Source organism: Thalassophryne amazonica, chromosome 10, assembly GCF_902500255.1.
Source record: "Thalassophryne amazonica chromosome 10, fThaAma1.1, whole genome shotgun sequence".
Classification (NCBI taxonomy): Eukaryota; Metazoa; Chordata; class Actinopteri; order Batrachoidiformes; family Batrachoididae; genus Thalassophryne; species Thalassophryne amazonica.
Window position 1 is genome coordinate 94614740 of NC_047112.1, and position 141420 is coordinate 94756159.

The 141420-nt window shown below is 41.9% G+C and overlaps 2 protein-coding genes and 1 long non-coding RNA gene across 3 annotated transcripts in view; 1 reads left to right on the top strand and 2 right to left on the bottom strand.

Annotated features, from left to right (window-relative positions):
• Positions 1–2854, bottom strand: part of LOC117519582 — an 18608-nt gene extending 15754 nt beyond the window's left edge. The window contains exon 1 of the long non-coding RNA XR_004563356.1: positions 2843–2854. This is a non-coding gene — a long non-coding RNA (uncharacterized LOC117519582). The remainder of the gene's footprint in view (positions 1–2842) is intronic.
• A 26245-nt stretch (positions 2855–29099) lies between these two features.
• On the bottom strand, positions 29100–115948 carry nek1 (NIMA-related kinase 1). Its single transcript, XM_034180546.1, is given in 36 exon segments — positions 29100–29728; positions 31106–31238; positions 31338–31471; positions 40923–41248; positions 41534–41676; positions 43059–43276; positions 43357–43430; positions 43668–43776; positions 43865–44041; positions 50451–50612; positions 50706–50834; positions 52246–52492; positions 57236–57289; positions 57383–57583; positions 57674–57769; positions 67725–67811; positions 67900–67983; positions 68510–68596; positions 70658–70754; positions 70880–71002; positions 72671–72858; positions 73036–73116; positions 74671–74712; positions 74715–74810; positions 78877–78942; positions 79098–79249; positions 101836–101908; positions 101996–102196; positions 105606–105660; positions 106320–106406; positions 106504–106571; positions 106662–106745; positions 108669–108766; positions 114961–115057; positions 115427–115572; positions 115815–115948. Coding segments are annotated over 35 exon segments (4200 nt in total). The 5' UTR covers positions 115544–115572; positions 115815–115948; the 3' UTR covers positions 29100–29714.
• An 11759-nt stretch (positions 115949–127707) lies between these two features.
• Positions 127708–141420, top strand: part of fbxl5 (F-box and leucine-rich repeat protein 5) — a 101384-nt gene continuing 87671 nt past the window's right edge. The window contains exon 1 of the mRNA XM_034180549.1: positions 127708–127841. Coding sequence (XP_034036440.1) covers positions 127758–127841 — 84 coding nt within the window. The 5' untranslated portion in view covers positions 127708–127757. The remainder of the gene's footprint in view (positions 127842–141420) is intronic.

The window sequence follows — 141420 nt, forward strand, 5'->3', positions numbered from 1 at the left end:
AGTTTTATCGCGTTTGCACGCTTTAAAACATTGTTATTAAGTACAGAAAGAAGTGTTAATCTTTGATCCTAAATTTTTTTTATGTTTTTTTTCGCCTGAAAACGGGGTGGATGTGTGAGAGCGGCCTTCCGATCATACCTTTAAAGTTTTATCGCGTTTGCATGATGTAAACCCCCGCGTTTTTAAACGTAGAAAGAAGCTTTGACCTTTGACCTTTGATTTTTTTTATGTGTTTTTTTGTGAAAAATGTTCCGAATGTGTAGAAAATGCACCCCCGATCATACCTTTAATGTTTTTGCATCGTTGTTATTAAGTAGAGAAGTGTTGAAAGTTGTTTTTTAAACCGTTATACCGAATAAAAGTGATGAAGGCCGGAGATGAGTTTCAGTCTGTGTTTTATTAGTAACAATATACAAAAACGTGACTGACTGCGATGTATTTTAAAGAATCTTGATCATAATATCCAGTCAGTTTTTAATTCGATACCCTCCTTTTATGGTGAGAAACCTTCCCAGCGTTGGAAGTCTTTTTTTTTCTTAAGTTTCTTCCTGGCCGGCGAATCGGTTAAAAGAAGGGATTCATCCGGCGAGCTGCTCCGGCCTTTTTTAAGCTTCTGAAGCTGCTCGCGGGCTTGCGGGTTTGATACGCACGCCCCCGGGATGTTCCGCTCCTGTAAAATATTGAGGAACTTCACCCAGCCTGTAGGAGGGCTCGATTCTTGAACGAGGATCCGAGATGTTTCATAAGATCTATGGCGTGAGACCCCCTCACGACTTTCCCCTTGTAAATAAATTCCCCCGACGGACTCCAGCGCGTATCACCCTTCGATAATTTCCTCATAATATATTCAGCGTTTCTACGCTCTCTGGAGGGGATATTCTTCAGGACCTCTGTGACAGTCTCATCCTCCTCCTCCTCCTCCTCCACCCCCTCCTCCTCAGGTTGCTTAGCGACGCGAGTCTCTTGCGGGGGTGAAACGCGTGATTCGAGTTCCCCCTGCTTGATCAGGGTTAAATAGCGCTGCAGCAGAGCCTCATACTTTTTAATTTTTTCATAAGGAGAGTGAGTACGTTCTTCCAGTATACCTCGCATTCGCGAGTCCGCCGTTTGTCTGATGTTATTTCCGCTCGGCGGAACGGAATGACCGAGTTGAAGCATCTGCTGTGGAGTGAGTAAAAACATCTTTTGCGCCGCTTTGAACGCCATTATCCTCTGGGTACTATTAGACTCGTTATAACGGGCAGGGCCGCGGCGAGCAGAGGCAGGAGAAAGCCGCCCGTCTGAATCAGCGCTCCCTGCTTCTTTTTATAACTGGTTTTTCTGTCGGCCAGAAGACGTAAACTCTTTTTCGTTTTTTTCAAGGCCCAGAATTGAGAGTCGCTCAAGGCGATATTCCCCTTTAATATATTCAAAGCGATCTCGGATAAAGTTTTCAGAAGCTCCGGCCTGCAGGTCTTCAGGCTGTGGTGACGCTCCCTCGCCCCGGCTCTGATTAGCGCTTTAAGAGCGGGGGCGTTCCTTTTTAAAAGAGAGCTCATATCCGTTTATCTTTCTGTAAATAAACTGTGGGCCACTCGTGCTGGGAGTAATCCCGATCTCAGTCTGAACTGATCTGGACACTCCTGCGTGCAATCCAGTAATAAATACCCGTAAGGTACGCTCGTAGCATCATCACGTGCCTCCAAAAAAATTGTTTTCTGCTGGGAAACATTTGCTGAGCCAGAATGTTTCATCTGTAACTTGTCTCTGGGATTTTTAAACAGCACCATATAATTACAATCAAACTGATGGTTCGACTGTATTTTCCCTTATGAAACACGTTCTGTGTGATCATGATGACGCTCATATTCCGGTGATGTCTGTACTGGTGTGAAAATTCTTACAACTTCAGGATGATCCGTTGCTTGAAAGATGAGATCGTCCAAAATAACCAGATGGCTCTGACCTTCAGGGAAAAGGCTGTCGTCCAGAAATGAGTCAGGGAGTCCTCTTACAAATTTAATATTTTTATTCTTCAGTTCAGAATACAGAGGTTGTTCAGACGTATACAGCCATACAATGTGTCAGGCACATGTCTCATAGCGTGGCTACAATTTTCCAGCAATGTTTTCACAAACACAGTCTTTCCCGAACCACTCGGTCCAACGATGAGACAGGAGAATGGGAGCTGAAGTCTGGGGTCAATCTCCACCGTATTTCCAGAGTGAGACATGTTTCAAAATCCGAACGGTTCGGTTTCCCCGTCCTTTAAAAGACGCCGCTTGTCATACACCACCCTGAAGGATTTTTTGAAATGACACGTTTGTCAAACTGAAACTGCTTTTATGACGTTAATTCCCTGCTGCGGCGTTATGATAGATGCAGCGAGGGCGGGATCTTTTATATAACCCTCGACCAGATCTTTGACGCTGTCAAAGTTTATTTTCTGACAGCTTTCGTGGGTTTGAGTGATCCCCTTCACACGCATGACTGTTTTACCTCGTGCGGTTTTATATGCGTAACTTTTAGGTCCCGCCGCTGCAAACTCTGTGATGACGTCGCCGTTCAACTCGTCGGTGAGCTGCCCCAGATAATTACCGGTAGGCAGCGGGGTTTCACCCCGCCTACAAACGTAAATCAGGCTATCGGTATCATAATACAGAATCCTGTCAGGATTTGCCACAGCCTCCATAAAACCGTACAAGGTCAAACGCGCGTACGCCGTTGTAACGCCGCGATGAAAATATTGACGGTTTTACCCGGTCGGCTGACGTGCCGCGGGCCGTACCTCCATTGAACCATAGCCGCCTGACTGCTGAGGAATGTTAGATATGTGACCTCGTACTCTTCAGAAAACAGATACCTGAACAGATCGTCAGCATTTTTAACGAGCGCGGTCTGCGTCAGATTTGCCCTCTGGGCGAATTTCCCCCAGAAGGAGTTGAGGCAGATCTTAGCCATCTGACGTTTTGCCGGATTGTGACTGATTTTTTCTGGGTCTAAACGAATCTTCTGATTCAGCCAGTAGTCCGTGATGTATTTTTCTCTGCTCTCGGAGTCTTTATCAAATTCGGGAGGGAAACCAGAGGCTTCCTGCTTGTGTTTTAAGAAGGTGTTTATGTACCCCTCAAAGATTTTATCACTTTTTTCCTCAAAATGCCAGACTTCAAAAATCTTAGCTACAGCATAGCCTGTATCCAGAGCTTTGTGGAATTCCGGGGTCGTCCAAGTCCCAGACAGAGCTCTCTGCTGCTGACTGTGTGTGCACGCTGCAGCTTGATTATTTCATCAGCGCAGGTGCGACACAGAGTAAACACCAGTTTACCGTGAGGAGTTCTGTGTGGGAGGACGGGGAATTTTAGCCCCTGGGGCGGGTACACGATGGCTTTGATGAGCCCGAAATAAGTCCTGGGGTCTCTGAAATTTCTCTCTATAATTTCCGGATGCCCCGTGGGATATGTGAAATTTACGTTAACGTAAGGATACAGCGAGGTCACGTCGACGTAATAGACCGTCTCATCTTGCTCAGCCGTGTACCTCAGACGGGCCGCGCAAGTCCGACCGCCGTATAAAGCGTCGCGAGGTTCGAGGGGCGGCGGTAACCCCCTGCGGGCGAGGGAAACACCGAACGCTCTCATCCCTCAGCCTCATTTCAAGCCATTGATGCTCCCAAATTACGTTGAGGGTGACGCCCGGCATAGCCCGCAGAAAGGCTATTTTTTTCTGACACGCTGCGTGGAGCTCTCCAAATGAGGTGTTTGTGAGAGGGTTTATTTCATGCTGTGTAAAACACCTTGCACACCCGTGGTAAAACATCCGAGAAACTCCCACACTTTTATCCGGCCGTCAATCTGAGCATACCCATCAACATAATAACCTCCTATTTTTTTCTCGCCCCTGTTTAGAGCATGATCGATGATAATGTTTTGCGTCTCAGCAACCCATTCTAACCATTGCACGGCCACGTCCGAATATTTTTTATGCCTCGTTCTATAATTGTCGGCGGAGGGGATCGCCAGCGTTTTTGGAGCAAGAAAGTTAGTTTGGAAGACTTTCATACACGCCGAGGCGATTGTAACGCAGGTAAAAGGATCCACGAGTGTTTCAGCGATGAATTCAGACATAAATTTGGAGCAGGCTGCAGCCAAGATTTTTGTGTCGTTATCACAATACATAACGGCCTCGGCTTTAAAATCGAAAATTGCGTTTTTTTTCCGCACGTACCACGCGTTAAATTCCTCTCTTTCTCCCTCTGACATATTTGCGACCCCGTAAGCCGCTGAGTCCGGGTACGGACCGACATAGTTCAGATTTTTTTCTGAACTGAACAGGTGCGGAAAGTAACCTTTGCGGATGATTTCGTCTTTCAGCCGGATCCCCAGGGCTTTAGGCATCTGAGATAAGCGCATTGTAAGGAAAGATAACGAATCTATATATTTCTGTTTAAAGGCGGCGTCTGTCATGAGTAATAGTTTACTCCCGGTCATAATCACAGCGGGGGTTACGCCCTGCTGGACTAAATACTTTAGAAGCAAATAGCCGTCAAAACCTTTTGAGTTGTGAGCGATGAACACGTATTCTTTGAATTTTCTCGTTCTAAAATGTTTAAAGAAGCGGGCTACGCAGTCTGTCCCCCATGCGCTCCAAAAATCACCCGTCTTTGTTACAGCGCTGACGTAAAACGGTACGTGTTCCCCGTTATTATCGACATACGTTTCAAAATCATAAAAAACATATTTCTCTGAATGCGTCTCTTCAGCTTTGAGCGGGGTCATATAGCAGAGGTGACCCTCGCTCGGCTCCTGGAGAGCCTCGCCGCATATATGACACCTCTTCTGCTTACACACGTGCCGAGCGCTGTTTTTAGAAAACGCTATGTAATACTCGCGTTTACATCGAGAGCATTTTTTTCTGTTATCACACACATTAACGAACTTACCGGCGGAAGGACGATACTTCGGCTGTTTATGCAGGCTGTAACAGGTGGGAGAGCGACACTCCTTGTTACATTTGCTGCAGAATACAGGGTTATTTTTCTCATAACACTGCGTGGATTCACAAATTTTACAATATGACGGACAATTATGGGAGGCGTGGTTATTGTACCCCTCAAAGCAAAACTTACATACATATTTCACTCCCAAAAATCTCTTTAAATCGATGATTCCGTAAAAATGATTATTAAACAGAAAAACGAAAAGAGTTTTCTGCTGCGCCGGTATTCCTGTCTGGAATTTTGTCAGCTTTCTCTCCCCTTCGGCTCTGAAAAACACCACAATTTTACAACCCAGAGCGTTTTCAAATTTTCCCACCTGCTCTAAAGATACCGGCGTAGCTTCCGTTAATCCGACGCTATTTTGTAACGCCAGTCCGCGCTGCTCCGCCTCGTGCGTACTCAGATGAGGATTCAATAACTGAACGAGGTTTATCGCGAAACATAAACTGTTGTCAGGATTATACACGATATTAAGGCATTTGGATTTTTTCCTCAGAACCTCGTGATGGAGGAGGTCATCTATTCTGCGCTTCCCCGCGCCGTTCTGGTTGCGGATGACTTGAACCACTAATTCCAGAGACTCGTCGGCTAAAACGTTGGAATTTGATTGTATCAATCGTTCTAACAAATTTTGGAAGCCCGTCACATCGCCAGCGTCGTTATATGAGCTGATCAAAGCGGCCTCGTTGTAGACTGAGTCCCCACGAATCTCCATTTGGATAAAGTCCCCGGCCCTGGCGTGTGTTAAAGCCTTTTCGACCGAGTTATGAAGAGCCCCAACGACGTTACGGTAAAATTCCGCGTAGTCGGGAATTTCGTCGGCGCGCTGGAAATTGAGAGGCAGCCTGATTTCGATATTGTTAAAAGCAGGTCTCCTGATGACGTTAGCAGCCCCACCACCCGTCATGGGAGAGTGTCGGCTGGGTCCCGGTCGTGCATCATCCCCGTCTTCCATCAAAACAGAGATCGCCGCGTTTATCGGGGTTAAACGAGCTCTGTTTAAAATCTCTTCTCCGCGCGCATTGCGCGGGGAGGGACTTCTTAAAGGTGAAAAAGCGCGAGCGTCGTTAGGCGTTTGATTTAATTCATCCACCGCGGATTGGACGTGAGGATTAACTTCACACGCGAGGAGGTTTACGGCGTTATTTAACGGAGTCAGACGTACCTGGTTCAACGCCGCGGGACCGGACTCGTCTGGAGGTGAGGTGTGCGGGGGGTCAGGGGGCTCTTCAGTATCAGACTGGACCGTCGAATTTATAGCGTTAATCGCAGAAATGATGTAGGGGTTAATTTCTTCCGATTCTCGTTCAGCCGCTAAATTGTTAAGAGCCTCATTTAACGGTGTTAAACGAACACGGCTTAAAAGTCTCTCTCCGGACTCGATGTTATTTTGAGGCGGCGAATTTAACGCCTCGGGTAATGGACCATCTGCTCCAGGAGCGCTCCCCGCTGAGTCGATTATTGAAGCGTTTAAATCCAATACACGTCCGAAGTTATTTTCCCGATGTGAATTCTCTCCTTCCATCTTTTAAAATCTGTAGCAGGAAGAATCTACCTCAAGAAATTCAGTTAATATACCTCTTCAAAATGAATTCTCCCGTTCCATCGGAATAAGAGAAAAAATAAAAAAAATAAAAACAGACTACACATTTCAAGAAAGTTGCGTGATGAGGTTAATCCCAGCTCAGAATATCTTCGAGCCTTGCGTCTCTGTGGAAAATAGACGGTCTCCCTCCACCGCGTGCTGAAAAAAGAGAAAATCGTTAGTTATTAAATATTTAAAATAAATAAATACATAAACTCCGACTCCTTACCGTGTACATCCGCGGATCGTTTTACGGGTCTCTCCCACTGACCCGCTTCTCCATGGGCTGTGACAGAAAAAATCGGGTTATTCCAGAGTTTTAATCGTGATTTAATCTCGATCGCTGTACTTACATCTGCGTGGTGAAGTCGGGGCTTCCAGCCTTCGAACTTCTTCAGGGGGCTCTGACTTGATTTCTAGAATTAACATAAATAAATGAATACAAAGCATCACCCTCGCAAGCGGATATTCTGTACTATTTCAAATATATTACCGAGGACGGGTCCGAACGCGCTCTGGACCGTCTGCGTGGTTTTGTCTAAAAAAAAAAAAAAAACAGTTTCAGACGGCGTGCATCATTTAAAAACACTCATTTCTATCAAAACAGATTACTTAAATCACTTACCCTGAAAGCTGATGCGGTTTTCGCACTCTGCTCGAAGACAAGAAAACTTAATTAAACAACATGGTTTTCCAGGATTTTTTCCGCAAATTTATTCTATTTTATACCCATAGCTGGGGGTCCAGGCATCTTCACTCTTCACCGGTCGTAGTGGAAATGCTCGCTGACTCGTTCCCAGGGACGTAAGTGATAAGGAGCATTGTTTATTGTTCGGGCTCGGGGCAGCATCTCCGCTCAGCGGGTGTCCCGCGCCCCATGATCGATCGGCTAATATCTTAAAAGAAAACATCATCTGGCGTGAGTGATAAGGAGCATTGTTTATTGTTCTTCGGGTTCATCACCTCGGGGCAGCATCTCCGCTCAGCGGGTGTCCCGCCACACACACACACACACACACACACACACACACACACACACACACACACACACACACACACACACACACACACACACACACACACACGCACACACGCACACACACACGCACTCACACAGACACAGCGTCTGCAACAGGCTTTACAGCCGTGGGGTCATGTTTCCGCGAGCGGCTCTATGCGTGGGTATTTGACCGTCTTGCTGCAAAGACTTACAGCCGAGAGAGACGGGTATTTGTTCCCCTTCTTTAATTTACGAATTAAAAAACAGAAAAGGAAACGTAATAATTTAAGAATTAAAGATATTAAAGGGTCATTAAATAATAGACAGTGATTTATGTTTAATTATTTCAGAATTAGTTAATTCTTTAATACATTAAAAAGATCTAGGTATTTTTAATCGTTCTTTAATTCATGAAATAAAATGACATTAAAATATTAGACCCTGGGTGGGAGGGGAGGTATGGCTTGGAGGCGGTGCTTGGCCGGGGTTAGGGGAGGAGCTTGGGGGTGGGGCTAGGGGAGGAGCCAGGGGCGGAACTAGGGGAGGAGCTGGGGGCGGGGCTTAGGGGCGGGACATACTGACGTCATCGACTCTGATTGGATGTGACGTCATAAGGGGCGGGGGCTCGGAGGCGGGATCAGGGGCGGGGCTTAGGGGCGGGGCATAATGACGTCATCGATTATGATTGGCTGTGACGTCATAAGGGGCGGGGCTTGGAGGCGGGACTAGGGGAGGGGCTTAGGGGCGGGACATAGTGACGTCATCGATTCTGATTGACTATGACGTCATAGAGGGGGCGGGGCTTAGTGACGTGGCCGATTTTGATTGGCAGCTGTCACTTTTTTGACGAAAGGTGGGTCAGTTTTCTCTCTCTCCCGAACTCCTAATCTGACCGTTTACTCTCCGACTGTGAAACAAGTCCTCCTCAGGGGTAGACATTAAAGATTTGGTCCATTACTTTAAAAATTTCCTGGCCTCTCTTGGAAGTGTGTGTGGAAAATCTTCCCATTCTTCCCTCATGTAACCAAAGAGAACAGAGCCACAAAATAAGCACAATTTGACTTTTCAAATGAGCGTTTGTGTAACTTATGTTACCTGTTCATAGTTCAGATCACAGTAAACTTGCTCTTGTGATTTTTCAGAGATTTTGTTAAAAGTACCAAATTCACAAATGCTCAGTTTTAGATGTGCACTGACACAAGCACGATGCACGCGTGTAACAAATTCTAAAGCTCTAGCATCTCCAGTCACAAAAACACCCAAAGCCTTCGCCTGATGATGACAGACTCACAAAGGACCCTTTATTTATTTATTTATTTATTTATTTATTTATTTTATTTTATTTTTTGCCGGGGAGTGGGAGGGATCACGATTAGTAAATGTAGCTGAAGATTCTAACAGCCATCTGGTTTACAAACCTTTAGAATTGATTACCATGAATATGCCAGGAAGCACTGAACTACACTGACTGAAGCACCTGTTTGAATTATGGGGTGCAGTAAAAAAAAAAAAAAAAAAATGGATTCATCAGTCCAGCAACATCTTTGCTGCTCTTCATATTCCTGAAGTTTAGTCAAGGCAGTTGGACGTCTTGTTTACCTCGGAAACATTTTGGCGCTTGAAACAAGAAGCTAAACGAGAAGTCCACTTGTCTTGACTGAACTTCAGGAAGCTTCTGATCTTCACCTGGATGACTGAGAACCTGCACAGTGCTCATACACATATCCTATCCCAGCAATCACAGGATGTAAGGTGGGGTTCACCCTGGACAGGATGCCAGTCTGCCGCAGGGCCACATATAGACAAACACATTCACATCCACACTTATGGACACTTCAATGTTTTCAGATCACCTAACCTGCATGTCTTTGGATGTGGGAGGAAGCCGGAGCACCTGGGGGAAACCCACTCAAACATGAGGAGAACATGCAAATTCCATACAGAAAGGCCACAGATGGGAATCAAAATCTTCACGTTATAGTTTTATAGGTCAATGTATCCATAGAGAGAACTAGCCAAGTGTTTTGGGTCCTGTGCTGTCTGTCTGACTGTACGGGTGCGTGACTGTGATCCTAAACGGTGACGTAAGGTGACAACTGGATGTCTTTGTATGAAGTGCTTTTTTATTTTTGTAAGATCCTTGGTCCATCCAGTACCCAAGACAGTTCCATGGCGTGGTGGATGCAGTGATGCACAGTGTCAGTGCATGCTCACAAACCTGTAAGATAAGTGCTGACCAGCCACATTTGTACTGACATTCCAATATCTATCTCGTTATCCTTGTTAACAAAGTGATTTTCTGAGGAAGTGCCCTTTGTGAGTCTCCTCCTGATGACCACGATGTATTAAACCGGTGCACACTCAAAGATTGACAACATGGCACCCATTCTGTCAAAGAGCATTCAAGACATGTAGACTAGGGCTGCATTTTTAAACTTATGTAAGGAAAATTTGAAGTTTAGTGACCTGATCTGGATAAGACCTAAACAAGGACAAAGTAAAGAGAAATAAGTCCTATATCGGCTCTTATTTCATTGTCTGAAGTGGATGAGAGACTACAACTCCGCCTAGATGAGACACCAGTCCATTGAAGCTTACTTCCTCAGCCAAGGCCAGTACCCATTTACAGTTGGGCAGACTGGGACAATGCAGATGAATTGTCTTGTCCAAGGTCACATGTAGCTAACTCCTTTATTAAAAAAAAAAAAAGACTGTTGGACCAGGGGACCAGCGTTAATGTCTACCCCTACCTCAATGACCTTCTAAGGTGAAAGTAGCTGGTAATATATTAAATTACACTTCATATTCAAGTATTCAAATACGATCGCACAATTAAGCAGTTATTGAAAGCATGCAGATTACTGGGTACAAAAGTAAAAAAAAAAATGTTTAAGTCTGAAGACGACACAAATGTCATGCATACGTTTGCTGTCAACCTTGAACACATCACAGTCAGAGTCTTCAGCAGCCAATCACAACCACGGCTGGCCATCGCATTAGCCAAACGCTTTTTGTTTTTGTAGCCAACTACGGCTACATGGTTGTTAATAATTATCCGTTCAACAAAACTGAAAGGTGAAATACTTGTATATTAGAGGTACAACTCTATGACGGTGTTCAATCAAAGGAAGGAAAGTGTCTGAATCATGTTTTAAGGGCTAACAGTGGAAAAGACGAACTCCATGACCCTGTTGATTCTTACGGACATGTTACATGCATTCCCTCGTTGGTACTATTTATGTAAAGCAGTGGATTTATTTACATGTTGGAATACTGTATCTTCTCTGAGCCTTGTTGTGTACAAAAGTGTTGTATGGCTGGGGGGCCTGGCTGCCTTTTTGTTTCTGTCTTTTGTTTTTCCTTCCAGGTGGCTTGCATTTGGGACTGAGTGGCTGTGTAGCTGAGTTTATCAGGACCTCACCCTGATCACCTGAGGCTGACCACCTGTGGCTCATCAGGACTCACAGCTGTGGTGCATCTACATGGATTGGAACATGGTGGCATTTAAGACTGGAGTACACAGTGTGTATTTGCCAGAGACTCGACCTTGTGACCAGACGGGTGAGATCGTCGTCTCGGGAGCCATCTCATCATCAGTGGATGCAGAGAACGTCCAGGTTTGATGCATGGTCTGTGAAAGAGAAGAGGGTGAGGTCTCACGCTCGTCAGCACACTTCCTGAGGTACGTTAGATTTTGTGACTAACATTTATACAGTCAGTAAATGTGGTGTCCCTCACACCTTATTATATTGAGCTGTATGTTGGTCGTTTAAATCAGCTTCCGCTGCAGTGAGTTTGTGAACTGGATGTTCCATGCCTGCAGGGTGGGAAGCTGATTAGCAATTAAGCCAGGAAGTGTTTGCTGTTTGTGCACCTTTGAGCGTTCTCTCTGTGTGTTGAGTGTGGACTCGCATAATGATTCCTTCTTTCACAGACTCGGTTTGTCGCGGCTACCTGGGGGGTGTCGGCGGGGTCCTTGGGTCCGAACCAGTTCTGGCTCCGGACCGTTAGCGCTGCTGGGTGTGCACCGCAATCCACCACGTCAGACCGCGCACTTTTATATTTTTCACAGCACTGTTATGTTCATTAAACTCTGTTATCCTTTGTACCGTGCTCTGCTTATTTTATACTGGGTCCTTCAAACGCTGGTCGGTTCTCCGGGCTGCGTCCGACACATAACACAAAAGCCTTCGGTTTGTAACTGTACCGAGCATAACAATTCTCACTGTGCCCGTGACGACTGTGAGAGAAACTGTGGGACATTTTGCCATGCAAATGTTTCTGCAATCTGTCATGATCACACGGTGGGTGCACCTAAACACAGCACTGACCACCACAAGTGGTATTGGGCATTGACACTGAACCGCACATTTGTTTGTTTTGGTTTTTCTTTGCTACGGTGACAGAAACGACCCTCCTGCTGTAACATAAAATATAATTCTTGTACATGTTGTCCCGTAACATGATTGTGTTTGTCCCTAACATTTCTGTACGTATGTAAGTATGTACTGTATGTACGGCGAAGGCTTTCACTGAGCTTTGGTCAGACACAGGCCATTGAGACGTTTTGTCACTTTGATTCTTACTTTAGTCGTGCACAACAGTGTAGTGTACGCAGTCTTGTAAAACAAACAAAGAAAAAAAACATTTTGGTATTATTTGCACTTTTTTGTTCCATATTCATGAGTTTAAACCATCTGAACTTCTTCCATTTGCAGATGATGGAGGCCACTATGCTCATTGAGACCTTCAAATGTTTCTGTAACCTTCCCCAGAGGTATGCCTCAAGACTGCTGGGAAAGTGTAGTGACACGGACCCACAACAGGGGGCGTAAATGAACAGACAATGGATGAGCCAAAAAGATAACAATTTAATGTTGTGAATGTGCACAACGAAATACCCACAATCACAGGTTTTGACTTCAGTCAATATACAATGGTGTAGTGTGGGCAGGCTCGAGGATAGAAGACGTCTGTCCAGAGAAGAGCCGGGCCCCACACGATTTCCACTGCCAACGGATCTGAAGCACACCGGAGCCGCCAGGTCCTGAGTCCCCAGGTGGCCACCGTCTCCAGCTGTCAGATCTGGTACTGCTGGCAGGAGGCAGAAACAGTTAATGGTGGGTGTGTGTGCACACACCCAATAAAACAATCAGCAGCAGTCTCTCTGTTAATGGGTGGGAAAAAGACCTCCACCGCCGAAATAGGAACAATATACGTGCAGAGCCTGAATGAACTACTTATCAGGTTTGGTGTGAGGAGTGAAGAGCGTCGACTCCTCCACAATCCACAAACCCAGCTCCCAGCTGCGAGTAGTCAAACAGGTACGCCTGCAGAAATATTCAGGAGACCAAAACGTGCGTTCAGCACCAAAAACGGCTGAGAGTTTTACCTGAGGTAAGACAATATCTCGGCAGCGAGGTGGAGTTGCTGCTCGGCTTTTATGGAGATGGTGGTGATGAGTGACAGCTGGTGTAGATGGTGAGTAACAGCTGTCACTCCCGGTTGCTCCTACGAGGTGGTTGCGCCCCCTCGTGCCTGAAGCCTGATCTTCAGGCAGGGCGCCCTCTGGTGGTGGGCCAGCAGTACCTCCTCTTCAGTGGCCCACACAACAGGACCCCCCCTCAACCCAGCTCGTCAGGGTGCCGGTTGTAGAAGTCGGCCAGGAGGGCCGGATCCAGAATGAAGCTCCTCTTCACCCAGGAGTCTTCTTCGGGTCCATACCCCTCCCAGTCCACCAAATACTGGAACCCCCGGCCCTTACGACGGATGGCCAGGAGCCTGCGAATAGTCCAGGCAGGCTCCCCGTCGATGATCCGGGCAAGAGGCGGCGCCGGTCCGGGGGTGCAGAGGGATGAGGTGTGGTGAGGCTTGATACGTGAGACGTGGAAGACAGGATGGATCCGCAGTGAAGCCGGCAGCTTCAGCTTCACTGCGGCAGGACTGAGGACATTGAGGATTGGAAACGGTCCGATGAAGCAGTCCTTTAGTTTCTGTGACTCGACCTGGAGTGGTATGTCCTTGGTGGAAAGCCACACCTCCTGCCCGGGCTGGTATGCAGGGGCCGGGGAACGCCGGCGGTCTGCATGGGCCTTGGCCCTCGTCCGGGCCTTCACCAGGGCAGAACGGGCGGTGCGCCACACCCGACGGCATCTGCGAAGGTGGGCCTGGGCTGAGGGGGCACCGACCTCTCCTTCCACCACTGGGAACAATGGGGGCTGGTACCCCAAACACACCTCAAATGGGGAGAGACCGGTGGCAGAGGACACTTGGCTGTTATGAGTGTACTTGATCCATGCCAGATGGTCACTCCAGGCCACCAGGTGCGTGGAGGTCACGCAGCAGAGGGCCTGTTCAAGTTCCTGGTTCACCTGCTCTGCCTGTCTATTCGTCTGTGAATGATACCCGGACGAGAGGCTCACAGTGGCCCCCAGTTCCCTGCAGAAACTCCTCCAGACTTGAGAGGAGAACTGAGGACCATGATCCGAGACAATGTCAGTTGGTATCCCATGCAGACGTACAATGTGGTGGACCAGGAGGTCTGCTGTCTCCTGGGCCGTTGGGAGCTTCGGGAGGGCCACGAAGTGGGCCGCCTTGGAGCATCGGTCCACTACCGTGAGGATGGTCATCATGCCCTGGGATGGCGGGAGGCCTGTGACGAAGTCCAGGCCGATGTGTGACCAGGGGCGATGAGGCACCGGAAGCGGCTGGAGGAGTCCTTGGGTGTTCTGGTGGTCAGCCTTGCCCCTGGCACAGGTGGCACAGGCTTGGACGTACTCCAGGACGTCGGCCTCCACAGATGCCCACCAGAAGCGCTGCCGGACCACTGCCATGGTTCTTCACACCCCTGGGTGACAGGAGAGCTTGGAACTGTGACAGAAGTCCAGGACTGCAGCTCTGGTTTCTGGTGGGACGTAGAGTCTGTTCTTAGGGCGGGTCCCTGGATCTGGGTTCCGTGCCAGGGCCTCCCGGACGGTCTTCTCCACGTCCCAGGTGAGGGTGGCCAAGATAGTGGACTTGGGGATGATAGGTTCCGGTGGAACTGACAGCTCGGTCTTGACTTCCTCTTCGTGTACCCGGGACAAGGCGTCGGATCTTTGGTTCTTGGTCCCGGGGCGGTATGTGATCCGGAAGTCAAAACGTCCGAAGAACAGTGACCAGCAGGCTTGCCTGGGGTTCAGACGCTTGGCGGTCCGGATGTACTCCAGGTTTGGATGGTCCGTGAAAACCGTGAAAGGTACTGCAGCTCCCTCCAACAGGTGTCTCCACTCCTCAAGAGCCTCTTTCACCGCTAGGAGTTCCCGATTGCCGACATCATAGTTCCGTTCTGCCGGGGTCAACCTGCGGGAAAAATAGGCACAAGGGTGGAGGACCTTATCGGACTCCCTGCTCTGGGACAGCACGGCTCCTATCCCTGAGTCAGAGGCATCCACTTCAACGATGAACTGGCAGCTAGGATCGGGCTGCACCAGAACTGGCGCAGTCGAGAACCGGCCAGGTGAAGGCCTTTTGGGGAGGTCAGGGCTGTCAGGGGACCAACAACCTGACTGCAGCCCTTAATGAACCTCCTGTAGAAATTTGCAAAGCCGAGGAACTGTTGTCGGTTGGGGCCAATCGCTCACCGCCGCAACCTTGGCCGGATCAGAGGCGACGGAGTTGGAGGAGATTATAAACCCCAGGAAGGACAAAGAAGTGCGGTGGAACTCACACTTCTCACCCTTCACAAACAGCCGGTTCTCCAATAACCGCTGCAGGACCTGACGTACATGCCTGACATGAGTCTCAGGATCCGGGGAGAAGATGAGAATATCGTCCAGGTATACAAAGATGAACCGATGCAGGAAGTCCCGCAAGACGTCATTAACCAAAGCTTGGAACGTCGCGGGGGTGTTAGTGAGGCCGAACGGCATGACCAGGTACTCAAAGTGACCTAACGGGGTGTTAAATGCCGTCTTCCATTCGTCTCCCTTCCGGATCCGAACCAGGTGGTACGCATTTCTGAAATCAAGTTTGGTAAAGATTTTGGCTCCATGCAGGAGCGTGAACACTGAATCCAACAGGGGCAACGGGTATCGGTTGCGAACCGTAATCTTGTTCAGCCCTCTGTAATCAATGCATGGACGGAGTCCGCTGTCTTTCTTGCCCACAAAAAAGAAACCAGCACCCATCGGGGAGGTGGAGTTCCAGATCAGCCCGGCAGCTAACGAGTCCCAGATGTAGGTCTCCATTGATTCACGCTCAGGACGTGAGAGGTTGTACAACCCGCTGGACGGGTATTCAACGCCCGGGATCAAATCAATGGCACAATCGTACGGACGTGTGGGGGAAGAGTGAGTGCCAGATCTTTGCTGAAGACGTCAGCAAGATCGTGGTACTCCTCAGGCACCGCCGTCAGATTGGGGGGGACTTTAACCTCCTCGTTAGCAGTCAAACCGGGGGGAACCGAGGATCCTAAACACTCCCGGTGGCAGGTTTCACTCCACTGAGCCACAACCCCAGACGACCAATCAATCCGGGGATTGTGTTTTTCCATCCATGGGAAGCACACAATAACGCGGGAGGTAGAAGGAGTTACATAGAACTCAATCTCCTCCCGATGATTCCCAGACACAACCAGAGTTACTGGCTGTGTCTTGTGTGTGATTAAAGGGAGAAGGGTGCCATCCAGCGCCCGTAACTTCAATGATGAAGGAAGGGCCACTAGAGGGAGCCCTACTTCCTTTGTCCATCTGCTATCCAACAGATTCCCTTCCGACCCCGTGTCCACAAGTACTGGGGCGTGAAGGGTTAAATCCTCACACAGGATCGTGACTGGGATTCGTGCTGATTTACTTGCACTCCCTTCGTGCGTGTTGTGACCCACCCTGAGCCCAGTCTCTAAGGGCGAGTGTTGTTTTGACCGTTTGGGGCAGTTTTTCTGTGTGTGCTCCTTTGAGCTGCAGAGAAAACACTCCCCACGAGCCAGCTTCCTCAATCTGTCATCTGATCTTATTTTGGCCCTGCTCGTTTCCCTAACAACGTCAGCAGGGGGAGCTGTTGCCACACAGAGCCCTCTGGCTGTGGAGCGTGGGGAAGACGGCTCCCTTTCGGACCCGGAAGAGGGACGGCTCATGCCTGAACACGCCCTTCGTCTCGCTCCCGTCGACGTTCCACTAATCGGTTGTCTAACCGTACTACTAGGTCGATAAGCCCGTCTAAATCCAGCGCTCGTCCTTAGCCACCAGGTGCACCTTAGGGACCAGAGAAAGTCCATTTACAAAGGCGGCACGGAGTGCAACAGTATTCTATCCGGCCCTCACTGCCGCGATGCGAAAGGCGACTGCATACTCGGCCGCACTCCGACGCTCCTGTCTCATAGACAGCAGCACACTCGAAGCGGTTTCGCCTCTATTTGGGTGATCGAACAATAGTCTGAACTCCCTCACAAACTCAGTATATGCTGATAGAAGCCGTGAGTTCTGCTCCCAGAGCGCCGTAGCCCAGGATTGTGCCTCTCCTCGAAGCAAATTAATAACATAAGCCACCCGGCTGGAGTCCGACGCGTACATGACAGGCAGGGTGCCCTCTGGTGGTGGGCCAGCAGTACCTCCTCTTCAGCGGCCCACACAACAAAGACAATCCTGTCTGAGGTCAGACAATTCCTTTGACTTCATGCTTGGTTTGTGCTCTGACATACACTGTCAACTGTGGGACCGTATATGTAGACAGGTGTGTGTCTTTCCAAATCATGTCCAATCAGCTGAATTTACCTCAGGTGGACTCCAGTTAACCTGTAGAAACATCTCAAGGATGATCAATGGAAACAGGATGCACCTGAGCTTAATTTTGAACTTCATGGCAAAGGCTGTGAATACGTACGTACATGTGATCTCTTAGTTTTATTTTTAATACATTTGCAAACATCTAAAAAAAAAATTCACTTTTTTCACATCACAACATGGTTGGAGCATTTTTAAATTTTGACACCTGTGTAATTCTTTATTGACCCCTGTGGCTCCTTAGAGGTCAGCTCCAGGATGGCTCCATATCTGAAAATAAACATTAGTTAATTTAGAATATGTGTGCCAAATTGCATGTTTTTATCACAAAATGAACAATTAGCTATGCTGCACCACTACTGACAGAGGTGTTGTCTATGCCAATACCTTATCAGGATTGACAATGGATGCCTGCTCTCGAGAAGTGGAGCTGGATATCTGCCTGGGTGGTTGCCATCCAGGACCTAATACAGGTTTGTAGTGTGGTGGATGCTCTATTCTGGTGCACATGTTCCTGAATGTGACCTGACAAACTCTGGACATGCATAACCTGGCACAGGAAAAACACATTTTAAGTGGATCTTTCCTGGATTACTTTGAGAAGAGAATGGAAGACATTAGGTTAAACATATTCCAGCGTGCCTTAATCCAGCCACTACACCCTGCTATTGAGGTGGGCTCCATTACTGAGGTATTACTTAGATTTACAGAATTTGATAGTATGTATGGCTGTCCATGCTCTGAAACCAACAAACCTGAGATGTTTTGTAAAGAAGAACGGTCCAAAATACTGTCAACCAGAATCCAGACTCTCACTGGAAGCTATAGGAAGCGTTTAGAGCAGGGGTAGGCAACCTGTTCCAGAAAGAGCCATGAGGGTGCAGGTTTTCTTTGCAGCCACTGACTCCACCAGGTGATTTCACTGATTAACTGATTCCATCTGCTCAAAGTGATATTAATCAGTAAAATCACCTGGTGGAGTCAGTGGCTGCAAAGAAAACCTGCACCCTCATGGCTCTTTCTGGAACAGGTTGCCTACCCCTGGTTTAGAGGCTGTTATTTCTGCAAAAGGAGGACCTACTAAATATTGATGTATTTTTTCTATTGGAGTGCCCAAATTTATGCACCTGCCTAATTTTTTTTTAAAGAATTATTGCACGTTTTCTGTAATCCTATAAACTTCATATAACTGTTTGTCTGCTACATGATATACACTCAACAACTTGTACCCACCACCGATGCTCTTGCTCTTACTTCCCTTCCACTTGGTCTCTTGCACACACAATGTCTACCTTTCTCCACTCCATCATATCAGCCAGCTCTCTCCCTTTACCAGTCATACTACCAACATTCAAAGTCCCCACTTTCATTTCCATCCTTCTAGTTTTCTTCTTCTCCCACTGTTTGTGGAAACGTTCTCCTCCTATTCTTCGCCCAGCAGTAGCCCAATTTCCACCGGCACCCTGTTAGGCGCAACCCTCCTCATATATCCGGGCTTGGGACCGACACTCAGAATGTACTGGCTGCACACCTCATGTGGCTCCATCTGTGTGGAGTAGACAGTTCTCAAAAACTGAGTGATGTGCAAGAAGGAGAAGAGTGAGGAAAGCCACCAAGACAACCCAGACGTTACAGGCTTCTGTGGCTGTGATTGGAGAAATTGTGCATAGTGCATGTTTTGAATTTTGTATCCCCAGTTATACAGCTTCATGATGAAGTGGTACAGAGGAGGGTTTTCTTTCACCAAAACATCAAATCTAGGCTTGCATCTCAGATGTACCATCAGGAAAATTGTAGCTGAACTTTCAGTTCTTCTTGTAAAGAAAATTCACAGCAATATAAACGACAGTAATTAAATACCTCCTATAATGTGGTAATGAAAAAAAAAAAATCTGTAAATTTTGAAATAAAATTCTTGTTATATTTTGCTGGGCAATAAATCAATGCACACAGCAGTTTAAAAGGACGACTTAACTCAAAAAAGCCGTGTACAAAGGCAGAGGGCCGAGATAAATGATAATCTAATTTGTTGGAACATCATGTATATTAATACGCATTTCACACTTAAACTGTACCATGGCACAGTTTGCTCTGGACTGTAACTCCGTGTCATGCAATGACATGCGTGACAGTTTAAAGTTCTTTGTCTCTGGATTATGTTTTATTCTGGACTAATGTGACCCTCAACAAGCTTTTCTTTCTACAATCATCACTTCCAAATCAAAGGTAAGCTGTATATTTTCCTCTTTTATCGACAGTCTGCTGTAAAGTTGCAGACTTTTTTGAACTGTTTATCAGTGTGTGCACTGTAAAAACTGTTATAATATGATGGCAGACGAAGGATTGAAAGCAGAAAAGTGTCAAATCACCGTTTTTTGTGTCTGATTTAACAGTTGCGCATCAGGCTTCAAGTCCAAGTCTGAACACAGTTTGAAAAAATAAATGATTGGACTTTTAATCACAGAAATGACTCTGGTCCCACTTTCCTCAAATCGACGAGTGTCTGAGTGCTGAACTTTAATTTGTACCTCTGTTACTCTGCATGTCCAGACTGCTCAGGGTTGCAAATGGAAATACATTGTGATCGGATGGGACATTTTATCCAGTGTGTGCTAAAATCTGTACAAAATCCATTATATACGGTGTTTATTACATGGAAATCATTACAAAAACTTTGGGACTTTTTTTGTCCAGTGACTGCGAATATCTGTTTTATATGATGACGGTTTAGGTGAGTTTTATTGTACATGGCACTGAACAATAAATTTACCTCTCAAAGCTTTGACAATGATGTCGGCTTCCATCCCACATGGCTGACTTTATTTTCCCAACTTTATCTTCTGTTTGGATCTGAAGGAAATCTGTATATTTTGAAGCCCTTGCTTTGTCTATTTGTGCGTCCAAATGCACAACAACCTGTTGGGAAAGTGAAGTACACGGACCCACGACAGGGGGCGTAAATGAACGGCCAATAGGAAGTCTGAATAAATAACAATTTATTCTGCAAATGTGCACAACCACCAAATATGCTTTTAGTCTGTCAATCAATCGACACAAAAGGTGACGCGTGGGCAGGCCCGAGGGTAGGAGACGCCTATCCAGAGAAGAGCCGGGACCCACGAGGTTCCACCACCAACAGAGACCTGCAATACTTCGGAGCCGCCAAGTCCGGAGTCCCCAGGTGGCCACTGCTTCCAGCTGTCAGATCCGGTACTGCTGGCAGGAACAGACACAGGTTAAAGATGGGTGTGTGTACACCCAGCAAACAGTCAGCAAAAATACAGTTCCTTCCTGAGGGAAAAACTTCCACCTCCAAACACAGGAACTCAGAATACGTGCAGTGCCTTATGTAACACTTAATCAAGTCTGAGGTGAGGAGTGGAGACGCCAACTCCTACAACTTCCACAAACTCGGCTACAAGCTGCAAGTGTACAAAAAGGTTAATGACTGCAAAAAGCTCTGCTGCAAAAACCGTGTGCGTACTGCACAAAACGGCTGAGTTGGTTTACCTGACAGGTAAACTGATAACTCGGCAGAGTAGTGGTGTCTCTTCCAGGCTTTTATGGAGAATGATGATGATGGCTGATTTCTGACAGCTGTCAGCTCCGGGCTCCTGTGAGGCGACTACGCCCTCTGGTGCCTGAAACCCGACGACAGGCAGGGCGCCCTCTGGTGGTGAGCCAGCAGTACCTCCTCTTCGGGCGGCCCACACAACACAACCCATCATTTTCAGCAAATAAATCAAAAATTAGCTGGACTTACATGCAGACAGATTAACAGCAAATGCTATTTTGAACCCAAAATGGCACCACGAGTCACGTGACCACCCCCCCAGCCCGACAACTGGCCCTGAATTGGGCCAGATACTGGCCTCCATTTTGGAGTACGAATTCCCACTCCTAAATGACCAACAGGAGCCACATCAGTGAGGCTGGATGGAGGGCAGGCTGGCTCCAATTATTTATTTATTTATTTATTCTGCAAACCTGACAGTTTGTTGAAGTCTGTGCCTGTCATGTTTGGAGGCAGAGGGAAACCAAATGGAGATGGAGATGCACAGGACAGACTGGATGATGGACATGTAGAAGATGATGAGCAGTTTCTGTGGCAGGTTGAACTTCCTGAGCTCTGCTGTGCCTTTTCCTGATGGAGTCTATGTGGGAGGTCAGATCTTGGGAGATGATGGATCTCAGGAACTAGGAAGTGTCCACAGTAGGCACAGTGTTGTTGAGGATGGGGGGATGATGGTGGGTTTCTCCTGAAGTGAGGTGAATAGGGACAGTTTTCAGATTGTTTTGGTGATAACTTCCTACTGTGACCATTTGCATGATCTCCCCATAAACGATATAAGACTTCTGAGGAGAAGGCTTTCAATATAATATATATATATATTTTTTTTTTTTCAAAATGTGACTGTCCCCATTCACCCCAGAGATGGGGTGAATGGGGACAGTCATGGTTTGATATTATGTACCTTCTCTACCTTTAAATGGGGTGGATGGGGACATGTGTAGTCTTTTTTTTTTTAAAAAGCAAAGCAACATAAAGTCATGACAATTATAGGAAATTACATCTTGGGCCACCTTAGTTTTATTATAAAAATTGCCACATCTTTGATAATGTATAAAGTTTATGGCTTAACACAACTTTTCACAAAATATATGTCATAACTCAAACATCATTACATGCACATAAAAGCATGAACTTTAGACAATTAAAGCATATGTCAGCTTAGATAAGTTTAAAAAAAACTTGCAAATCTCCCGTACTGTATAAAACTACATGTACAAGTTAACAACACAACTTTTAACAAATATGAGCAGTCATTACTCAGAACATGTTCTAGTAAACACAGTCAGTAGCATTCAAAAGGTTACATTCCACTTATTTATGTCCAACATGATTCCAGAGGTAATGCTGATAAGCAAATAGCCTTGTCCTCAGTAGTTTCCTCTGCAATGAGAAAGTTTTGAAGATATATCAGTTTTAGCTTGACGACATGGTATGGAACTTTGTACCACTCTTCCTGCAGAACTACTTTTGGAATCTAATTCTGCAAAAGAAAGTAAAAAGGACTCAGTGACCATTCATTTTGGAAAATATCAAAATCAGCTCCAGGTTGTTCTGACCACACCAGAGGATCAACTGTCCCACCTGCTGTTTGTATGCAGCCTCATCACCATCCTGGACGAGTCCAATGATGGTGTCATCTGCAAACTTCAGGAGTTTAACAGAGGAATTCCCTGAGGTGCAGTAGAGGGAGAAGTGCAGTGGGGAGAGCATACACCCTTGAGGGGCTCCAGTGCTGATTGTTCTTGTGCTGGATGTGATGCTCCCAAAGCTCACCTGTTGTGTCCTGTCCGCCAGGAAGTTGGAGATCCACTGAGAAGTGGGAGCTCAGCCGGCACAGAGAGGTTGGACAGTTTTTTTGTGGAGAATGTCAGGAATGAACGCCAAGCTGAAGTCCATGAACAGGATCACCACGTACGTCCTTGCAGAGTCCAGGATGTAATGCAGTCCCATGTTGACTGCATTCTCAACTGACCTGTTTGCCCAGTAGGCAAACTGCAGGGGGTCCAACAGATGTCCTGTGATGTCTATCAGGTGGCTCAAACACCAGCCATTCAAAAGACTTCATGACTACAGATATCAGGGTGATGGACCTGTAGTCATTTAGTCCTGTTATGGAGGGTTTATTTGGGACTGGGATAATAATGGAGCGTTTGAAGCAGGGATGAACCACGCACAACTCCAGAGAGCTGTTGAAAATCCAGGTGAAGATAGGAGCCAGCTGATGAGCACATGCTGTCAGACATGAGAGACACCATCAGGTCCTGGAGCCTTCTTGATCTTTTTTTCTGCGAAACTGCTGGCAACCATCCTCTTTACACATAAACTTTAAACATAAACCGTGCTGTTTGCAATTCAATAATGTCATAGAGTTTTAGTATTTTAGATATTAAAAATAATGCACTAGTATGATCACAAACCCAACATTGTGAATTCAAATGGCTCACTTTTTTTTTAACAGTATAAAGAGTGAATGTAGAGAAGTCTTATAAGTGTTACCCAACACATCTGAACAGTAGGTTAGATCAGCTAAAATCAGTGAACAATACAAAATATGAAGTGATTTGTTATCCAAGAAATGCTTTGCTTTTGCCATAACTGCAATACTTCTAGATAATTTAGCGTGCATGTATGTAATGTGCGGTTTCCAGCCAATTTTGTCATCTACCATTACTCCAAGGATTTTTGTAATATATACTCATTCTATGTTTACATCCTGTAACTTTGTCTGCACCTGATTATTCAGTCTACTGCTGCCAAACACCATAAATTTAGTTTTGTTCAAGTTTAGTGATAACTTATTGATGTCAAACCATAATTTAATTTTGCCAAATTCTGAAGTGACTGTGTCTGTAAGTTCACAAGTGAAGTTTAAGCAAGAGGACATACACACATGAAATAACTCAGAAGTAAAACAACAACAAAAAATGCATAAAAATAACAAACCCATGACCTGGAGAGGAGGGGAAACATGAAATGGCTGGATGACAAGACCCCAACCCGATGATGAACATCCAGCAGGTCCTAGACTGTAAAGGTGGGATGGCCACCAAAAGTGGGAGATTAGAGGGTAAATGGCAGGAGGGCACAGAAAGCCTGTAGATCTGGGCTTCAGCTAGGAGACGTGAAATGTAATGTGATTCCACAATGTCTGCAGAAATCAGGGCAGGACCACTGTGAGGTAGTGATAAATGATTTTGTGAAATAGTCAAAGGCCAAATCTGTGTCCTGGATTTCTGAGGGATGATATCTATTGTACTCTATAAGGTGACTGATGAAACCCTGTTCACTGAATGTTTTCATTTCTTTTGATAATGATTCTAGATGTTGATCTTTTCTGTTTAGAACCCCCAACACAGGCTAGAGAGGACCACAGTCAAAATCAGTACTGATTTCAATCACTCAGTACTGATTTTGAAGGATCCCTCAGATTGGAGCAAGACAGTGTGACGGCCAAGTGGTTTGTGTGCTTGTTTCCAGAGCAGAAGGCTCCTGGTTCAAGACCACCTCTGCCCATTCTCCATGTAATGTGGAGTTGCTTCAGGAAGGGGAACCAGCATAAAGCTTGTGTCAAATCGACATGCAGATCCATCGACATTGACATGCAGATCCGTTGAAGTGGCCACAGCAGATGTGGCCACTTCAACGAAAAAGGGAGAAGCTGACAGAATTTACCTTGGATTGGGTCTGGTTGGTTTCTCAAGATTGTCACAAATTTCCTTGAAAGAATTTTTAGTCATTAATAAGCCAAATTTGATTGAAATCACCTCAGACTAACATCTGTGATTGGCTCTTGTGAGTGAGGAAATCTGCTAATTTATTAACAGCACCAGAAACAGCTGAGGGTGGTCTACAAACACCTACCACCTTAAGTGCATTGTTGCATGATAAGTTTCTGCAAGGTGAGTCCTGGGGATCTGACATGGTTTAGTGGCTGTGTGAGAAGTTGGTTGAGTGTAAGTGGTGAGAATAAAACGAGCTCAGAGATCCAAGCAGGTTGAGTCAGGTCAACTGGACTTTTGTTCCTTGGTAGGGAAATTTTGGCTGAAATCACCTAAAACTAACATGTCTGGCTGGAGTGAGCAGGGAGATCTGCTAATTTATCTGTGGAATTGCAGGAGGTTGCGACAATCCCCCTTGTCACATGTGTAGGCAACCGGTCATGCTCTTTGGACAAGACGCTTCATCTGCATTGTTTCAGTCCACCCAGCTGTAAATGGGTTCCAGCCTTGACATGGGTTGTAAGCTGCTTCAGATTGTCAGCATATAAGTCATAGACTCTCATTCACCTCACCCTACAGATTTCAAGTATTAGCATGGGCATCAGGACCTACACAGGACTTAGTCCTACTACTTGGGGTAGTATCTCACTGGGCTCGGACAGCTTGTGAACAGGATCCGCAAGGGAATCTGTGCAATGTACGCAGCCGTTCGTCACCCCTTTACCTGAGTCGCAGGGGGGGTGCCCGTGTATCGCTTGATTTTTCAACAGACCAAAAAAATTGTGCAACACACTTCCTTGCCAGATAGTCGGACGTGCGTCTCGTACCGCTCTCCATGTAGTCTCCTCAACTCAGAACATGCGCAACATGAGACAACCTGTGAGAGGTTGACACACACTTTTCCTTTTAAATGACTGGAGAGGAGCAGAACAGTGCTTCTAGAAGTGGCTGAGCAAGTCTAGCAGCCTTCAGCCACCTGGCTGGCAACCACCCACCATACACGCACGTCAACAGGGGGGCCACGGATGAGCCGCACAAACCAGATTTATTGTGTTTTTCTCTTTAATTAATTACCTCCGCCAAGGAAGTTATGTTTTTGGTCACATTTGTTTGTTTGTCTGTCTGTCAGCAGGATAACTCAAAAGGTTTTGAATGGATTTTGATGAAATTTTGTGGAGTGGTTGGAAATAACAAGAGGAACAAGTGATTAAATTTTAGTGGTGATCTGGATCACGATCCGGATCCAGGAATTTTTTAACGGATTCTTCACCAGTGCGGGATAGGGGGAATTTTGACATTCTAGTTTCTAACTCCACAAAAACAAGGCAGAAAGGCTTGAAAAAAAATTGAGGTGTAACATAGTCAAATGTTCTATCAAACAACAAAGTTTGGTGATGATCGGATCCGGATTTCGGATCTGGTGATCCAGAATATGCAAAAATATAGGGAAAATAGAAAATGTGTCAGTGTGAGGTGACAAATGAAGCTACAGATGCACAACTAACACCAGACTGTAGCTCAATCTGTACTGATTCAGTAAGGTGTCATCAGATTTGATGTAGCTTCAAATGTTATGGAGCTAGATCCAGAAGCAAACCGCCATTACCGAAAAATCGTTTTTATACAATAACTTTTCAACTAATAAAGACATAAAAGTGATTCCAAGTTCTAGTGTTATGTTTTCATGGTCAAGGATGTCAAATATACAGGAAAGAAAAGTGTATGTATCATAGTTTTGGTTGTAACACTGAACTGTTGAATAGATCACTGTGCCAGGAGGGTATCTCTTTAGGGTCAGTGACCCTATGGCCTTGGTGGAGGTTTGCACTCTCTGAGTGCTTCTAGTTTGTTTTATATTTTCTTTTTTTTGAGGACTGGAGCAGAAATGTGTTTAATGCTGCCGGTCCACGAACAGTCCCCATGCACGCATGTACAGCGTGCTGGATGTCACCTGTGTGGGGTTTGAGGACTATGCCAGCACTATGGATTCATTCTTTTATTTTTATTGGAGCACTTCCAAAGGATCATGGAGCCTGCATGTGCATTTAAGAGGCTTCCAAAGGATCACGGAGCCCCAGCAATCTGAGAATTGTAGTTTGATTCCCAGGAGGACAATGGGACCACTGGGACAATAACATTCATAAGACGCAGGTCAGGGACATCGTTCTGCAAGTCCACGAGTGGCTGTCCTCCGGTCCTCAGAAAAAAGAAAATATAAAACACCGTTGCCTCACAGCAAGAAGGTCATTGGATCGATTCCCACCTGTGGCCTTTCTGTGTGTAGTTTGTGTGTTCCCCCATTGTTTGCTTGAGTTCCCTCTGGGTGCTCCGGCTTCCTCCCACATTCACAGACATGCGGGTTAGGTGGACTGAAAACTTTGTCTGTAGGTGTGCGTGCTGGTGTGAATGCATTTGTCTGTCTGTATGTGGCCCTGCGACAGACTGGCGTCCTATCCAGGATGTACCCCGCCTCACGCCCTATGACTGCTGGAATAGGCTACACTCTTTCTGCCTAAAGTTGGGGGAATTTTCACAGGGTGGCTGTAGACAACCATCCACATCCATCCTGAACACCGTGTGTGCAAATGTGCCAGTCATGCCAGTGGTGTTTAACATCCATGAGAATGCTGTGCAACATTCGTGCGCAAATCCTTGCACCTGCAAAGGGCACACCAGTGCTGCTCGACTTTTGCGTGTGATGTACGTGTGGACTACTAAAGATTTGTGGCTTTATTTTCTACACCTCTCCAGGCAGCACTCAGCTGACAGTTGGCAACCAGGCATGAACGTGTTAGAAGCAAGATTCGTTCCACATGAAAAAGTTCTCGGCTGTTCACCTGTTTTGGCGTGACTGCGTCTCCACCTACTCTCCACCAGTCTCAGCCCAGTGAGATGCTACCTTTTGCATATATGAGACAAGTTCTAGCATCTGTTCCCTGAACAGGATAGTGGGGGTTTTTTCACTTTGGCCAAGAAATTGATGTAGGATGAACTAAAAGATGTTTCATGTTGACACACTGTGGTGGCCCACTCCAGTCTGTCGTCACATTAACAGCCTCATGATGTAGATTATCTTAGCAGTCTGAGGAAAACATAAAGGGTTGCTGCTGAAATAGCAGTGAATATTGGATAAGAAATGTTCTGTATTTACACAGGTCTCCTGCATAGGGTTTGGGCTGTGGGAGGTAAGGGTTAGCACCTGTGTCCCAAAGTTAGACGTGTTTGATAGCATACCTAGATCAACAGGTTGACTGCTCATACTGTCCAACCAATACCACCTGGTTGGTGACAGCTTGATGCAACACATTTGTTGGATCCATGACTGGTTCATATTGTTGTGGGAAACTGAAGATGAACCCAGTAGCAGAGCAGAAAAGCAGAGTTGGTATGAGGGGAATCTGGTTTATTATATCTTTTGATGTTTTGTGGGGTCTCGGGGAAGCACACTGCATGGAAGTGAGGCACAGACAAGTGGCAGATGGAACAACTGACAGGGCTGCAAGACAACTTCCCAAGACCCGACACGGTTTGGTGGCTGTGTGAGACGTCAGTTGCATGTCAGTGGTGCAGATGAAACAAGCCCAGAGATCTAAGCAGGATGAGTTGACAACTGGACTCGTTTAATTCCTTGAAGATGTTCTGCTCTTCATCCAGAAAGGCTTCATCAGTTCTACTTGGAGTAGTGAGACTCAAATATTTATCTTTTGTGGGGTCACAGTGATATCATGAAATTGGCTGTGTGACTGGTGATGGGAGGTCACTTGAGTTCGGGTGTAACTTAACTTGCTATTGTTCTTAATTTCACCTCAAATGTGAGGACAATCTTTGAGTCTCTGTGGTATCTATGAAGAGAAATAATTGGGCCTCCTTGTCAAGCCATTTGTTTTTCTGAGTGTCTATTTGGTTTGTCTGATGTGGAGCTTCATGATACTCTTCATGGTAAAAAAAACAACAAAAAAACAGCAAAATAGCAATCAATGAGACGGCTGTGATTAATGACCCAAGCTGGCAAAAACATGCCATCTGGTGAGGTGTGGTTGAAGAGCCGGGTTAGAAGTACAGCAGCAGATAAATAGATGGGAAGCAGGTGTTGAGATTAATCACAGCACAGCTGGAATGAATGACTAGACTCCACACACACACACACACACACACACACACACACACACACACACACACACACACACACACACACACACACACACACACACACACACACACACACACACACACACACACACACACACACACACACACACACACACACACACACACACACAATGGAGGGAACAGAGTACATAACAGATGAGGAAGAAAGAAAAAAAAAAAAGACAAGGAGTCAGGGCTGAGGTGGTGGCTGTGATGGAGCAAAACATTTTATAGCACTGTAATACCCAAACAAACGTGAGGCAGAAAACAATAAAAAATGTGACTCGTTTCTTTTTTTTTTTTTTTAAAAGCTTTTATTAGTGCAAAGACCACATTTGTTTTATTGACATAAACTAACTTAGCTGGTGAATGACCTCACCATCAACACTCTGAATACATCTCAAAACAGAATGACATGACAATAGTGCATCTTAATGTGAACTGGAATTCAATAAATTGTCAGGAAATATGTCAAAATTGTGTGAAAATGTTCTGTGAAAAAGGTTGTGAGAAAATGAGGTTCAGTAGTTTCAGAGAAAGCACTGCACATATGGTTTCTGTTTTGGAGTTTGTAGTGATTTCCTGAGAGGACCAGAGCTGAAATATTGTAAAAAATGAAATGTAGTACCAAAATGAATTTGAACCAAACCTCAAACAAACTGAATTTGTGTTTATGCTACTATTCAACAATATAAGCATTAATTTATCACAACAAATATTTGACATAAATGTTAACTGGTGAATAAAATGTGTATTTGACAGTGCACTTTTGAATGAACAGTAGTGTCAGCTGCTGATGGAGCACAAATGATGGCCTCAGTGGTACTCATCATGCAGATTGAAGCATGTTCCAACACTTCATGCATAGATCCTTCTGTCCATGATGTGCATCATAGGAAGACATCAAATAGCTTCGATTGTCTCAGGTTCCAGCAGCTCCACTAAACAAAACCACTATTCATCATTATCTACAAGAGGAAAGAAGGGAGAGGAAGGCCATCTTATTTACTGATATCATTCAGTCACATTGAGGAGACTAAACCCACAACCCCAGAAACTCAAACACACACACTACTTTTACCATATTTTCCAGAGTATAAGTCGCAGGGTTTGTTTTTTACTACTTTAGGAGGTACCATGACTTACTGTATACTCTGGTATGACTTACGGGGCGATTGATAAGCTTTAAGCCGGGCACAGAAAAAGTAGTGTGTGGTTCTCCATCTTTTGCATTCTGAGAAATCAACATTTCTCAACAATGCACCCAGTAAGTCAAAATTTCACATTTTCTCGAGAAATGTTGGTTCATGCATTTGTTAATAATAATAAAAACAACAATAATTCATACAGTTTACCCTGCAATCTACTTACTAAACAAAATAATATAAAATCATAATAAAATACCATGCCCATCTGACAATTCCCTTTGTCCAGACTGCATCAAATAACATCCAATATTTTGTCCAATACATGTTTATTTGTCCATCGTGCATATTTTTGGAATCTAAAGGTTAATTAACAGTACACACTGTAGTGTGCACATGTGCTACTGAGTCCCTAAATACAAGCTATTTATTTATTTATTTTGCGTTACTTCATGTGCAACTGGAGGACTGCAGCACACAGACTTTAGGTGGGTCAGCAGAGGTAAATTTCCGGAACGGTTTTCTAAATTGCTGCCTGAAATTAAAGGATTTCTGAAATGTTCAAACCATGTTAAATATGCACAGCTTTTGGATTTAGCCTTTCTTACTTCTTGCCTCCTCTCAGTGCCAGAAGTCCAGCTAAGGTAGGGAACAACTTGTCCAACTTTAATTAAGTGTTGTGGAATTTTGAGTTGTTTGTTGTTGTGTTGTTACAGGCTAGTCCTAGGCTTATTTGTGCTTTTGAACTGTTTATGTACTGTTTGTGTGCACAGTGCAACTTATTTTGGCTCTTTAAACTGTTATGTTGCTTCAAAAACATTTTTTTTTCTTGTTTTCATTTTTTTCTCCTCTGCATCCTGCACTGAAGAAGAAGAAGAAGAAGAATTATTATTATTATTATTGGTGCAGTGCTGCCACCTTCTGCATCAATCCATTATAGCAGCACTGTCCGTTACAGAAGCACGGTCATGCAATCAACAGGAACTTAGCCGACGATCGACTGGTTGAGCACGCCATGCTCATCAATACAATGATGCGTATTACAGCCATTTTTTCTTGTGTTCTTCTTTTGCACAGTGTTATTTAAAATTGTTACAATTTTTGTTTAAATTTACTAGAAATAAAACACTCTGGAGAAAATATTTTAGTACAGACGCAGCTAAATACAACAAAATTACAAAACTTAACTCCAAAACTGACCTTCTTGGTATGCACCGTCTCCCATCACCAGATGAAGGATGTTGGGATACAGATGCTGGTGCTCAGTTCCCAAAATGCTTAAGACCATACTGGAACCCAGGTCGATATTTTCATCTTCATCTTCATGTATTGCCTTAGAAGTCCCACAGGAAAAAAAAAAAAAGAAAGAAAAGAAAGACAATATGAGCAATGTATTTTATCCTGTAGCTTTTGACTGTTTTGTGCACAATACCTTAATTTTATTGTAGGCTTCAACTAACTTCTCAAAGCCCATTTGTTGCTCCAGGTTGAAGCGGAGCTCTTCCAGACGACTAAAGATGCTGTCATGATGTTCAGACTCTGCACCTTGATCCTCTTCAGTGCCATCTATTGTGCAGCAGAGCAGTTTTTTTTCAAACCAAGAACCACTTAAACAACAACAACAAAAAACAAACACCCTCTCAGACGACCTAACCCACCAAATATCCAAATGCAATGGATCTACTTTCCACGACACAACAACAGTATAGCAGAACAGTATACTAGTATGAGGCTTTGGAGTCATTTCAATTAGAATGCTTAAATTAGAATATTATAGTAATTTAAAAAGTGATATTTCATCAATATAGTCATGGGCCACTAGGTGTCACTCACAGACCACCAGTGGCCCACGGACCACTCTTCGAAAAAGAATGCAGTTGAGGTATAAAAGCAATCATATGAAGTGATAGTATGGTGAAACTTTTACCAAAGACAAGCGACGTGCTAACAACAAACAGTCTGCATGATATTTATTGGCACCTCATGCTGGGACAGGAGTTCGAGTTGAAGGGAGCTCTGATCCGTCTAGGGGGGGGGGGTAACAAGCATGTCTTCAGACCCACAAGCGTGCCCTAAATTCTCAGAGGTAAGGAGACCTTTTTTATCTGCTGATTCATTAGTGGTATCTGAATGACTGGCTGAGAATCTGCCCAGGTCATTATGGAGAAATCGCTTGATTTATGTCTGAATCCAACACAATCTAAAATTTATACAGTTGTATGCGAAAGTTTGGGCACCACTGATAATTTTCATGATTTTCCTTTATAAATCATTGGATGTCTGGATCAGAAATTTCAGTTAAATAAATCATATAGCAGACAAACACACTGATATTTGAGAAGTGAAATGAAGTTTATAGTATTTACAGAAAGTGTGCAATAATTATTTAAACAAAATTGGGCAGGTGCATAAATTTTGAGCACCCTTGTCATTTTATTGATTTGAATACATTTAGCACCAATTATCGAAACACAAAATTGGTTTGGTAAGCTCAATGACCCTTGACCTCCTTACACAGGTGAATCCAATCATGAGAAAGGGTATTTAAGGTGGCCATTTGCAAATGTTTCCCCTCTTTGCATCTCTTCTAATGAGTGGCAACATGGGAGCCTCCAAACAACTCTCAAATGATCTGAAAACAAATATTGTTCATCATCATGGTTTAGGGGAAGGATACAAAAAGCAACCTCAGAGATTTCAGCTGTCAGTTTCCACTGTGAGGAACATAGTGAGGAAATGGAAGACCGCAGGCACAGTACTAATTAAGGCCTGAAGTGGTAGGCCAAGAAAAATCTCAGATAAGCTGAAGCGAAGGATGGTGAGAACAGTCATAGTCAACCCACAGACCTGCTCCAAAGACCTACAACATGATCTTGCTGCAGATAGTGTCTCTGTGCACTGTTCCACTATACAGCGCACTTTGCACAAAGAAATGCTGTATGATGCTGTAATGCAGAGGAAGCCTTTTCTGCGTACATGCCACAAACAAAGTCACTTGAGGTATGCTAAAGCACATTTGGACAAGCCAGCTTTATTTTGGAATGAGGTGCTGTGGACTGATGAAACGAAAATTGTGTTATTTGGACATAACAAGGGGCGGTATGCATGACTGAAAAAGCATTCCAAGAAGAACACTTGCTACCTACAGTAAAATTTGGAGGTGGTTCCATCATGCTGTGTGACTGTGTGGCCAGTGCAGGTACTGGGAATCTTATTAAAGTTGAGGGTCACATGGATTCCAGTCAATATAAGCAGATTCTTGAGAACAATGTTCATGAATCAGTGACAAAGTTGAAGTTGCACCAGGGCTGGATCTTTGAACAAGACAACAGCCCTAAACACTGCTCAAAATCTACTAAGGCATTCATGCAGGGGAACAAGTACAACATTCTGGAATGGCCATCTCAGTCCCCAAACCTGAATATTATTGAAAATCTGTGGTGTAATTTTAAGCGGGCTGTCCATGCTCTGAAACCAACAAACCTGAGATGTTTTGTAAAGAAGAACGGTCCAAAATACTGTCAACCAGAATCCAGACTCTCACTGGAAGCTATAGGAAGCGTTTAGAGGCTGTTGTTTCTGCAAAAGGAGGACCTACTAAATATTGCTGTATTTTTTTCTATTGGAGTGCCCAAATTTATGCACCTGCCTAATTTTTTTTTTAAAGAATTATTGCACGTTTTCTGTAATCCTATAAACTTCATTTAACTGTTTGTCTGCTACATGATATACACTAAACAAAAATATAAACGCAACACTTTTGGTTTTGCTCCCATTTTGTATGAGATGAACTCAAAGATCTAAAACTTTTTCCACATACACAATATCACCATTTCCCTCAATATTGTTCACAAACCAGTCTAAATCTGTGATAGTGAGCACTTCTCCTTTGCTGAGATAATCCATCCCACCTCACAGGTGTGCCATACCAAGATGCTGATTAGACACCATGATTAGTGCACAGGTGTGCCTTAGACTGCCCACAATAAAAGGCCACTCTGAAAGGTGCAGTTTTGTCACACAGCACAATGCCACAGATGTCGCAAGATTTGAGGGAGCGTGCAATTGGCATGCTGACAGCAGGAATGTCAACCAGAGCTGTTGCTCGTGTATTGAATGTTCATTTCTCTACCATAAGCCGTCTCCAAAGGCGTTTCAGAGAATTTGGTAGTACATCCAACCAGCCTCACATCCGCAGACCACGTGTAACCACACCAGCCCAGGACCTCCACATCCAGCATGTTCACCTCCAAGATTGTCTGAGACCAGCCACTCGGACAGCTGCTGAAACAATCGGTTTGCATAACCAAAGAATTTCTGCACAAACTGTCAGAAACCGTCTCAGGGAAGCTCATCTGCATGCTCGTCGTCCTCATCGGGGTCTTGACCTGACTCCAGTTTGTCGTCGCAACTTCGCACAGCCATTGAAGAGGAGTGGACCAACATTCCACAGGCCACAATTGACAACCTGATCAACTCTATGCGAAGGAGATGTGCTGCACTGCATGAGGCAAATGGTGGTCACACCAGATACTGACTGGTATCCCCCCCCCCCAATAAAACAAAACTGCACCTTTCAGAGTGGCCTTTTATTGTTGGCAGTCTAAGGCACACCTGTGCACTAATCATGGTGTCTAATCAGCATCTTGATATGGCACTCCTGTGAGGTGGGATGGATTATCTCAGCAAAGGAGAAGTGCTCACTATCACAGATTTAGACTGGTTTGTGAACAATATTTGAGGAAAATGGTGATATTGTGTATGTGGAAAAAGTTTTAGATCTTTGAGTTCATCTCATACAAAATGGGAGCAAAACCAAAAGTGTTGCGTTTATATTTTTGTTGAGTATACAACCCCAATTCCAATGAAGTTGGGACATTGTGTCAAATGCAAATAAAAACAGAATACAATGATTTGCAAATCCTCTTCAACTTATATTCAATTGAATACACCACAAAGACAAGATATGTTCAAACTGATAAACTTTATTGTTTTTGTAGAAGTATTTGCTCACTTTTTAAATGGATGCCTGCAACACGTTTCAAAAAAGCTGGGACAGCTGTGTTTACCACTGTGTTACATCACCTTTCCTTCTAACAACACTCAATAAGCGTTTGGGAACTGAGGACATTAATTGTTGAAGCTTTGTAGGTAGAATTCTTTCCCATTCTTGCTTGATGTACGACTTCAGTTGTTCAACAGTCCAGGGTCTCCGTTGTCGTATTTTGTGCTCCATAATGCGCCACACATTTTCAATGGGCGACAGGCCTGGACTCCAGGCAGGCCAGTCTAGTACCCCGACTCTTTTACTACGAAGCCACGCTGTTGTAACACGTCCAGAATGTGGCTTGGCATTGTCTTGCTGAAATAAGCAGGGACGTCCCTGAAAAAGACATTGCTTGGATGGCAGCATGTGTTGCTCCAAAACCTGGATGTACCTTTCAGCACTGATGGTGCCATCATAAATGTGTAAGTTGCCCATGCCATGGGCATTAACACACCCCATACCATCACAGATGCTGGCTTTTGAACATTGCGCTGGTAACAATCTGGATGGTCTTTCTCGTCTTTTGTCCGGAGGACATGATATCCATGTTTTCCAACAACAATTTGAAATGTGGACTCATCAGACCACAGCACACTTTTCCACTTTGCGCCTGTCCATTTCAAATGAGCTCGGGCCCAGAGAAGGCGGCGGTGTTTCTGGATGCTGTTGATGTATGGCTTTTCCTTTGCATGGTAGAGTTTTAACTTGCACTTGTAGATGTAGTGACGAACTGTGTTAACTGACAATGATTTTCTGAAGTGTTCCTGAGCCCATGCAGTAAGATCCTTTACACAATTTCAGTTTTTAATGCAGTGCCACCTGAGGGATCAAATGTCACAGGCATTCAATGTTGGTTTTTCGGCCTTGCCGCTTACGTGTAAAACGTTCTCCAGATTCTCTGAATCTTCTGATTATATTATGGACTGTAGATGATGGAATCCCTAAATTCTTTGCAACTGAATGTTGAGAAACATTGTTCTTAAACTGCTGGACAATTTTTTCACACAGTTGTTCACAAAGTGGTGATCCTCACCCCATCTTTGCTTGTGAATGGCTGAGCCTTTTCGGGATGTTCCTTTTATACCTAATCATAACACTCACAATTAGTGTCCTCAGTTCCCAAATGCTTATTGAGTGTTGTTAGAAGGAAAGGTGATGTAACACAGTGGTAAACATACCACTGTCCCAGCTTTTTTGAAACGTGTTGTAGGCATCTATTTCAAAATGAGCAAAATATTTGCACAAAAACAAAGTTTATCAGTTTGAACATTAAATATCTTGTCTTTGTGGTGTATTCAATTGAATATAGGTTGAAGATGATTTGCAAATCAATGTATTCTGTTTTTATTTACATTTCACACATCGTCCCACTGGAATTGGGGTTGTATTTTTGAAATTGCTGATCCAAACAACCAATGATTTATAAAGGAAGATTATGGAAATGATGTTATACCAAATTTTTCAGATTGAGCTGCATGTTGCATTAGTTTTGTGCAACCAAGCCAGGACATATCGCAATGACTTGGCCGCTCCATTCTGTGTTTTTCCGACTTCCTGCTCCACGACCATTTTGGTGGCTTGGCTCGTTGCCGTTAAGGTCTGTGTTAGTCCACGGACCTCTGGTGTGTTTTAAAGATTGAGTTGCGTGTTGCGAGTGTTTCCCGCAATGTAGCCGGGACATACCGCGCTGACTTTGGCCGCTGTTTTTGGGTTGCCAGACACTATCAGTTCCAATAATGGATCTTCATTTGTAGCTGATACAATAAAAATTGCTCTAAAAATGTTATGAATCAAACAAAAGTTTGGATGTGTGTACCACCTACAGTCACAGGGCACCGTAGAGAGAGCAAATGGTACATGGAAGGCCAACCTGGCAAAAATTGTAGCAGATAGTCGATACAAATTAAGTGGGTGGATGCTTTGCCATGAGCTTTGATGTTGTATACGCAAGCTAACTAACACATCTAACACCTCACAAGGCACTAAAGGGGAGACCAATGCCAGTCCCTTATCTCATATGAAGGGCCACCACTTGAACAATGTGAAAGAGAACTAACCTGCTATCTATGACATTTAGTACAAATACATAAGGCTGTGTTTCAACAGGTGAAAGCAGTGCAGGAGGACAAGGACGATGACATCCCAGAGGAACTGAAGACAGTTGAACCTGGAGACTGGGTCTACATTAAGGTGTTCAAATGAAAGCGAGACAAATGAAGAGGACAGGGACCCTTTAAGGTGATATTAGCTACCCCAAATGCGCTGAAAGTAGAGGGTAAGAGACTTTGGTTCCATCTAAACCATTGCTGCAGAGCAAGTGATCCAGGGAAGACTGCAAGCGCACCTGAAAGGGATGGCAACACCTCCCTACCACTGGAAGCTAGACAGCTGCATGCATCGAAAAGGTACAGTGACACCTCTATACCACTGGAAGCTAAACAGCCTTGAGAGCACCAAGGACAGAGAAGATCACAAAGACTGGCTGAAAGACAATGAAGTGAAAGTATAATTCCAATGAGTAGTGGTTCGTTGGCACCTAGAGCAGGTCTAGAATGTAGCACAGATAGTGAGAGAAGGTCGGATACAAGAGAAGGTGAAAGTACATCCGATACAAGAGATCAGGAGAGTGTATCAGATACAGGAGAAGGAGAAAATATGTCAGAGTCAGGGGAAGGTGCAGCAGCTGAAACAGTCCCCACAGAATGTAACCTGTATGACTTGTTTGATTTGGCATTTTCTTATCGTGCACCTGTTTTGTGGAATGATCTCCCTGCGGAGATAAAGCAGTCAGATTCTGTATAGACATTCGAGTCCAGCCTTAAGACGCATTTATTCTCCCTCTTGTATGGCTAGCATACTGGCATAGTATGGAAATATGCTTCCTATTCTTTTAAATTAATTTTATTAGTCATGGTACAGTTCTTGGCCTCAACTTTTTCTAAATTCTGGGTCTGTTAGTGAAGCTTAGGGCTAGCGGCCAACAATCACCTTAGTATTTTCTCTGCTTTCCTGTCAATTTACTGCCGGTGAATTATACCTTAGGTGTAGTTTTCCGGCCAACTGATTCTACTCTTTTTCTCTCTGTCTGAGATATCAAAGGCATTGCACGGGATTGGCAGCTGTGGACCACAGGATACTGGACTGACTGCGTCAGGCCCATTGACAGCATGATGACTAAACACTGGCCCTGCACCCTAGGGCGCTGGATGACACCCCACTCCTGTCTGTGACATAAATGCTTGCGTGGTCATCTCAACAACTGCACCTCATTTTTCATGTTGTTTTGATTTCCTGTTTCGTCAGCTTTGCAAAACTTTGTAAAAACCTTATAACTGTTAGAATGGACTAAGCAGTGGGTCATCTCTGAGTCTAGTCTGCATGAGGTTTCTTCCGCAGTATCATCAGTCACCTGTGTGCTTGCTCTAGGGGTTGGTAAGGTTAGACCTTACTCGTGTGAAGCACTCTGAGGCAGCTTTATTGTGATGTGGTGCTATGTAAAATGAAATAAATTGAAAACTAAACTGAAATTGAGTCACTGACCACAGATACATTTTTTTGTTTTGTGTGTTTTTTGTTACCAAGATATATCCTTTTGCATCCATTTTATGTGCGTTATCATCAAGAATAATCAAAGTATTATGCCCCAAGGGATATTATTTTGTGTCCACTTTGCATGTCTTGTTATGAAGCATAAACTGAAGTAGAATTAAGACCTAATCACAAGGCTAAACATTGCTATCTTTGGAATATTATAACACAATGTACTCTGATAAATCCTCATGGGGTCGCAGTAAGCTCATTGTTGTGTATGGATCCCTGTCAGTGCTGATATAGATCAATTACTCCTCACTCCTTTACCCTTAGGATCATATGGTGCTGATATGATTATGGGCCTCTCGTTATTGATGGAGTACTGCAAAACTGATAGATAACGAGTGTAACCTTTCGTCACAAATGGGGGAATGTGGTGTCATTTTTTTTTTTACAAAGACAAGTAATGTGGTAATAACAAACATATTGTGATGATGTGCAAATGCCATAAGATGATTATGTTTTGTATTGCTGACATTTAATATGCTTAAAAGGATAAGTATATACTCACTGCACAGACTAGTTAACAGCATTTAGAAAAACACACCTAATACATTCAAATATTGTATGCAAAAACATATGTTGTGTGAAAAATGTATGCTGTTTTTAAAATGCCATCAGACAAGAAATTGAAATTAATGGTAAAAATTTAGTAAAGAACTTAATTTTTAAATACGGAAAATTGAATTAAACATGCCAGTGGAAAATTATGGTGGTTTTAGGTTTTAAAAAAGACTGGATCAATGAAAGCTCTAACAGAGGGCCAAAGCAGGAAGGAAAAAAAAAAAAAAAGAAGTCCTGCACCTGCAAAGCCCTGAATGGTGAATTTCCATGACCCAGAGTTGAACTCACAAGACCTGGGAACTTTCCTGAAAAGTGATCTCACCAAACCTGGATACTTCCCAAAAATGGTATCATCCACAGATGTTTCTACTGGTGTAAGACTTGCTACATTTAGAAAAGACCAGCCTTTTGGGGTGGAGAAATTACCCTCCTCACAGTATATAAGATGAATGCAAACCAGTGTTCTGAAGCTGTTCTGGTGTCACAGACCGAACGGTCACCACTAAAAATCAGTCCACCGTGCCTTCACTGCGCATGCATCATTTCGGAGAATCAGCATCATAATTTCTAAGCGTCAGCTGCGATCCACCGATTATCACCTCGTTTCTGCTTCAAACTGCACTCCAGTCATCATCTATCTCAGCGACAGATATCTGAAGCTTTTGTACAACAATCATTTCCACATAAATCCAGCATTATTTCATCATAAAAGACGGCAGACCGATCAGATCACAGCAACACCACGGCAGACGCCTGATGTCATTTCGATGCGTCAGTAGTGAAATGAGGCGATTATCGTCTCGTTTCTGCTTAAAATGGCCTCATTTCTGCTTAAAACTGACTTTAGAATGATTACCTTGTCATCTGATGGGTAATAATCACATTATTCCCTTTGATTGCTTTGGGTGAAGAGAGTCAGTCTCAGATGTGCTGCTGTGGTCCCAAATGACGCATGCACAGTGAAGGCAGGGTGGACCGTTCAGTCTACGATAGCGGTGTTCTTGATGACTGAATTTTGCTTCCTTTTCTGGCAAAATAAAACTGCTGCGTTGGGACTTATCTTTTTCTGACTTTTCTGGAGACCTTTAAGGAGATCTTTTTGAACAATTGAGCACAGCTAAAACACATAGACTCTCACCTGGTGATCAAGGACTCTGAAGTTTCCACAACAACAGAATTATTTAATAAATAGCAAACTAGTCAACAACAGATGCGGACCAGGAGTAAGAACTCCAGACACAGAGGAGTATATGTATGTGTGTCTCTGAACTTTTCTTTATCTCACAAAAAAACACTGACGTGCTGCATCACATCACCTTGCATAGTTTCAGCATTCTTTTATCTATGCTCCTATCCTTTAATAATGTTTGATGTAACAAACGTCTTTTGGACATTTACTGTTTTGGAAAACTGTCAAAACAAAATATGTTAAGGTTTGCTGTCCGAAAAATTCAATCAAGTCATTGCTACATAGTTATCTAATGTTTAACGGCTCTGTCAACAACTACAGTTTCAGAGAACAGATTATTCAGAACTGTCACCAACTGTTTGTATTGTGAATCACACTGACAAAGAGGTGAGTTAGCATGAGCAGCAAAATTAGGTACACTGACAATTCAAAAATAAGAAAAATACAAGGTTTCCACATCCGCACCCATCCATCTGCACATGAACTACATAATTTACAGTCACGGCCTGGTCCAATGATTTCACCTTTTGTAAACATTACCTCATCAGTTCCTGTAACTGCCCAACCAAATAATAAAGACATTGACACCGCTAACTACATGCAACCAATTACGTCACTTTTCTTACCTGAATGCCATTCTTCATTGAGCTGACTGTTATTACTGTGGGTCTCATCACCATTCGAAAGCAGCTCTCCTGCTTCCTCATCACCAGGACTCCCATTAGAACATTCCTCCTCCACGTCATCATTGTCATCATCTACACCCAAGTGATGGTTGTCTCCAATTTCAGCTGCTATCCTATTGAAAAGGACTTGATCATCACCCTCTGGGCGGTTTCCACTGAAGTCTCGTCCTCCAACTTCTGCAGGACGTCTCATTAAGACTTCCTCTTCTTGCAGCAGTCTCTCCATGGAGGCCCGGACATCCTGAAGGTCGTCATCTTCAAACACACTAGGAACAGAACACATTGTCATTTTTATTAGATGACAACTTCTGGTTCCATTTATGCATTTTTTTTTTTTTTACCCAAAATCTACAATATTACCTAAATTTAACATTTAATCTTCAAGCTGCTGCTTTTATTTGTGGTATTTTACAAAGAAACTCTACAGCTTTACAATTAGAGTCAATGAAACATGCAACATAGACTGTAGTCTCCAGCAAACATATTTAAACACAAAGTGAGGGCACAATAAGCATGTCTTTGTTTTTTCCTTTGTGTTGACTTGGTCTTACTCTTCCGTCTCTGACTGGTCATCATCTTCTTTATCAGCTTCATCCAGGTCTTCACTTTCCAGGTTGTTGTCTGGAGCAACAGCAGCCTCACTGGACACTTTAGGGAGACGTCTGAGGTCTGGTAGAGAGCACGTCCGCAGCATCTGTTAAGATCACAAACAATAAGCTTTGATGTGTAAGCCACCGATGACATGAACAGAAAATTAAATTGGCACTCAAAGAGCACAGCTGTAGCCACCGCTAAGACCAAGCAATCCTAGAAATGCTTTTTTAAATGGATCAAAATGTTGAAAAATGCTTTGTCATACATTGTGAATGAAAGTAAAGAAAGTTTCCAACACCCAAATCTGAAATGTGATCAACAAAAATTTAATGGATTCCTTCCCAATGATCTTTTTTTTTTACCATTTCCCCAGGTTTCATGGAGACTGACTGTAAATGTTTTCAGTCGTGCAAACAAATCGAGCACAGCTGGCAATTATATAACATCCTTGGCAGAGGTAGCGACAGGTCGCACTAGCTGACTAATTCATAAAAGCAGAGCAACAAATTCAATATCAAGCTGAGCTGAGTAAAGGAGAGTTCTGTGAAATTATCAGCGTGGCAAAGGTGAATGAGTGAGGTGTATATGTGGAGCACTTGACTGATGTGGGTACAGACGTGATGCAGGAATCAATGTCAAAGTCACATAGAGGAAAAATGAATGAAACTTTTATCAAGTGTAATATTCAAACAGTAATGTATTGAAGAGCTTTGTTAACATTATCATGCCAAAGCATTTACCTCTGAATAGCAAGTGGGTAATCACCCATGCAACATACATCTCATATTTATGAAATCATCTCCATTTTAGCACACAGGAGGCTTTTAATCACCCTAAACACTCCACTAGTGGCAGCCACTGTTACAGACTTCTCGCTCCTTTCTGAAACAAGATTTGTCAGAACAGGATGGCTGTCAACTTCTGATTGTTCAATGTTCCGCTCGTCAAAAGCCATGAATGCCAAGCATGCACAAATTGTGTGTGTTGCCAGATTGTGTATGTTTGAATTGAATTAGCTTTGGCTGCACTGTTTTCTACGATACACTCATCAAAGCTACTAGGACAGTTAAAGGTGTCGTCACACTGTGACAGACTGAGTAAACTGATTAGTAACAGATTGAAATAATTTGTCACCTACTTTCTCAGTACAGCTCTTCCAGATGCAAACAGATAACACACGGATAAAACTAATGTCTACCAGACGTCCACTGGCAAGCTAACGAACAAGTACATGACAAAATGGTAAACAAAGGGAAGCACCAGGGAAGTTGTCCATCTGATATCTTCATAATAGATGCTTACGAACTACCACAGAGTGGTGAACTTCCAGCAAATATGCAAGGGGTGATCATAGTCTTACTATATAAATACCATGAAGTAAACATAAAATAATAATTTTCTTATGTTGTTGTGCTTTTACTAAAAGAAAAAAAAAAAAAGAAAAACAAAAACAAATCTAGTGTGTGTGTATCAAGTCATTACCTTGGGGTTATTTGCATCAAACATGCCAGTGGACAGACCAATCAGGAAGGCATCACGATTTTTTGAGCGCAGCGGGGAGACAGAGCGTGAACGGGAAGCCAGAGAGGAGGATGATTCATCCATGGAGGACTGGGCTGACAGGACTGCAAGGGCAGCAGTACGTCTGTGTGCCGGGGAACACAACTTCATGAAAAGTTGCTCCTCACACAGTCTTACACCTACAGAAGACAAGCGATGGTTCAAGAACATAATATTCAGACTGAAAAATCTGTTGGTTTTTTTTTGTCTCAAATCTCACCAGGTGGTTCTGTTGCTTTCTCCACATGCTTCTCCTCCTCAATGCATGCTGGTCTTGTGTTGCCCTCTAGCGGCCTAAAGATGAAATATACTATATGACATACTACTGCAAAATGTGCACATTTTCAAAGTGCAAAAAAGGGGAGAAAAAAACCCTCCAACAGTTTCATGCCTCTACTTCAGCTGTAAAACATTTGTCTTATTGACTTAGAAACACTGTAAGAGAACTGAGATTGTAACTCTTTGCCTGTTGTTCATTTTTAAGTTTGAATTTTCAGAAATGTGTTTCTGAAGTTGAAAAGGAATGGGTACTTTGGCTGCTGGGCTTCCTGTTCCCACGCCTGCTGCAAACCAGCTGGGAGATGGTGTGAGACCTGCTGTGGACACTCTTCCAAAACCACTGATTCTATGTCTGAAGCATCTGAAAGCATTCAGGATGGCATTGTATGAAAGATCTACTAAAATAAGAAACAGATTTATATGACTATGAAGTTGCCTGCAGTCCAAACCTTGAGTGCCAGTGAGGTGTGGTGGCAGTGTCTGCTTGGCCAGAACTGTTTCCTTATTGGAGACTTCTGCTGCAGCTGCATCCTTGATCTGAACCTTGACAGGTGGTACTAGCGTGGAGATCAACACTTCTTCAGTTGTCCTCATAATCTCAGCTGCTGCTGCCTGGTCAGGCTTGGCTGGCAGGAAATGGGATGACAAGTAAGGGCATATATTGTTAAACACACACACACACACACACACACACACACACACACACACACACACACGAAAAGTATGTGAACCTTTGAGATATTACACATCTTAATTTAGAAATGACAGCAAATTAAAAAAATAAATAAATTTTAGCATCCATATATAAAAAATTCCAAAATGATGCCCTTTACCCTCACAGTGCAAACTGATCACTACTACATCATGACATGAATTAAATAAAAATATAAAAGCCAAGATAATGGGCCTCTTTGGTATAATACCTGTAAATAACCAGTTTTATTGCCAGTTTTCTTCAAATGAGTTGGGGGATGGATACATGTACATTTCCAAGTCTGAATATGTCTTTGACTTTATTTACATCAATTATGAAGAAATACAAACAGTATGGCACTCTATGGTAAATCTGTGTGGAGTAGACTTCTTGTCTTTCGGCTGTTCCCGTTAGGGGTCGCCACAGCAGATCAATCATTTCCATCTCACGATGTCCTCTGTAGCTTCTTCTGTCACACCAACCACCTGCATGTCCTCCCTCAGCACATCCATAAACCTCCTCTTTGGCCTCCTTCTTCTCCTCCTGCCTGGTGGCTCCATCCTCAGCATCCTTTTCCCTATATACCCTGGGTCCGTCCTCTGCACATGTCCAAACCATCTCAATCTTGCCTCTCTGACTTTGTCTCCAAACCATCCCACCTGAGCTGTCCCTCTGATATGTTCATTCCTAATCTGGTCCATTCTTGTCACTCCCAAAGAGAATCTCAACAGCTTCAGCTCTGCCACCTCCAGCTCTGCCTCCTGTCTTTTTGTTAGTGCCACAGTCTCTAAACCATACAACACAGCTGGTCTCAATATTGTCTTGTAAACGTTCCCCTTCACTCTTGCTGATATTCTTCGGTCAGAAATCACTCCTGCCACCTTTCTCCACCCTGCATGCACTCTCTTCTTCACCTCTCTACCACACTCTCCATGACTTTGAACAGTTGACCCCAAATATTTAAACTCATCTATTTTCACCACCTCTATTCCTTGTAACTGCACTATTCCACTGGGCTCCCTCGCATTCACACAGATGTACTCAGTCTTGCTTCTACTGACTTTCATTCCCCTTCTCTCCAAAGCATATCTCCACCTCTCCAGACTAGACTCAACTTGCTCTCTACTCTCACTACAGATCACAATGTCATCTGCAAACATCATACTCCATGGGGACTCCTGTCTGATCTCATCCATCATCCTGTCCATCACCACTGCAAACAAGAAAGGACTCAGAGCTTATCCTTGGTGTAATCCCACCTCCACCTTGAATGAGTCTGTCATTCTGACTGTGCATCTCACCATTGTCACACTATTCTTGTGCATGTCCTGCACTACCCTAACATACTTCTCTGCCACTCCAGACTTCCTCATACAATACCACAGCTCTTCTCTTGGCACCCTATCATAAGCTTTTCCTAAGTCCACAAACACACAATGTAACTCTTTCTGACCTTCTCTGTACTTCAACAGTATTCTCACAGCAAACATTGCATCTGTAGTGCTCTTTCTCGGCATGAAACCATATTGCTGCTCACAGATCTTCATCTGTTTTCTAAGCCTAGCTTCTACTACTCTTTCCCATAGCTTCATGCTGTGGCTGATCAGCTTTATGCCTCTGTAGTTACTGCAGCTCTGCATCTCACTTTCCAAGATTTTATTAAACAATCTGGTTAGAAACTCTACTGCCATCTCTCCTAGACATTTCCATGCCTCCACTGGAATGTCATCTGGACCAAGTGCCTTTCCACTCTTCATCCTCTTCATAGCAGCCCTCACTTCTTCCTTATTAATCTCTTGTACTTCCTGATTTACTCTCACCACATCATCCAGCCTTTTCTCTCGCTCATTTTCTTTATCAGCTCTTCAAAATATTCCCTCCACCTTCTCAGCACACACTCCTCACTTGTCAGCACATTACCATGTGCATCTTTTACCACCCTAACCTGCTGCACATCCTTTCCAGCTCTGTCCCTTTGTCTGGCCAATTGGTACAAGTCCTTTTCTCCTTCCTTACTATTCAACTTTTTGTACAGCTCGCAATATGCCTTTTCCTTCGCTTTTGCCACTTCTCTTTTCACCTTACACCGCATCTCCTTGTACTCCTGTGTACTTTCTTCATCTCTCAGACTATCCCAAAACTTTTTCGCCAACCTCTTTCTCCTTATGCTTTCCTGGACCTCTTCATTCCACCACCAAGTCTCCTTGTCTTCCTTCCACTGTCCAGATGTCATACCCAGTACTGTCCTAGCTGTCTCCCTCACCACATCTGCAGTACTTTTCCAGTTGTCCAAAATTGCTTCCCTTCCAACCAGTGCTTCTCTCACCTGCACGCTAAATTTCACACAACAGTCTTCCTCCTTCAGCTTCCACCATCTGATCCTTTGTTGAGCTCTCACTCTCTTCTTCTTTACCTCTAAAGTCATCCTACAAACAACCATCCAATGCTGTCTAACAACACTCTCTTCTGCCACTACCTTACAGTCTCTGATTTCTTTTAGCTTGCATCTCCTATAAAGAATGTAGTCCACCTGTGTGCACCTTCCTCCACTCTTATGTTACCCTGTGCTCCTCCCTTTTCTTAAAGTAGGTATTCACCACAGCCATTTTCATCCTTTTCGCAAAATCAACTACCATCTGTCCTTCCCCATTCCTATCCTTGATACCATATCTACCCATTAGTTCCTCATCACCTCTGTTCCCTTCACCAACATGCCCATTGAAGTCATGCTTGGGCACACTCTCCACCACCTCATCTAACACACTCCAGAAATCTTCTTTCTCCTTCATCTCACAACCTACCTGTGGGGCATATGCACTGATGATATTCATCATCACCCCTTCAATTTCCAAGTTCACACTCATCACCCTGTCAGACACTTGCTTGACCTCCAACACACTTTTAACATACTCTTCCTTTAAAATGACTCCAACACCATTTCTCTTCCTGTCCTCACCATGGTACAACAACTTGTACCCACCGCCGATGCTCTTGCTCTTACTTCCCTTCCACTTGGTCTCTTGCACACACAATGTCTACCTTTCTCCACTCCATCATATCAGCCAGCTCTCTCCCTTTACCAGTCATACTACCAACATTCAAAGTCCCCACTTTCATTTCCATCCTTCTAGTTTTCTTCTTCTCCCACTGTTTGTGGAAACGTTCTCCTCCTATTCTTCGCCCAGCAGTAGCCCAATTTCCACCGGCACCCTGTTAGGCGCAACCCTCCTCATATATCCGGGCATGGGACCGACACTCAGAATGTACTGGCTGCACACCCCATGTGGCTCCATCTGTGTGGAGTAGACAGTTCTCAAAAACTGAGTGATGTGCAAGAAGGAGAAGAGTGAGGAAAGCCACCAAGACAACCCAGACGTTACAGGCTTCTGTGGCTGTGATTGGAGAAATTGTGCATAGTGCATGTTTTGCATTTTGTATCCCCAGTTATACAGCTTCATGATGAAGTGGTACAGAGGAGGGTTTTCTTTCACCAAAACATCAAATCTAGGCTTGCATCTCAGATGTACCATCAGGAAAATTGTAGCTGAACTTTCAGTTCTTCTTGTAAAGAAAATTCACAGCAATATAAACGACAGTAATTAAATACCTTCTATAATGTGGTAATGAAAAAAAAAAATCTGTAAATTTTGAAATAAAATTCTTGTTATATTTTGCTGGGCGATAAATCAATGCACACAGCTGTTTAAAAGGATGACTTAACTCAAAAAAGCCGTGTACAAAGGCAGAGGGCCGAGATAAATGATAATCTAATTTGTTGGAACATCATGTAATTAATACGCATTTCACACTTAAACTGTACCATGGCACAGTTTGCTCTGGACTGGAACAAAATGGTTGAATGCTTTTGGTAGGACCAAAAATCGACCATCTGGTCTGGATGATGGTCCAGAGCAGCTCTGATGTGTCTCCAAAAAGTTCAATAATTTGCACCAAATAATGAATAATTAAAAACAATAAATGCTATCATCTTGGAACTCATAATGATGGTTAAGAGATTAGACTATTTTGAAATCTGATACACCAGATTAATCTAACAAGCAACTTCATTTACCTTATGTAATATCCACAGACACAGACATTTCTGTCATCTGCTGGTTATAGCATTCACCTTCAAGTGAGGGCCAGATAATACATTAAGCTAGCAACTGTGGGGAGAAACATAATGCCCACTACATGGAAAAATATTGAATGAAATATACCAGTGGTTTTCAGGGTTGGGTATCATGATACCTCACAGAGTTGGGTATCATGAACTGGTTCTTTTCAAGAATTGTTAAGAAATGTTCGATCCACCAACATCAATAGCTTTTTTGCTTAACAAGTCCCTTATCGGCCTTCAAAGCGCCTGTTGTTTTTGAGAGTGTTTTATTGGGAAAATGATCATTTCTTTACATTGATTACAGACCCTGCAGCTCGTCTGTAATCAATCACTTCTGTAACAGCTCCACTTTGAATCTTGAAACAATGAAGCACTGATCTGATCCGCTGCTTCATTGGTTCACTGCTTCGTTGCTTTCCGGAAGTGACAAAGCCATTTAAAGAAGTCAATCCTGAGTCACTTTTGTGCGGATTCAAGTCATGAACTGGGACTCTTGTCTTGTTGCGAGAAAGAAACAAGAATCGTCCTCCGTTCCGTTTGTCCCGCTCCAAACACTGCACCGCCCTCTGCCAAGACAGAGTCTGGTCGGAATTAATAACTTCAAAGCGAATCTGTGTTTAAATCTAATGACACCTCTTTCCAAACATTTTAACACAGACAACAGAGTAAAACTTTTTTTCCTCCCAAAATGAGACATCCTGATGTGCAGCACAGCCATTTGCAAGAGCTCAGCTCAGAGGTATGAAGTTAAATTTGTGCCACTAATGTCTGAAAGGAAATGCTTTTGAGAAAAACTACAGATTTTGTCTATTTCTATTTATGTCCAGAGTTTAAGGATCCAGTGACCAATTTCATATTTATTTACTTTAAGACTCAATAAAATGTTGTTGACATAGAAAACCTGTAACCTGTTTTTAGCACACAGAAAATTCACAGGAGATACTGATAAGGGAATCGATAAGGAATTGGATAGATAAGTGGAATGGATAATGGCATCAATAGATAAAATCTTATCAATACCTATCCCCTATTATTTATGTTAAAATGTGTTAGTTATGTCAAAGACGTTTAAAAACACACCGATATTTAAACATTAAAAACAAAAACAATGTTTAAAATATGACAAAAGATAAAAATAGAAGAATAAAAGTTCTTTAAAAACACTTTTAAATGTTTGAAAAGGGTGTAAAATGTGTGAAAGAATAGAAAGTTCTTTAAAAACATGTTCAAAATGTTTACAAGGGCTGTAAAATGTGTAAAAGCACAGTTTTAAAATGTCTTTTAAGATGTGTAAAAGAATAAAAAGAAACACAAAGATGTTGAAATTGTGTGTATGTGTGGCGGCGGCGGGGGGAAGCAGCAGCTATTCATTAGTTCTCTGGGGGCTCACTCTTCCACACTTTGAAAACCCCTGAAAAATACAACAGAAAGGTAAAGTAAAACTGGTGTCAGCGACCGAACGGCTCCCCCTAAAAATTGGTCCCCCTGCCTTTACAGCGCATGTGTCATTTTAGAGCATCAGCAACAATTCACCGATTATCGCCTCATTTCTGCTTAAAACTGCCTAATTTCTGCTTAAAACTGACTTTAGAATGATTGAAGAGGTTTTACTTTGTCATCTGATGGTTAATAATTACATTATTCTGTTTGATCGCTTTGGGTGTAGAGAGTCAGACTCAGAGTGTCAGCCTCAGATGTGCTGCTGGGGCGCTCTGATCGCTTCCTCCTTCTTTCCTGAATTTATGTGGAAATGATTGTTGTACAAAAGCTTTGGATATCTGTCGCTGAGATAGATGATGACTGGAGTGCAGTTTTACGCAGAAACAAGGTGATAATCAGTGAACCGCGTTGATGACGCATGCGCAGTGAAGGCAGGGTGGACCGATTTTTAGGGGGGACCGTTCGGTCGGCGACACCGGAATTAAAGAATGGATAGGATGTGTGGCTTTTTGTCAATACTGTAAATAAGTGATGGCAAATTTGAAAACAACGCTGCAATGTTTTGAAACATTTGCAACGCAGGTGTTTTAGAACACTGTTGCAGAATCTGTATCAAAAGGAGGACATCACACACTGTGCTGTGACTGACACACTGGCATGTACACTGGCATCTGCTGGATGGCTTACGTATATTGAGCCGTATCAAATTTAAAGACTACGGTCAGCGCAGCTTGCACGTTGCTCATTTGTACAATAATATAAAATCTTAATGATAACTAACCAGTACTAGAAATCTCTTCCTCACAAATGCTGACATTCTCAGGCTGCTCAGTAACAGGCTGGAGCTCCGTCTCCTGTAGACCTGAAGGACTCATTCCCCACAACTTCTTAGGAGCTTCTGCAGACAGGATGCCCATCTGAATAACTTCACCTGTTGTTTCTTCTGAGACATTGGACATATACACATACAGAGAGAACTCACATTATTACGGGCTCATTTTCAGGGACATTTTCACTCTGGGAGAAGTTAACTCACCAATGGTCCAGATACAAGTCTCCTCTAGAGTTTTCTGGTGTACAGGGAGGACAAATGGGACTCCAGCCTCCCACTTCTTCCTGTCCCCAGCAGATGATGGTCTATCCTCCGGAGGCACCAATGTAGCTGCTGAGTGAATGTTGGGGAAAACATTTAAAAGCAATAATTTTGTGGTAATCACTTACATAAAGACAAGTGAAAACATTTAATTAAATATATATGATCAAACTCTATAAAAACTGTGCTGTGAAGTCTGAGATAAGGAATCGTCACATCGAGTTATGAACCAGGATCTCCAACCATCCCTTGGACGAACTGTGCTAAACAATGTTAACCTACTCAGACCTGAACTTAAACAAGAATCAGGTAATGGGGAAAAATGGTTACTTTCTCTGTGGATGTAGGATTTCAGGAGGTTAATTCATCACACCCCACTTGTATTGTTCCTGCTTAGTCTTAAGACTGAGGGTTAAAATTTAGCTTTAAAAAATAACAAAAACAACAACAACCCTGTCTTGACCCCGGTTCCATTAGTAATTGATAAACTTGTGTTTCTTTCAAAATTACGGAAATGTATTGCATTCCCTGGATCTGAATTTTCAGCATTTAAAGGGTGGGGTACCCCAGGGTTCAGTGCTGGCATCCATGCCATTATTACTTTATATGGAGCCTCTGGTTCAGATTACAAGTGGTTGGTAGATTAATCACTTTATCCTGGTGACACAGATCTTTGTCCATAAACAGATAATGTTGCACGACTTTGATCTGCGCACTTCGTGACAGCCCCACCCACCCACTGTGTTTGCAGCTGGATGCTGTGCTTTGTTCCACTGGCTGCCACGTGTTGTGTGCTGGGCGCTGCGTATATAAAATACTCATTTTGCAGCAGATTAATCATTTTCTGTCTGAGTTAGCTGTTGAAAATGCCTCTAATAGCTTCCGGAATCACATAAGATCATGCGTGCGCTGAACAAGGTGGAGAAAGCGTTTGGAGCTGTCTAAAAAGGTAATTATTTGTCATGTTTACATTGTAATGGCTTGCATGTTCTTTCCTTCTTGTGTGCAGCTGTAAAAGTATGTTTGTGATCGATTTCTATCTCGTTACAATCATTCAGACAAGCTGCGCTCTGATGCGGTGTGCTGACACTGTTCAGTTCTTCTTTACTCAACTTGATGAGCTGCGCATAGTATTGTGAGTAGATCGTGCAACATTCACTACCACTTCACATTTGTTGCACAACATTTATGCATGAAAGATTTTTTTAACATTTCAAAATTCTCTTTGCGCAATTTCGAGTGCCGGCGCCCCTCTCATGTTCAGTCTACACCCATTAACGACGAGTTTACTGCACGACAGTGTGTGCATCAGTTATGCAAGTGTCAGGGGGGCCTTTACTCATGTTGTCAGGTTGCAGGTTTGTTTGAGTGCGGTACAAAACTGGATGTCATTCAACTTTTTACAGCTGAGTTCTCAAATAGACTAAATGGCTACTTCATAAAACCTTGAACAGGAGACCTCTGCCAGTGAGACTATACTCACCAATGGTAGTGGAACAAGTATCCTCTAAAGTTTGTTGAGCCACTGCAAGTACAGGAAGTTGTGAACGATCCCACTTCTTCCGGTCTCCGTTTGAAGGAGGACGTTCTTCAGTAACCGGGTGGATATGTTGAGGAGCAGAACTTGGTTCTGTAGGTGGTGGAAGAACATCTTCCTCCAGTGTCTCCTCCAGTGAGCTCTGGGCTTTTAGGTTCTGGTTAACTCTGTACAAAATCTGTTTCTTCTCACTCTGACATAAGAAAAATGTTAAGAATTTATTTTTATTGGTTATGGTTCAAAAATAAGTCTAATAGTCATCTGTTATGAAATAATACCATGAAGTTTCAGAATTGCTGCAATATTAGTTCAGCATAACAAAGGGATTAAAGCAAAACAACAACAACAATCTTCTGAATGAATTTTTTTTTTTTTTTACAGCCAAATCATAAGCTGTTCACCATCTACCTTTTTGTAGAAACCCTTTGGTGATCACATCCTAGGATTTAAGGTAAAACAAGGTGGAGACAGCTAAGAAATCAGAATCAACAGACCCTTTTAAAATGCAAAAGAGTAAATATGAGCCAGGTTTCTTTTCCTGTTCAAAAGGGATGAGCAAAAATAAATAAATAAAATCAAATAAAATTAGATTTTCTCGTCATACTTAGAATGGGCTAATAAAAAGTGAAATCACTGGCAAACAGAAAAAAAAATGAAAATGATCCATTTTCTCTTATTCCAAACATGTAAGTAGGTTGAGGTAAAAAAAAAAAAAAAAATATCTGAAACTGTCTGATTGTGAGCGATAACATTGGGGAAGGTGCAGGAGAGGGAAATTTTTTGGAAAATGATGTACCAAATGGTGCATTTTGAGCACAATTTTAAGGAAGAATGAACAAAAAGTCCACATATGCTATATACTGTATTTTGCACAGAGTGAGAGTTTCCATTTCAACAACCTTCCATTCATGACACAGAGGTCAAGCCACAGCAAGGACACAATAATGCAAAATTTGAAACTACACAGCAATGCATCTGAACTGACTGAACAATACTGAATTAAACTTATTTGAACTGATATTCAGTAGTAGAATAATTTGTCATTCATAGCTGTGTAGATTCAAAACAATGAGGTTCTAGATGATTTGAGGTTAAATAATATTAAAACTGCATGTCAGCGCTGCTTTAAGATGTATCAGTGAGAATAAAACAGTTCAGTTTGAACTAAGCCATTATTGAGCCAATACGACACCTGCAACACTGGAGTCGGAATTTAACCGTTTCATTGTCAATTTAAGTTGTTCAGCCATTTCCAGGTTACTCAAAGTAAAGAGGTCACATTAAGTGAGTGGGAGACCAGCTTTTTAAGCACAGGTCAAAACATGGAAAACAAATGATCCGTCTTTCAGCAAAACGTCAGTATCAAAGGGAAAACCATCACTTCATAAACAAGAAATTCAGGAAATAATACTTTTTTCAAGAATCAATTTTTACAAAGAACTGACTGCTGATAGCCTTCTTTGTGGCAAGAAACATCGTTGAAAGTTGTTGCGTTGATTGCACAGACTTTTAGGAAACTGTTTTACTGTTTTGTTGTGATGGAGGAACGGTTTTCCATGTGAAGTGCACTTCAAGTGGCTCTGAAACCAAAGGCATTCAGCTTCTTCATGTAGTCCGAGAAATGATCTCCAAGCTCATCTTTTTTCTACGACTATGAACTTTTAAACTTGGTTTTGATTACATCATCAGTCAAAGAGAGGTATTGCTGTCTCTAACCAAAGAAGGGCTACAACAACAACTTGACCTCCTATGCAATTTCTCCCAAACCTGGGCCATGACAGTGAATCTAACCAAGAGAAAAATTATGATACTCCAAAAGGACCCTGCCTCCAGTTACACAAATATAATCTATTCCTGGATAAGATGGTCCTAGAACACACACACACACACACACACACACACACACACACACACACACACACACACACACACACACACACACACACACACACACACACACACACACACACACACACACACACACACACACACACACACACAGTAGTGTTCAGAATAATACGTAGTAGTGCTATGTGACTAAAAAGATTAATCCAGGTTTTGGGTATATTTCTTATTGTTACATGGGAAATAAGGTACCAGTAGATTCAGTAGAGTCTCACAAATCCAACAAGACCAAGCGTTCATGATATGCACACTCTTAAGGCTATACAATTGGTCTATTAGTAAAAAAAGTAGAAAGGGGGTGTTCACAATAATAGTAGTGTGGCATTCAGCCAGTGAGTTCGTCAATTTTGTGGAACAAACAGGTGTGAATCAGGTGTCCCCTATGTAAGGATGAAGCCAGCACCTGTTGAACATGCTTTTCTCTTTGAAAGCCTGAGGAAAATGGGATGTTCAAGACACTGTTCAGAAGAACAGCGTAGTTTGATAAAAAAGTTGACTGGAGAGGGGAAAACCTATACGCAGGTGCAAAAAACAGTTAGAAGATGCCTGTGTGAAGCTAATTTATTTGCAAGAATCCCCCGCAAAGTCCCTCTGTTAAATAAAAGACATGTGCAGAAGAGGTTACAATTTGCCAAAGAACACATCAACTGGCCTAAAGAGAAATGGAGGAATATTTTGTGGACTGATGAGAGTAAAATTGTTCTTTTTGGGTCCAAGGACTGCAGACAGTTTGTGAGACGACCCCCAAACTCTGAATTCAAGCCACAGTTCACAGTGAAGACAGTGAAGCATAGTGGTGCAAGCATCATGATATGGGCATGTTTCTCCTACTATGGTGTTGGGCCTATATATTGCATACCAGGTATCATGGATCAGTTTGGATATGTCAAAATACTTGAAGAGGTCATGTTGCCTTATGCTGAAGAGGACATGCCCTTGAAATGGGTGTTTCAACAAGACAATGACCCCAAGCACACTAGTAAAGGACCAAAATCTTGGTTCCAAACCAACAAAATGAATGCCTCGCAGATCTGAAGAAATCATGAAAAACTGTGGTTATACAACTAAATACTAGTTTAGTGATTCGCAGGATTGCTAAAAAAGCAGTTTGAACATAATAGTTTTGAGTTTGCAGCGTCAACAGCAGATGCTACGATTATTGTGAACACCCCCTTTTCTACTTTTTTTTTTAACTAATAGCCCAATTTCATAGCCTTAAGAGTGTGCATATCATGAATGCTTGGTCTTGTTGGATTTGTGAGAATCTACTGAATCTACCTGTACCTTGTTTCCCATGTAACAATAAGAAATATACTCAAAACCTGGATTAATCTTTTTAGTCACATAGCACTACTATTATTCTGAACACTACTGTATGTCAGAATAAACATCAGCACCACAGGCTATTTCAATAAAGCTGTAAATGACCTGAGAGACAAGGTAAAAAGGGCTTTTTGTGCCATCAAAAAGAACATCAAAGTAGACATCCGAATTCAAATTTGGCTCAAAATATTGGACTCTGTCAACCTATTTCTTTTTATGGTTGCGAGGTCTGGGGCCCGCTTGCCAACCAAGATTTTGCAAAATGGGATAAACAGCAAACTGAGACTCTGCATGCAGAATTCTGCAAATTCATTCTCTGTGTACAACAGAAAACATCAAACAATGGATGAAGAGCAAAATTAGGAGGATACCTGCTAACTGTTGAAGTTCAAAAGACAGCAATAAAATTTTATGACTACCATAAAAATAGTGACCCCAATTCGCTCCATAAGAAAGCCTTGATCCACAAAGAGACTGTAGAGAGATACCCCTAGCTGGTTCTGGGACTCTACACAAACACAAGCAGAGCCACCAAACACAAGCCATATTAGACAAAACCAAATTATAAGAAAGCAAAGAGAAAACTATGTGACACATTGGGGAATTAAACAAATAAAAATAAATAAATTAACCAATAACCAGAGTAAATGGGAATGCTATTTGGCCCTAAACAGACAGTACTCTGTGGGAGAATACCTGAGCACTGTGACCAACCCAAAGCTCAGGAAATCCTTGACCATGTACAGTACTCAGTCAGCAAAGCCTCACGGTGGGGAAAAGCCGCCACTGTCAGACCTGGCTCTCCAGAGAAAGACAGACTGTGCACCCACTGCTCATGACACGACGTGGAGACCGAGATGCACTTCCTAACCACCTACCTGTTGTACCAAGTCATCAGAGACATGTACTTCCCACTGATCACAACCACTCAAAAAGACTTTAAGAGCATGACCAACATTGACAACCTTCGTATCTGTTGGGTGAAGCACAAAAATGTGCAAACACAGCAGCAAGGTTTGTGAGCTGTTGCGACACGAAAAGAAGGAGCAACGGACATATACCACCATGAACCCAAAACAGGAGATTAAACTGCCATGTCACTTTATCTATGTATAATATAGCATAGTAGATTTTTACACCGAAACCACACTTTTTACTATTATTTCAACACCATATCTCTTGTTTACACATTGATTTACTGTAGAATATTGTTAGCTGTATGTACATTTTCTTAATTTTATTTTTTCGCTCTATGTAACACTTGCTTTGACAATGTAAATGTATTTTCCCATGTCAATAAAGCTCCACTGAATTGAAAATTGAGAGTGAGAAGAGTGAGAAGAGAGACAGCTGTGTGTGCTACTCCGACACCACACAGAGATGAGTGAGAAACAACATGCACAATTAGAGAATCGGGCTGATTTATCCTAAAACAGTTGATCAGAGAAACACTTTTGTTGCAGCAGGAACATCACTGAAATTAATACTTTGATTTTTCACCAGATTTTGTTTGTTGGGCAAGTGATGGCCGTGAAGCATGAGGCCGACAGCACTGTTCACTCACCAGTGTTGAGTGGGCAAGCGTTACTGTCAAACCCTGTCATTTATGGCCTTTTGGCAGCCCAACTGACGGAAATCCGTCGTAGCGACGGAGAACTTTAATACCTGATGACATTATGAAATGATTACAGACAACAAATAAACTCACCTGGATGACTGCTGAAACCTCTGACTCGGGCTGAGGTTCTTTTAATGGAGTAACCTATAAACACAATACAAAGAAAAATTAATACAGTAAAGAAATACGAAAAAAAATATGATGTTTCAGGATGTGGAACACACTAAGTGTACTGACTGCGCCAACATTCTTCAGTGCAACGGTCATGGATATAGCAGGGATAGAGGGTTTGGATGCAGGCACGGCTGAAGGTTTAGCAGCTGACTCTGGAGGAAAGGAACCAGACTGTGGGGCACTACAATCAGATGTAGACGACACCGCTATTGCTGCCGCTGAATTTCCTGCAGGCACGGCAACCTTCAGCCCTCGTGCTACAAGCTTTAACAACACACAAGCTGTAAGATTAGATCATACTGTAATATTAACCAAGAATTGTTATTACAACAATACAAATGAAAAAGACCTTACATGGTCCTCCCAGGCTCTCTTTTCTCGCTCATATGCTTCTCTCCTCTTCTTCTCAAGTTGCTCTTTCAGTACAGCAGCACGGGCATTTGCTTGGGCCTATTGAGTACATATACAGCCAGGGCCATAAACATAATTTAAAGTTCATAATTTATTCTCCCATAGCATAATTAATTTGAACCAAATAGCAATTATGAGCTCTCATAAAAATTTTGTAAAATTACATGAACACCTTCTCCATTTTGAAAGACCCAAGGTTCATTGGGTACAAATTTAAAGGCCCCTTCACACATAACATGAATGAGGCCGAATGGCACGCGAAGGAGGATTCGAATGGCACTTGTGAAAAATCCGAGCTGCACCTGAAAACTTCATACAGCAGTGGGCACAACCGTTCAGCCACAGTACGTGCACTCCACAATCGCATCATGCTCATGGTGGAAACCCAATCGAACGGTGGTAGAGATGAGGTCATAGTGCTATCTCACTGTGGTCACAACATTCATACGGTATGTCAAACACAAGTTGGACCATTCGGGCCGCAGTTGAGGGGCTGCATGAAATGATCGGCCACGTCGAACCCTGGCCAAATGTTGTGAAGGAGCTAGCCTTCAAACCAGTGGCCAAATGAAGGTGAATGGTGCCTGAATGGCCATTTGGCCCACACTCAGCCAAAATCGAAGTGCCACCTACGAACTTCCAACAGCAGTCATGGGGCGGGCTCTTAGAAAATGCAGGCGCAGAACACCACTGTCGTGCCATTAATGGAGCGAATGCTCAAAGGGAGGTCAATGTGTCGTGTCTGCCCCCGAGCAACATGAATGACATGCGAGTGTGTCCTGCCCCCCTCCCCCCAAGAGCAACACGAATGGTGTGAGTGTGTCATGTCCCCCCTCTCCCGAGCAACACGAATGGTGCGCGAGTGTGTCGTGTCCCCCCTGACCTGAGCAACATGAATGCCGTGAGAGTGTGTCGTGTCACCGTTACCCCCCCCCCCCCACCCCGAGCAACACTACTGGCGTGCAAGTGTGTCGTGTCTCCCCCCTTGACCCAACACTGTGGAGGTGCGGCCAAGGTGGAAAAAGCTCGAACGGCAACCGGAGTGCAGTGCGATCGCTGTCCAGCACAGCGCGCACAGCAGAACTGGCTATCATGTCCATGATGGACATCATTTAACACATACATTGTCATTCCCTCCAATGGGTTACACAATGTATATGATACATGAGACATTATGATCATCACAGCTGTAATATGAGACATGCAGGTGCGGGCAGCGTGCCCACGGCAAGTCGATGCATGCGACAGGATCGGCACGCTGCCACCAAACACAGCTGACCAGGATGTCAGAGCTGTGGAACACCCATTATGACATATTCAGCATGACCCTCTGGAGGTGGAATTACGAGGCAGCAGTGTGCCCACGACGCCACAAAAGAGGTAAAAATAAAAACTCAGCTGTAGAATGGTTCCTGCATACGTGTCACAGCAGTAGGCGGACACCAACCACACAGCAGCCTGTGCTGTACAACCCATCCTGCTGACAGCTCCCACCATCAGCTCACAAAAGTGTTGTCCCATATGAATAGCATATAAACTGACAGCTACAGGACAGTAGCTGGACAGCTCATGGGCACTACATCCTGGAGAGGGGACAGCCATGAGCCCATTCATATGAGTGCTTTGATGCTCTGGACAGGGGGCGTGTCACCGGCTGTGGACCCTCTGTGTGGCCGGCCGCTTCACCTCCGTGTGGCTGGCTGATGTGTTCATGATGTGAGCGCATGGACGCCTCATGTCTATGCGTGTCACAGCTGCTCCAGCCAGGTGGCCGGTAGCAGCCATGAACTTTGCTGGCTTGACCTCTGGTCACTGCGTGCGAGAGGGAGTTTGGGATGTTTTATTACATCTCATTCATGTCAATTCATTAATTCTTCATTTACTTCCATGGACATGGTTCATGAACAAAAAGGAACAGAAGAATGACAATTCTTGTATTCTCTGCTCCTTATAACAGGAATTATATATTTTAACAGTCAATAACAAATCCATTTGTTTAACTCAATTCCAACACAGACACCTTTTCAGCATCAAGTTATCATGCATCAATTCAACATAGTTACCAGTAACATGATCATCTTACATTTCAACGGTACGTTCATTGTTCTTATAATGTTCTGTAGTCTCATTATTTTCTCCTTATACATTTTCTTTGATTTATACACATTTGTAGGACATTTAATTGCTTCTGCTGCTGTGAGACCATGATGTGGTATCACACTTCTCCCTGTGGTCGCACTGAGTTTGTGCGTGTGCATCATGCACAAAACCGTTGCCGTGGAATTGGCCCACATTCTCGGTGGTCATATGCCATCTGTACATGGCTGTCCGATCGTCTGTCCCTCCTGACTGCGACTGGAATTTTCCAGGATTTGCCCATTCGGCCTGTTTCATATCATACTGTGTGGATGTTTTTCAGCAGCAGGAACTGGGCGACTAGTCAAGATTAAGAGAAAGATGAATGCAGCAATGGACAGATTCATCCTGGATGAAAACCTGCTCCAGAGTGCTCTTGACCTCAGGCTGGGGCGACAGTTCATCTTTCAGCAGGACAATGACCCTAAGTACACACCCAAGATATCAAAAGAGTGGTTTCAGGACAACTCTGTGAATATTCTTGAGTGGCCCAGGCAGAGCCCAGACCTGAATCTGATTTAACATCTCTGGAGAGATCTGAAAATGGCTATGCGACGCTCCCCATCCAACCTGATGAAGCTTGAGAGGTGCTGCAAAGAGGAATGAGCAAAACTGCTCAAAGATAGGTGCACCAAGCTTGTTGCATCATATTCAAGAAGACTTCAGGCTGTAATTGCTGCCAAAGGTGCATCAACAAAGTATTGAGCAAAGGGTGTGAATACCTTTGTACATGTGATTTCTTAGTTTATTTTTTGATAAATTTGCAAAAACAAACAAAAAACAACCTTTTTTCATGCTTTCCTGTTTCACTGTGGAAAGAATTTTGAAGAATAAAATTAATTTACCCCATTTTGGAATAAGGCTGTAACACAACAAAATGTAGAAAAAGTGAAGCGTTACTACTTTTGTAATCCAAAGAAGAGGAACGTGGATTGAACATGTCATCAGTTATTGAACTGTGCGGAAAACACGAGACAAAGTGGGAAACTTTTGGTATCAAATGTTAATTTGATGCTTCTGTTACAAGTCTGTAAACATTTTTTTTTTCAAATAAGTTCTCATTTAAAAAAAAAAAGTAAAATTTTATTGGCCAACCCTGTATATCCTTATGAATTTGGTCAACTGGTTCTTGAGATATCGGGCTCAGAAGGGTGGCAATGACAATATCTTGAATATCTCGCTGTAACCCTGAAATTGACCCAAAGGTCACCGAAATCAACCAGTGTTGGGAGGCCACCCAAGTACACCCTTATGCAAAATATGACTGAAATTGGTCGACTGGTTCTTGAGATATCACGCTAACAAATGAAAACAGACAGACGGACGGACGGACATACTGATTGCTATACCCCCCCATTAGGCATTAGTCATTTAGTGTCAAGTAATTCAATCAATTTCATCTGTCATGCTGTTCAAGTAGCATTCATCTTGATGAATATAAACTGCTGACCACAAAACTATAAAGTTATTTTTAAATGACTTCATCTGGAAATCAATAGACATTCTAATACACTCACATATCTTTAACTGCTTATCCGGGACGGGTCACAGGGGACATTCTAAGTGACTTAACACAAATTGATTTTAGCTAAGGTATAGTTAAACGTATATCAAAACTGTATGTTATTCTGTAAAATACATTTATAACCTGCTATGAAAGTGCTATATAAATTTTATTAAGTCAATCAATCAATCAACTTTTTTCTTGTATAGCGCCAAATCACAACAAACAGTTGCCCCAAGGCGCTCCACATTGCAAGGCAAGGCCATACAATAATTATGAAACACAGTCTACGTCTAAAGCAACATAACCAAGGGATGGTCCAGGGTCACCCGATCCAGCCCTAACTATAAGCCTTAGCGAAAAGGAAAGTTTTAAGCCTAATCTTAAAAGTAGAGAGGGTATCTGTCTCCCTGATCTGAATTGGGAGCTGGTTCCACAGGAGAGGAGCCTGAAAGCTGAAGGCTCTGCCTCCCATTCTACTCTTACAAACCCTAGGAACTACAAGTAAGCCCGCAGTCTGAGAGCGAAGCGCTCTAATGGGGTAATATGGTACTATGAGGTCCCTAAGATAAGATGGGACCTGATTATTCAAAACCTTATAAATAAGAAGAAGAATTTTAAATTCTATTCTAGCATTAACAGGAAGCCAATGAAGGGAGGCCAACACGGGTGAGATATGCTCTCTCCTGCTAGTCCCCGTCAGTACTCTAGCTGCAGCATTCTGAACCAACTGAAGGCTTTTTAGGGAACTTTTAGGACAACCTGATAATAATGAATTACAATAGTCCAGCCTAGAGGAAACAAATGCATGAATTAGTTTTTCAGCATCACTCTGAGACAAGACCTTTCTGATTTTAGAGATATTGCGTAAATGCAAAAAGGCAGTCCTACATATTTGTTTAATATGCGCTTTGAATGACATATCCTGATCAAAAATAACTCCAAGATTTCTCACAGTATTATTAGAGATCAGGGAAATGCCATCCAGAGTAACGATCTGGTTAGACACCATGCTTCTAAGATTTGTGGGGACAAGTACAATAACTTCAGTTTTATCTGAGTTTAAAAGCAGGAAATTAGAGGTCATCCATGTCTTTATGTCTGTAAGACAATCCTGCAGTTTAGCTAATTGGTGCGTATCCTCTGGCTTCATGGATAGATAAAGCTGGGTATCATCTGCGTAACAATGAAAATTTAAGCAATACCGTCTAATAATACTGCCCAAGGGAAGCATGTATAAAGTGAATAAAATTGGTCCTAGCACAGAACCTTGTGGAACTCCATAATTAACTTTAGTCTGTGAAGAAGATTCCCCATTTACATGAACAAACTGTAATCTATTAGACAAATATGATTCAAACCACCGCAGCACAATGCCTTTAATACCTATGACATGCTCTAATCTCTGTAATAAATTTTATGGTCAACAGTATCAAAAGCAGCACTGAGGTCCAACAGAACAAGCACAGAGATAAGTCCACTGTCCGAAGCCATAAGAAGATCATTTGTAATCTTCACTAATGCTGTTTCTGTACTATGATGAATTCTAAAACCTGACTGAAACTCTTCAAATAGACCATTCCTCTGCAGGTGATCAGTTAGCTGTTTTACAACTACCCTCTCAAGAATCTTTGAGAGAAAAGGAAGGTTGGAGATTGGCCTATAATTAGCTAAGATAGCTGGGTCAAGTGATGGCTTTTTAAGTAATGGTTTAATTACTGCCACCTTAAAGGCCTGTGGTACATAACCAACTAACAAAGATAGATTGATCATATTTAAGATTGAAGCATTAAATAATGGTAGGACTTCCTTGAGCAGCCTGGCAGGAATGGGGTCTAATAAGCATGTTGATGGTTTGGATGAAGTAACTAATGAAAATAACTCAGACAGAACAATCGGAGAGAAAGAGTCTAACCAAATACCGGCATCACTGAAAGCAGCCAAAGATAACGATACATCTTTGGGATGGTTATGAGTAATTTTTTCTCTAATAGTCAAAATTTTGTTAGCAAAGAAAGTCATGAAGTCATTACTAGTTAAAGTTAATGGAATACTCAGCTCAATAGAGCTCTGACTCTTTGTCAGCCTGGCTACAGTGCTGAAAAGAAACCTGGGGTTGTTCTTATTTTCTTCAATTAGTGATGAGTAGAAAGATGTCCTAGCTTCACGAAGGGCTTTCTTATAGAGCAACAAACTCTTTTTCCAGGCTAAGTGAAGATCTTCTAAATTAGTGAGACGCCATTTCCTCTCCAACTTACGGGTTATCTGCTTTAAGCTACGAGTTTGTGAGTTATACCACGGAGTCAGACACTTCTGATTTAAAGCTCTCTTTTTCAGAGGAGCTACAGCATCCAAAGTTGTCTTCAATGAGGATGTAAAACTATTGACAAGATACTCTAACTCCCTTACAGAGTTTAGGTAGCTACTCTGCTCTGTGTTGGTATATGACATTAGAGAACATAAAGAAGGAATCATATCCTTAAACCTAGTTACAGCGCTTTCTGAAAGACTTCTAGTGTAATGAAACTTATTCCCCACTGCAGGGTAGTCCATCAGGGTAAATGTAAATGTTATTAAAAAATGATCAGACAAAAGGGAGTTTTCAGGGAATACTGTTAAGTCTTCTATTTCCATACCATAAGTCAGAACAAGATCTAAAATATGATTAAAGTGGTGGGTGGACTCATTTACTTTTTGAGCAAAGCCGATAGAGTCTAATAATAGATTAAATGCAGTGTTGAGGCTGTCATTCTCAGCATCTGTGTGGATGTTAAAATCGCCCACTATAATTATCTTATCTGAGCTAAGCACTAAGTCAGACAAAAGGTCTGAAAATTCACAGACAATTAAGACATTAATTACAGACATTAAGTACAACAAAGGCTGATCTGGCATCAATGCAGTCACTGATTTATAAACACAGGCTAATTTACTGGGCCTGGGATCTCCACGTCTTTGAGTTACTAAGTGTACACACTGGCCTACATGTGGTTGTTTACCTGCAGCATTTCTGTCACTGCATGTTCTGTAAATCTTCTGTTGTGTTTTTGTTTGGCCTTGTTAACATGGCCAGAGCACAATACCTCATGTCTGGTCTGCATGAGGTTTTCTTTCAGTAATGTGTTTTTCCTAACCACTGTCACCAATGTGCTTGCTCACTGAGTGGGTAATGCCCCATTTTCATAAAACACAAGTGCACATGGCCTCAACAATTGTTTATCTATTAATTTCTATGGGCCCCTGCATGATGTCCAAGCTCTTTCTCTTGTTGTTTTTTCCCCCCCCCAGTGTGAAATTTGTCTGGAGTAGGTTGAGGAGAACCCCCTCACCGAACATTGTAGAAAAAAAATGTGCCATGTGCCTGTGTGCCAGGAAGCTACAACCCCTGGCAAAAATTATGGAATCACCGGCCTCGGAGGATGTTCATTCAGTTGTTTAATTTTGTAGAAAAAAATCAGATCACAGACATGACACAAAACTAAAGTCATTTCAAATGGCAACTTTGTGGCTTTAAGAAACACTATAAGAAATCAGGAAAAAAAAAACTGTGGCAGTCAGTAACGGTTACTTTTTTAGACCAAGCAGAGGGAAAAAAATATGGAATCACTCAATTCTGAGGAAAAAATTATGGAATCATGAAAAACAAAAGAATGCTCCAACACATCACTAGTATTTTGTTGCACCACCTCTGGCTTTTATAACAGCTTGCAGTCTCTGAGGCATGGACTTAATGAATGACAAACAGTACTCTTCATCAATCTGGCTCCACCTTTCTCTTATTGCTGTTGCCAGATCAGCTTTGCAGGTTGGAGCCTTGTCATGGACCATTTTCTTCAACTTCCACCAAAGATTTTCAATTGGATTAAGATCCGGACTATTTGCAGGCCATGACATTGACCCTATGTGTCTTTTTGCAAGGAACGTTTTCACAATTTTTGCTCTATGGCAAGATGCATTATCATCTTGGAAAATGATTTCATCATCCCCAAACATCCTTTCAATTGATGGGATAAGAAAAGTGTCCAAAATATCAACGTAAACTTGTGCATTTATTGATGATGTAATGACAGCCATCTCCCCAGTGCCTTTACCTGACATGCAGCCCCATATCATCAATGACTGTGGAAATTTACATGTTCTCTTCAGGCAGTCATCTTTATAAATCTCATTGGAACGGCACCAAACAAAAGTTCCAGCATCATCACCTTGCCCAATGCAGATTCGAGATTCATCACTGAATATGACTTTCATCCAGTCATCCACAGTCCACGATTGCTTTTCCTTAGCCCATTGTAACCTTGTTTTTAATGATGGCTTTCGTTTAGCTTTTCTGTATGTAAATCCCATTTCCTTTAGGTGGTTTCTTACAGTTCGGTCACAGACGTTGACTCCAGTTTCCTCCAATTCGTTTCTCATTTGTTTTGTTGTGCAGTTTCGATTTTTAAGACATATTGCTTTAAGTTTTCTGTCTTGACGCTTTGATGTCTTCCTTGGTCTACCAGTATGTTTGCCTTTAACAACCTTCCCATGTTGTTTCTATTTGGTCCAGAGTTTAGACACAGCTGACTGTGAACAACCAACATCTTTTGCAACATTGCGTGATGATTTACCCTCTTTTAAGAGTTTGATAATCCTCTCCTTTGTTTCAATTGACATCTCTCATGTTGGAGCCATGATTCATGTCAGTCCACTTGGTGCAACAGCTCTCCAAGGTGTGATCACTCCTTTTTAGATGCAGACTAATGAGCAGATCTGATTTGATGCAGGTGTTAGTTTTGGGGATGAAAATTTACAGGGTGATTCCATAATTTATACCTCAGAATTGAGTGAGTCCATATTTTTTTCCCTCTGATTGGTCTAAAAAAGTAACCGTTACTGACTGGCACAATTTTTTCTTGATTTCTTATAGTGTTTCTTAAAGCCAGAAAGTTGCCATTTGAAATGACTTTAGTTCTGTGTCATGTCTGTGGTCTGCTTTTTTTTCTACAAAATTAAACAACTGAATGAACATCCTCCGAGGCCGGTGATTCCATAATTATTGCCAGAGGTTGTATTATGGACACAGTCCATATGCTACATGGAAATGAAGCATTAGCTCTAAACCAGGATTTCTCAAAAGCGGTCCACAGCCCATTGGAGGGCTGTGATTGACCCCTTGTGGATGTCACAAAATTTCCTTCAGCTGAACTCTGATAAAACTGAAGTCATCATATTTGGTAAGAAGGAACAAAAACTCAAGATTGCAAATCTGCTTGAGATAAAGGGACTGAAGGCAAAGAATGTTGTTAGAAATTTTAGTGTCATCATTGATAGCAATCTGAAATTTGACAATCATGTGAGATCAGTCACTAAATCGGCTTTCTTTCATTTGAAGAATATTGCAAAATTAAGGGACCTTATGTCAGCAGCAGAAAAACTTATCCATGCTTTTATTACAAGTTGGGTGGATTATTGCAATGTCCTCTTAACTGGACTTCCAAAAAAGACTATAAAGCAGTTATAAGTCATACAAAATGCAGCTGCTAGAGTTTTGACTAAAACAAAAAGAAGTGAGCACATTACCCCTGTTCCAGCAAGCTATAGAATTGATGTTAAAGCTTTGCTTCTCGTTTTTAAAGCATTTAATGGCAGTGGCCCAAAATACATACATGACATGTTCAAACAGTATTTCCCAAGTAAATCACTCAGGTCTCATAATAAAAATCTTCTAGTGGAACCCACCACTAAAACCAAATGTGGTGAAACTGCTTTTAGTGTGTATGCAGTTAAACTTTGGAATAGGCTACCAGATGAAGTTAAAGATGCCCCAACTGTTTCTGTTTTTAAAAACAAACTCAAGACAAAGCTCTTTAATGAAGCATATTATTCATTTATTTTTTTGCATATTTTTTTTCATCTTCCTTTGTTCTATACCATATCCTGTTTTATCTTGCACTGTTCTTTATTATCTGTAAAACATACTGAAATGCTTGATGTATGAAATGTGCTTTATAAATAAATTTGCCTTGCCTTGCCCTAGTGGTCCATGAGTATATTGGTAAACTATCACATTTTAAATTTATAACGTATGTTAAAAAAAGACTCCAAAGTCCGATAGTGGCATAAATGTATTATTTTCATTATTAGCTCAACTCCTATCTAAATTATTATTGGTTTTGGATATTTTGTGATTTACGGGGTTCTCAAGATTTTTTTTCAATTGGTTAAATGGTTCTTGATCTGAAAATGTTTGAGAATCACTGTTCTAGACATTACTTGTGTATAGCACTTTGAGGTGACTTATTTTAAGATTTATTGCTGTATAAATAAAATGAATTCAATAATATACTGTAACTTTACTTTTCAGGCACCTACTTTTAAAGCTTCTATCTTCTTTCTTCTGAGCTCTGCCTCCTCAGTGGGGTCCTGGCTGTCAGACCCTTCAATATCGTACTGAAACAGCTATGAACAGGAGCAAAGAAATAAGGTGACAAAGAATAGTGACTAGTCATAAAAAGTGCTGTTAGCTTTTAAAAGTGGAGGACAGCACCTTCTCTCCTCTGAGTCGGGCTTTGATCTGTTGGCGCTCATTGAAGTTCTGCAAACGGATCTGCTTCAATCGTGCCAAGTACTCCTGCAGAAAAACACATATGTATGCCAACCAAGAGACAGTACTGGTACATGAGGCCTCTTATTAAATATAAAACCGTTACCCAGTACACAACATGATGTTGGCATGAATACAATGGAACGCTTGCATTTTAATAAACAAAGTTAAAAATTCCAATTTGTCAGCCATTCAGCCAGAGTAAAACATACTGCAATCAGTACCACAAAAAATTATTCAATTTAAAGTGCAAAGCTGTAACACAGAAATCATAAATGAGGACATTTGAAATTAGATAAAGCACACTTTAACAGTTAAAACGAGCAGTGACATTCAATATTATGAACAACAGCCATTACTGAGAGGTCAAATAAATGGTGCAACAGGTTGCACACACTTTGTGCAAGAACAAGCCATGGACCTGCGCTGCTGGTAGGTATTACAGGATTCAACAAAGGAGTGTTGTGCAGACAAAGACAAAAATCAAACCAGGTATGGCATGAGTGAGGTACAGGTGGGATATGAGGCTGAGCAGTCAGGCCTGGGCGCCTACCTCCTCCTCTTTGTTGGCTCTGGATCTTCTGCACCGAACTGAAGCAGCTCGGCATCCATAGATTGCTGCCAGGTTTTGCCGAATGCCCTGTTTATCGTTCAATTTAACCAAATTTTAGAAGGAGGCAGCCCTTATATCCAGCTGCTACAAAAAGGCATGAACTGAGGCCAGGACATGTTTATAACTGCGCAATCATTTTCTTAATTCACAGTATATGACACTGAATCAAATCATCATCTGTAATGCAAAAGCAGGGACTTGCAGTGATTCCCTCAGCCGTATGAGCATGTAATCAATGAAAGAATGTGTAGAAAGAATGTGACCTTTTGACCCCGTAGAATAGGTTAAGGTTAGCCATCTTTGAACTTGTCCAAGGTCTGTGTCCCAAGAATGCTCCCTGCGAATTTGAAGACCCTGGAAGTAATAGGACTGGACTTATGCTGCGCACAGACAGTCTTCACAATACCCGATGGCAATATTTTGGCCTCGTGTAAAAATGACTCGCTGTTCTCTTCATAATGAGAATGTAACCTCAAATCTATACACACATATTCACTTGCTTACTTTTCCGTGGTGGTGTGAACTACATTTGGGTCAATAACTGTTTGGTCACAGAGTATTTTTGTAAATTTTACCATGTATGCCACCACAATGGAGTCAACATTAAATAATCAAGATGTGTTTGTCACATACTTTATGATTTAATTCAAGGGGTTTAACAAACATATCAAATTAACCATTTTGGAATTGCAACCATTTCTATAAACAGTCCCTCCAGCTCATTATGCAAGCACCTAGGGTTTTGGATGGCAACCAAACACACCAGCAATGAGAACATTCTCACCCCACCATCTATCTTCTGCAGCCAGGTAAAACATGGGTGTCCCCTTGGCCTTTTTCAGCCACTGGGGTTCTTAACACTAAGATACCTGCATGCTGGATGATGCCCAGAGAAAAGCGATACATGACCAAAATATCACAGCTTATGTTCACTCAAAATGCATGAAATACAACTCATCTTGGTCATCCTAAATAACTGTTCATTTGACACAAAGTCAAATCAATAGGCAATAGTGTTAGATCAGCTAAACTGGTGATAAATCAAGTTGACCAACATTTTGATGGAGTTGATTTAACACTGGAAACATTACTGTGTAGTCACCCCTCAGTAGTGCAAAATGTTGCTTGTACCGCCCATGCTGGCACTCTCTGTTGAATGTCTGCCCAGCCTATCTAGTGGATAGGTCTCTTAATTATTTATCTACCTAATCTGCAGGCAACCCATACTGCTGCAATGCTGAATTCTACTTCATTGCAGAGAATACGAACCAAAGAAAATTCATGCTTTGTGTGGTAAACTTAATTTCATTTGCAAATATGCATCCCTTCCTGCATTTCAGGCCTGCAACACATTCCAAAAATATTTGAGATGGTAAAGCATTCACCATTTTACAATGTCGCCAAAGCACTTAAAAGAACTTTTGCCATTCAGGTTACCAAGCAATGAAGTATGTCAGGAGACATTTTGTCCCATTCTTCTCATAAACACATCTTATAGTGTGCAAAAGTATGGGATTGTCATTGTTGTTTTTTTCATTTCAAAATTTTCCACACTTTCTCTATTGGAGAAAGGTCAGGACTGCAGGTAGTGCAGCCCAATACCCATATCCAAATCTTCTGCAGCCATGTCTCTGTAATGTGCGTAGAATGTGATTTTGCATTATCTTGTTGAAAAATGCATGGACGTTCCTGAAGAAGATGTCATCTTGAAAGGTAGCGCATGTTGCTTTAAAATCTCAATGTACATTTCTGCATTTTGCATTCTGGATAAATTACCTTTGTCAAATGCACTGACCCAATGCCATATCATAACAGTCTTGGTATATGTCCTTTCACATTACACATAATCATTTGATTCAGTATTAATTAGAATTACAATTAGGATGGAGCTTTAACAACATGTACAATAGACACGTCAAAACAGATTATCAGTCACGTCTGTCCATACAAAGCCAGTCTGTAAAGGCTCTCAGTTTAGATGACTGAAAAAGTTATTTAATGACATAACTAGGATAACTACTCCAGGCTTTTCTTTATTTAACCAAAACAGCACTAGAATTTACAAACAACTCATATCATTCTACATACCAACTGTCCCTCAGCACGAACTTTGTTCAGCATGGCTTCCCTCTTACGTTGTAAAAACTCCTCAACCTGATAGGTCCGTTCAGCAGCTATCTGTTGCCTGGAAATAGAAAAAACAGTTGCAAGCAGCTTACTTTCACCCTATAGAATGCACAGTTTCAAGACATACATTATGCACAGTGCAGTTTGTAGTGATACTGCAGGTATCAAGTCTGACTGTCTGACCTGCTAATATGAGCATGTTTTGAAGGTTGCTGCATCCTTCGAAGTTCTCGCCTAATTGCATTAGGATTCAAGACACGAGTAGGGGCATTTGGTACGACTGGGCCAGTGGCAGATGGCACACCTCTTCAACACAAACACAACAGCCTAATTCACAGATGTGCCTTCACAAAATTCAGAAGTGCCTTCTTTTGTTCTAGTCAATGCCTGTAAGCTCCTAATTAACACTGAAGTGTTGAATTAACTCAAAAATGTGTGTAGACAGTACACATGCAGTCTGGGGCTGTGCCTAACATTTTTTTTGCAATCAATTGTTGATTTTGATGTGTGAATGTGTGTGTGTGTGTGTGAGACAAAGAAAATGGTCTGATGTGAGGCATCACTGCAAAGTGCTTTGGTAAAAAAAAGTACTGTATAAATCTAATCTGAATTTGACAAAGAAATTGCAGCAAATAAAGTGCCCCAAATTTAAAAAGTAGTCATGGAGAAAATATAAAATAAATTTTTGCACACAGCTTTGCCTATTCCTGTAACACAAAGATAATTATACATATTTTATAGGGCTGTAGCTAACAATTATTTTCTTGATCATTTAATCTGTTAATTATTTTCTGGAATAATGCATGCTTCATTGTTTGGTACATAAACTGTAAAAAAAAAAAAAAGTGACAAATATTGGTCAGTGTCCAAAATGATGTCAAATATTTTGTTCACAAACCAAAGATATACAGTTTAACGTCCAAGTTAAAAAGAAATACATAAATAATAATAATAATAATAAAATCACACTTAAGAAGATGAAATCAGAGAATCTGGACATTTAAAAAATAAGACTCAAAACGATTAATTGATTATGAAAATAGTTGGCAATTAATTTAATAATTGATTAATTAATTAATTAATTGTTGCATGTACAATACAGTCAAGGTCAGAATTACCAGCACCCCTATATTTGAAATACACATTTTAACATACGTTCAGAAATAAAAGCAAACAAAGCAATTTTAACTATTCAAAATATTTTAAAAAATGCGCAAAGGAATTGAAAAGAAAGAACAAAACAACTCAAAGAGATGTAGGCTTCTGTAGTTGTGATCCAATAAATTGTGCATAATGCAGCTTTGGACCATTTGGTTCAATCCAACATGAAGCTGTGACTGATGCAACAGTCAAAAGATTCAAATAAGTGCAAAACCATCCATAAACAGACATCCTTAAATGACGTTTCAATCACCATTATTAATTTTTATTGTTCCTGTTTCATCATCATTATTGTTGTTAGTTCTTGGTCCCACTGTTCTCTCCCAAGTCCACAGAGCCTGGTTCTTTTGAAGTTTCTTTCCCATTAAGGGTTTTTCCTTGCAAATGTGACACTTTATGCACTTGAGGAATGTGGAGCCTCAAAATGTTGTACTTCATGTAAATTGGCTTGAGATGATGTATTTTGTGATTTGGCATTATAAATAAAACTGAACTGAATTGAATCTACGCAGTATTGACCAGACTTTAAATTTTGTTTGAATTTTCATACCCTATGACAACAAATCCATACCAAAATCAATTCTTACAGATTCATGAGTGACCATAACCACTTAAAAATTTAGTTCTTACATATGAACATAGATCAGAAAAGAAATATCTTGGGTACATACTGTCTGTGAACTATAAGTCAAAGTAAGTATAACAATCACTACACTTTATATTTTACACTTTCTACATATCTCATCTGGTTTGGGATTGCAACATTTCATAAATTAGGCCCACTGCCTTCAAAACAACTCATACAGTACTTACCGAGTGGGGCTGCCAGCTTCTGTTGAGGCTTCCTCCCCACTCGCCTCTTTAGGCTGCTGTTGTTGTTGTTTAACCACTTGATCTACAGCAGTTTTGCTCTGGTCCACATTTGGTGTCAGACCCTGAAAAGAATCTGGGACAGGGCAGGGGTGAACACCCAGAGCCCTTTTCTTAACACCCACAAAACACTGTGAATAGAAATCAAATGGATTTTGTGAGCCAGGAGGGGAAACTGACATTACGGAAATACTATCAATCATAGTATGTAACAGTGAAATAACAAAATTTAGCAATGTAATATATGTAATAAATTTCTAAGATGCCTGAGCAACACAAACAAAGAAACAGCCAGTAAATAGTCGTACCTTCTTCTCTGGGCTGCTGCCCCCACTTGAACTCAAAATGTGCTTCCATCCTTGTTCTCTGGCTTGGTGTATACGATTGACCTGGGTGTTCAGTGTTTACATGTTGTAAGACAACTCGAAATCAAAAAAAGTTGGGATGGTATGAAAAACAAGAATAAAAAACCCAGCAGTGCTTCTTATAGTCACTATTTCTACTTATTTCACGTCACACACCATAAACCAAAGATGTTTCATGTTATCAACGTAATTTAATTTGCTAATATACATCCATTCCTGCATTTCAGGCATTTCCATTCCTGCATTTAACATATACCAAAAAAAGTAGGGACACTAAAGCATTTACCACTTTGTAATGTTGTCATCCCTTCTCACAAACTCAAGGTGTTTTGGTATTGAGGGTACCAAGAAATGAAATGTTTCAGGTGTTATTTTGTATCTGTACCCTCTTCTTCTGCAGCCATGTCTTTGTAACGTGTATAAAGTGTGGATTTGCTTTGTCATGTTCCGGGAAGACGTCTTTCAGACAGCACATGTTGTAAAATCTTACGGTACTTTCCTGCATTCTTGCTGCTATCACAGAAGTGTAATTGACCTTTGCCAAGGATTAATAACACAACCCCATTCCATGACAGACCCTGGTTTTGGACTTGCTGCTGATAACAGCCTGGATGGCCCTTTTTGCCTGTGATCTGGAGTATACAGCTCTTATTTCTTCCAGAAAAAAAATCTGGAAAACTGATTCATCTGACCACAATACACCTTTCCACTGTGTGGCAGTCCAACCCAGATGCCAGAGAAGGTGATGCCACTGCTGGACAAGGCTAACATAGGGCTTCTTTATTTGGACAGTAAAAAATTTAAGTGAGATTTGCAACTGTAAATATATATTGTAGTGTTTGACAATGATTTCCCAATATAACCCCTTGCCCAAGAGGTTATATCGCCCACTGATGAATGACTGTTCTTGATGTAGTGCTGTCTGAGAGATTGGAGATCATGGGTCTTCAGCTTTGGCTTGTGCTTTTGCCCTTTATGCACTGAAATTCCTACAGATTACAGTAACATTGTTTTCAAAGCTTTCAATAATTTTCCCCTGCATTTATTGACAAACTGCAGATCCTCTACCTATCTTCACTCAAAGACTCAGCCTTTCTTGGACACTACTTTTGTACCAAATCATGATTACAATCACCTGTTTGAAATAACATTATTTGTTTATTTTATTTTAACCTCATTACTAGCCCTAAATTGTCCTGTCCAAACCTTTTTGGAATGTGCCGCAGGCCTGAAAAGCAGGAATGGATGTTAAATTATGTTGACCACACAAAGCATGAAATATCTTGGGTTCATATAGTCTGCAATGAAATAGAAGTCAAAGTAAGTGCAAACCCAGAGTTTGTAATCTGTTGCGCTGGTTTCAACCTGCTGTTGCGAGATTCGAGTGTTACTCCAGTCACTGCAAAAACAAACTGTTCAAAACCAAATGAGGGTACCAGTCAGTTCACCAAGGAAAAAAGAAGTTGTGCTTGTTTTTAAATCAGGTTTTGTAACTTGATGCACACTACCTAAAAACATGACAATAAAACAAAACCCAGAAATAACTCTTCTCCATGGCCACATTTTTAAATCACACGCCTTTTCCTTTTCATATCTCCTCATTTGCTCTGCTTTTAACAGGTAGAAGAAATAATCTTAAAATTCAAACTTGCTTGTTCTTTTCGCTTCCTTTCTTTCTCATTGAGTTCCAATCTTTTCCTTCGAATACTATCCTGCAGTTTAAGGAAAAGCATTCCAATCAAAATGAGACAATTTAAAAAAATTATGCTTTGACATAAAAGTAGGGATGGGTATCGAGAACCAGTTCCTTTCGGGTATCGTTAAGAAATGATTTGATCCACCGAGATCAATAACCTTTTTGCTTAACGATTCCCTTATCGGTCCTTCAGAGTGGCTATTGCTTTTGGGGGTGTTTGTCAAAAAAATAATCATTTCTCTACATTGATTACAGACCCTGCATCAGGTCTGTAATCAACTTTTCTGCAACGTGGCTTTGCTTTGAACCTTGAACCAATTGAAGCAGTGATTCGCAGATCGAAGCACTGCTTTGATCTGCTGCTTCGTTGATTAATTGTTTTATTTTGCTTTATCTTAATTTTTCCATGCTAAAACCCTAAGGAACATATGCCTGTAATATGTACTTTTTTATGTTAAACCGACCTGGTATGGTCTTCTGAAACAGCTGATAGATGTATTCTATAACTTAAAAACAGGACCGATGCTAACGCTATAGAGTTTTCAATGTTAAAGTTAGCATTAAGCTGGTCGCATCTAAGGATGTTTATGTGCATTTTCTTGTATAATAATTAATGGCTCAGCGTTCGTAAAAGAGGCAAATTGTAGTTTTTTAAATTTATTTTTATTCATATATTAATAATAATAGCAACAACAACAATAATAGTAATAATAACTAATAATGCTACAATACAATTTTAGAGAAAGACAAAAAGAACCTGATGAAACAAAACAACAGAAAAGATAAAACCAACTAACAATGAAAATAAATAAATACATATAGAAATGAATAACTGTTTCCTGTGAACACCTAGTGACTCTTACACCTCCGCTTCATCCCTGTTTTATTTAAGTTTAATGACAATTTGTTTCGGTCAAACCATGTTTTCAATTTGTTAATTTCTTGAGAGGTAACAGTGTGACTTCCTCCAGAACTATCTGCCAAGCTAGAAAACTGCTGCATCCTAGTAAGAGCAGAATACTACTGGAATGAATCTGAATAAGGAAAGCTGTGTTTTTTCTCACCAAAATGGATGCTGCACTCACTGCAGTTTATTGTCTGGAATAGTCCCAGACTGCATTTCAGAGCTTCTAGAATTAAAAAATTTGCATGTGGGTGGTGTTGGCGGTAATTTTGGGTTTCAGCTTTTTTGTTTTTCACCACTTTCATCCCTGAATATGTCAATCGTGAGTCACTTTTGTGCGGATTAAAGTCACTAACTGGGACTCCTGTGTTGTTGCAAGAAAGAAACGAGAATTGTCCTCCGTTCTGTTCACACAGCTCCAAATGCTGCGCGGCTCTCTGCCAAGTCAAGTTAGAATGATAGAGCCCAGTCAGAATTAATAACTTCAAAGCGAAACGCCGTTTAAATCTAATAACACCTCTTTCCAAACGTTGTAATACAAACAAACTGCAATCGATCCAACCATTTTTTTTCTCCCAAAATGAGACGTCCTGCGCTGACGTGCAGCAGCTGGCTGAGCTCAACTCAGAGGTATGGAGAGACATTCATGCCAAAATGTCTGAAAGGAAATGCTTTTGACAAAAACTACAGATTTTATTTATGTTGAGAGATCAAGAATCCAGTGACCAATTTAAAATGTTGTTGACATAGAAAACCTGTAAAGTCTACTTTTAGTACACAGAAAATTCACAAGTGGCATCGATAAGCGAATCAATAAGGAATCAGAGCGATAAGCGGAATCGATAATGGCATCGATAGATAAAATCTTATCGATACCCATCCCTACTTTCAGTACACAGAAAATTCACAAGAGGTATCGATAAGGAATCGGATCGATGAGCGGAATCGATATCGATAAAATCTTATCAATACCCATCCCTACATAAAAGGCAGAATGGCTGTGTCACTGAACATGTAGCTGATGAGGCTGGTTAAAGACCATATTAAACAGGGCAGTCACTGCAGGCATCTTCCAACTTGTCTCTTGGTAGAGGACTACATGGTTACAAGGTTAACTACATAGTGTCAACAAAGGCTACAGCACCACCCATAAAAGGGACATATACTATGACTTATTTCAAGATGAGTTTACACCGATCTGACCACAAGAACGATGGATGGTGAGTGTTGGTGTAAGAGATGTTTTTCTACTCTGTGTAGTCTGACAACATGGTTAGGCATAGTCGGCATAGTCAGCAGTTACATATGTTGGGACATGCTTACAAACCAGACCACAAAGAGGTCAGGCAGGGGCGTAGTACCAAATTCTGGGCCCTAGGTATTGGCCATATTGAAGACCCCCCACCAACTGTTATGCTCTTTTTTATTAAAGCAAACACCAAATTTAAACCAGGTTTAACTCTTAACCTTAGATCACACCTGGGAGTCACAACCCTTGGGGGAGCAATATTGAGTTGGGGGGTCTGGGGACCAAATTGCACCATTTACTAGAAAAATGGTGCAATTTGGTGCATTCCCGTCTGTTAAAATGCACAGGAAAGCACCAAATTGCACCATTTTCCTAGAAAATGGTGCAATTTGGGCCCCCAGACCCCCCAACTCAATACAGCTAGCTTTCAAGCTCACCTCTCTTTTCAAAGAATTTGGTTAGCAGCTGCTTTCCCTCATTTAATTTTCTTTCCCTGTCCTTTTTTCTCTTTTTTGAAAGCCGGACTTTGATTTTTTAGGAAACACATTTTATTTCAGCCTTAAACACTAGGGCTGCAACTAATGATTATTTTACTAATCAGTTCATCGGTCGATTATTTTTTCGATTAATCTGTTTTTGTTTTGTTTTTTTTTACTTACATGTGAGTTTTGCCATTATTTCTTTGAGTTATTATTAAAAGGTCTTTGTCATACAACATCAACGTTTGAGCTTGTAACAAAGTTATGTTATATTCTCGTTAAAAACATACCTGGAGTAGTGTTTTGTTTTATTTTGCAAATACATACATCACTGACGCACCACAAAGAGATTTCTATCAGTTTTAGATGCCTACAGCAACTGTCTCAACCACTGATAACATATTACAGCAAGAGTCCACAAAAGTATTTTAAAGGCCTGACAAAAGTGTAATATGTTATATTGAAAAAAGACACAAATGTACAGTTAATTGCATTTTTTTTTCGTGTAAAAACACAGCTTAGATGTGGTTTGACCGAAACAAATTGTCATTAAACTTAATAAAACAGGGATGAAGTGGAGGTTTAAGAGTCACTAGGTGTTCACAGGAAACACTTATTTCTATATTTATTTATGTTCATTGTTAGTTGGTTTAATCTTGTCTGTTTTGTTTTATCAGATTCTTTTTGTCCGTTTCTCTAAAACCGTATCGTGGCATTATTAGTTATTATTGCTATTATTGTTGCTGTTTCTATTATTATTATTATTGATATATAAATAAAAATAAATGAATAAAATATTACAATTTGTAATACATTTGACTCTTTTATGACAACAAACACTGAGCCATGAATTATTATACAGAAAACAATGTGCTAACAGCTGCAGCAGCTTAATGCTAACTCTGAAACATTGAAAACGCCATGTGTCGCCTGTACGCCTGGACTAAACCATTGTACAACTGTGCAGGGGTGGAAGGGCCCTCAGAGATCTTTCAATATTATTGTTAGAGCAGAATTATGTTTTGCAACATTTATACATTCATTCTAATTACATTCTTTTACAACATGAATTGTATGGACATTAATAACATGCAACACAAAAATGTATTTAATTCCAGCTTTTTGTGGGCCCCCCCATGCTCTGGGCCCTGGGTACATAGTACCCTTTACCCCCCCCCACCCCCCCCCCCCCCAGTCCGACACCCCTGAGATCAGGTCATATCTGGGAATATATGCTGATTCTGCACACTGCTGCATCCACTATATGATGGAAACACCTTAGGATCCTGGATGGAGCCCACCTAGGCTCACAAGCTGTCTATGCCCACCACTCAAAAGAGGAATGAACCCGTTCAAATAACAGCACCACATGATAGCTATAATTGAATACAATATGACACTCCACAGATTGCAGGTTGAAAAGGATCATCGTGTATTTATGCAGAGAGCTATATACCTCATGTTTTTTTCTCTGTTCCTCTATTTGGCTGATTCTTCTCTGGGGGGCTGCTGGCACCGAACCCTGAGCAACACATGACAATGAGGTTCAGAGGTTGCCAACACATATGTGGAAGAGCTTTGTTGTGGCAGAAGAGGAGGAAAAAAAAAAAAAAAAAAAAAAGATCAGCTAAAAAAAAAAAAAAATGCTCTTTATGTAGTAATCATAAGGTTACAAACCGGTTTGTGTTTTACAGCTGGTTTTCTAACTCCTGGCTTTTTGGCTCCATCTAACACCTTCCTCACAGTTAAAGGCACTCTGTATTTGGCGGCTGGTTTAGTGATCTTCTGAGCTGGGGCAAGAGGTATGGAACCAGGGGAAGGACGTTTGGCTGGTTATACAAGTCAAAAACAGAAATCAACATTTATAGTACTGTGTAACAACAGAGTCAATGTACAAAATGTACAAAATACGAGGGGCGTTGAGATGTTTTGAGCCTAACCCAGAAAAAGTAGGACATGGTTCTCCATCTTTTGCATTGCGAAAAACCAACATTTCTCAACATTGCACCCAGTGAGTCAAAACTTCACACATTCTCAAGAAATGTTGGTTTCTATGAAACACTGATAGAACAAAGTCAATAAAACACTGCACACATTAAATGACTTCATCTTCCTTCAAACGAAAAGCCGCTGGTGGACTTATTTTTTATTTTTATTATTATTATTTTTTTTTTTTTTTTACACACAGCTTCTGTTTGGGTCAATTCAGTTTAATTTATCTCATTTATAAAGTGCTAAATCACAACAAAGTTCACACAAGTAAGCTCTAACTTTACCAACCCCTAGAGCAAGCATACAGGCGACAGTGGTAAGGAAAAACTCCCTATGATGATTTGAGGAAGAAACCTCAAGCAGACCAGACTTAAAGGAGTGACCCTCTGCTTGGGCAATGCTACCGACACAGTTGACAAAACGAATATACAGGAAATTTTGGGAGTCCATACCGCTGCACAGGACGGGAGGGACACCACCCCCATCTCTGGATGGAGCCGCACCTCAAACAGAGAGAAAAAACAGAATCAAGCATCAGAAAGACAACAAATTGAGAGTTACGTATGTAACTACGGTTCTATGAATTCCAGGTGACCGCCAGAGGGTGGTGCTTTAGCACCTGGATTATTCCATGCGCACATGCGCAGAGGTCGAGTCTTATACGAACAAAGTCACGCCTGTAAGTGTGACCTGGGTGATGTCAGCAACAGTATATAAGCGCACGTCACCCAGCATTCAGTTCTTCTGGAATCTATGTTGCTGTAGTACAGATATCAGTCAGTGGCACACCTCTCAGGGCAGCCCAGGAGGTGGATATGCCTTGAGTTGAATGACATTTCACTGGAGGAGGTTGACGGTCGCCGTTCCTATAAGTTTGCAATATAGCGGCATGGAGCTCTCCAAAGCACTTTGCGGATGAAATAGCAAGGAGGAATGTAGTTTTAACTGACAACCAGCTGAGGTCACTGGCACCCAGTGGCTCAAATGGCGAAGAGCATAAATCCTCAAGAACTAATGGAAGATCCCAGGATGGCACACGTGCAATCCTCGAAGGCCGAAGGCGAAGAGCACCCCTTAAAAAGCGACACATCAGGGGGTGCGATCCTACTGATCGACCATCTACCATAATGTGGCGAGCAGAGACAGCAGCAACATAAACTTTAATTGTACAGAAAGAAAGGCCGCTGTCAAACAACAACTGAAGAAAGCTAAGCAGCACTGGCACAGGACAACGCTCCGGGTCCACGCATTGTGTACTGCACCAATATGTAAAAAGCTTCCATCTATTGCCGTACAATGCCATAGTGGAGGGCGCACGGGCATTCAGTATAGTCTGCACGACAGCTTGATCACAAGAGCTCAACATGGAGTCTGTCCCTTCAGGGGCCACAAGTACAGTTGAAGACGCTCTGTGTGAGGATGTCAAATGTTCCCTTTCAACTGCGACAAAAGGTCCCTCCTGCGTGGGAGAGGCCACGGCTCTCCACTGAGGAGCGTCTTAATCATGGGGAACCATGTCCTGCCCGGGGAGTACGGGGTTACTAGCAACACTGTGTGATTGGTCATGTATATTCTGTGTAGTATCAACGTGATCAGCCGCAGAAGAAGAAACACATATAGTAGACAGGCCGGCCAAGGGTGAGCCAGTGCACCCTGGCTGAGTGGGCTGTGTGGTTAAAGATAAAGATAAACTTTATTGATCTCACAGAAGAGAAATTCACATTACATCAGCTCTTAAAAACACACAAGATGGGTGCAAGTAGAGGATCATGCTGTTCATCAAACAGCGTGTGCAAGGATAAGCAATAATAATAATACTTGTAACAAGACATAAGAAATGAGGTAGAAATAGAATATGTATGTATATATATACCGTATTTTCCGGACTATAAGTCGCACCGGAGTATAAGTCGCACCAGCCACTTTATCCATTATAAAGAAAAATAAACCATAAATAAGTTGCACTGGATTATAAGTCGCATGCACATACAGCTATGTTAACTTAAAGGAGACCTGCATTGAAAAAAATGCAGTCAGATTTTTTGAACAAAAAATGACTTACATTTACACATGAGATTTAAAAATGAGGTGGGCTTCATAGATAATTGGCAAAGCTTCTGGGGAAAACCTGGTCTTGTTAGGAGAGACGGCAGCCATCCCACTTTGGATGGAGCAGCTCTCATTTCTAGAAATCTGGCCAATTTTCTTAAATCCTCCAAACCGTGACTATCCAGGGTTGGGACCAGGAAGCAGAGTTGTAGTCTTACACACCTCTCTGCAGCTTCTCTCCCCCTGCCATCCCCTCATTACCCCATCCCCGTAGAGACGGTGCCTGCTCCCAGACTACCAATAACCAGCAAAAATTATTTTAAGCATAAAAATTCAAAAAGAAAAAATAATATAGCACCTTCAACTGCACCACAGACTAAAACAGTTAAATGTGGTCTATTAAACATTAGGTCTCTCTCTTCTAAGTCCCTGTTGGTAAATGATATAATAATTGATCAACATATTGATTTATTCTGCCTTACAGAAACCTGATTACAGCAGGATGAATATGTTAGTTTAAATGATTCAACACCCCCGAGTCACACTAACTGTCAGAATGCTCGTAGCACGGGCCGGGGCGGAGGATTAGCAGCAATCTTCCATTCCAGCTTATTAATTAATCAAAAACCCAGACAGAGCTTTAATTCATTTGAAAGCTTGACTCTTAGTCTTGTCCATCCAAATTGGAAGTCCCAAAAACCAGTTTTATTTGTTATCTATCATCCACCTGGTCGTTACTGTGAGTTTCTCTGTGAATTTTCAGACCTTTTGTCTGACTTAGTGCTTAGCTCAGATAAGATAATTATAGTGGGCGATTTTAACATCCACACAGACGCTGAGAATGACAGCCTCAACACTGCATTTAATCTATTATTAGACTCTATTGGCTTTGCTCAAAAAGTAAATGAGTCCACCCACCACTTTAATCATATCTTAGATCTTGTTCTGACTTATGGTATGGAAATAGAAGACTTAACAGTATTCCCTGAAAACTCCCTTCTGTCTGATCATTTCTTAATAACATTTACATTTACTCTGATGGACTACCCAGCAGTGGGGAATAAGTTTCATTACACTAGAAGTCTTTCAGAAAGCGCTGTAACTAGGTTTAAGGATATGATTCCTTCTTTATGTTCTCTAATGCCATATACCAACACAGTGCAGAGTAGCTACCTAAACTCTGTAAGTGAGATAGAGTATCTCGTCAATAGTTTTACATCCTCATTGAAGACAACTTTGGATGCTGTAGCTCCTCTGAAAAAGAGAGCTTTAAATCAGAAGTGTATGACTCCGTGGTATAACTCACAAACTCGTAGCTTAAAGCAGATAACCTGTAAGTTGGAGAGGAAATGGTGTCTCACTAATTTAGAAGATCTTCACTTAGCCTGGAAAAAGAGTCTGTTGCTCTATAAAAAAGCCCTCCATAAAGCTAGGACATCTTTCTACTCATCACTAATTGAAGAAAATAAGAACAACCCCAGGTTTCTTTTCAGCACTGTAGCCAGGCTGACAAAGAGTCAGAGCTCTATTGAGCTGAGTATTCCATTAACTTTAACTAGTAATGACTTCATGACTTTCTTTGCTAACAAAATTTTAACTATTAGAGAAAAAATTACTCATAACCATCCCAAAGACGTATCGTTATCTTTGGCTGCTTTCAGTGATGCCGGTATTTGGTTAGACTCTTTCTCTCCGATTGTTCTGTCTGAGTTATTTTCATTAGTTACTTCATCCAAACCATCAACATGTTTATTAGACCCCATTCCTACCAGGCTGCTCAAGGAAGCCCTACCATTATTTAATGCTTCGATCTTAAATATGATCAATCTATCTTTGTTAGTTGGCTATGTACCACAGGCTTTTAAGGTGGCAGTAATTAAACCATTACTTAAAAAGCCATTACTTGACCCAGCTATCTTAGCTAATTATAGGCCAATCTCCAACCTTCCTTTTCTCTCAAAAATTCTTGAAAGGGTAGTTGTAAAACAGCTAACTGATCATCTGCAGAGGAATGGTCTATTTGAAGAGTTTCAGTCAGGTTTTAGAATTCATCATAGTACAGAAACAGCATTAGTGAAGGTTACAAATGATCTTCTTATGGCCTCGGACAGTGGACTCATCTCTGTGCTTGTTCTGTTAGACCTCAGTGCTGCTTTTGATACTGTTGACCATAAAATTTTATTACAGAGATTAGAGCATGCCATAGGTATTAAAGGCACTGCGCTGCGGTGGTTTGAATCATATTTGTCTAATAGATTACAATTTGTTCATGTAAATGGGGAATCTTCTTCACAGACTAAAGTTAATTATGGAGTTCCACAAGGTTCTGTGCTAGGACCAATTTTATTCACTTTATACATGCTTCCCTTAGGCAGTATTATTAGACGGTATTGCTTAAATTTTCATTGTTACGCAGATGATACCCAGCTTTATCTATCCATGAAGCCAGAGGACACACACCAATTAGCTAAACTGCAGGATTGTCTTACAGACATAAAGACATGGATGACCTCTAATTTCCTGCTTTTAAACTCAGATAAAACTAAAGTTATTGTACTTGGCCCCACAAATCTTAGAAACATGGTGTCTAACCAGATCCTTACTCTGGATTGCATTACCCTGAGCTCTAGTAATACTGTGAGAAATCTTGGAGTCATTTTTGATCAGGATATGTCATTCAAAGTGCATATTAAACAAATATGTAGGACTGCTTTTTTGCATTTACGCAATATCTCTAAAATCAGAAAGGTCTTGTCTCAGAGTGATGCTGAAAAACTAATTCATGCATTTATTTCCTCTAGGCTGGACTATTGTAATTCATTATTATCAGGCTGTCCTAAAAGTTCCCTAAAAAGCCTTCAGTTAATTCAAAATGCTGCAGCTAGAGTACTGACGGGGACTAGAAGGAGAGAGCATATCTCACCCATATTGGCCTCTCTTCATTGGCTTCCTGTTAATTCTAGAATAGAATTTAAAATTCTTCTTCTTACTTATAAGGTTTTGAATAATCAGGTCCCATCTTATCTTAGGGACCTCGTAGTACCATATCACCCCAATAGAGCGCTTCGCTCTCAGACTGCAGGCTTACTTGTAGTTCCTAGGGTTTGTAAGAGTAGAATGGGAGGCAGAGCCTTCAGCTTTCAGGCTCCTCTCCTGTGGAACCAGCTCCCAATTCAGATCAGGGAGACAGACACCCTCTCTACTTTGAAGATTAGGCTTAAAACTTTCCTTTTTGCTAAAGCTTATAGTTAGGGCTGGATCAGGTGACCCTGAACCATCCCTTAGTTATGCTGCTATAGACGCAGACTGCTGGGGGGTTCCCATGATGCACTGTTTCTTTCTCTTTTTGCTCTGTATGCACCACTCTGCATTTAATCATTAGTGATCGATCTCTGCTCCCCTCCACAGCATGTCTTTTTCCTGGTTCTCTCCCTCAGCCCCAACCAGTCCCAGCAGAAGACTGCCCCTCCCTGAGCCTGGTTCTGCTGGAGGTTTCTTCCTGTTAAAAGGGAGTTTTTCCTTCCCACTGTAGCCAAGTGCTTGCTCACAGGGGGTCGTTTTGACCGTTGGGGTTTTACATAATTATTGTACGGCCTTGCCTTACAATATAAAGTGCCTTGGGGCAACTGTTTGTTGTGATTTGGCGCTATATAAAAAAAATTGATTGACTGATTGATTGATGAGATCCTTCTGAATGTAGTAAAGTAAATCTGCAAGCCCAGATCTGTCATTCAACGGAGAAATCTTCATTTGAAAATGACAAATTTACAGCTAACATTTAGCCCTCTGCAAATGGTCCCTCTCATCATGGACGCTGCCGAGACGTCACGGACAAGACCCTCTCCCAGCATGCACTGCGCCAATTGTAATTTGTGGATTTACGTCAGTTTGCGTCTGCACCTTTTTCTTGTCTTATACGGAAGGATCTACTTTTTTTAAAACTTCATATTGTCTTGCGGCATGTTTGGTGAGTACACATTTCTTTTATTTGTGCTTGAAAATTATTTTGGGGGACTTTTTCATACGCCTGTTTGATTGAGTGGCGTCGCAATGAAAATCTACTGTCTTTTGCCTCCGGTACCATCGTGGGATATGGAGGCGAGACCCTCAAAGAATCCCAGTCATTAAAAATATATAAACCTCTCGCAGCGTCCATGGAGCTCTGGGGCTCCGATTGCCGAGACGTGCTGTGCTGTGGATTTTGCCGCAAGAAGTCTGTCCTTGCAGCAACAGGTGTACCGGCCGCTTCGCATTAAAACAGCGAGCGTAATCTCAGGACTTGTGCCAAGTGTGCTGCAGCTCCATTCAGTAGACAGAGAGGTGATGCCGCTGTTGTGCGCTGAATCTGACAACACCGGCTGCAAAGCAGACACGGGTGGTGTGAGTGGCCCGCGTCGGCGGTTAACGAGCTCGTTAACGAGCCCGCAGACTTAATAAGCGCAGCGGAGGCAGAGAGCGGGAGAGGAAGAACGGCGCCCGCTGTCGATGTCGTTGCTGATCTGAGCACACAGATCTGTATCTCACATTCATTGCAGCTTACTTTTGGATGCTGAAACCAGGACGTGTATAAGTAACATTACTAACAGATAAAATCAATTTCAATGCGGGATCGGACTGAAGGCGGGAGCGCATTGTCTTGTCCCTGACATCAATCAATCAATCAATCAACTTTTTTCTTGTATAGCGCCAAATCACAACAAACAGTTGCCCCAAGGCGCTCCACATCATGGAAATGATACAGCTGTACAAACTGTTTTCACAGAGGGCTAAATTTTAGCTGCAAATTTGTCATTTTTAAACGAAGATTTCTCCGCTGAATTACAAATTTGGGCTTACAGATTTACTTTACTGCATTCACAAGGGTCTTATAAATACATCAATCAATCAATCAATTTTATTTATATAGCGCCAAATCACAACAAACAGTTGCCCCAAGGCGCTTTATATTGTAAGGCAAGGCCATACAATAATTATGTAAAAACCCCAATGGTCAAAACGACCCCCTCTGAGCAAGCACTTGGCTACAGTGGGAAGGAAAAACTCCCTTTTAACAGGAAGAAACCTCCAGCAGAACCAGGCTCAGGGAGGGGCAGTCTTCTGCTGGGACTGGTTGGGGCTGAGGGAGAGAACCAGGAAAAAGACATGCTGTGGAGGGGAGCAGAGATCAATCACTAATGATTAAATGCAGAGTGGTGCATACAGAGCAAAAAGAGAAAGAAACACTCAATGCATCATGGGAACCCCCCAGCAGTCTAAGTCTATAGCAGCATAACTAAGGGATGGTTCAGGGTCACCTGATCCAGCCCTAACTATAAGCTTTAGCAAAAAGGAAAGTTTTAAGCCTAATCTTAAAAGTAGAGAGGGTGTCTGTCTCCCTGATCAATCAATCAATCAACTTTTTTCTTATATAGCGCCAAATCACAACAAACAATTGCCCCAAGGCACTCCATATTGTAAGGCAAGGCCATACAATAATTATGAAAAACCCCAACGGTCAAAACGACCCCCTATGAGCAAGCACGTGGCAACAGTGGGAAGGAAAAACTCCCTTTTAACAGGAAGAAACCTCCAGCAGAACCAGGCTCAGGGAGGGGCAGTCTTCTGCTGAGACTGGTTGGGGCTGAGGGAAAAAACCAGGAAAAAGACATGCCGTGAAGGGGGGCAGAGATCGATCACTAATGATTAAATGCAGAGTGATGCATACGGAGCAAAAAGAGAAAGAAACAGTGCATCATGGGAACCCCCCCACAATCTACGTCTAAAGCAGCATAACCAAGGGATGGTCCAGGGTCACCCGATCCAGCCCTAACTATAAGCCTTAGCGAAAAGGAAAGTTTTAAGCCTAATCTTAAAAGTAGAGAGGGTATCTGTCTCCCTGATCTGAATTGGGAGCTGGTTCCACAGGAGAGGAGCCTGAAAGCTGAAGGCTCTGGCTCCCATTCTACTCTTACAAACCCTAGGAACTACAAGTAAGCCCGCAGTCTGAGAGCGAAGCGCTCTAATGGGGTAATATGGTACTACGAGGTCCCTAAGATAAGATGCGACCTGATTATTCAAAACCTTATAAGTAAGAAGAAGAATTTTAAATTCTATTCTAGAATTAACAGGAAGCCAATGAAGAGAGGCCAACACGGGTGAGATATGCTCTCTCCTGCTAGTCCCCGTCAGTACTCTAGCTGCAGCATTCTGAACCAACTGAAGGCTTTTTAGGGAACTTTTAGGACAACCTGATAATAATGAATTACAATAGTCCAGCCAAGAGGAAATAAATGCATGAATTAGTTTTTCAGCATCACTCTGAGACAAGACCTTTCTGATTTTAGAGATATTGCGTAAATGCAAAAAGGCAGTCCTACATATTTGTTTAATATGCGCTTTGAATGACATATCCTGATCAAAAATGACTCCAAGATTTCTCACAGTATTACTAGAGATCAGGGAAATGCCATCCAGAGTAACGATCTGGTTAGACACCATGCTTCTAAGATTTGTGGGGCCAAGTACAATAACTTCAGTTTTATCTGAGTTTAAAAGCAGGAAATTAGAGGTCATCCATGTCTTTATGTCTGTAAGACAATCCTGCAGTTTAGCTAATTGGTGTGTATCCTCTGGCTTCATGGATAGATAAAGCTGGGTATCATCTGCGTAACAATGAAAATTTAAGCAATACCGTCTAATAATACTGCCTAAGGGAAGCATGTATAAAGTGAATAAAATTGGTCCTAGCACAGAACCTTGTGGAACTCCATAATTAACTTTAGTCTGTGAAGAAGATTCCCCATTTACATGAACAAACTGTAATCTATTAGACAAATATGATTCAAACCACCGCAGCGCAGTGCCTTTAATACCTATGACATGCTCTAATCTCTGTAATAAAATTTTATGGTCAACAGTATCAAAAGCAGCACTGAGGTCCAACAGAACAAGCACAGAGATAAGTCCACTGTCCGAAGCCATAAGAAGATCATTTGTAACCTTCACTAATGCTGTTTCTGTACTATGATGAATTCTAAAACCTGACTGAAACTCTTCAAATAGACCATTCCTCTGCAGGTGATCAGTTAGCTGTTTTACAACTACCCTCTCAAGAATCTTTGAGAGAAAAGGAAGGTTGGAAATTGGCCTATAATTAGCTAAGATAGCTGGGTCAAGTGATGGCTTTTTAAGTAATGGTTTAATTACTGCCACCTTAAAGGCCTGTGGTACATAACCAACTAACAAAGATAGATTGATCATATTTAAGATTGAAGCATTAAATAATGGTAGGACTTCCTTGAGCAGCCTGGCAGGAATGGGGTCCAATAAACATGCCGATGGTTTGGACGAAGCAACCAATGAAAATAACTCAGACAGAACAACCGGAGAGAAAGAGTCTAACCAAATACCGGCATCACTGACAGCAGCCAAAGATAACGATACATCTTTGGGATGGTTATGAGTAATTTTTTCTCTAATAGTCAAAATTTTGTTAGCAAAGAAAGTCATGAAGTCATTACTAGTTAAAGTTAATGGAATACTCAGCTCAATAGAGCTCTGACTCTTTGTCAGCCTGGCTACAGTGCTGAAAAGAAACCTGAGGTTATTCTTATTTTCTTCAATTAGTGATGAGTAGAAAGATGTCCTAGCTTTACGGAGGGCTTTTTTATAGAGCAACAAACTCTTTTTCCAGGCTAAGTGAAGATCTTCTAAATTAGTGAGACGCCATTTCCTCTCCAACTTACGGGTTATCTGCTTTAAGCTACGAGTTTGTGAGTTATACCACGGAGTCAGACACTTCTGATTTAAAGCTCTCTTTTCAGAGGAGCTACAGCATCCAAAGTTGTCTTCAAAGAGGATGTAAAACTATTGACGAGATACTCTAACTCCCTTACAGAGTTTAGGTAGCTACTCTGCTCTGTGTTGGTATATGACATTAGAGAACATAACGAAGGAATCATATCCTTAAACCTAGTTACAGCGCTTTCTGAAAGACTTCTAGTGTAATGAAACTTATTCCCCACTGCAGGGTAGTCCATCAGGGTAAATGTTATTAAAAAATGATCAGACAGAAGGGAGTTTTCAGGGAATACTGTTAAGTCTTCTATTTCCATACCATAAGTCAGAACAAGATCTAAGATATGATTAAAGTGGTGGGTGGACTCATTTACTTTTTGAGCAAAGCCGATAGAGTCCAATAATAGATTAAATGCAGTGTTGAGGCTGTCATTCTCAGCATCTGTGTGGATATTAAAATCGCCCACTATAATTATCTTATCTGAGCTAAGCACTAAGTCAGACAAAAGGTCTGAAAATTCACAGAGAAAAAAAGATGAGGAACAAACATTAGCAGATTTTATGAAAAAGACATTAACACAGAAAGAGATAACTCAAACACATTTACTTCCGAATAATTTTGATCTCCCACAGGACGGCCTTCCAGTAGTCCAGCCAGGAGACTGGGTGTTCATCAGAGTGATTAAGAGGAAGAACTGGTCCAGTCCTCGTTGGGAAGGTCCATACCAAGTGCTGTTAACAACACCAACTGCAGTAAAGATAGCGGAGAGATCAACGTGGATACATCTAAGTCACTGTAAGATACAGCGGGTGTTGGCTGCCTCCACAGTGTAACGGGAAGTCTGGCTACAAAGGGAGTCTATTTAATTAGCAATAGATTGTCTCAACGCCAGTGAAGCAGGGAGATCCTTGCACTATTAGGTGAGGTTGGTTAACAACACTGTATCCTAGCAATCATGACTGAACTACAGCAGACCCCGGAGCGGCGTGCTCAGCGCCGCCTCTGCCGGACTGTTGGTAGGGCAGCCGGTTGCGTTGTGATCTTAGTGTGTTTCGTGCTCCTCGGATTCCTGGCCTGGTGGTTGACCCAAGAATTGCAGCTCACTGTGGACCGAGCCAGAGAACAACCCAAGCAACATCAGAAGAGGTTTATTCATAATGTGAATAAGACTGATGGACACCCTCATATATACCATACTAATATGTGGTACAGATATGTTCATTTATTGGCTATGGAATTACGTTACTAATTATGTTTGTTCGCAAATGCCTATATCCTCAACACACCCAGCTCAGACGGCTAAACCGTACCCTGCTAGGGTGACAGAATGTCCTATCATACAGATGCATAATCAAACTGTATTTCGGGGGCAACAGTTCTCAGCAAATCTGACAAGACGTAACACCACTTGCCTCAGTGCAACCACTTATATGATAGGGATTTCAACAGAAGACGTACAAGCGTGCCCAAGTGCTGCTCCATTGACTAGACTGAAGGGAAATGCAAAAATATCATCACGTTAAATTGTCATCACAACGGCCATTCCCGATTTGCTTTACGGGACAGGGAATAAAACTGTAGGTAAAATTAAGAAACGTCTGTGTACCCAAACATATGTTTTATCAAATAATTTAAGCCTAACCAAAACATATTATGTGGATGATACTTATCTTCATCACATTGGACGGGGATGTAATTATACAGGCTCCTGTCCATGGGGAACAGATGAATCATGTGCTTATGTTAGTAAGTTTTTGCTACCACCTGTAAATGGTACTCCGGTGTATGATGACATCTATTGGCTTTGTGCTTCCAGACTGTACATGAGTCTCCCACCAAATTAGGGTGGTGTGTGTGCACCTACCCAGGTGACTGACCATACATATGTGGTAGTGCCAAGGACCTCCACAGAGAAGAATGGCAGCACCAGACGGAGGAGATCGATATACCCAGATGCGTTACCACATGATCACATGTGGGGCTCGGATGTACCAAAGGACCAAAAATTGTGGTCTGTAGGAGATAAAATAGCACATTCATTGTTCCCCTGGATAAAAAAAATCATTAATGATTGAAACTCTGAATTATCGATTGGGTCTGTTCATGAATGTAACTGAGAAAATAATAGCAGCTCAAAACACAAATAGATGCTTTACGTACCATGGTGATGCAAAATCGCATGGTTTTAGACTTGCTTACTGGTTCACAGGGAGGAGTTTGTGTTCTGCTGAACACAACATGCTGTACTTTCATCACAGACTCCATTCATTCAGTGGATGTGCAGGACGCATTGGAAGAGCTGAATAAACTTTGTGATGCAATGCATAAAGACACCCTAGCCGTGAACCGGTGGAATCCCTGGTCCTGGTTGACTTCAGGACCATGGTGGCAGTTACTATTGAAAATGGTGACACCACTTATTATAGTCCTAATTCTGATTGGACTTTGCATGTGTTGTGTGATCCCTTGTATCAAAACAATGGTTGGCAAAATGGTGTCAAATACATTTGTACAGTGTAATCTGGCTTTCCAACAAACTATGCCAAAATATCAAGCATTGAAACAGTCAGACCTTAGTGGAGAAAACTATAATGACTGTGTTGAGAATTATGATATTGAAAAGCTCACAACTCCAGTTCAAGCTTGAACTGTTGACGTGATGAGTATGCTCATATTATCATTTATTTTCTTTAGTTTATATCAGCTATTTCTTTCTGAAATCTGACCACATTTATTTCAATGCAGGTCTACTTTAACATGAAAAGTTCAGATGATAACATTGTGACGGCTACCGTTTTCGGATGCATATTTCACTAGTCGCAACTTGTAATCTGCAGAGTATGATTTTCTTTTTGGTGGCATTTTTTCGGGCCTTCTCCGTTGTCTTGTTAATTTATCAGTAATGTTGAAATTTTTATTTTTCTATGGTAGACAGAAGTCGCAGGAACAGTCACACAAGCCTTGACTGCCCTCTCGTGAGATACATTTTACCTATGGATATGTTTGTATTTTGCAGACCACATTGCAAGCCGAACCATAACCTGCACCATCGCTGAACGGTTCTTTTCTAACATATTACCCGCTGTGGACCATAGTAGACACCAGGTGTCAGCTGCCGATGTTCGTGCAGCACCTACCTGCGCAACTCATGACCTCCCCGTGGTGTCGACGCCACCTCCTTCCAAGTGCAGACGCTAATCCTCCGCCGTCGCTCACCCAGTGCTCCCACGCAGCTCTCAGCATCAACTTAAACACTCTGCTCACACTGATATCCAAGGGTTGAAGCTGTTTTCTTAGCCCTCCCGGAATAACAGCAAGCACCGTGTTCATCTGCTTCACACGCTGTTTCACAATCATTGTCTGGGTGAGGTGAGGAATACGCTTCCAATGTCCTGTTCTCTGATTGGTTATAGCGACCAGCGTGACCTATAGGGCGGCCGCCATACTACAGTGGCCATGATGCATTGCATTTCCATTTCCGGTGGCCATTTTAAAACATAGAGTGACTCTGTCACATAAAATTGTTTTATTATGGTAAATTAATTGAGAATCTAAAAGTATATTTTTCATTTATAAGTCGCTCTGGAGTATAGGTCGCACCCCCGGCCAAAACATGTAAAAAAGTGCGACTTATAGTCCAAAAAATACGGTATACACACACACACATGCATATGTATATACATATATACATACATACATACACACATATACATACACACCCACGTACATACCTATATATGTGAGGTCTGTTAGAAAACTATCCGACCTTTTTATTTTTTGCAAAAACCATATGGATTTGAATCACGTGTGATTGCATCAGCCAAGCTTGAACCTTCATGCGCATGCGTGAGTTTTTTCACGCCTGTCGGTTGCGTCAGTCGCCCGTGAGCACGCTTTGTGGGAGGAGTGGTCCAGCCCCCTCGGCGGATTTTCATTGTCAGGAAAATGGCTGAGCAACTGCCGCTTTGCTGCATCAAAATTTTTTCAGAAACTGTGAGAGACAGCCAGGTGGAAACCATTCGGAAAATTCAGATGGCTTTTGGTGAAGATCTTATGGGCATCACGCAGATTAAGGAGCATTACAACCAGATTAACAATGGCCCACAGTGGCTGAGGGCGCGCCGCGCTTCGAGCGGCCATCAACAGGCTGAAACGACCAGATCATTTCCAAAGTGAAGGCTGTGTTGATCGTCTGACTACCAGAGAAATGGCAAGAGAGGTGGACATAGCACTTTTTCGGCACATTACACTGTTACAGGAGATTTTGTAATGAAAGATGCGCGGCGGAATTCGCGCGTCAGCATGGAGCCGCGTAATGGCGCAGAACAAAAAGCACCTCCGTGTTGGAAGTCTCACGGGACAGCCCAGCTCTTCCACCATTCAAAAGATTCAGACGGCTTTGGGTGGCTTTTCAGTCGAGTGAGTATCTGAGAAATTGTTGAAGATTTGGGCATGCCACAACATGTCCTGTGAGACCAACATGGAGGTGCTTTTTTCTGCGCCATTAGCGGCTCCGTGGGATATTCCTCCGCTCCTGTTTTCATGACAAAATCTCGTTTAACAGTGGAATGTGCCGGAAAAGTGCTGATGTCCACCTTTTCTACCATTTCTCTGGTAGTCAGACGACGTCCCGGATCAACACAGCATTCAGTCTGGAAATGATCTGGTCGTTTCAGCCTGTCGATTGCCGCTCGGAGCGCGGCGCACCCTCCGCCATTGTGCGCCGTCTTTAAAACGGTTGTAACACTCCTTAATCTGTGCGATGCCCATAAAATCGTCCCTGAAAGCCATCTGAATTTTCCGAATGGTGTCCAACTGGCTGTCTCTCACAGTTTCTGGAAAAATTTGATGCATTGCTGCTCCAGCCGTTCAGACATTTTCCTCACAATGAAAATCCGACGAGGGGGGAGGACCAGTGCTCACTCAAAGCCTGCTCACAGGCGAATGACGCAACCGACAGGCGTCAAAAAACACGCATGCGCACGAAGGTTCAAGCTTGGCTGATACAATCACACGTGATTCAAATTTTGCAAAAAATAAAAAGGTCGGATAGTTTTCTAACAGACCTTGTATATATGCATATACACATATACATACACATACATATACACACATACACATATGCATACACATACCTATACACATACCCATATACATATGCATATACGTATATAAACATGATTGGGATTGAAAAGTGATAGGAGCATCTTCTTTACAATATGTGAAATGGAGTTTAGGTGTGGTAAGGTGACATTAGTGCAGGGATTTGTAAACGAGTTGTTATTGCACATGATTTGTGGACATATTAATACTGCACGTGATTTTTGGACATATTATTGCATGTGGTTATGTCACAGTGTTATTGTACAGCCTGACAGCAGCAGGGAGGAACGACCTGTGGTATCGTTCCTTCTTGCACTGAGGGTGCCTCAGTATGTCACTGACTGAGCTGTTCAGCTAGACTACAGTCCGGTGCAGAGGGTGAGAGGAGTTGTTCATGATGGATTTAAACTTTGCTAACACCCTCCTCTCAGCCACCTCCTCCAGAGAGTCCAGAGGACAGCCCAGGACAGTCCAGAGGACAGCCCAGGACAGTCCAGAGGACAGCCCAGGACAGAGCTGGACTTCCTGACCAGCTTGTTCAGTCTCTTTCTCTCTCGCTCTGTGCTGCCCGGGGCCCAACAGACGAAAGCATAGAGGAGAGCTGAGGCTACAACAGAGTCGTAGAAGGCCTTAAGCAGAGGCCTACTCACTCCAAAGGATCTCAGTCTCCTCAGGAGGTGGAGGCGACTCTGACCTTTTTTTTGTACAGGGCGGTGGTGTTGTGAGTCCAGTCCAGTTTGCTGTTGAGATGAACACCCAGGTATTTGAAACTGTCCACAGTCTTTATGTCCTCCCCCTGGATGTTCACCGGTGAGTGAGGTGGTGGTTTCCTCCTGAAGTCGATCACCAGCTCCTTCTTCTTACTGGTGTTGAGACACAAGTGGTTGGGACCGGTACTCCAGCTCATTCCCCTCTGACGTTGTTCCGGGCCAGCTGCTCCTCCATCTTCCCTCCATACACCTTCTTGGCTGCACGGATCTTCCACTGGAGCTCCTGTTGGACTCTACGCTGCTCCTCTCTGTCTCCCGAGTTGAAAGCCCTCTTCTTCTTGTTCATCAGGACCTTCAGCTCAGGGGTCACCCAGGGGTGGTTGTTGGGAAAGCACCGTACACGCTGGGTGGGCACAGAAGTTCATGTAGTCAGTGACACACTGGGTCAGGTCGTTGATGTCTTCACCATAAGAGTTTTGAAACATGCTCCAGTCTGTGGTTCTGAAACAGTCCCTCAGCCTCTCAATGGTCTCTTCAGTCCAGAGTTTCACTGACCTTTTGTGTATTGTTCTCTTTTCACCCTGGGTGTGCATTGGGAAGCAAGTAGACGAGATTGTGATCAGAGCATCCCAGAGGGGGGAGGGGAGTGGAGGTGTAAGCGTCCTTTACATTAGCGTAAAGAAAGTTCAGTATTCTATTGTGCCTGGTTTTACATGTGATGTACTGGGTGAACGTGGGGAGGGTGGCGGAGAGGGAGGCGTGATTAAAGTCCCCAGTGATGAGAAGGAGGACGCAAGGATGTTGCGTCTGCAGCCGCGTGACTGTGCTGTGAATCCGCTCACAGACAGTGGCGGCGTCTGCAGAGGGAGAAATATACACGCAGAGCATAATCACACTTCCAAACTTCCGTGGGAGATAGTACGGCCTCATGCTCACCGTGAGTAGCTCCACGTCTGAGGAGCAGATCTGGTCTTTGACGTGAACATGAGCTGCGCTGCACCATCTCTCATTCACATAAATGGTGAGCCCCACTCTTTTTTTTTTTTCCCACTCTCCACCAGGGTCCTGTCCGCGCAGATGAGTGTGAAGCCCTCCATGTTAATGACCGAGTCTGGTACATGTTCATCCAACCACGTCTCCGTGAAGCACATGAGAGTGCAGCCCTTATACAGCCTCTGGAAACGGGTTAGCGCTGCCAGCTCCTCGGTCTTGCTGCGGAGAGATCTTAGATTCCCCATGACCACAGACAGAATATAAGTCCTTCTCCACTTTGTCCGCCCAACCCTGCAGCCTCTCCGTTTCTTCCAATTGTCTGCAGGTACGTCCGGGTGCTCAGCATAGCAGGGACCCGGCCCACTGTACATTGAGTCTCTTAGTTCAAGCAGCTGATCCCGGCTATAAACAATGGGACGTCAGGAGCTGGAAACAAAGGGATTTCCCCGCGCTGGCTCAAAAAGTGCCGAGAGCAGCATGAAAATAATCACAAGAGTAACAAAGAGAGTGAGAACCACAGGCGACAGTGTGTTGTGGCGTCTAAGGCAACAGATCAACTTCCGCCTTGCCAAACCTGTCCCAGATCAGCTGAACCACATCCGGGTTGAGACGCCAATTGCCCGGTGCGGTTTCTGACGTAAGAGAAAATCTGCAGCGTAGTTCTGCACGCCTGGCAGATGCAGAGCCCTGAGACTAAGCATGCGAGGCAAAGCCCACTGGAGAAGTTCCTGAGCTTCCCTCAGGGAATGAACAGACCTGGTACCTCCTTGATGGTTTATATGGTACATTGTCGATGTGTTGTCCGTCTGAACAAGCACATTTCCCCTCTAGGGCAGGAGAGAAGTGGCTCAGAGCAAGGCGGATAGCACGCAGCTCTAGCACACTGATGTGCTGAAGTCTCTCCTGAGGGCTCCAGACACCCCTGATCATTCTGTGGTTCCACACTGCACCTCAGCCGGACAGTGATGCATCTGTTACAACGACCTCCCGGTGGGAGGGTAGAGAGGCCAGAGGAACACCACGTGTTAGGAACTCCCTTTTCCCCCAGGGGTGAAGATGTCGGACAGACTGAGCTGGAAGATGGACAGTTCTGTGTTGATGCAGGGTGGGGTTGAGGCCCAGCCTGTTGAGCCAAATTTGTAAGGGGCGCAAGGACAGGAGTCCCAGAGGCATGACTGCTGAGACTGCTGTCAGTTTCCCGATGAGCCAGAGGAGCAGACCGTAAGTCAGTCTGGCATTCCTGCAAACATGATGGACCAGAGACATGACATGACCAGAGTGAAAATGTCATCCGCCCTTTTTCGGGGATGGACAAGCAGTTATTGTCAGTGAGTCGAGCGCCATGCCAATAAATACCACCTGTTGGCATGGGGCCAAGGAGCTCCTTGCGAAGTTCACAGTGAGCCCTAGCTGTGACACGTGTTCCAGAAGGTCGTCCAGATATGGAAGAATCCGTATCCCATGAGCTAGAAGGGAAACAGTGCTGCTACCACGCACCTGGTGAACGTACAGGGAGCAAGTGAGAGCCCAAAGGGGAGGACTCTGAACTGGTACACCTGTCCTTCAAAGGCAAACCGGAGGAATTGCCTGTGATGAACTGACACTGGCATGTAAAAATAGGCATCCTTCAGGTCCACACTGGTAAACCAGTCCCCCAGCAAAACTTCCATTGTGCGGAGCATGTGAAAACGCAGCACTTTCACGTACTGATTTAACTTCCTGAGGTCGAGGATGGGGCAAAAGCCACCATCCTTTTTTGGAACTACAAAATAGGTTGAATAGAACCCCATTAGGTGATCTGAACTGTGGATCCGCTCTATGGCTCCTTTCTTCAGGAGCTTGAGAATCTCCTGCCTGAGAATGAGAGACCTCTCTGGGTCTGTAACAACTGTGACCTCTACACCATTGAACTTGGGGGGACGACGATTGAACTGAATATTGTAGCCCCTAACCAATGTGGAAATCACCCATTGATCTGAGACCAATTCCTGCCACCGGTCGAGCTGTGTTTGGGAGAAATGACCGGTGGCCCTGTACTGGGCATCAAACTTGACTACTGCGGCCTCGCATGGGTGGCCTACCCATGGGGTAGGCCCACGTACATCCTGATTCCAGGGAGCACATCCGTTAGCTGGAAGGAAGCCACCTGTGCACTTACGTTGGTGCCTGGGAATGCGCTGTAATTCGGCAAACTGCTGCCAAGACCTGTTCGCCTGAACAGTACACTCTTGGGTCTGTTGGGCCGCAGGGCAAAAAACCTGACCTGGGATAACAGGCAGAGTACATAATGATCCCCTGCAAGTCTCAGACAGAGGGCACTGAGCCAGCCACACCTGGCTATGGTCAGACTGGACACCCGTGTGCCAAGCTCTCGTGACATGTAGGCGAAAGCTCGGAGCAAAGCATCACTCAGGCTCTGTGTGTCAGTGTCAGCTCCGTTATCCTGGAGAGACTGGGAGAGTGCAAGGGCAAGGTGAGGCAGAGAGTTCCCCAGACAACCAATTCGAGCTGCAGTGTCATAGCTCTTGGTAAGAAGGTCATCAGTGACCCTACATTGAGGTCACGGGCAATGGGCCTCTGACCGGGCAGCATCAGCAGGTGTTACAATCAGGCTACGAACAACACTATCCACTGGAGGCATGTGGTTTAAGCCATACTGCAGTGCATCAGACATTGTGCACAGCGCCCTACAATCCTGTGGCATATGAGTGAAGGATTCCGGGTGAGGCCAGCACCTCTGCAGCTCTTCAATATATGGCAAGGGGTGTGGGACACTGAAAGCTGGCTTCCGAGTGTCCCTAAAAAAGGCACTAGAAGAGGAAGTGTCCATGGGAGGAGCATCCACACAAAGCCCTGACAAGGCCAACTGGATGGCCCGTGTAACAACGAACAGGCCAGACTCAAACGCCTGAGAAGCATCACCCTCTAAAGCAGGGGTGGCCAAGTTCAGTCCTCGAAAGCCACCTTCCTGACACTCTTAGTTGTCTCCCTGCTCCAACACACCTGAATCCAATGAAAGGCTCATTAAAAGTCTGTTAACACCTGGACATGTGCAGGAAGGTGGCTCTCGAGGATCGAACTTGGCCACCCCTGCTCTAAAGTGTGGGAATTTGTGGTTTAAGGACAGGGGGAACGCTGCCCCTGACCTTGATCTCCAATCCGACCCAGCGGGTCCCCGCAAAATAAAGACTCTGATGCTGCAATTGACATCACATCATCATCACGATGGCTGGCAGCGGGGGGAGTCAGCCCCTCCTCACTATAGTCACAGGAAGGTGTCAACTGCTCTGTGAGAGGAGCAGCAGAAGATTCAGAAGGCTGCAGAGAAAGAAGCAATGACTTTATCTGACCAAATACAGAGGCCAGAGTGTCAACCTTATCAGACAAGTTAAAGTCATGGGCACCCTTCTTTGACGTAACAGTAAGGGGCTCAGCATGTGGTCGCTTACGTGAGAGTGGCACCAGTGTGGCAGAGGACATCTTCGCTTCAAGCCTGGACAGTCTAGTCAATCTGTCAGTCAATGGCATAGAAACACAGTTGAAGCAAGCATCGTCTGTGAGTGCTTGTTTCAAGTGCCCATGTCTGAGACAGGATGGGCATGAAGTATGGCCATCTTCTGGGCTCAGAGGCCCCAGACAGCTATTGCACATATGCACCAATGCAGCAGACATTAGCGCATGTGGGTGTAGCAGTGAGAGAGACACAAAATTTCGGGTGCAGGGAGCGAGAGCACTCAGTGTCTCAGGCTCCCACCCAGGTGTTAGTTGTAAGAGCAACAGTGAGCAGTGGCACTCACAGCCCACAAACTGACACTAGGTGTAACAAAAACTACTCATCGACCGCTAAATTAGTTGTTGACGATTTCAATAGTTGACGTAGTCGTGACTAGTCGACTAGTCGTGGCAGCCCTACTTAAACTCGAAATGCATCCACAGCGGTGCCGTGGTACGTGGCTTTGGAACCAGAATGTCCTCAGGCTCCATGTTATTATCTGAGCCTTGCTAACCATCCGACCAAGACGACAGGGAAACAGAGTGAGTGAAGCAGCGAGGCTGCGTGCGGCTGCTGCTGCAACACGGTGACGTCAGATTCTGAGTTGTTTTACGCAACTTTGTGGATAAAATAAATAATTCACGGTAATCTCGATTATGAAAAATATTTGCAAATATGAAAAATAACGCGATTGGCAAATATTGTAATAACTGACTGCCCTAGTGGTAAGCAGAACAGAGTAAAGAACTCGTGGTCTTGCAGCCTCTGGAGGGCGTGTATTCGCAGCTCCAACCATGGAAGGCTGTAAGGTTCTGATCAATAAGTAATCCGAAAAAGGTTCGACATTCTGCTTCTCATGCTAGAGATGGAAAAAGAACTGAATGCTGGGTAACGTGCGCTTATATACTGTTCCTGAAGTCACCCAGGTCACACCTACTGGCGTGACTTTGTTGGTATAAGACTCGACCTCTGCACATGTGCGCATGGAATAATCAAGGTGCTAAAGCAACGCCCTCTGGCAGAAGGAATGAAACAGAAACACAAATACATGACCTAGATTCTGTATCATCATGTTCTGTGCTAAATGCGTCCTCATTACATCACCGACTGTTTTGAAACAAATGTTTTGAAATGTTCCACTTTGTCTCTTCTGATGTTGAAATATAATAAAACATGTGAATGAACAGCTAGAATCATTGCAATGTTTACACATTCCTGCTTAAGCCGTGGTCACAACCTGCCGTACTTGCACGTGCGTGCAGTCTACTTGCAAAAACATGGGCTAAATTTGGAGAGCCGTACGTCGTAAGTACTGCCTCAGTACGAATTTAGGAGCACGCAGACACGCCGTAGAGGTTTTAGTGCATGCAGAACTTTCGCTGCGGTCAGGCTGCGGATTCACCAGCAGTACAGATGACGCAAGCTGTGAGTACTGCCTCAGTACGGATTCAAAGCAGCACATTTTCATTCAATTACTATTGAATTAACCAAATCTGTACGTAGGCAGTACGGATTACGGCACTCACCACATACTATGGAGGCCGACAGACTTGCATGCACGACGCAGCTTCTCACTTGAACTTGGACTTTATTTCCAAAGGTCAGCAACGTCAGCAACTCCACAGCTTCAGTCTGTTAACTAGCTGTAACTTTTCGAGGCAAGTAAACACTCGTACAACTGACCGCTGCAGGCTGGACATGCTCATGCATCGCCGATGGCGAAAAACACCTGCCGCTCCGGTCCGGCTCATAATAAAGAAACGCGACCCCACACACACAGTGCTTTACTGTCAACTCTCTTTATCGTTACACTCCTACAGACGTGCGTTGAACGTACTCCCTCCCTCCTCTTGCTACTGCCTCCGTACGTTTTCACAAAAACGTAGTGGCCGTGGCATCTGCAGAAAACGTACGGGGGAAAAAAACAAACAAAAAAAACGCACAGTGGGTTGTGACCGGGGCTTAACTTACATACGTTTGAGGCCAAACGCTGCAACAACTTTTCATGTATAGTGCTTCATTAAATATCTTCCCACAAAACACTAGCCTTGCAAATAAGATAAGAGATTCCTAATTAGAGGCCATGTGTTAAATAAATGTGCTGATAGCAACACAGAGACTTGGCCAATTTCCAGTGGCATTGCCTCAGCCTCCTACCATAACTAAATATAAAACACAATCTTTCTGACATGACACAAGCACAAGTAAGTCAAAACAGATTTTTTTTTTTTTTTTTTTTTACATGGAACTTCACATACTGTGTATTAAACTCAACAGTAAATCCACCAGTTTGCTTACCTGCAGATACCTGAACCACATCCATTTTAGACTGCTTGTGAACAAAAGAATGGTGGAATTCCTGAGCAATTATCTGCAGTGGGCAGAAGACAAAACATCTTCTGAATAAACATGTTCCCACTTATGTAAGTTCAGAATATGTCAGACAGTTGGGATTTACCTGCGGTGAGAGGAACCTCTCTATCCTCCAGCAAAGGAAAGGCTTGTCTAGTATGCTGTTAACAGAGGGTCTTTCTCGTGGGCTACGTTTAAAAAGTTGTCCTAAGAGAGCCCGGAGGTCTTGGGAGTAATGAACTGACACAGGAGGGTATGACCCACGAATGATCTTCAGAACAAGGTTCTTCATGTTACCAGCTTCAAACTAAAATGAAACATATACACAGTTATAAGCACCACAGAGAAATGGTTGATGATTTCCCAATATAACCATACACAAGTATGAGTCGAGAAAGCCTTACAAAGAAACTACGCAGTGCCGCGCAATTCGCCGTTCCAATGCAGCCCGCTTTGTCATGCTTGACACCATGCTATATAAAATAATAATGATAATAATTTTGTAGCCAGTGACTCTTTTACTTTCAGAACTTGCCTGATGAACCCATTCTCGCATCGCACCCAGAATCACAGAGAAATCATCTACGACTACACATTGTCTCATGCTCGTTGTGTGGTGGAGAACGCATTTGGAATCTTGTTTCAAAGGTAATTACTTATAAAATATATTCTAATGAACTGGTAAAACAGTTGTGTTTTGATTCCTTCTTATGAGTTAGATAATGTATCTGTAAAGTTATGTTTATTATTACTATGTTACTATGTTTATTATTACTATTACTATTACTATTACTATTATTATTATTATTAGTAACACGTTACTGAGTAATGCGTTACTCTAATCTGACCACTTTTTTTTAGTAACGAGTAATCTAACGCGTTAATCTTTCCAAATCAGTAATCAGATTAAAGTTACTTCTCCAAGTCACTGTGCGTTACTATTATTTTTACATTATGGGTCGATAGCAGCATTAGGCTTGGTCTGTGGGCAGGGGGTCGGGGTTTGACTGAACTACACACTTTAAGCAAGCTGTGAGCTTTTCATCCGCATTTTTCTGCAACAGCTACAACTCGTCCTCACCTCTTAAAGCACAGTGACAACAGCACACCTGCACTGAGCTTTACAAAGACATTTTTATGTTTTTTTTCTCCGAGCCGCTCCGTATGTGTTGCTAAAAACAGCTGATCCTCCGCGACGCGTCAACAACTAACACTATTTTCCACTCAAATGCACCTAAACTCTCTTTCTGAGGACCACATGATGTGAAAACGCAATAAAACTTTCTTACCTGTAAATCTGGTCATGTTTTCTGCATAAATCAATGTTATCCATTCTTTGTGCTCAAACGCCAAAGCAGGGGCGAATCCAGATGGAATGGGGGCGTGGGCCAAGGATGTGCCCCCCCCACAACATCCCTAGATTAAAGGTCCAGTTTTGAAGCATTTTTTTACTACAACTACTAATACTACTTAAAATAATAATAATTTCGACAAGTAAAATGTTTAGAGAATTTAAATGTTAGAATGAATTTAATGTTACATTTATAAACAATGTAGGTTAGAAATTGCAAGTTTTACTGTTACAGTGCTGTCAACAGTTAAATATGAGGTCAAGAAAGAGGTCTTTATTTTACTTTTTATAAAACAAGTATTTATTTTCTTTGAAGCCAAGAAAGGGTGACTATAAAGTGAGTTTTGGCAAAACAAGTATCATTGTCATGTTGAGGTGGCAGAGGGTTGTTGTCGGCAGCTGGGGAAAGTAACTAAAAAAGTAACTAGTAATCTAACTTAGTTACTTTTCCAATTGAGTAATCAGTAAAGTAACTAAGTTATCAGTAATCAGTAATTGGATTACTTTTTCAAAGTAACTGTGGCAACACTGACAAGGGGTAATCATTATTACTGATGAAAGAATTCATTCGAAAGCTCATATTCAACATATTCAAAAGAAAGTGTCAAAAAGTATTGCAGTACTAAATAAGGTAAGGCATGTTCATGTTGATTGCAAAGCACTTCATACTCTGTATTGTTCATTACCTGGCTTACTGTGCTGAAGTTTGGGGCAATAATTATAAAACTACATTGCAAACATTATTCATTCTTCAAAAAAGAGCATTAAGAATGATTCACAATGTAGGTTATCGAGATCACACCAATTCATTATTTATTAAATCTAAAATATTAAAACTTCATGATATGATTACATTTAAGACTGTGCAATTAATGTATAAAGTGAAAAATAAGCAACTGCCCCTCACAATTCAAGAATTTTTCAAGAAGAGAGAGGGAAAATATAATTTTAGGTGGCTTGTATCATTTTAAAATTGCTGGCGCTCGGACGACCAGGAAAGGCTTTTATGTTTCTACTTGTGGCCATAAAACATGGAATAATCTGGCGAAGGAACTCAAACGATGTCCAAATGTCAACCACTTTAAACGCCAATATAAGGAACTGATGTTTTATGAATATGTGAAAATTGTCTAAATTCTCTGAAAACTCAATTCATGTTTGAAGGACTATATAGCTGTTGGACAATTAAGTTAGTGATTCTGTGTTATTATTATTTTTTATTATGCGATGTGTGCTGTTATTGGTGTGGATTAATTCATTAATTTATCTTCAACCGTTTTTCCGGGTTCGGGTGTGGATATGATAAGGAAATTGAGTTTATTGATTATTTTAAGATGTCTGTGTTTTGCTGTTCTGCTCACTTTGTTTTGTTTTGGTTTTGTTGTGATAAGTAAAAGTTCCTGAGGTAAAAGGTAGGTGTATATAAGCTTTGCTTCTACCTACACCTTTTCGGTTGCATGGGTTGACTGGCTGAGAAATCATGTTTTATTTTATTTTGTTTTGTTGCAAAGTTCTTTCCTTGAACTGAATAAACTTGAACTTGTTTGAACACCGCTGATTGACATTCTCAGTCCCTTGGATATCTTTTTATATCCCTTTCCTGTTTTATACAGTTCAATTACCTTTTCACAGACAATTCTTTTGTTTTTCCTATGACTCAGAAACCAGAAACGTCAGTGCAGCACTGGATGAAAGATGCAAACTCACTAACCTTTTATATATACACACACACACTGATTACAAGAAAACAGATCACAGGTGAGGATGGTTACCTTTTGTAGCCATACAAACCTGTTTGTGTCAACTTGTGTTGACACAAACATGTTATCAGACCAAAATCACCAGGGTATATAAACTTTTGATCAGGGTCATTTGGTTAGTTTCTGTTGTCGTTATGATTTAGAAAGAGTAAACTCAGCTGTTTGACAATAAATGGCTTTACACAACCACCAATCACGAGTGAAAAAAATATTTTTGTGTTATCATTCATATTCTCTAAAAAATAGCCAAAGAAATCTAAAATTCTGCCAGGGTATATAAACTTTTGAGCACAACTGTATATGTACACAACATTAAATCCTGATGGAGATTCAGCTAGGTTAACAACTCCAACAGCTGCATGATATGACAAATATTATTAGTTATGATTTGCTGATAAACAAAAACACACTAAATTAAATATTATTATTCATTTGGATTATTTAAGTGAGATTACTTCAAAACAGTTTTGATTAAAGGCTGGAATTCCCGTTGAAGATAAAACGACTGCAAATTTGAGTTGGGTCAGATATAATACAGACAAAAATAACTACATCAAATTGAATCTAAACTACATTACTTATCAGTCATTTCACAGAATACTTACTGCATGCTTAAGTGTGCACATTTCATACAGGACACACCCTAGGGCCCAAACATCACTGCAAGGGGGAAAGCAGGAGAAGCAGGAAGAAAAAAACTCAATCAATCCACCAAACCATCCCATCAAAACACATACAGTAACACGTCTCCAAATTCCACAAAATAAACCTCACAATTAGCCCACTGGACACATACATGGGCACAAATACATATACACATTTATTTTGAAAAAGGCACTGAGTGCCATGTGCAGACTAATGGGTCAGCATTCCCATGGTTATTATTAGTAGCCATTTCTTATTTCAACCATATCCTATAACCAGTCCTTTATTCCTACTTTCTATCAGTACAATTTAATATCCCAAGCAGAGTAATATGTCTTGGTAAAGTCATGTGACTGCCATTTATGTGCCTTGGATATGATAAGTTAAGAGGGACTCTTCTGGCTTAAATGGCATTTCAATTTAATGCAGATTGCAGCATGTGATTCTCCTTAATATACTTCATTTATTTGAAGTCAAGTGGGTTTCACAACGTCTCATGCATGCTTAGTAAAATAGTTGATGACAAATAAATATTCACCTTCTTTGTATTTGCACAAGGAGTTCCATTCGATAAAAAGACATGATACAATTACATCTGACATCAGGTACCACAGTATCTACATTGTTCTCAATTATTTTGGCACAATAAGCAATAAAAAATATCATGTTAGTACCTTTTGTTGTTATATGGTTTGTTTTCACAGATCTCGGGTGATAGGTAATATGGTGTTCCGATACATGTTTTTGCCAGCTCTACGGTGCTGAAAATACAAAAACGGAAGTCAATTCTGTAATATTAAAAAGTAAAGCTTGATATTTCAGAGAACTGCAGTTCTACTGAGATGTCATTTTGCATACTTGTTCAGTACCCGTGCAATTCCAAAGTCTCCAAGCTGTATGGTCCCATCCTTTGTCAAAAATATATTCTATGCAAACATGATAAAATAACAAAAAAAGTTAGTGAAATAACATGTCAAAATGATAACTTGGGGGAACTTTAAAGAACAAAGAAATACCTGTGATTTGATGTCTCTGTGAAGGATTTTTCTGTCATGCACATGTTTAAGTGCCAAACAAATCTGGACAAACCAATCCAGGATCTAGGAAAGGGGCAGTTGGTAAACCCACATATACTGTACTTTAACACTAACACCACCACTTGTAATTCTGGTGGATGGTTGTGCCAAGGAACACTGTAGTCATTACCAGTGAAGTTGCTGTAATTACATCCGCCAAGGACGTAATAAAATCATCAGTGTTTATTTATTTGTCTGTCTATCTGTTAGCAGGATTACGTAAAACTACCGCACGTATTTAGATGAAATTTGCACCACAGATACATATTAAGCCATGGAAGAATCCATTAAATTTTGGAGGTGATCCAGATCCGGATCTGGAGTCAGGATCAAGATTTGACTTTATAAAAGCTTTGAACGATTACATCAAAACTATTTCACCCAATTTGCACCACAGATAGATATTAGCCCATGGAAGACTCCACTGAATTTTAGAGGTGATCCGGTGTAACAGTATATCTTCCCTCCTGGATATGGGAGGAGTTGTCCTAAAATATCTTACCCCCCCACCAGGGATATCTTACCCCCCCCCACGCATAGCAAGTCTGCAACAGTATTATCACACATTTCATCCTACCTAGATTTATACATGGCTGACACACTGGAAACAACATTGATATTGTTGAGGCCATTTGATAGAAAACCTATTCCCACCTTGAATGCATATCTACTTGTCTGACCCCTCTTTTGGGGGTGTTGTCCTAGGATATCTTAGCCCCCAGCCTCCGCATAGCAAGTCTGCTGCAGTATTATCACACAATTCATCCTACCTAGATTTATACATGGCTGACACAGTGGAAACAACATTTATATTGTTGAGGCCATTTGATAGAAAATCTATTCCCACGTTGAACACATATCTACTTGTCTGACCCCTGTCAATTAATATCAATAGCACAGATGTTCTTTCATATTTCAGGTTGTCAACCAGGTCCATATATTTGGAGAGTATATTTGGAAGTGGGATTTAAAGATACTTCAGAATCGGAAATTACTATTGTAGATAGCTATAGATACATACAGACTGTCAATCAAACTGTGCTTCATCTGGGACCATAAAACATCCATGAAATATAGAATTTAAAGGTTGCTCTATCCTGATTGAAAGGTTGCTACATCATTGTTTAACACTGCCAAGTTTATAGTGGGATGAATTTGGCAATATATAGTACAAAATTCTTGACATTGGGGTGGGGGGAAGATATCCAGGTCAAGATATCTTACGGCCCACTCCATCATGGACAGATGTTCTATCATATTCCAGGTTGTCAATACATTTGTAGAGTATAAAAATAGGATTTCAAAAGGTATTTTTGGGGCAAATGTCTAGTTATTTATTTATTTATTGGTATTTCTACTTAATTCTTTTTTCCTTGCTTTGTTAGTCTTTTTTTGTGGTGTTTCTGTGTATTATGTTTATATGGTGCATGTGGATTTATATGTGGGACTATACATGTGCTGATGGATGAATGTATTTGACTGTGTGTATTTTTATATGTATTAATGCATATATCATGTGTATAAGTTAATTATGTTATTTACTTAAGGACAAGGGGTGGGAGTAAATAAGTTTTACTTCTTCTCACTCCTTTTCGAATATCCATTGATCATGGTTTTCTTTAAATGTTATATTATTGTTGTTATTTATTTTAAGATATACTGTTCTGGATCCGGATCCTGATTCTGGATCAAGATTTCACTTTATATAGGCTTTGAAGGATTATGTCAAAACTACTTCACGGATTCTCACCAAATTTGCACCACAGATAGATATTAGGGCATGGAAGACTGAATTTTGGAGGTGATCTAGATCCAGATTGGCGGACGTCAGACATCTCTGAAGCTCTTGTTCAATATGTAAAACAGTGCCAAATAATTTGGTCAATGCCATTGATGTATTGTATACATTCATGAAACATTCATGATTCTTTCACAGTTTAGGCTTACTTGTTCTTCTGAGAAAAGTACTCCTTTCTGAGAGTTGATCTTTTTGAAAAGATCTCCACCCTCACAGTAATCCATCACAATGTAGAGACAACCCCCCTCTAAAAAAAAGAAGGTACAAATGGATCAAGACAAAACTCAAACATTTTGTAATACATGATAATCACTCTGTTTACTAAATAAGATAACATAACAGAGCACAAGTTGTGCTATAACGTAAATGCCTTAACCTCAAGGTCAATAGTAATCCCCATGCAGAGTATATTATAACAGCCTTTTCATCAATGTATAGTGAGCCCCCCACGACTGCACATACCCTCCACTGACAATCGTAATTTCTTCTTTAATCTGTCATTAGGAATAAACATCTGGCTTTGTTTCTCAGGCGAACATGTTGTTTTATGTATTTTTCATGCCTACTTTAATTTACAGGTGACCACTCTGTATCATGGGCGAGAGACATCCAATCCATGAGTGGAAAAAATTAAATGACAACTACAACAGTAACATTAAGACCAACAGTGATGTGAAACAAATCATAATTACATAAATACATAATTTATTTTATGTAGATATTGTATGAGGATTTAAATCAATATTTATCTTAGACAGACAGACTTAGGCAAACAGGTACAAAAGTCAGCTGAAACGTTCTGCCTCAAACACTATTATTTCAATAACAAGCAGGATATCAAATTGAAACTGGTACAAAAATAATCCTTTAGTTACTGAATATTGCTACACCAAATGGTTTTTGCCTGCAATTACAGGTGCAGAACTGCATTCAATGTAACATGCACACAGCAGTAAGTTAAAAAACGGCAACATACATGGATGTGTGTTTGAAACTAAGTGCTGCTACTGAATTCCTCACAATGGGCCTCATGTATCAACGTTGCGTACGGCGATATTTGAGCATATATGGGGTGTACGCCAAAATGGCTGCGCTACATGGCATTTATCAATGTGGTCGTTGGCGTACGGTGCACTGAAATATACACCAGGTCGAGAGGTGGTGTAAATTATACACCAAAATGAACCAGCACTGGAATCCACATAAAAATGAAAATGATCAACATGATAAACAGTGCCATCATACAAATCAATGCATATGTTAAATAAATAACACTTTCTTGATTATACTACATAATAATTAATACAAATCCCGCTTTTGCGGGATTGTTGGTCTCGAGCACGATCCGTGGCCACAGCGCTGACCGCAAAGAAAGCGCTGCTCGTCTTTTTCTCCAGACTTCGAGCCTGGAGCCAGAGCAGCGCTGAGCTTAACTTTATGTGGTGTGATCGTTTTAGACAATGGAACTGATAATTACAACTGTAGTGTTGTCATTCCCTTTGCCCGTGCTGAAATCAGGTTTTGTCTTCTCCATTCGTGTTACAATAAAATAAATAAAGAAATACATTTAAAAAATAAAAAAATCTGAAAAATTAGGCATGTCTTATTAATTGAGCTAGCAAATATCCACATGTCAAGAATTATTGACATGTGAAAAGAGAATACAGTGGTCCCTCGCTATAACGCGGTTCATCTTTCGCGGCCTCGCAGTTTCGCGGATTTTTTTAGTCCAATTTTGCATGCTTTTTTTTTTACAGTGCATTGTGGTCTGCATGTCTGTTTATAAGAATCTTCTCGCCCAGAAGAAAAAAGAGCACCAACAACAACCCATAACTGTGTTCTTCACTCGGAAAAAGACACCTGCAGCGAGGTTTGACTCAGTGGAAAAAGGCGCGGCGTCAAGACAAAGAGGCGCAATCAGAGGAACTGTGAAATACTGGTCAGTCACTATTAATAATTTCTTATGTGTCCAACCTCATAGGTTGATCAGTAAAATTAAATTCCTTAGTTCTAAAAGCCATCATAATTATTTAAAGGAAAACGTTCTTTTTTATTTCTCAAACAAATGTTTGGGCCTGAAAACAGGTTGGTCTTATTTCTCTACAAAGGTTTGAACTTTGAGAGTGTTTACACATGAGAGAAAAGTGAGAAAATGTTCATGCCTGATTGAGAAAAGTGTATAAAGTGGTTTTACAGCTTTAAAACGTCTATAATAATTGTAAAAAATAACGCTGACTACTTCGTTTATTGCGGGCTATTTTTAGAACGTAACTCCCGCGATAAACGAGGGACCACTGTAACACTTTTTTGATTATACTACAAAACAATTAATACGACAGCCGCTTTTGAAGCTGTATTGGCACGCGTCGTGATTGGTGGAGTTCTTTTTCTTTGCCGTCTTCCTGGCTTCCATGTCGTAAAATGAGGGTGTGTCTGAAGCGGAGTCTGAATATTTATGGGCGTGTTCATTATAATTACAATTTTTTCACCCGCCGCATTTATCAAGGTCACGTCGGGCGTACGCCAGAAATGGGCAGGTGCGCACTGCTTGATATATGTCACGGCAACTTTGGTGTACTTCAAATTTACACCGTAAATTTATGCCACAAGTGTGCAACGTTGATACATGAGGCCCAATGGATGGTTGTGCACCTGCGCACATTCTTCAACAAATGAGTGCTCTATGGCTATGCCTTGTGGATGTTAATGCAGTCAGGAGACAAGCAAGGTAGTTTAAAGGGCAAAAATCCAGCCACAATGAGTTTGCATGCCCCATAAGAGGCACAGGTGCCAACCTGTTGTTGCATTTTATGATCACATTACAGTTGTATGCAAAAGTTTGGGCACCCCTGATAATTTTCATGATTTTCCTTTATAAATCATTGGTTGTCTGGACCAGAAATTTCAGTTAAATATATCATACAGCAGACAAACACACTGATATTTGAGAAGTGAAATGAGTTTCCAGTATTTACAGAAAGTGTGCAATAATTATTTAAACTAAATTAGCCAGGTGCATAAATTTGGGCACCCTTGTCATTTTATTGATTTGAATACATTTAGCACTAATTATTGGAACACAAAATTGGTTTAGTAAGCTCACTGACCCTTGACCTCCTTACACAGATGAATCCAATCATGAGAAAGGGTATTTAAGGTGGCCATTTGCAAATGTTTCCCCTCTTTGCATCTCTTCTGATGAGTGGCAACATGGGAGCCTCTAAACAACTCTCAAATGACCTGAAAACAAAGATTGTTCAACATCATGGTTCAGGGGAAGGATACAAAAAGCTATTTCAGAGATTTCAGATGTCAGTTTCCACTGTGAGGAAAATAGTGAGGAAATGGCACAGTACTAGTTAAGGCCCGAAGTGGCAGGCCAAAAAAATCTCAGATACGCTGAAGTGAAGGATGGTGAGAACAGTCATAGTCAACCCACAGACCTGCTCCAAAGACCTACAACATGATCTTGCTGCAGATAGTGTCTCTGTGCATCGTTCAACAGTGCACTTTGCACAAAGAGATGCTGTATGATGCTGTAATGGAGAGGAAGCCTTTTCTGTATACACACCACAGAGTCGCTTGAGGTATACTAAAGCACATTTGGACAAGCACCCTCATTTTGGAATAAGGTGCTGTGGACTCATGAAACTAAAATTGTGTTATTTGGACATAACAAAGGGCGGTATGCATAGCTGAAAAAGAACACAACATTCCAAGAAAAACAACTGCGGCCTATAGTACAATTTGGAGGTGGTTCCATCATGCTGTGGGGCTGTGTGGCCAGTGCAGGTACTGGGAATATTGTTAAAGTTGAGGATCACATGGATTCCAGTCAATATCAGCAGATTCTTGAGAACAATGTTCATGAATCACCGACAAAGCTGAAGATGTGTTAGGGCAGGATCTTTCAATAAGACAACAACCCTAAACACTGCTCAAAATCTACTAAAGCATTCATGCAGAGAAACAAGTACAACATTCTGGAATGGCCATCTCAGTCCCCAGACCTGAATATTATTGAAAATCTGTGGTGTGAGTTTAAGCAGGCTGTCCATACTCGGAAACCAACCAACCTGACTGAACTGGAGATGTTTTGTAAAGAATGGTCCAAAATACCTTCGACCAGAATCCAGACTCTCACTGGAAGTTATAGGAAGTGTTTAGAGGCTGTTATTTCTGCAAAAGGAGGATCTACTAAATATTGATGTATTTTTTCTGTTGGGGTGCCCAAATTTATGCACCTCCAAACAACCAATGGATTTATAAAGGAAAATCATGGAAATCATCAGGGGTGCCCAAACTTTTACATACAACTGTATTTCTAGTGGAAGGGCAAAGAGATGGTTTGATATTAATAAATTATCACTAAATTTGTCTAAAACTAAAATAATGTTATTTGGGAATTACAATAAAGACATACAAATTCAGTTAACCCTCTGGGGCCGACGCCGTCGTATACGACGGCTAAGGCTAAGCTTTACTAAATTATAAATAACTTTTTAATGACAGATAAAAACTTGCTTGTTTTTTTTTTGCTGAAAATTTAACTTCGCGGACTTTCGAGCCAGCCATCAGCCATCTTTGTACTCCTCATAGAAGCTGTGTGATGACGTGTGCAATGTGAGTGTCCAATTGGTTCACCATCACATGGTTTTCCAAAATCCAATCGTAGGGCAGATTTACCTCATGTGAAAAACCAAAGATCGTTTTCAAGAGTGATATGTTACTAGTTGGCCCGTTTAGACCGCATAGACCATTTTGTATATACTGTTCAAAATGTGCATTTGTGTTTATTGTTTGAACCTTTTTCTTGTACAGTCTTTCACATAAGACCTCAAATTACCTTTTAAGTGTCAAAACAGTTGTTTATTATAGTTTGCTGTGTGTTTTGAATAAATGTGTGTGGAAAATTATTTTTCGCTTTACTTTTTCCTTTCTTGTTTTGATTGTAAACCTTTATTACACTTATAAAACACAACAAAAGCATACATATTATGAAAGCACAGGTTGTCCTGAAAAAAAGAGACATAAAACTTGATTGTGGGATGCAGGGAGAGCTGTTAATAGCAATAATAAAACATTTATGCCAGGTGAACTGTCCAAAAAATGCCCTCGGACTCCAGAGGGTTAAACACCTGACTTTCATTGTTCCATGCAAGTACTATATTAAAGATTGGCCAGCAGATGTCACCATATTTAACTGTATCAAATGCTTCAAACACTGAACCATTTCAACACAATTGTGTCATACTAATTCAGTGGTTCAAAACACTTCAGTTTCTCCGTCAGTAATAATTATCAATAAAATGCATCAGCAACCACGTTTTCAGATACACTTCAGATACACACAAATACACTTACAATCATGAATACTTGCTAACCAGGACATAACATATATGTCCTTTAAATTACCTAGCTTGCAACTAGTTGAAGTCTGAAGCCTACTGTCTCATCATGGATGATGAAAGAAGCAAAACACCTTCGCAATTTATGTCAATATTTTGATGAATTTTTTCATTAAGCAGCTTCATTAAACAAATGTACTCGAATGATTATCAGCACAACGGCGAGCTTACAGGCTAACCTCCGCTAACACTAGAAGACAGTTGCCAGTTATGGCTTCTGAAACAAGGGAGAAATAAAAAAGAAACAGCACCGTTGAGCTGAAGCATTAGTGGACATAAAATATTCTGTCTGTTAAGAGCTTCACTTCTTGTTCCTCGTGTGTATTTCCCACCGGTGTCACATACGAGGGCAGTGGATATTCTTCGGCCTTCGGCCTCAGGGTGCATGGTTTTCTTCAGGGTGTATAAAGCCATATTCATTGGTGAACAACTTGATAACTGATATAACCTCTGAAGCTATGCTTGAACTTTCTCTGAACTCTTCATGTGCAGCTGACTTCTCAGGTGCAAGGTTTTCAGTGAATCAGCGATCACAGAATACTGCAGTCACAACGTTGTCAGCAGATGTTAACAGCTGTTTCTGGTGTGAGCCTTAAGCTCCTCTCCTTTCATTAAGAAACAATGTGCTGTAGTCTGCTCTAGTCTTGTCTAGTCATCAACAAAAAAAATTAAAGGGAGATATTTTTATTTTGGCATGACATTTCTTGCTTCTGCATGAGAGCATGAGATTGATGCTGACAGCATGACTGTCATGCCAGATGCGTGAGAGTTGGCAGCCCTGGTGCTGGCGGAGGTAAAGCAGGGCTCTAGTTGTTTTTTAAACTCCCTTCATATCAACCAACATTTCTTGTTTCAGTTATTCTTTTGGTTCATATATTCCTGTAAGATTTAGTTTATTTGGGCTATTAAGGTTAAAGTTAGGGTGAGGGTTTGGATGTCACGTCACCGCCATAATAATAACCTACCAACACATAGTCAGGGTTACCATAACAATATCCAATAATGTAACAAGTGAATTCGTCATTTAACATACCTTCAAATGATTCTTTATACTGAACAATGTTAGGATGACTCATGTTAGCAAGAACAGCGACTTCTTTGCGAGATTCCTGCCTCTCCTTACTTGACATCTGTCAAATTTAAGAGGAGATAGGCATATCATGCATCAACGAAGCTCACATTTATGATGTAATACAAACCCTTTGTCATAAAGAGGCAGTGGATATTCTTCTTTACTTTGGCTATTTGTCTGGAATATGTTGCGACTGGTCAAGCGATGATGCCATCACATGACCCACTGTAGCAGATAACTGTTTTTTGTTATTTCAAAACCTTCCCCTAACCACAACATCCGAGACTTCCCTGCTTCACTCTCCCTTCCCCTAACCCCCGCGTCACTCTCGTGCTCCCGTCACAGAATGTTCCGGACAAATAGCCAAAGCAAGTCCTCTTCCGGTCACGGAAGAATATCCATTCGTCATAAATATATTGCCGCTTACCCTACATATACCAATCTCTTTGATGACATACTGGTGGCCATCCTCTTTGGATCTGACAAGAATGGCCTTTCCAAAGGAACCTTCCCCGATGTTTTTCAGCTTTTCAAACTTGTTCATGTTGCTGAAATTAGCTGCTCATGCTGGGTCTGTGAGCAAACACAACATAAAGGTAAATAATGGAGGGTTTTTTCTCATAAGGTTTTAACATTGCAAAGGGCAAAAATCATAGTGTCTACAATGAATTCATGTCAAAACTGCCGTGCCTCAGACAAGCAGTGATGCTGAAAAACGTTGTGTAACCAGTACGATAGCTAACATTAACCAAGAAGAGTAAAACGACTATCGCTGTGAAAATTGTAACGCCGAGGAATAAATTTAATAGCATCACCATTTGGAGGTCCGTAAATGCTACTTGACAGCAAACTCTTGAATTGTAAAGTCTATTTTTCACTGCTATCCGACAAACATTCTGCTACATTGAAATCGCACTCTCTGTCAAGCTACACAATCCTGTTTTCTGCATATTGATTGGTCACCGTCAGATATTTTGGATTGCTATTGGCTAATACGGCTGTCGATCATCTTTGACTCCGAATGACAGACCTCGTCTCCACCCTCAATCATGCTGTTGCCGTGGTCGCTCTCTCCTTAGCAACCGAAAGCGTATCCCAGAATCCCTTGCTCGGCGGAGAGACGCTGCAATCAAAGAAGTCACACGAACGGGCAAGTTAGCGCATTTGATAGAATAAATTAAAAAAGAGGAATTTTTAATTTGGCTTAAAATATAAAGGGATGTTGTCGCTATACATCAAGACGTTTTTGTGTGTGTGCAGCATGTACGTCCCCATCAAGATAGAACAAAAATAATTTCTCCATTGAAGATGGCTTGAATCATTTCCAGGTACAAAGAGTACTGATCTGTGAGAACATAAACACAAGGACGGGTTTCAAACCACCAGGTTCCATCAACCCACAGGGAGAGAAACAGATACTAGGCTGATATACGAATGCTCAGAGCTAAAAGGGAGCACATGCAGCACCAAATATAACTGAAAAGTCCAGTGACTCAAATAATACCTGGAACAAATGGTACTGTTTCGGATAAGCAGAGGAGGAACCACAAGTTCATCAAAACGCTGTTGCATGTAATAAAATAAAGAAAACACGTTGAAAACCTGTGCAGTACTGTGAGACTTCTTTTGGTCCAAACCGACCTCCTCAACAAACTACAAAAAAGAGAATCAGTCATTAAAAACAACCAGAGCCTTTTAATTTCAATGTATTTATTTTCAATTTATTTCATTTCTATAGTGCCAAATCACAACAGAGTTGCCTCAAGGTGCTTCACACAAGTAAGGTCTAACCTTACTAAACCCCAGAGCAGCAGTGGTAAGGAAAAACTCCTTCTGAGGAAGAAACCTCAAGCAGACCAGACTCAAAGGGGTGACCGTCTGTTTGAGCCATGCTACAGACATAAATTACAGAACAATTCACAAAACGAATATACAGGAAATGCTGTTGGCATACAGGACAGGAGGGTCTCCAGCACAAATACCACACCCATCTCTGGATGGAGCTGCATCGTAAACAGAGAGAAAAAAAAAACAATCAGATATCAGAAAGACAAGAAATACAGTATAAATTGTCAGCATTAAACAAGAAAAACAGGAAATACTAAGGTGATCACTGGCCACTAGCCCTAAGCTTCACTAAAAGACCAAGAATTTACCCAAAGTAGAGGCTGCGGCATGCTCCGTTTCCTAATAAAATGAATTAAAAGAGTAAAAAGCATAGAACTATACTTTGCCAGTATGCTAGCCCTACAAAAGGGAAAATAAGTGTGTCTTAAGTCTGGACTTGAAAGACTTCACAGAATCTGACTGTTTTATTGACGCAGGGAGATCATTCCACAGAATAGGGGCATGATAAGAGAAAGCTCTATGACCCGCAGACTTCTTATTCACCCTAGGGACACAAAGTAGTCCTGCACTCTGAGAACACAAAGCCCGGGCCAGTACATAAGGTTTCATTAGGTCAGCTAGGTAGGGAGGTGCCAGTCCATGAATAATTTTATAGGTTAGTAGCAGAACCTTAATATCTGATCTCACTGGGACAGGAAGCCAGTGAAGGGATGCCAGAATGGGTGTAATGTGGTCAAACTTTCTGCTTCGTGTCAAAACTCTGGCTGCAGCATTTTTGAACCAATTGGGGAGCACTAATGCTGGACTGCAGCAAACCAGAAAATAGAACATTGCAGTAGGCCAATCTAGAAGAGATAAACGCATGGATCAGGGTCTCAGCATCAGCCGTAGACAGGATGGGATGAATATTCGCTATATTTCGTAGGTGGACGACTCCACTGCTTTTTTTTCATCCATATTTCATCAAGGTAGGTCATTGAAAATGAGCTGAAGATGTTTTCTAGAGCAAAAACATCCACTGATTCCAAATCTGCCATCACATTTGTACCTGTTGTGATAGACAGATCAATTTTCTTGACAACTTCAGAACATACGAGGTCTGTCCGTAAAGTACCTTTTTATTTTTTTTTTTAACTATATGGATTTGATTCATGTGTTTTCACGTCAGACAAGCTTGAACCCTCGTGCGCATGCGTGAGTTTTTCCACGCCTGTCGGTGACGTCATTCGCCTGTGAGCACGCCTTGTGGAAGGAGTGGTCCTGCCCTGTCATTGGATTTTCATTGTCTGGAAATGGCGGAATGATTTGGGGGTTTTTTCCATCATAATTTTTTCAGAAGCTGTTAGAGACTGGCACCTGGAAACCATTTGAAAAATTTATCTGGCTTTCGGAGAAAATTTTACGGGCAAGTTGGGACATGCCTATCTCACCTTTCAATGCTTACCTGTTGAGTGAGTTATAAGAGAAATTGTGGAGAGCTGGGCATGTCCGAACTTGTCCTCTGACACGCCGAAACGGAGGCGTTCTTTGTCTCGCTCGAACAGCGAATCGGTCGTGATGCACAAAGCCTCCGCGCGGCTTTCCACGACAAAATCTTTTGTTAAAAGTGAAATCTGCCGGAAAATGTTGATGTCCAGCTCTTGTGATAACCAGAGAAAGTGCACACGACGGTCCCAGCTCCACACAGCCATCCATTTAGAAATAATCTGGTGGTTCGTGCCTGTCGTCGCGGCTTGGAGCGCGGCGCCGAGCGCCATTGTGGGCCATCCTTAAAGCTGTAGTAACAGTCCTTATTCTCTGTGAAGCCCGTAAAATTTTCACCGAAAGCCAGATAAATTTTTCAAATGGTTTCCAGGTGCCAGTCTCTAACAGCTACTGAAAAAATTCTGATGGAAAAAACCCCCAAATCATTCTGCCATTTCCAGACAATGATAATCCGAAGACGGGGTGGGACCACTCCTTCCACAAGGCGTGCTCACAGGCGAATTACGTCACCGACAGATGTGGAAAAACTCACGCATGCGCACGAGGGTTCAAGCTTGTCTGACGTGAAAACATATGAATCAAATCCATATAGTTTAAAAAAAAAATAAAAAGGTACGATACTTTATGGACAGACCTCGTAATCAGAAAAAATTTAAAGTTACATCCATTTTCATTACACTACAGAGTCAGTCATTTCATAATTATTAGGACTTAACAAAAAAGATGAAGTTTAACCTTTTTAAATAAGGGCTCAGTGTGTCTGTTATAGCTGCTACTTCAAAATGCTTTGAAAGCTTTCTCTTGGAAGCCAATACTACATTGTTTCAGTATACTGCTGCATACTTTCCCGGGTCAGTGACTCACGATTAGTACACTGTTTCTTCACCGTCCGAAGGATGGGTACTTTGCTAGTCAACAATAAAATTAATCTACAACAATTTTGATCATCTCAGCATCACTCTGGTGGTCTAAACTTTGTCACATTTAATGTTAATTTCATCACCTGCTTTTTAATTTAGTCTTAGTCTTGTGTCAAATGTTCTTCTTAGTTTTAGTCATATCTAGTGATTCACATACCGTTGTTATTACATCCACCAAGGGTAAGGGCCTTAATCTCTAGTTGCTCCTGGTGTGTCGTGACACTGGTGAGTGTGTTTGTATGAATGGGTGAATGCGAGACATTATTGTTAAGCGCTCTGAGCTTCTGATGCAGGTGGAAAAAGTGTTGTCTAAAATGCAGTCTATTTTGATAACAGAGTAATCATTTTGAGTCATTGTTTTAAAAAATATATCCAAATTCTGATTTCAGCTTCTATCTTGTGAATATTTTCTGGTTGCCTGAAGCCAAAATATGGTCATCGGGTATTGCGAAGACTTTGCGTCTGTCCATCCGTCTGTGTTCAGCATAAGTCCAGTCCTATTACTGCCAGGGTCTTCAAATTCATTGGGACCATTCTTGGGACACAGACTGTGGACAAGTTCAAAGATGGCTAACCTTGACCGATTGTAAGAGGTCAAAAGGTCACATTCTGTTTCCTGTTTTTTTGATCATATGGCCGAGGGTATTTTAGCATTGCGTTCTATTTTATTTTACTACTTTCTTTAATCCTCTCTGGCAGAAAATTGAATATCTTTTGAGCTGTGGACAAAACAAGACATTTGAAGGCATCATCCTGAGCTCTGTGTTGTGTGGGCCGCCCGAAGAGGAGGTACTGCTGGCCCAACACCAGAGGGCGCCCTGCCTGTTGTCGGGTTTCAGGCACCAGATGGCGCAGCCACCTCTCAGGAGCTCCAGGAGCACTGGTACTGACAGCTGTCAGTCATCAGCCATCATCACCACCACCAATAAAAGCCTGGGAGAATCATCAGAACTCTGCCGAGTTATCAGCTTACCCGTCAGGTAAACTTGCTCAGCCGTTTTGTGCCGTATGCACATGTTTTTGCAGCAGAGCTTTTTGCAGTCGTTAACCTTTTTGTACACTTGCAGCTTGTAGCCGATTTTGTGGAAGTTGGGGGAGTTGGCGTCTCCACTCCTCACTTCAGACTTTGATTAAGTGATTCATAAGGCACTGCACATACTCTGTGTTCCTGTGTTTGGAGGTGGAGATTTTTCCCTCAGGAAGGAACTGTACTTTTTGCTGACTGTTTGCTGGGTGTATGCACACCCACCTTAACCTGTTTGTTTTCCCTGCCAGCAGTACCGGATCTGACAGCTGCAAGCGGTAGCCATCTGGGGACTCGGGACTTGGCGGCTTTGGTGTGTTGCAGGTCTCCGTTGGCGGTGGAACCTTGTGGGTCCCAGCTCTTCTCTGGATAGGCGTCTCCTACCCTCGGGCCTGCCCACACGTCATCTTTTGTGGAAACTTTAGTTGACAGACTAAAGCAGTATTCTGACCTGTTGTGCACATTTGCAGTATTAAATTGTACTTATTGGCATCTCTATTGTCCATTCATTTACGCCCCCTGGTGTGGGTCCGTGTCTTACACTTTCCCCAACACTCTGGAAATCATTCACTGATATTTTCACCACTTTTTTGACATTTTACAACCTATCAACGGATTGACTAATTGGCCGATTATTTTCTTGATTATTTGATGATGAATATAATAATTATTTGCAACCTGAGATGGTTTGGTAAAGTCCCAAGAACTCAGACATCCCTGGTCTCACCCTCTGTCTTCTGTCAGACCTGTGCCCCGACGAAGGACAAACACAAACAAATTTAGGTCTAAAAATGCAATATTTGTCAGCAATATCTTTATTTTCATAAGAAATTTGCATGCAGTTAATCAATAAGCACATCCAAAAGCTTAAGTACTGAAAGTCTTTGAGATGTTTCCATTTAATGTCATCTGAGAGCTCCACAAACATGTTCATCGATTTTCCGATCAAGTCATTTACAATGTGTCAGTTGGACATTCATGGCTGCTTTGTTTCCTTAGCTATGAACTTAATCACTGTTAGGATTTCCCCCAGATCCTGGTTTTAACTGTTTTTTCCAGTGTTATGTGTTAGTTTCTCCACCAGATGCCACCCTCAGTTTTGTTTCACACCTGGATCAGATGTGTCACTGATTTCTGATAGACTATTTAAACTCAGACTTTCTGTTTTTTAATTGTGGGATTCTTCCAAGAGCCAAGCCAGATACTTGCATGTTGCATGTCCTTTTCTGTCTGTTGCCTTGCTTTCCTCGTTTTACCTCGCCAGCGTCCGAAGCCTCGTCTATGATCCAGACAGATATCAGGAGGACCAAACCTGATTGCCGCCATGTGACCTTGGCCGAGTCTTCCAGCTGTGCGCTCAAGACGCCAAAGCTTTCCGCAGCTTAAGCTCAGGTAACGCTGGCCTCCCCCTCTAATTCCTGCATTAGAGCGAACTGTCTTTTCCTGATGTTCCAGACGATTCCAGTACAGTTCCCAAGCGGACCCAGACCCTCGCACTAACTACATGCACCGACCGCAACGTCACTTTGGGAACTCCTCGGCTCTCGGCGTGGAGCGCATCTCGACTAAATGCCAAAGTTCTCCTTCTCAGTGGGATCCCGTTCTCACTTGTTCCAGTTTGTGACTGTGCTAGGATAAATAACTATTCCAAGAGCTCTGTTTAAGAACTACATGAACTCTGATATCAAACAATTGAAGAACCCATCCCTGCTTAATTGGCACTGCACTTCAACATGCAGCACTTAACCTCTGACCTTTGGATACAATTTGAGGACTTTGAACAATTGCTTAACAGTGAACTGTTTTTCTTAAGAAGATAACTTTATTTCATGACCTCTGAAACAACCTGTGTTAACCCTTTTATGAACTGTGACTGTTTTGAGGCTCCAGCATTATGAGTGCATTCACTCACCCTGTGTGTCTTTATTCCCCATAGTTCCTGGTTTTGGAGGCAAGTGTTCCATCTGGTCCTGGTCCTTGAACCCTTAGTTGACATTCTCCTTCAAGACTGGCTCGGAATCCTGCAGCACCCAGATTTCCACCACGAGCGGGCTAACTCTCACCTCAGTAGGCCACCTTTATTTCATTGTTTAGTGTTAATAAATCTCCTTTTGTTCATATTCCGTCCTGTTTCTTGCCCCCTTGCATTTAAGTCCATCGCCAAGTACCGGTCCAGTCCTGTCTGGACCCCTAACTGTAAAAAAATCACTTTGCATTGATATATAAAATGTAAAACATACCCATATAAAATTCACAGAACTTTGTTAACCAACCATCAAATTCAGAAATACCGCAATTTTTAAGTATTTTCTTCTTTGTAGATTGTAGCACAGCACATACCATGCAATTTAGAAGATTGTAATTGTGGTAATAAACTCACTAAAATATGATAACTTTGATACTACATTTATCATTTAACACTGATAAATATATATTAAACTGATTTCTGTTGTGTGGGCCGCTGAAGAGGAGGTACTGCTGGCCCAACACCAGAGGGCGTCCTGCCTGAAGGCGGGCTTCAGGCACCAGAGGGCGCAGCCGCCTCCCTGGAACACTGACAGTGACAGCTGCCACTCATCAATCCTCATCATCATCCTCCTATAAAGGCTGGACAGCAACTCCACCTCCTTGCCGAGAAATCAGCTTACCTGACAGGTAAACTCTCAGCCGATCAGTGCCGCACGCGCACAGTTTACAGCTAAACTTGTCAGTTGTAACGTTCTTGCATCTGAGTGTTTGCAGCTATATCCTTTTGGTATACACACTGCTGGTTGCTGAGTTTGTGGACGTAGGGAGGAGTCGGCGTTCCCGCTCCTCTATCCAAAACTCGATCTGCATGTACTCTGATTAACTGAGTTCAGGAGGTGGAGGCTTTTCCACAAGAAGGAACTGTGCTTGAGACTGTTTACTGGGTGTTTCACACACCCACATAAATTGTTTGTGCTTCCTACCAGCAGTACCCGATCCGGTAGCTGGAGGCAGTGGCCACCTGGGGACTCAGGACTTGGCGGCTCCGATGTGTTGCGGGTCTCCGTTGGCAGTGGAAATCGTGTGCGGCCCGGCTCTTCTCTGGACAGGCGTCTCCTATCCTCGAGCTTGCCCACACGTCACTTGTTGTTCAATTGACTGTTACCTAAAGTTGTATCTGTATTCCGTTGTGCACATTTTCACAACATTAAATTGTTACCTTTTTGGCATTTTCATTGTCTGTTCATTTGCGCCCCCTGTTGTGGATCCGTGTCACTACACTTTCCCAACAGATTTCATTAAATACAAGACATTGTAGGTATTTTAAATAGCCATTGACATTGTCTGCGGACACTACATTGTCTCTGGAGTACAGACACGACACCTGATGAATGGAAACTCAATATATTTATTTTAAAAAATTATTATTGTGCAATATTTTCTGTGTTTCTATGATATGACAAGTGAATGCCAACACAAAACACAGAAATAATGCTGTAGTATTGATGTACGTGGATTGTACATAAATTTCTGTAATGTAATATCATTGTCTATGGACACTCCAGATATTTTTGGACAAAATGGAACAAATTTTTACACTTGATAGTTTGGAAAGCGTTCAAGCAATATACTGTATTCCAACTTTCTCACACTGTTTATTTTAGGTCTGCACAAAGTAATTAACCCCAAAATATATTTATGTGACATATTTAATGCAATATAAGGTATTTTATCACAACCTAACTTTTCTGTAAATTATATAACGACGACAGATTTTAAGTTTCAGCTGCCTGACATCCAGAAACTGGTCACTAAATAGGACAAATGTAACGCCGGTTAAAAAGAAAGATGTAATATCAGGAACAAGAATGATAAATGAAACTGGTTTTCGCAGACATTATTGCAACAGCTTACAGACACACCTCAGTCAATTATCAGTCATACTGAGCACAAAAGTAGTTCCCAAAGCTTGCATAACAGTATTTTTTCAACGGTATACCTGATAGTGTACAAGGTCGGTGTTTTTTTTTTTTTTAATTTCCAGGGCTATTTGAGATTATAGATGAGTAAAAAAGGGATCGTGATTTATGGAGATTCCTATCATAAGTCTTGCGGTGCTCGCAGAAACTAGCAGACCTGAAGCTAAAAAGCGTCTCTCAAGTGCTCGACCAGCTGCCTTCATTTTTCTCAACTCAGAGGTGAACCATGGAGCTGAGCATGTAAAGGCAGCTGTCCTCTCTCTGACAGGATCGTGACGGTCCAGAATGTTAGAAAGGCTGGTGTTATAGAAATCCACAGCATCGACTGACACAGAGTGAGACAGGAATGAAATTCCAAAGGTCTGCTGCTAACAGTTCAAGATTCATGTTTCTCGGGTTTCTACAAGAAATCTGTGACTTTGGCTTGATGATACTGTCCTGGCAGGGAAGTTCCATGTAGATAATCTTACGATCAGACACACCCATATCATAGACAGAGAGATGGTGAACAGGTAGCAAGTTTGTGATGACTAATTCCAGGGCATTGTCCACGGGAGTGCGTTAGGAGTTTAACATATTGTTCCAAGGCCAAACATTCCAGAAATGAATTCAGCAGCCAGATGACAGGTAGGAGAATCCACATGGATGTTGAAATTCCCGAGTATGAGTGTGTTGGAGGTTGAGGAGCAAAATGTTGTAAGAAACTCGGACATCTCCTAATAAGGCAGCGGATAACTGAAAAAATGCTTCAAATGGTGATGAAAGCACCAAATTTGGCACACGTACTCCTTAGATATTACTCTTAAAAATGCTGAGTGGCCACATGAACTTTCAATAGGCGGCCAAGAAGGGGCCAATTGAAGAATTACACAGGGGTCAAAGGAATTCAGCAGCCAGATGACAGGTAGGAGAATCCACATGGATGTTGAAATTCCAGAGTATGAGTGTGTTGGAGGTTGAGGAGCAAAATATCGTAAGAAACTCGGACATCTCCTAATAGTGCAGCGAATAACTGAAAAAATGCTTCAAATGGTGATGCAAGCACCAAATTTGGCACACGTACTCCTTACATATTACTCTTTTAAAAATGCTGAGTGGCCACATGAACTTTCAATAGGCGGCCAAGAAGGGGCCAATTGAAGAATTACACTGGGGTCCAAATTTAAAAATGCTCCAATCATATTGAAAGATATTCCATATTATTTATCTGATCATAAAGATTCCAAAAAGGTATAGTTTGGACTATCTGTGAATGAATGTTCTGGAGTTATGGGGTAAAAACAGCAAGAATGGTGACAAAGGTCAATTTGTACAGGGGTCAAAAGTTGCTCCAATTGTGGTAAAAGGTGATGCAAATTATTAGTTGAGTGAATATGGTTTTAAAAAGGAATAGTTTGCATCATGTATCATGCTTAGTTATCATGTTACAGGGTAGCATATGTCACGTTATAGAATACAATGGATGCCAACATTGTTTAACCTTTACTTTGTAAACCAAGCACTCAACACAGTCAAAACTATTCCATTTATTAATCCTGTTAGCTCAACCAGTAATTTGCAGCACTTTTTTTTATATCAGAATTGGAACACCTTTAACTTTTGACCCCTGTACAAACTGAAATTGACCTTTCTCAGTGTTTTTGCTGTTTTTACCCCATAACTCCATAACATTCATTCACAGATAGTCCAAACTATGTGAGGCTGGTAAATGAAAAGAAGGGTCATTGAGTGTGGTGGCTTGGAGGAAAAAGCCAAGCACTCAAAAGAGCAAGACATTAAGCAAGACAATTGTATCAATTTGTTGCAAGCTGATTAACTCATACAGGAATATCTCCATTAGATGGCAGCCCTACTTATTCTCCTTATTTGCGAAGAATTCATTCTTCTTGACTTTTCTGTGAAGGCTCTCAGTTGTCCAGGTGGTTTTCATAGTAGAGAAGCTTGAATCTTCGACTGCAACCCAGTCCAGTCGAGGATTCAATCTTCTCTACTACTTCTTCTTGACTTTTACAGCCATCTGCAGTGTCAGTGATACTGTAGCCTAACTCCCACAGCACCTCTGGCTGTTCTTTGATGGGTGGCCTCCTTGATGGAGAGATCATTCTCATATCCATCAAAAAAATGAAACAAAATTCATGGGTGTAATATGCCACATAAGTCATCCAGAATGAAAGAATTTTAAAAAGAATGATACTACAATGTAGCTTCTGTTTATTTCATCAGATTAAAGTTGGTTTTATCCGGGTACCTTAATGTTGAAGAATTATCAGAAAAACTAAGCAACACCGGGTTGGCAAGAACAGGCCACCTGTGATTTCTTCCATCTGGCCACTCTACCATACATGCCTGATTGGTGGATTGCTGCAGAGAAGGTTGTCCTTGTGGAAGGTTCTCTTCTCTGCACACAGGAATGCTGGAGCTCTGACAGAGTGACCTTTAAGTTCTTGGTCACCTCCCAGACTAAGGCTCTTCTCTCCTGATTGCTCAGTTTACATGGGCGGTCAGCTCTAGGAAGAATCCTGGTGGATCTGAACTTCTTTCATTTACGGATGATGGAAGTCACTGTGCTCACTGGGGCCTTCAAAGCAGCAGATATGTTTCTGTACCCTTCCCCAGATTTGTGCCTCGAGACAATCCTGTGAGGTCTACAGACAATTATTTCTTCTTCTTCTCCTCCTCCTCCAGGTGTACTCCAATTAAGCTGTGGAAACATCTCAAGGATGATCAGTGGAAACTGGTTGCACCTGAGCTCAGTTTTGAGCTTCATGACAAATGCTGTGAATACTTATGTGCATGTGATTTCTTAGTTGCTTTTTTAAAATAAAAAATACTTTTTCATGTTGTCATTATGTAGTATTATGTGTAGAATGTTGAGGACAAATTAATTTAATAAATTTTGGAAAAAGGCAGTAACCTTAAAAATGTGGAAAACATGAAATGCTCTCTGGATACTTTCTGGATGTGTGTGTACCTTTCTGTACCTGACGGTGTGATTTATATGTTAGATTTCCAGAGAGGATTTTAATACGAGCGAAGCTCACTCTAATGGTAGAGGAAGCCACAAACCGTAAATGCCACAAAAAAAATCTGCCCAGTGGGTACAAACATGGAAATATTTCCATGGGTACAAAGTAGACATTAGTGGGAAAAAGCCACAAACCGGACAACATTGTCGTAAAAAGTCACCAACCGATGGTGGACGAAGCCGCAAACCGGAAATGACATGATGAAACGCTGAAGAGCTTCGCTCGTTCATGTCCGCGACATGAACTTTGGAGTAGGACTGAAATTAATATAAATGAGTTAGTTGATTTTTTTTTTTATATCAAACATTAACTCAATGCTTGTTTCAGTTCTGAGATTATATAACGTTTTCGTTAATCGCTGATTCCAGATCGGTGCTTAGACTTATTTAACTCACCTGATTGGGTCATATTTATAACTCCGTATCACGTGATTCTTGGACGTGCCTCTTGGTTGGTTGGTAGGTATGTTGCTCCACAGCGACGCACTGAAGGGCCTCAGTATGTGAAGATGGCTCCTTTTCCGGACGAAGTGGATGTGTTTACTGGCCCACATTGGCGAATGAAACAGTTGGTGGGCTTATACTGCGAAAAGGTTTGTGTAATTAAATAGAGGTCGTAATTTTGGACTTTGGTATAGGTTTAGTTTTAATTTTTTGTTACGACGAGCCCTGCAGAACGAGTGGGCGCTAACTAGCTGTTGGAGCAGATAACGTGTCAGCTGTTTGTCTCTAAGCGACGTGTAGATACGTGCTTAGCATCACACACACACACACACAAACCATTTCTTCAGCGAATACAGTCGTTCTAACTGGTCATGTCACATTTATTTAAAGTACTTCCAACGTAATATAAAAAGACGCAGTTTCTGTCTATCAAGAAATCATGTTTTTTTTTATATTGTTATTAATACTTGAACTAGTATGTGATAGGCGCTGCAGGTCATGTAAATCTTATTTGTTAAGTGAGCCTCAAGTAAAAGTGCTTATTCATCTGTGTGCATGCGTGTGTGTATGGCTTCGATCATAGAAACTGGTGAGTGCTGACATTTTCCGTTTGGTATGTTTATTTATTTTGGGTCACAGATGAATGCTGCGAAAACGGAAAGTTGGTAGGACTAATTTTTTGGAGAAATTGGTGATAATAGGTGCAACAGTGAACAATGGCCGCCGTGTTGCAGTGCACCATTTGAGTTTGAGGTTTTGGGGTTTTAAATGTTATTTTGGTTGATGTTGGCTTAACAGTGTTAGTATTATTGTTTTTGTAGTTCAGTTGGTTTAGTTAAGTCATGAAAATTCCGTGAGGTATATCTTCTATTATACATTCAAAATCTAAGGTAGAACCATACTACTGTACACTAAGGTATATCTAAAAAAAAAAGGGTAGAGCCACTTCGGTGCCTGGTCTTGAGAACCAGGCCTGGTAGGTTGAAAAGCTTTTTTTTCTGTCTCTCTCTCAATATTTCATTTTAGTATTTTCAAATTTTAAACAACACCAACAAACAAGGCTCAGATGCATAAATTACCAGGTTTTTACCAAATAAAACAGTGCACAAGAGCAGCAGTCCAATCCGGTTGTTAATTGTGACGTAACGCATCGTGATTTTTCAGCTTCCACATCCAAACAAAAAAAGGAGCACTGTCATTGACATTGACCTGCAGAGGAATGGTCTATTTGAAGAGTTTCAGTCAGGTTTTAGAATTCATCATAGTACAGAAACAGCATTAGTGAAGGTTACAAATGATCTTCTTATGGCTTCGGACAGTGGACTTATCTCTGTGCTTGTTCTGTTGGACCTCAGTGCTGCTTTTGATACTGTTGACCATAAAATTTTATTACAGAGATTAGAGCATGTCATAGGTATTAAAGGCATTGCGCTGCGGTGGTTTGAATCATATTTGTCTAATAGATTACAGTTTGTTCATGTAAATGGGGAATCTTCTTCACAGACTAAAGTTAATTATGGAGTTCCACAAGGTTCTGTGCTAGGACCAATTTTATTCACTTTATACATGCTTCCCTTAGGCAGTATTATTAGACGGTATTGCTTAAATTTTCATTGTTACGCAGATGATACCCAGCTTTATCTATCCATGAAGCCAGAGGATACGCACCAATTAGCTAAACTGCAGGATTGTCTTACAGACATAAAGACATGGATGACCTCTAATTTCCTGTTTTTAAACTCAGATAAAACTGAAGTTATTGTACTTGGCCCCACAAATCTTAGAAGCATGGTGTCTAACCAGATCGTTACTCTGGATGGCATTTCCCTGATCTCTAGTAATACTGTGAGAAATCTTGGAGTTATTTTTGATCAGGATATGTCATTCAAAGCGCATATTAAACAAATATGTAGGACTGCCTTTTTGCATTTACGCAATATCTCTAAAATCAGAAAGGTCTTGTCTCAGAGTGATGCTGAAAAAACTAATTCATGCATTTATTTCCTCTAGGCTGGACTATTGTAATTCATTATTATCAGGTTGTCCTAAAAGTTCCCTAAAAAGCCTTCAGTTGGTTCAGAATGCTGCAGCTAGAGTACTGACGGGGACTAGCAGGAGAGAGCATATCTCACCCGTGTTGGCCTCCCTTCGTTGGCTTCCTGTTAATGCTAGAATAGAATTTAAAATTCTTCTTCTTACTTATAAGGTTTTGGAATAATCAGGTCCCATCTTATCTTAGGGACCTCGTAGTACCATATTACCCCATTAGAGCGCTTCGCTCTCAGACTGCAGGCTTACTTGTAGTTCCTAGGGTTTGTAAGAGTAGAATGGGAGGCAGAGCCTTCAGCTTTCAGGCTCCTCTCCTGTGGAACCAGCTCCCAATTCAGATCAGGGAGACAGATACCCTCTCTACTTTTAAGATTAGGCTTAAAACTTTCCTTTTCGCTAAGGCTTATAGTTAGGGCTGGATCGGGTGACCCTGGACCATCCCTTGGTTATGTTGCTTTAGACGTAGACTGTGTTTCATAATTATTGTATGGCCTTGCCTTGCAATGTGGAGCGCCTTGGGGCAACTGTTTGTTGTGATTTGGCGCTATACAAGAAAAAAGTTGATTGATTGATTGATTGAGAACTGCACTGAGATGCTCTGATCAGGCTGCACTTAAACCGTTGCACACGGACAACAGCATTAACATCGCAATGTAAAACTCTGTATATTGTGCTTAAAACTCTTGAATATATTAACTGGGTTTTTAGACATTGTTATTGCGTTTGTTTTATGTAAAATGCCAGAAGCTCAGGTCGTTTCTCCGTTATTTTCAGTGGAAGTTGCTGTGAGCTGCGATCGCTTCCTGTTGATGTTGTTCGCGGGGAAGGGAATTTTGCACTTTAACGTCCTGTTTATTGTAATAAATACATTTTTTTTTAATTAAACAAACATGTTTGTTAATTAAAACTTAGTGGTTAACTTAGTTAACCACTAAGTTACTGGTGGCGCTGCCCTGTGGCGACCCGGACTCCTGTTGCGGCTGCTGTGTTTTAACTGCTGTGTTTTTAAACTTTTAAACATTTTAATTGTTTGGATTGTTATTTGTTAGTGTGTGTGGGGAAAGCACCATGGCGTTATTTATGCACCAAATTTTTATAATTCTGATTTTTTGGGAATTGCTGAGGATCTGCCAAACTTTTCCGAACGCGGAAGCAGGTGAGCGATCACTCACCTACACCAGAGACGCTCTTCTTTCCCTGCGATCTGCGGGAATCATATCTCCGGCTGATCTGCCGGAGACGCTGAGGATACAACAGGCCCGCAGAGCACGTCATCGGAAAAGAGGCAGACGAGGAGGAATACGCCAGCGTTTTCGCCGAAGAGGCAACAGACCGCCGCTGCCGGGTATGATCCTGTGCAATGCGCGGTCTCTGAGAAATAAGATGGAGGAGTTTCGTACCAACGCCAGAGTAGGCTTTGAGTACCGGGAGTCAGGCCTGCGTGTGATCACAGAGACATGGTTACATGCGGATATTCCAAGCTCCCTTATTGATGTGGAGGGTTTTTCTGTCATTTGAGCGGACCGGAGTGCATCCTCAGGTAAGAGCTGTGGAGGAGGCATCTGTGTGTTTGTCAATGAAGGCTGGTGCAGGAATTACACCGTCAGGAGATGGTGTGTAACAAAGATGTGGAACTTCTGTGCCTTTCCGTGAGACCCTTTTATCTTCCGAGGGAGTTTGGTAATATTTTAATTTTGCTGTTTATGTTCCCCCAAGTGGAAACGCAGCCCGAGCTGCAGCTCAAATTGCAGACTTTGATCACCTTCAGTTGCAACGTACGCCTGGTGCTCCTGTTTTTATACTTGGTGATTTTAATTGTTGTAAATTAGAACTGTCCCTCCCTGGATTTGAGCAATATGTTGATTGTGCCACTCGGGATGACAAGATTTTAGATAAATGTTATCAATCAATCAATCAATTTTTTATATAGCGCCAAATCACAACAAACAGTTGCCCCAAGGCGCTTTATATTGTAAGGCAAGGCTATACAATAATTACGTAAAACCCCAACGGTCAAAAAGACCCCCTGTGAGCAAGCACTTGGCTACAGTGGGAAGGAAAAACTCCCTTTTAACAGGAAGAAACCTCCAGCAGAACCAGGCTCAGGGAGGGGCAGTCTTCTGCTGGGACTGGTTGGGGCTGAGGGAGAGAACCAGGAAAAAGACATGCTGTGGAGGGGAGCAGAGATCGATTACTAATGATTAAATGCAGAGTGGTACATACAGAGCAAAAAGAGAAAGAAACAGTGCATCATGGGAACCCCTCAGCAGTCTACGTCTATAGCAGCATAACTAAGGGATGGTTCAGGGTCACCCGATCCAGCCCTAACTATAAGCTTTAGCAAAAGGAAAGTTTTAAGCCTAATCTTAAAAGTAGAGAGGGTGTCTGTCTCCCTGATCCGAATTGGGAGCTGGTTCCACAGGAGAGGAGCCTGAAAGCTGAAGGCTCTGCCTCCCATTCTACTCTTACAAACCCTAGGAACTACAAGTAAGCCTGCAGTCTGAGAGCGAAGCGCTCTATTGGGGTGATATGGTACTACGAGGTCCCTAAGATAAGATGGGACCTGATTATTCAAAACCTTATAAGTAAGAAGAAGAATTTTAAATTCTATTCTAGAATTAACAGGAAGCCAATGAAGAGAGGCCAATATGGGTGAGATATGCTCTCCTTCTAGTCCCCATTAGTACTCTAGCTGCAGCATTTTGAATTAACTGAAGGCTTTTCAGGGAACTTTTAGGACAACCTGATAATAATGAATTACAATAGTCCAGCCTAGAGGAAATAAATGCATGAATTAGTTTTTCAGCATCACTCTGAGACAAGACCTTTCTGATTTTAGAGATATTGCGTAATGCAAAAAAGCAGTCCTACATATTTGTTTAATATGCGCTTTGAATGACATATCCTGATCAAAAATGACTCCAAGATTTCTCACAGTATTACTAGAGGTCAGGGTAATGCCATCCAGAGTAAGGATCTGGTTAGACACCATGTTTCTAAGATTTGTGGGGCCAAGTACAGTAACTTCAGTTTTATCTGAGTTTAAAAGCAGGAAATTAGAGGTCATCCATGTCTTTATGTCTGTAAGACAATCCTGCAGTTTAGCTAATTGGTGTGTGTCCTCTGGCTTCATGGATAGATAAAGCTGGGTATCATCTGCGTAACAATGAAAATTTAAGCAATACCGTCTAATAATACTGCCTAAGGGAAGCATGTATAAAGTGAATAAAATTGGTCCTAGCACAGAACCTTGTGGAACTCCATAATTAACCTTAGTCTGTGAAGAAGATTCCCCATTTACATTAACAAATTGTAATCTATTAGACAAATATGATTCAAACCACCGCAGCGCAGTGCCTTTAATACCTATGGCATGCTCTAATCTCTGTAATAAAATTTATGGTCAACAGTATCAAAAGCAGCACTGAGGTCTAACAGAACAAGCACAGAGATGAGTCCACTGTCTGAGGCCATAAGAAGATCATTTGTAACTTTCACTAATGCTGTTTCTGTACTATGATGAATTCTAAAACCTGACTGAAACTCTTCAAATAGACCATTCCTCTGCAGATGATCAGTTAGCTGTTTTACAACTACCCTTTCAAGAATTTTTGAGAGAAAAGGAAGGTTGGAGATTGGCCTATAATTAGCTAAGATAGCTGGGTCAAGTGATGGCTTTTAAGTAATGGTTTAGTTACTGCCACCTTAAAAGCCTGTGGTACATAGCCAACTAACAAAGATAGATTGATCATATTTAAGATCGAAGCATTAAATAATGGTAGGGCTTCCTTGAGCAGCCTGGTAGGAATGGGGTCTAATAGACATGTTGATGGTTTGGATGAAGTAACTAATGAAAATAACTCAGACAGAACAATCGGAGAGAGAGAGTCTAACCAAATACCGGCATCACTGAAAGCAGCCAAAGATAACGATACGTCTTTGGGATGGTTATGAGTAATTTTTTCTCTAATAGTTAAAATTTTGTTAGCAAAGAAAGTCATGAAGTCATTACTAGTTAAAGTTAATGGAATACTCAGCTCAATAGAGCTCTGACTCTTTCTCAGCCTGGCTACAGTGCTGAAAAGAAACCTGGGGTTGTTCTTATTTTCTTCAATTAGTGATGAGTAGAAAGATGTCCTAGCTTTACGGAGGGCTTTTTTATAGAGCAACAGACTCTTTTTCCAGGCTAAATGAAGATCTTCTAAATTAGTGAGACGCCATTTCCTCTCCAACTTACGGGTTATCTGCTTTAAGCTACGAGTTTGTGAGTTATACCACGGAGTCAGACACTTCTGATTTAAAGCTCTCTCTTTCACAGGAGCTACAGCATCCAAAGTTGTCTTCAATGAGGATGTAAAACTATTGACGAGATACTCTATCTCACTTACAGAGTTTAGGTAGCTACTCTGCACTGTGTTGGTATATGGCATTAGAGAACATAAAGAAGGAATCATATCCTTAAACCTAGTTACAGCGCTTTCTGAAAGACTTCTAGTGTAATGAAACTTATTCCCCACTGCTGGGTAGTCCATCAGAGTAAATGTAAATGTTATTACGAAATGATCAGACAGAAGGGAGTTTTCAGGGAATACTGTTAAGTCTTCTATTTCCATACCATAAGTCAGAACAAGATCTAAGATATGATTAAAGTGGTGGGTGGACTCATTTACATTTTGAGCAAAGCCAATAGAGTCTAATAATAGATTAAATGCAGTGTTGAGGCTGTCATTCTCAGCATCTGTGTGGATGTTAAAATCGCCCACTATAATTATCTTATCTGAGCTAAGCACTAAGTCAGACAAAAGGTCTGAAAATTCACAGAGAAACTCACAGTAACGACCAGGTGGATGATAGATAATAACAAATAAAACTGGTTTTTGGGACTTCCAATTTGGATGGACAAGACTAAGTCAAGCTTTCAAATGAATTAAAGCTCTGTCTGGGTTTTTGATTAATTAATAAGCTGGAATGGAAGATTGCTGCTAATCCTCCGCTTCAGCCCGTGCTACGAGCATTCTGGCAGTTAGTGTGACTCCGGGGTGTTGACTCATTTAAACTAACGTATTCATCCTGCTGTAACCAGGTTTCTGTAAGGCAGAATAAATCAATATGTTGATCAATTATTATATAATTTACCAACAGGGACTTAGAAGAGAGAGACCTAATGTTTAATAGACCACATTTAACTGTTTTAGTCTGTGGTGCAGTTGAAAGTGCTATATTATTTTTTCTTTTTGAATTTTTATGCTTAAATAGATTTTTACTGGTTATTGGTGGTCTGGGAGCAGGCACCGTCTCTACGGGAATGGGGTAATGAGGGGATGGCAGGGGGAGAGAAGCTGCAGAGAGGTGTGTAAGACTACAACTCTGCTTCCTGGTCCCAACCCTGGATAGTCACGGTTTGGAGGATTTAAGAAAATTGGCCAGAGTTCTAGAAATGAGAGCTGCTCCATCCAAAGTGGGATGGATGCCGTCTCTCCTAACAAGACCAGGTTTTCCCCAGAAGCTTTGCCAATTATCTATGAAGTCCACCTCATTTTTTTGGACACCACTCAGACAGCCAGCAATTCAAGGAGAACATGCGGCTAAACATGCCACTCCTGGTCCGATTGGGGAGGGGCCCAGAGAAAACTACAGCGTCCGACATTGTTTTTGCAAAGTTACACACCGATTCAATGTTAATTTTAGTGACCTCCGATTGGCGTAACCGGGTGTCATTACTGCCGACGTGAATTACAATCTTACCAAATTTACGCTTAGCCTTAGCCAGCAGTTTCAAATTTCCTTCAATGTCGCCTGCTCTGGCCCCCGGAAGACAATTGACTATGGTTGCTGGTGTCGCTAACTTCACATTTGTCAAAACAGAGTCGCCAATAACCAGAGTTTGATCCTCAGCGGGTGTGTCGCCGAGTGGGGAAAAACGGTTAGAAATGTGAACGGGTTGGCGGTGTACATGGGGCTTCTGTTTAGAACTACGCTTCCTCCTCACAGTCACCCAGTCGGCCTGCTTTCCCGGCTGCTCGGGATCTGCCAGAGGGGAACTAACGGCGGCTAAGCTACCTTGGTCCGCACCGACTACAGGGGCCTGGCTAGCTGTAGAATTTTCCACGGTGCGGAGCAGAGTCTCCAATTCGCCCAGCCTGGCCTCCAAAGCTACGAATAAGCTACACTTATTACAAGTACCATTACTGCTAAAGGAGGCATAGGAATAACTAAACATTTCACACCCAGAGCAGAAAAGTGCGGGAGAGACAGGAGAAGCTGCCATGCTAAATCGGCTAAGAGCTAGTAGCTGCGCTAAGCTAGCGGATTCCTAAAAACACGCAAAGTGAATAATGTGTAAATAATTTAGAGGTGATTCAGCAGAGGGAGTGCTTTAGTTAAGGCACATGAAGATTACACTGGGAAACAAATCGTTATCTAGATAACTAGATCAATCTAACTGCACAGATTAAACAGCTAACAGATACAGCAAAACACCGCTGTGTTCCGGAACAGGAAGTGATACAATACCGCAGTGAGAGCCAACCACCAGTAGAGGCAAGCAAGATGGCAATATTAAGAATGCCTACAGGGCCAGAGCAAAGCCTCCTTTGTCTAATTCAGATCATAACATAATACATCTGATCCCAACTTATTAGACTGTGTTGAAGAGCAGCAAGCCACAGATCAGGACAGTGCCTGTTTGGTCAAGTGATAACATAGAGGCTTTAAAGGGATCTTTCCTCTGCACAGATTGGGACATATTTCATACTCTGGACATTGATGAGGCCACGGATACTATAACAGACTACATACAGTTTTGTACTGATTGTGTGGTTACCAGAAACGATATTATTATGTATCCAAACAACAAGCCTTACATAACCAAGGAAGTTAAAGACTGTATTAACCGTAAAAAAATGGCTTTTAAGAATCAAGACCGGATGGGGTTAAAACTGTGCAAAAAGAACTGAACCAGGTGCTAAGGCATGCAAGGAAGAGGCACAAGGACAATATTGAGCAGAATTTTGCCTCAATGGACTCTAAAAAACTTTGGGATTCAATGAAAGTGGCAGCTAATATGGTAACAAAAAGGAAAAGTTTTGTAACAGATGATGATCAGGAAAAAGCAAATGAGCTCAATGACTTTTATTTGAGATTTGAGACTCAGGATTTTTCTTTGTATCGTGTTAACATTTTAAATTCCATTTCATCTATTGATTTGCGCCCCAGGTTAGTAGTTGATCCAGGCAAAATTAAGTTACTTTTTAGTAGGGTTCAGAAAAATAAGTCTGCTGGCCCAGATGGCATCTCAGCTTTTCTTTTAAAGACTTTTGCAGAGGAGCTCACACCAGCCTGGTGCCCAGTTTTCCAGCAGTCTGTGGATCAGCACACAGTTCCTTTACTCTGGAAAAAGTCAATTATTGTTCCAGTACCCAAAAAACCCTGCCCAACGACTAACAATGATTTTAGACCGGTAGCTGTAACTTCTGTTATGAAATGTTTGGAAAAATATATGGTGTCTATTTTAAAGTCAGAGATAAATTCAGATCTAGATCCCTTGCAGTTTGCGTATAGGAGAGGGCGGGGTACAGATGATGCCATTAATGGCATCACCCACCTGTCACTAAACACCTCGAAGACCCAAAGGCTTACGCACGTCTTTTATTTATTGATTTTAGTTCAGCTTTTAACACGTTACAGCCTCATTTACTGATTCAAAAATTAATTCACCTGTCAGTAAACCCTGTAATTATAAAATGGTTTTATTCTTTTTTTTAATAGATAGAATTCAAAATGTCAGAGTTAATAACACTATCTCTGATTCTAAAAACATCAGTACTGGCGTACCTCAGGGTTGTGTCAGTTCGCCTGTCCTTTTTACTCTCTATACTAATGATTGCATTAGCCACTTTCATGGAAATCATGTTTTTAAGTTTTCTGATGATACTGCCGTCCTCAGTCTGCTTCATAAAGACTCAGATCCATCACTGTACTTTGAGGAGGTGCAGTCTTTTGTCCACTGGTGTGATGCTAACTTTCTTACAATAAATGTAAAGAAAACTAAGGAGATGATAATTGACCCTCGTTCTATTGGTGATCATACCCCTCTGGTAATCCATGATTAAGAAGTCAATCAGGTCAGCTTTTACAGGTATCTAGGCATTTACTTAGATAACCAGTTCAGCTGGGAAACGCATGTCAATAACTTATGCTCTCGTTTACAGCAGAGGTTATATTTTCTGCGCAGACTTAGGGTGTTTGGGGTTGAGCAGAAAATCTTGTTTTTGTTTTATCAGGCTGTTTTGGAAAGCATTATCCGGTATGGGATGTCATCTTGGTACGGTAATCTCTCTGTCCAGTTAAAATCTAGGCTTGCTTGTCTGGTGAAGACTGCTATGAAAGTGGTAGGGAGGACGGGAAACTCTTCCCTGCAGTCCATGTATGAACAGTCTGTTCTCAAAGAAGCGCAGCGAGCTTTGTCAGATCCTTCCCACATCCTCTACCCTGAGTATGAACTCCTACCGTCTGGTAGGCGATACAGAGTCCCTCAGTGCAAATTGAATTGCTTTAAAAATTCATTTGTGCCCACATCAATTAGAGTCTTAAATATGGTTCCTGGGATAGGTAGTAGGATTGTGTGTTAATGATATGGTGGCATTGTTATTTTAGTGTTATTTATTCACTGTTAGTATTTTCCTTAACCATATGTGGGAGATGGCTGTGCAATAGGGGTATGTGTTTTTAGGGATATGTGCAATATGCATGAATTATTATGGGAGATCGCTGTGTAATACGGGCATGTGTAATTTGGATATGTGTACTAGGGATGTGCAATATGTATGATTGATGTGTGTATTAAGTTATGTAATTTGTATGAGTTATGTAATTATGTCATGGCAGTTTTACTTTTTACTTGTGCAGCTCTTGGAGTCTAAGACAAATTTCCCGGAAGGGGCAATAAAGTGTATCGTATCGTATGTATATTTTACCTGTTTTAAGTGTTCTTACCTTAGAAACAGATGAATGCAGTTAAAGGAGGTGGTGGCGGAGGGGTGGGGGGGGGTGGGGGGGGGTGGAGGTTTGTGCACACTGTAAACACAAACTTAAACTGTAGATCCTTAAAAGGATCATACAGATGTAACCTTAATTGTAAGCTTTCATGTCTTTGGACCCAGAAACAGATTTATCACGTGATGTGTTACATCAGAGCTTAACAACAGGATTTTACGCCCTCAAAATGAGTTAGCAATGGACTCCAGGTTCTGAAAAACATATCCGTTGACCAGGTACAGAGTTTTTCCTTTTGTATTATGGACATCATTTTAGTGACCCATAACTGAAATGGAGGAGGAGTAGGGGACTTCCATTCCTTCAATATCAGTCTTTTGGCAACAGTCAATCCAAGTTCCAATGGTTGCCACATAATAGCAGGTAGAGGTCTCAGAGTCTGTGTGTAGCCAAAGATGACCAGTCCAGGTTCAGGTTGAAGGGTTTTTTTTTTGTATGCTTTGGAGAACCAATCAAGTATTTTTGACCTAAAATCTTAGCGTGAAGAGCAGGACCAGAACGCATGTGACAGTGTACTCTCTGACACCTTACATCTGTCACACACTGGGATAGATTCTGTGCAATCTGACTTTTGAATAGTGTAAGCGATGAACAATTTTGTCTACAATGTTAGACAGACACGCACTCCATGTGGACTCGAACAGTTCTGTACCCAGTTCATCTCTCCAAGTATCCCTAGTTTTTGCAGTGTGTGCAACAATACAGTCATCAAACAGGTGTACAATTTTTGTAATTAGGTGTTTGGAGTCAGAAGGGCTATTAAAAATGTCAAACATTATTCTCCATCTGAAGATTTTTAAAATTTGCTGTTTTTGTTTGGATGTAGTGCCTGACCTGCAAATACCGGAATAAGTGTGAGTTAGGTAGGATATACTTTTCTTTCAATTGGCTTAATGATGCAGATTTACTATCAAGATATAGGTCTTTAACTGAGATCAAGCCCTTCTCTCTCCTGTCATGAAAAGTTTTGTCATGCCAAGGAGGCATAAAACAATGATTAAACATATAGGCACTTGTAATGATGTATTTGATAATGCCAGAAAGCTCCTAATCTGGTTTAAAATTCTTACAGACTACCTTAAAAGAAAACATAAATTCTTATGAGACTCAGAGTTTTCAAACTTGGAAAATAGCATAACTGGCAGAGAGGAATTGTTCACACAGTTGGCCTCTATTTTGACCCACAGTGGTGTTGTAGGAGTCTGAGTGTCCTGTAAGCCCTGCTGCCCCTAACATTGGCAGCCCAGTAATAATGTTTAATTACCGGGAGGCCCAGCCCTCCCTCTGCCTTAGACTTCTGTAAGTGTATTTTTGAGATTCTTGCATTCTTATTATTCCAAATGTAAGCTAAAATAATTGAGTCCAAATCTTTAAAAAAAGGCAGCAGTTAGATAAATTGGAAGATTTTGACATGGTATAAAAACTGAGAAGAGAAAAAATTTGAGTTTATGCGTCCGATTATTGATAGAGGTAAAATTTTCCAACATTCAATATTCTGTTTTAATCCTGATATAAATTCTGTAAAATTCAATTTGGATGTCAACTTTGGATTTTTAGGTATAGACAAACCCAGGTAAGTAAAATGGTTATCAATTATTTTGAAAGGAACACCTTGCAGAAAGCCTGGTGACTAGACACTGGAGAGAGGCATAAACTCACTTTTGGACCAGTTAATTGTGTATCCTGATATTTTACCAAAGGATGTAATTAAGTTGAGTAGAATCAGAACAGATTATTTAGAATTATGCAAATACAATATTACATCATCAGCATATAAACTAATACACGTTTCTGCATCTCCAACCTGAAGCCCCTTTACAAGTGGGTGTGTTCTTATTGTTTCTGCATGAGGCTCCAATGCAATTGCAAAGAGCGCTGGCGATAATAGACAGCCCTGCTGTACTGAGCGCTGCAAGAGAAACAAGGCTGACCGATCACCATTTGTCAGAACAGAACACAGCGTCTTTGCATAGATCAGCTTCACCCAAGATACAAAAGGTTTGACCAAACCCAAACCTGTGCAATGACTCAAACATGTAGGGCCATTCGACCTGGTCGAAAGCTTTATGTGCATCCAGGGATAGAATAGAAACTCCTAGAATGTTACTATAATCAGAATAAATAGTGTTGAGTAATCGTCAGACACTGGAAAAAGAGAATCTGCCTGGAATGAATCCCGTCTGATCAGGATGTATGATTGAAGTCAAATGTTTATTCAGTCCGATTGCCAGAATTTTGCTTATCTTGCGATCATAATTTTGTAATGCAATTGGCCTGAAGCTTGCAGGATCAGTTTCATCTGCCCTCTTTTAAAATAAGAGATATGTTGGCTTCATACAGAGTTTTTGGTAATTCTTCCTTATGTTTAGAATTGCATATCATCCTGAGTAAAAGTGATGCAAGGATATCACAAAATCTCTCATAAAATTTTGAACCGAAGCCATCAGGCCCAGCTGCTTTGCCTGACAAAAATGATTTTATAGCAGTGATGACCTCTTGCAGAGTAAAGTCAGAATCAAGGTATTTCTTGGCAGTCTCACTCAACTTGGGCAACAAAAGGGGGTTAAAGAAATCAAGATTGGATTGCGAAACATGTTTAGATGAGTAAAGATCACAATAAAACTC